This window comes from Eptesicus fuscus, chromosome 7, assembly GCF_027574615.1.
Source record: "Eptesicus fuscus isolate TK198812 chromosome 7, DD_ASM_mEF_20220401, whole genome shotgun sequence".
In the NCBI taxonomy this organism is placed as follows: Eukaryota; Metazoa; Chordata; class Mammalia; order Chiroptera; family Vespertilionidae; genus Eptesicus; species Eptesicus fuscus.
This window is the reverse complement of record NC_072479.1, coordinates 38,321,742-38,465,920: the sequence shown is the minus strand read 5'-3', so window position 1 is coordinate 38,465,920 and position 144,179 is coordinate 38,321,742. Positions and strand designations below refer to the sequence as shown.

Here is a 144,179-nt window from a genome sequence, read left to right as displayed (position 1 = left end):
GAGGACTGGTGCATGAAACTCATGCACCAGAGGTGGGGGTCTCCTCAGCCCAGCCTGAAGTCTCTCCAATCTGAGACCTCTTGGGGGATGTCCGGGGATCAGGCCTAAACTGGCAGTCAGATATCCCTCTCACAATCCGGGACCACTGGCTCCTAACTGCTTATCTGCCTGCCTGCCTAATCACCTCTAACTGCCTCTGCCTGCTGGCCTGATTGCCCCTAATTGCCCCCCTGCCAGCCTGGTCACCCCTAACTGCCTCCCTGTTGGCCTAGTCACCCCTTACTGTCCCCCCCACTAGCCTAGTCGCCCCCACTGCCCCTCTGCCAGCCTGATTGTCCTACACAGCCTGCTTGTTCAGTCATTTGGTCATCCCTCACTAACCCCCCTGCCATCCTGTTCACCCAACTCAGCCTGCTGTTCAGTCATCCGTCTGGTTGTTTCAGTTGTGACGGCCCCTGGCTTTTTATATATTAGGATTACTTTGCCTGAGCACACTTCCCAGTCTCAGTGCAGCCTTTCTGTCCTAATTGTGGATGAATTTGCCAGCATAAAACCAATGTCTAGATTTAATGTTCTGATAATATGCTAATAGCCATAATAATAATACCAATGAGTGAATTCCCCCTGCACTAGTTGATCATTGAGCACTTTATATACAGTACTTAATTTCATCTTTACAAAACCTTATAGGGCAGATCCCATCATTATTCTCATATACAGGGGATGAAACTGAAGCAGACCTTATTGTATGTGTAAAACTAAAAGTCCTACTTTTTTGTACATGTTAGATAGATAGATAGATAGATAGGTAGGTAGATAGATAGATAGATGATAGATAGGTAGGTAGATAGATAGATAGATAGATAGATATGGAATTTCCTATGAAAATTATTTTATCAATTATTAGAATCACTGAACTTAAATTATATCATTTTACTATAGCTTCTCTAATACAGAGAGAGGAAGAACAGAGCAAGGACATCATGTTAGATTTATAAAAAAATAATGTCAAAATAGTTAATGTAATTCACCAGTTCAACAAACTGGATTACATTTTAGTAGGACAAAAGATCAACGAAAGCCTATTTACAGTCATTGGCTAAAGGCTGAAACAGCAACCAGGTAACGCTCTTCCTATCTTTAGGCTCATTAGCCATAGCTATTATATTTGTTGGGTACTATCACATCCAGATGTTTCTGAATAGCTCAGCTGATTTTTCTCTCTCCTATACAGATTAAATAGTAACAGATAGCAGGCGAAAAAATTCAGTCACCAGTCAAGGTTTGAGGCTTATTTTTTTGTTGCTATCTTTTTTTCTCTCTATTTTTTTTTAATGTTGCTGTCTTCATTAGACAAGCCTGGAGGATACAGGCCACTTCTCTCAAGGATGAGTATGGTATAAGGATTAGGAGTACTGTACATGCTTTATTTCCATAATGTCCTCATTCATTCACTCTACAGAGTTGGGTAATGTAGAATGATGTCCTCTCCCTTTGATTATTCCTTAAGCAAATCCAATACTGAGAATTCTAATAATGTTGTTTTCTCATTAACTTGTCCTTTCTTGGTTCTACAATAGTCAGTATCACTTTTCCCCAGAGAATATTGTGCATGTTCTCCAGAAGATGTAACTAACACTTATCTGGCAAAAGACTGAGTTCCCATATTTCATCTTATGTATCATCTAATTGAATAATAAACACACATTTTTATTTTCTAAGAAAAAAATTCACACACACATTTTATATATTAATAATACTTAAAACTTAAAATAGCATATAGAAGAAATAAAATTAAGGTATATTTCCAATACTTACTTATACTACTGTGCAAACCATATGATATTCCTTTTTGTTGGTGGTAGTGATTTTCAGTATTACATTCCTTTTAAAAATATCCAAAACATAGCTGTGGTCTTGATAAGCTTTGGAGATAAGGTAAAATGTATTATAAAGATCTTCCTGCCTGATTGTATGTGTATGTATGCATGTGTGTACATTTGAATTTGAAACAGATGATATTAAGTCTGTCTTCTCTTTATATTTTTATACTTCAACCAAAACATAGACATGTCATAATCATCCTCATCATGATATTAAGCATCGTGTAACTGCCTGATTGAAAATGCCACTCTGGTGGCTACTGAACAATGAGAATTGATTGTAATGGAGCTCATCCCCTAGGAGTTTGCAGGCTACGGCAGGCACTTCTTTCTGGATATGTACATATATCAAAGAAACATAGGGAGTTAGAATAAAAACATCAAATCATAAATAGCTTGTGAGGTATCTCCAGAACAGAGCAAAGGCACATGCGTGGCAGTACATTTTACAGCCAAGGATAAAAATATGTACATTATTAAGGTGAAGATCAAGGAGAAAAAGCTGTGGGAACCTGATGTTCTGACTAAGTGATGATTTACTAGCTTAATTATTTCAGAATCTTCCCAGGAAAACAGGGGTGTCTGCTCCATAATAGATGCTGTTCTCAAATGTGCCCCTGTATATTTGTTGACATGCACAAATAATACTATCCTATCCTCTCTAATAAAAGAGTAATATGCAAATTAACCATCACTCTGCTACATAAGCCATGCCCACCAGCCAATCAGGACAAGTATGCAAATTAACCCCAACCAAGATGGCTACCAGAAGGGAGGCTTGGGTTTCCCCGGCAACAGAGGAAGCCAAGCTTTCCACACACTCTGGCGGGCCCAGGCCTCCACTCAAGGATACAAAGTTTCAATTGTAGAAGGTAAATAAATTCCAGATACCAGGGCCTCTGCTTGGGTTGCCAGGGGCATGGCTGGCCTACAAACCACCACAGGCCCCTCTCCCAGGCTGCCCCATGCCCCAAGGGAACCCCACCCTGATCCAGGACACCCTTCAGGGCAAACCAGCTGGTCCCCAACCCGTGCACCAGGCCTCTATCCTATCTAATAAAAGAGTAATATGCAGATTGATCATCACTCCAACACACAAGATCAAGATAGCTGCCCCTATGTGGTCAAAGATCCTGCTCACAAGTGGACACAAGATGGCCAGTGGGAGAGGGCAGTTGGGAGGGACCAGGCCTGCAAGGGAGGGCAGTTGGAGGTGATCAAGCCTGCAGGGGAGGGCAGTTAGGGGGGACCAGGCTGGCAGAGGAGGGAAGTTGGGGGCAAACAGGCTGACAGGGGAGCAGTTAGACATCAATCAGGCTGGCATAGGAGTGGTTAGGGGGTGATCAGGCTGGCAGACAGAATCAGTTAGGGAAATCAGAAAGGCAGGCAGGCGAGCAGTTGGGAGCCAGCAGTCCTGGATTGTGAGAGGGATGTCCGACTGCCCGTTTAGGCCCGATCCCAGTGGGACACTCCCCCACCCCCGTGCACGAATTTCGTGCACCGGGTCTCTAGTTTAGTATCAAAATCTTTCAAGATATTCAATGGTAACTTCAAGTAAATGCCTTTGGATTCTCCTTGCTAAATTAAAAAATTTGCATAAATTGTCTTTTTTTTTTTAGTTTTTATTTCTCAGCTCTGGCAGTCAGAGAGCAAAGCTGGCTGGACTGAAATACTGACTTTCTCTATGATATTTAATGTCAGAAAACATGCAAAAAATATAGAGTTGGAAAAACTTTTGTTTCTCATAATCTTCAACCTAGACTTTAAAAACAAATACCATCATGAACTAAATAAAAATGACTATTTCCCCATTGTTTGGAAAAGAACATCTATACTAATAAAAGGGTGATATGCTAATTAGACCGGGAGACCTTCCAGACAAACCCATGGTGGCGGGGCCCAGGCAGAGGTGGTTAGGGGAGATCAGGCCAGGAGCGGAGGGCAGTTGGGGGTAATCATGCTGTCGGGGGGCAGTTGGGGGTGAGCAGGCCAGCAGGGGAGGCAGTTGGGGTAAGCAGGCCAGGGGGGGGGGGCAGGTGGTGGCGAGAAGGCCAGCGGGGGAGACAGTTGGGGTTGATCAGGCCAGCAGGCAGAGTGGTTAGGGGCAGGTGGGCAGGCAGGTGAGAGGTTAGGAGCCAGTGGTCCTGGATTGCAAGAGGGATGTCCGACTACTGGCAGTCGGACATCCCCCAAGGGGTCCCAGATTGAAGAGGGTGCAGGCTGGGCTGAGGGACACCACCCCACCGCCCCAGTGCATGAATTTCGTGCACCAGGCCTCTAGTATAATTATAAGCTCACATATATATATATGTAAGTATGATCATCTGTATTCTACAAATTTTAGCACACTGAAGGTTGCTGTTTTCCATTTCAAAATTAGTGAGATTATTTCAGTTTTTTAGCCAATCATATTTTTGTTATTCAAATGACCAGGAAAAGTAAAAGATTCAAAGATTCCTCAACAAAATTATAGTTTCCTCTAAAGGAGATTAAAACTTTTCTACCATCTTCATTTCACTCTCTAATTCTACATTTATTTTCTTTTAGAGCATATGATACTATAATTTCCTCATTTCTCTCTCTTAGAAATGTGTTGGTTGTCAAAATAGGGAGGTTTTATTTCAACCAGTCATTATAAAAACAAAACAAAACAAGAAAGATGAGATCATGCTCAGTTAAATAAACATACAATTGTGCAGGGGGAAAAAAGACTATTTCCCATTATTATTATTATTATTAATATTATTATTTTTTTTAATGCTAGTTGACCTGTATTATTTCAGTAATCACTTCAGTACTCTTTAAGGAAACAGTTCTTTTAAAATGCCTTCCCCTTTAAAATAACAGACTTCTTTTCCTCAGTTCTTTTGCTTTTGTTATACATTGTTATCAGGCATCTAGAACTGTAGCAATACATGGGCTAAAGTAGGCTGAAAATTAATTAAATTGGTTTAGTCATGTATAATGTTTCATTAATTGCTTGTTCCTAGTAAAGAACACAATCTTAGCATCAGGATAACAGAAATACTGATGGGCAGAGAGACTTTCTTAGACCAGACAGCAGTTCTGACTTAGTTTCTTACTCCTTGTATAGGGTTGAGCTATCTCTATCAATGCACCCCTCCTGGTAACCATGGGAACAGCGTCCACAGTGATTTCTTGACGTGAAGAGCAGCTAGTGCCTAAAGACATCTACGAGGAAATATACGAACATAATTACATCCTAATTATTATATACGATATCTCACATTGTATATTAGATATTAATGTCCTCTGTGCCTGAATGAAGAATTAGATCTGTGACCTTTCCTCCACAGATGATTCTGATGGATGATATTGAAAGCAAATTCTGGAGATCTGCGGGGAAGAAAACTAATGAAGGCAATAAAGCCTTTTAATTTTATTCATAATGAGTTTGTGAGTTTAAAGCTTTTTTTTAATGTAAATCCTGTCTTACTTCAGCTACTTCAGATACAACTGTTGGTAGATGTACACTTACCTAGTGGTTTCTGCTTTGTAAGCAGGCACTCCATCTAGAACCCCTTTCCAATTATAAGGAACAGTAAATTCCTTGAAAATAATGTCCTTGACAAATTTTGTATAAATATTTTATCTTTCATGTGTTATTATTTAAATTAAAGTGAATAATTCACAATATTTTCTCTTTGGCATACTTACTCCATACATTAATATACCATACTTTCTTCAAAAAGAAGATGGTAAGTGATAATTTACTTTAGAGCTTTAAAGAAATTCATATCTAGTAGAGGTTTGTAATAGCAATTTTTAATTAATTATTTAGTCAACTTTTATGCATTAATATGGGCCACTAAGACATATAACTTCAAGACCTGGAAGTAATTTTTCTTGCTTATTACTTAATTTTCATAGCATTATTTAATGAATATATTACAAATTAATAATTCATAAATTAAAAATTTTAATGTATAAAAATTTGATGAGTATTAATGATAAATCTTTTATGATATGACCTTTTATAAATCAATCCAACAATATATGAATATCAATCTTTACAAATTTCAAACATTTTTTTAACTGAGTACAAATTTTTTCTTTGAAAAATATGAAAATCTTCAATACATTGTTATTTTTAATTGACCAGAATTTTATAAAGTATATAAAATGGGTTTACTTGTTTGGGCATAACAATAAAGCCCCATTCCTAAGTATTCTAATTCTGGTACTCAAGAGGGCCAGACAATCAGGAAGGACATTTGTTTTCCATCACTTGTTAAAAGAGTTCAGGCATACTTCTGTTTAAATATGGATCTTTAGTCATTCATCAAAGAAATAACCATCCACACTCATCACCAGGAATTCTTTACTCCAGAAAAGCCACCTTACAATGCCACCAAAGGCAGGGGAAGCTGGCATACTGGACTCTGTTCTCCTGGTTACAGACTAGGCCGTGGGGCTGGGTAGTGAGGTTGCTAACCAAAGTTCCTGTCCACATGCAGGATCTCTGCTTCTCACAGACTTCTATGAAGGATATGTGAAGATGTTAGCAACAGTGAAGCCATCCCAGGCAGCTAATTCCAAGCTCAAGCAAAATGGTTATTGGATAAGCTTGAACTTTAATATTAAAGTTGCTTGCTTTTTTTTTTTTTTATTCACATCTATGTATTCCCAGAATGCAAACCTGCCTGGTCAAGTGTACACTCTCTATCTCAAAAACTGTTCATCTTAAAGTTACCAAGACTTTTTAAGTGCAATAACCCAGAAACACCCTGAAATAATGTGTAAAGCCAACTTATTTTCTACCCATTTCTTTCTATTAATAAGTTGTCCTTGTCTTTTTTTTTTTTCTTTACTCCTCTAGACTTTGATTAGAATATTCTTGATTATGACAAAAAAAATTTGAATCTCTGGTAGAAGAGGTTGAGATTTAGTCCTGTTGGAGAAATGGAAACTTATGTCCCACCCTTAAGAGAAACCAAAATTTTATATCAATAAAGAGACAGGATTACTGAGTATGCATATCAGATTACATGCACGCAGCCAGTCCCTCGGAGATTGCACATGTGTACAAAGATCTATATAGATTTACATAGTAAAATAGAAGAAGGAAAACTCAAACTTTCATTTTCTCCATGAGAGACACATGGTTATACCTTGTGAGAGACACCTGGGTAGATATTGAGGGTATGTGTTTAAAGTTCCAAAGGTTGGAAAGCTCTCAACCTTATACTGTAAAATCAAAAGGTTGAGCTTATTATGTTTTCAAGGAAACATCTTAAAATGTGTGTGTGTGTGGGGGGTGGGGGGAAGAAATTGCCATCTTCCTCCACTTAAATAAAGATAATTTTATTATTTTACTTTTATAATTCCCTTCCCAACAGAATATCAGGGACATTATGTGAATATGTCTTTCTCAAGAAATCTTTAGTTTATCATAAATGATGACAAAAAAGCAAAGTAGCGATTACCATTACAGTAATTTATATGAAAAACATTTCTTAGCATTTCCAGACCCAAAAAATTGCTTAGCACATCATACCAAATAACACATAAAATCTAAAATAACACTAGCACACAGTAAAAGCAGAATGATAAGTAAAAATAATGTATGTACAGTGTAGCTTCACTTATTAAACAATCTAACTGATTTTAAGTATAAGACAATGGAACACCATGCTTTCTCCACCCATCATCAATCTACTCAAGTAGAGCTTTTCTGTTTTTATCTATTACTGGGTGTTGATTGAAAGAGACCACTTTGCTACTAGCAGAACCAATAGTCATTTTGGCAGCTTTCATGATTCTTTCCCTCTGGTTAGAAATAATACCAAATGTAATGGCTGCAGGTAAGTTAAAAAAAACGTTCAATTTCTTTATTTTGTTTACCACATTTGAAACCTTTAATGATGTCCAGCTTTATGCTAAGTGTAACACCCTTGAGTCGGGGCATAAGAGTACATCCATGTTTGCAGATGTGTGTGGCAATAACATCAATTAGGGTATCTGAGACTAATTCACAGTCCACAGTCCTGAGAAATGACAGGTGTAATGTAATGAGGTAGTAGAAGGGTAGAAGGGGAGGAGGGGGTGGAGGATGGGCGAGGCTGTTAATTGAGAATGTCTTCCTACCTTTTGCCACTTGGAGTGTGTTGAAAACTAGTAATGAACCTTGGGCGGAATCTAATGTGTGTATGGTGTGTGTGTGGTGGAGTTTTATTTGAGACTAAAATTTGACACAGGTTTAATCTACCTTTGCGTGACCACTTTAGTTTTGTTCTCATCATTTCTCATAATTACCCTCTTATTTCATTTTTATGTGTCCAAAGGAGGCATTCTTATTAATGCTAATTGTTACATTAATAAAAAAGTAATGGATATGTTCTTTGCATGGTGTTTTATAATGTTAAAGCATTTCCACTTGAATTAGTTTTAAATTATCCAATTTTGAGAATAATTTTTTTTTAAATAGAGATAAGTCCTTATCTCTATTTTTAAATGGGGGAAAATTGGGAAAGGCCACATCATCAAGGGGAAGGAGGAATACTTTTTTTAAAAAAAATCTCTATTGATTTGTTGTCTATTGGTAAAACATCAACACATTTTACAAATAGCACATGGGCATAAAGTAAATGAAGCTGCATTGAACATTGATGCATAAATAACCCACACAAAACCAATGAAATAAAGGATAAACGAATTATAATTTTTGCAAAGTTTTTTTTAAGAATACTTCAGCTGTGTATCTATTATTGTGATGTCACAATTTTAATAAATAATGTGACATTCTTGGAGAAAAAAATCACATAAAAATTAATGCAAAACAATGGTTTAGCCACAAGGGTTTAACAGCCAGCTTTGTTTTTCTGTTCTCTGTAAGACTTTTCTGAAAAGTACATTTTTCAGAAGCTCTGAGAACAAAGCTTTGGATGTATCAGCACAGTTAGTTCTGCCCTCCTATTTTGTTCATAAACTTCAGATATTATTGAATTTGTTTATTTTGCTATGTGGTTGAATTACTTTTCAGTAGGAACTGGGGATTTCTAATCCTCTTAAGCCAAATTATTTTCCTTCTCAACTATGCACTAATGCACTCATGATTACTTGTTGATAATACATGTTCTTTAATTGGCACTTTCCCTAATACACTGAGGCTTATCTGGTTTCAGACTTCTCTTGCCTTTCCTCCAGGTATGAATTATGAGGGCCATCATGTGTGGCACAGAGTGGAAAATTAGAACAGCTTGCATCACCTTATTTGAAAGTCTTATTCAGCAATGGCATATTTGCATCAGGATTAGAGATAGTACTTATAGCATCAGGTGTACTGATGCTATATTCTCAGTCTATTTCAAACCAATGTTCACTCATTATTTATATCAGACATTAGCCTCAATTTTGTTTTTTCACAGAGTGGAGGGAACAGGCCATATTGCCTAACAAATTTTTAGCTGGATTCACAAAACAATAATTTTTAGTACATAAATGCCTTTTTTACATATTTGAGCTAGAATAACCTAAATCTTTTTATAATTTATGTACATATTTTCCATAGTTCATAGCCTTAGTTTTATTATCTGATGATCTATTGGAATTTTATCATGTATTAAGTTACATCATACTTTATTGTATTCATATATATGTAAATGTAATAAAATAATATATATTACTAGAGACCCAGTGCATGAAATTCATGCATGGGGGGCGGTCCCTCAGCCTGGCCTGCACCCTCTCCAATCTGGGACCCCTGTGGGATCAGGCCTAAACTGGCAGTTGGACATCCCTCTCGCAATCCGGGACCACTGGCTCCTAACTGCTCACCTGTCTGCCTGCTTGCCTGATTGACCCTAACCACTCTGCCTGCCTGCCTGATGTCTCTAACTGCTCCCCTGCCTGCCTGATCATCCCTAACCTCCTCTGCCTGCCTTCCAGATTGCCCCTAACCTCTCTGCCTGCTTGCCTGATCACCCCTAACTGCTCTCCCCTGCCAGCCTGATCGCCCCTAACTGCCTCTACCTTGGCCCCTGCCACCATGGCTTTGTCTGGAAGGATGTCTGGTCAATTTGCATATTCCCTCTTTATTAGATAGGATTTTTAATTAAGGCAACAAAGTGCTACCCTATATAAATAAATATAATTGATTTTATTCAGACTTTGATTTTCAACTTGGAGCAGAATTTCACCTTTGAGCAAAAATTTTCAAAAGGAGAATATTTTGAAGTTTGAGTAAAGCAAATTTCTGGTGAATCTGTTAAAAATAATAATCTCTAATTGTACATGGTAACCAAATAAGTTGACTTGTTTTGATAGATCAATGTTTACAGTATTGAAGACAAGTTATAAAAATAAATGCCTTTAGTTTTGGAATAGTTACCAAGCAGTATATAGATGTATGATCCCTAGTATATAGATGTTGATTACTAGCTCTGAATCAAATTCTTCCCATTAGAATATAGGCTTCATGAGGACATTGGTTTTTGTGTGCTGTCTCCCAGAACATACAGTACTACTTTGCTATATGGAAGGTGCTCATAAAGATTTCGTGAATGAAGAAAGGAAAAGAGGAAGGGTTAAGAGACTGTTTTCAATAACAATTTGGAAAACATGTGCCAAAGACTTCTTTTCCTACCCACCAGGAAGCCTTTACCTCTCAAGGTTATTCTTATTCTGGTTGACAATCAACAATATTAGGGCAGGTCTGACATAAATACCTCTACTTCTTCTCTCATTTATTATTAATTTCTCTCCTGCCATCTGCCTTCTCATATGCCACAACTATCTAGCTCATGTCATAATCTCAGTTTACCATTCATTTTATCAGCATTATAGTATTTAGTTCATCATATTAAAATTATTCTAACTCCATACAGATCATTCCTTTCCCCCAAACAAGGGGTAGGATTGGTAGAATCCAGTCTAGGATGTCAATTCAATTATGAGATTGTAATCACAATATCAACTTCAAATTTAATATTAAGCCCTCTTTTCACGTGGTCATATCTTTATGACATTTCTGGATATTTCTTCCTATTCTTATTACAATCTTTACATTTTCTGAAACTACATGACCCCTCTCTACCTATAACACAGAAAGATTTTTGCTTCATAAAAATACTACAACGACTTCAAAAAAGAAACAGGGGCCCAGCCAGTATTGCTCAGTGATTGAGCATCAACCTATGAACCAGGAGGTCATGGCTCGATTCCCGGTCAGGGCATATGCCTGGGTCGATCTCCAGTGAAGGGCATGTAGGAGGTAGCCAATCAATGATTCTCTCTCATCATTGATGTTTCTATCTCCCTCTCCCTCTCCCTTCCTCTCTGAAATCAATAAAAATATATTTTAAATAAAAAGAAACAGGGTATCCTTCTAGAAGTGCACTGGATAATCTAGAACAAGGTTCAGTGTCTAGTGAATTATAGGATCTCACTGAATATTTGTTGAACAAATGAATAATTGCATAGCACATTTTTTTATTTATGACACATTAGGTTACTGCTAACAAAACCATACCACCTGCATCAAATGTTTTTTTTGTCTTTTGTTTTCTAGAGCATTCTAGCATGTATCCAGTTGGTCTAGAGTAGGACCAGATCATTAAAAACAGAGTTTTTAAAAAAAGGGAGGAAGAAATATATTCCTGTTTTGACTTTAGAAAGGATTAACTGCTTCATCAGGAGACTATCCCTCATAACCTTCATTCTCTCCAGAGTTTAATGTCTTGGGTTCTTTAGAATAATTACTCTATGAAACATTAAGTGAGATCATGTCATCTAGGTCAAAACTAACCCATATCAAGACTCAAAGCCCAAGAAAAGGAAAATATAAGCTGTATATTTTTAAGAATAACTCCTGCACCTGACAGTGGTGTCTGGGGCTGAATGAATCAATAATATTAATGAAAAGAACATTGTTTCTAAAGAACATTTATTTTTTAAATGTTTTAAATTTATTTGTTGGTTTTAGAGAGGGAAAGGGAGGGAGAGAGAGAGAGAGAGAGAGAGAGAGAGAAACATTGATTTGTTGTTCCACTTATTTATGGATTCATTGGTTGATTTTTATATGTGTCCTGACTGGGGATGGAACCCACAACTTTGGTGTATCAGGATGACAATGTAACTAACTCAGCTACCCACCAGGACTCTAAAAACAACTTCTAAAAGAACCACTTTTTTCATCAATGGAAGTACCTTCAGAATAAATATTTTTATGATATACTTTGTAAAATAAAACAAAGTCTGTATAAAAACAAATGTCTGTATTTACTAAAATAACAATCACCTTACTCAGTAATTATTCAAGCTCATTAATTACTACTTTCCTAGAATGGTTGGCATCCAATATTCTTTATTCAGTTCAAAAATAGTTCCTGGTTGCATGATGTCTATATTAGTCCTGAGAAAACAGTTTGTTCAAAATACAGTTTTTCATTTGTTAAGATAACAGGAAAAAGTATGATTTCCAGTTGAAAGTTCTGCATTATTAAAACACCAGCAAAAATTTAGAAACATTTTAGAATCCAGTTAGGTACAGAGTAGCTCATTTTATAGTTAGGAAATTGGAAAAACAAAGCCGAAAGAATCAGAGAGTGCTCAGTGTGTGTGTGAGGAAGGAAGCAGGCACATAGTTTAAAATAACATTTAAAAATGTTCAGAACATAGAAACAATGGAACAAGGATATTAAAATGCATCTATTTTTCTATATTTTAATATCTTATCAAAAAAAGTTTGCATCATTTGCTTTTTTAACAAATTAAGAAAACATTAACTGGGGTAAAATATTTTTGGTAACAGAACTGAATTTTAGTGAGTTTATAATAGCATTCTTTGACTCTCTGGGAAGTATTCTTTGTATTCCTCTACCCTTTAGAGAACCAAAGAATTTTACCCTTATCAATGATTTGAAAATACTTAGAAAATAAGTTGGCATTTCTTTAGAACTTTTTCCCATGTTCAAAGAAAAAACTACTTGGGGAAATATATTCTCAGCTAATAAGCAATTGAATTTTGCAGCAAATTTAATCATGGAACTCTCTCCATAAGATGCAAGGGAACAAAAAAACTAAATAAATAGAATTTAAGAATATCTATGAGTACCTAGAGGATAATACTTCTCTGAAATGGATCAATAAGATAGTAGAAGACCCCAGGATAGGTTTCTAGCTGCTCAGCATGCTGAGTTTTGGAACCTACATTATTATAGTGAATATTCTTATGAAACCAACTGAAACTAGGTCACAGCATGGCAGTTGTAAACCATCCTGTTTGTGAAGTTATTTGAGAAAGAAAACTCTAATTGTTATTGTTAAGAAAAGGCACATTCTACTTTTAGCCTTAACTTTCAAACAGATGCCCAGAGCAATTCAGCTACTATTTTAGACTGCACAGTTATGAAAATAAGAAGGAAGGAAAGACCTTTCAAAAAAATCATCCATATGGCACATAATAAAAATTAGCTGCTATTACAATGACCCTTCTTTGTCATTTACTGGTTTATTATCCTTTTTCTAGGTTGGCAAGAATAGAAACAGGGACACAAAATGAGAGTCTGGGTCAGTCACTATGGTGTTCATGCTAGGCATTCATCCTATTATCTGACTCTAAGAATATATGGAGCACCCTACAAAAATTCTGAAAATTGTCAAAGTCCCTGTCTCACAGCCCATTTGCATCTCCCTAATGGTATTGCAAAGCCTAGGTAGAAGTAGCGAGAGACATCAATTTCTTAGCATTTATATACCATTGTTTAGAATCCATTAACTTTTTAAAAAGAAAACTCTAATCAAGACATGACATATATCCTAAGTATTTAAATTTTCATACTTTTATGCATAATATCAAATTATAATAAAATAAGTATATGCTTGTCACTTTAATGATCATATTTTCCTGAAGAAAAACCACCATTCTCTAACATTCACAGGGGTTTAGTATGTAGAAACTTCCAGTTTCACCTCCAACGTGTAAAGAGCTTGGAAGTCATCATACCTCTCATTACTACAAGAAAAAAGAAGATAAACAATCAGAAAATTAAAGATTTTCATGGACACATCAGAGAATTGTGGTTACAGGGAAAACCACCATACAGAAATTTGAAAATTTAGGCAAACTGGCAAATACAGAGAATCACAGTATAAACTTGTTTACCTGGAGTAGAAGTCTCTAGAACCATAAACTAGTAGTTAATATGTAATGATACTTTTGACAAATTACTGGAGGCTGAATATGGACTAGCATGAGTGAGAATTCCTTGGAACTACAGTTTTCAGAAGGTCTCTAAACTTCTGGGATTTGACCACCAGGAATTAACAGGAATGGCCCAATTTCAGCCTCCTCTGACATTTCTGTCTTACCTAAATGTAGGGAAAAGACCAGACACATTTGTGGAGGTCAAAGTCTAGGGACACAGGCCCTTTAAAACACTGATAATAATTATAGAACGCTCCCCTCCCCAATACTTTACCATCACACTGACAGTGGATTGTGGCTGAAATTGCTAAAAGACAAAGATTGAATTTAATGAGGTCTTAGAGAGATCCAAAACAAAAAGGAGAGATTAAAAACCAAGACACTAGATCAATTGGAAACCTGTGGTAACTACAGCTATAATAAAGAGTAAACAGCCCATCTTCTAGCAAGTTTAACATAAAAATTCACACTATGTGAGTATTATAGTTGGAGACTTCAACACACCTATTTCAGTAATTAGTAGATTATTAGCAGATAGAAAATCAGCAAAGATATAGTTGAACTGAACAGCAATACAATTAATAAATTGGATCAAAAGGCAAGGAGTATCCAGAAAATGGAAAAATATGGACAGGTGAGCATGATCCTGGAGTAAATCGGGAGCTGAGCAAAGTACCTGAGGCTGGAGCCTAAAAGGCAGGTAGACGGTGAAAAATACCAAAAGGGAAAGTGATGAAAAACTTACACCAAGAGTGCCTCATATTTTTTAATGTAAAACATCTATGTTGACCAAGAACTTAAATTGAGTGTTCTACAGATACTACAACTATTGGAAAAATCTAGGGGAAACGGCCTATTTCACAGCAGGATTTCACAATGTTGAAAGAAGTTAGCGAACAGAAATGTGAGTGAATCTGGGAATCACTGACAGCAAACACCTCAGGCAGGACACTGGATTTCAGACTATGTACCTTTGTATCAGTTATAATTTGATCACAAAGGCAGAACAACCCTGAGGTGTATAATGGACTAACTCTAGGGATTCAAGGTTACATGATCATAGGAGCTGGCTAAGCATTCTATGTGAGTGTGCTGCAGCTGCGTTAGGTGCTGTGTCTGATGACTGTCACTCTCCTTCCCACTCACACTCACACATTACAGGATGGATAGGACAATCTCTCTTTAAAAGAGATAGATGTTAGTGTAACCTAAGGTAGTCAAACTCAACAGAATTGCTGCTTTGTGAAAATGACAGCCACAGCTTCATTTCCCCCATCCATTTTGAAATCTAAATTCAAGCTGAGAGCCTTTGACTAGATAGTTGAAATATGGTACTAACAATGAAAACAAGTTAAGGAGCCACTTAAGATAAGAATAGAAGGGCAGAGTTGACAATTGCAAATGAGTTTGATCTGCTTGTCCTATAGATAAGAACTTTGATGGTGCAGTTTTAGGCTGCAACACACTAATCTAGAAGGTTTAGCAAGCTCCATGCCCATCTCTAGATCACCAGCAAATAGCTTGATAAGAGAGTCTTGTGATATTGATAGAATCAGACACTTTCCCCAGGTCTTCTGTTTTTATTTTTGCATTGTTTAATTTGTTTTTGCCTAAACATGTATATGTCAAACATTTTTTTTTCTTTTTTTTCAAAATAATGTCTTTTAAAAAATATATATTTTATTGATTTTTTACAGAGATGAAGAAAGAGGGATAGAGAGCTAGAAACATCGATCAGCTGCCTCCTGCATGCCCGTACTGGGGATGTGCCCACAACCAAGGTACATGCCCTTGACTGGAATAGAAACTGGGACCCTTCAGTCCGAAGGCCGATGCTCTATCCACTGAGCCAAACCGGTTAGGGCTCAAAATAATATCTTTAAAGTGACATTTATAAAGAAAAAATTAAAAATAGATTAAAACAATCTATTGCCCTTAAATTTACTCAGCAAAATGCTGATTCTGTGGAATAAATTAATTGAAGTATTTGGTAGTGAATTACGGACACATTTAAGTTCTCTTTCAGTGCTGATCACTAGCTTTAGAGTGTATATTCTCACAATTTTATTTATTTTTTAAGGCATAATGTTTTATTTTATTTTTTTCCATCACAAATGATGAGATTCAGCCAATGGCTATGTGTAAAAACAAGTTCAGAGCAGTTTCAACTTTCACCACCGTGAATAGAATTTACCCTAGCAAAAGTATGTGAAATGTAGATCTAAACATTCCCATCATGTCTGTTACATTAATGTTAAGCCTTCAAAAAGCATATTTGTTGTCTTTTTAAAATATATATATTTTTTATTTCAGAGATGAAAAGAGAGGGAGACAGAGATAGAAACATTAATGATGAAAGAGAATCATCGATTGGCTGCCTCCTGCAAGCCCCACACCAGGGACTGAACCCACAACCTGGGCATGTGCCCTGACCAGGAATCAAACCATGACCTCCTGCTTCATAGATTGATGCTCAACCACTGAGCCACGCTGGCTGGGCAGAAAGCTTATTTGTTTTGAAACTTCCTTTTCCAGGGATGTTAACACTCATAAAATAATGTTTTCTTCATTGAAGAGTGGCTCACTAACTTAGGAATTAAGCCAAAGACCTCCAACTATGCTGCATCACCAGTGACAACTGATCATGCAGCTTAGAATGTCACATTATAGTGTGAATTTTAAGCATCTATCGAACACTCAACTGAACAAGAAATAAGAGGAAATGGTTTATATGGAATTTTGTTTAAACATAACTAATTTATTTCTGATTTTAACTTACTGAGCTCTACAGAGAGTAAGGAATATATGCAAACTACTAACAGATTTAGCTAAGAGAGTCTATCTTTAGTGCAATCATTCTGTATTAAGAGAACTCTAGTTTATAAGACAAGAGGCTCATGTATTCTGTGCTGGTCAGACCACTTGCTATTGTGGGAACCACCATCTTTTAAAGAGTGGCATACATATATATATACATTGTTGGAAGTATTTTTGGTATCATATGCTTTGGATAATTAATGACAATTCTGGTATTGTTTACTCTGAAAAAGGAGGCATAACAATATTTCTCAAATATGCAGAGTTGTCATGTGATAGTAAGAGAAGATACTGTGAGAATAAATCTATAGAGAAAAGACAAATAAATATTACAGAGGGGAAGGTTTTGCTCAATATAAGACATAGCAAGTAGACTTGTCCAACCATGGCTATATCTCCATAGGAGGTAATGAAGCTTCCCATTTTACTTTCTACTTACAATTTTTATTAATAAGAACAAAGGCTCTTGCTAGATCACTATTTCATCAACTCTGCAAGCATCAGCAAAATTTTAAGAGTGTCATTTTAGCTTAATAGGCAGTGATCTCACAATGGTCCTTTTAGAAACTAAGCTATGTGTAAGTAGAAACATATCAGTAGTTATTGTCCTATGATTAAAAATATTGAAAGTGGATATTAGTCACTCGTGAACTGAAAGAGATTTTATACTTGATGGAATGTTGAGTCATATTCTCTTAGGAATCCTTATGTAAGGCTAAGATTTTTATAGCCTTAATAAAGATCATTAAAGTAGAATTCAAGAGAGCTAGGTTTTAGTATTGCCTTTCATGGTTTGACCATGGAAAATTACTTAGCCTGTCTGGTTTTCCTATTTCCCAAATAAGAGGATCACACCACATAATAGTTAAGGTTCCTTTTAATTCTTTTCTCCCAAGCCCTTTCAACATATTGACATATAACACATATAAGTTTAAGGTGTACAATGTGATGATTAAATGCATGTACATATAGCAAATGATTGACAATAAGGTTAGTTAACAACTCCACCCTTTCACATAATTAAAATGTGTGTGTGTGTGTGTGTGTGTGTGTGTGTGTGTGTGTGTGGCAATAATAGGTAAGATTTACTTTCTTAAGAACTTTCAAGAATATAATATAGCATTGTTAGTTATGGTCATTAGATACCCAGAATTTATTTATCTTATATACTAGTGGCCTGGTGCATGAAATCATGCACAGGGGGTGGTGGGGGAAGGATGTCCCTCAGACTGGCCTGCACCCTCTCCAATCTGGACCCCTCAGGGGATAACTGGCAGTTGGACATCCCTCTCACAATCCAGAACTGCTGGCTCCTAACCACTCGCCTGCCTGCCTGATTGCCCTTAACTGCTTCTGCCTGCCAGCCTAATTGTCCCTAACTGCTCCCCTGCTGGCTTGATTGCCCCTAACCACCTCGCCTCAGCCCTGCATCTGGGACCCAGGATTCCCTCCTCCAGCCGATCATAGGCACCCAGGGATCAGGGCTTCCCTCTCTCTGGTCAGCCATAGGCACCCAGGCCGGGTACAGCTGCAGGGGATGGTGGGCAGGTGGCTTCGCCTGGGCTGCAGCCACAAGTGCTGGCGCCCGGGCCCGCGGGGTGGGCGCTTCTCCATCTACCAGGCTGTAGCCAGCTGCAGGTGCTGGTGCCTGGACCACAGGCGGGCGGCTTCTCCATCTTCCCTGGGATGCAGTGTGGGTGACTTCTCCAGCTGGCTGCAGCCTGGGATCATGGGGCAGCCAGCCTCAGGCTCTGGGGCCCAGTTTCTCCATCTCCCCCAGGACGTGGGGTGAGAAGACATGGGGCGGGCGGCTTCTCCAGCTGGCTGTAGCCTGGGATCACATGGAAGGCAGCTTCTTCTTCTCCTGGGCTGCACCCAGCCTCAGGCACTGGGGCCTGTTTTCTCTGTCTCCCCAGGACGTGGGGCAGGCAGACATGAGGCTTCTGCTGCTGGCTGTGGCCTGGGATCACGGGGCAGGCAGCTTCTTGGTCTCCCTGGCTGCAGCTAGCCTCAGGCACTGGTGCCCGACTTCTCCGACTCCCACAGGCCTGGAGCGGCTGGTGGGCAGGGCTGCCGCCATCTTTTCAGGTTAATTTGCATACTCATTCTGATTGGCTGTTGGGCATAGCAGAGTGATGGTAATTTGCGTGTTTCTCTTTTATTAGTGTAGATGGGAGTTACACCTTTGACCAACATCTCCCATTTCCTCCACACCTAAGCCTCTGGGAACCACCATCCTATTCTCTATGTCTATGAATTTGGCTTGTTTTAGATCGCCCATATAAGTAAGAATATACAGTATTTGTCTTTTTATTTTTCACTCATTTCATTTAGCATAATGTCCCTGATGTACATCCATGTTGTTGCAAAAGGCAAGATTTTCTTCTTTCTTATGGCTGAATAATATTGCATTATGTGACACTTAGGTTATTTTCATCTTTTGGCTTTTATGAATAACGATGCAGTGAACATAAGTGTCCAGATATCTCTTTGAAATAGTAATTTCAATGCTTTCGGTTTTATGCATATAAGTAGGATTACTGGATCATATAGTAGCTCTGTTTTTAAAAAAAATGTGGAACCTTCATACTGTTTTCCATAGTGGATGCACCAATTTACATTCCTACCAATAGTGCACTAGGGTTCTCTTTTCTCCACAGTCTCACCAACACTTGCTGTTTCTTGTCTTTTTGATAATAGCCATTCTGACATCTGTGAGGTAATATTTCACTGTGGTTTTGATTCGCATTTTCCTGATGAATACTGAGGCTGAGCATCTTTTTATATATCTGTTGGCCATTGGTAAGCTTCTTTGGAAAAATGTCTATTCAAGTTATTTACCCATTTTTTAAATCAGATTGTTGTTTGTTCTTTACTACTTAGAAAAAAAAGATTCTATGTGCAAAAATAATGAACACTATTTTAAGTCAGCAAGAGAAAGGATTACCTAATGGATAAAATAGCCTATAATAGTCTAATATTCACAAAATGTTATGCTCACTGAAGTTCTCTAATGAGGTGCTTTTGATGTGGGGTTGAAGAACAGTCAAGGTTTAAATATAAATGACATTTCATATTAAAAGGAGAGTAAGGACAAATGCAGATTATTGACAGTGAGTGAATTTGGAAATTGTGGGGGGAAAGTGTTCAGTGGGGTACACTGGCCAAATGGTTGGTACTATGAAGCTAACCTGCATGGCAGAATCAGCAAACTGGACTCAGTGGGTCAACTCAGTCTTATTTTTGTAAATAAATTTTATTGGATCCTAGTCATACCATTTGTTTATTTATTTTGTCGCTGCTTTTCTATTATAACTGTAAAGTTTTGTAGTTATCACAGAGATCCTGTGGCTGGCAAAATTCTAAAATATTTACTACCTTGCCCTTTAAGAAAACGTTTGCTGACTCCTGCTATAAGGAATCATTGTGTAGCCTGTGAGCAGTTCATAAGAATTTTCTCCTCAGCAGTGATTTTCTGTTCTTTATTATTTTGGAGAGGAGTCACATGATAGTTGTTAGAATATAAAAGATAATGGTGCAGCCAAAAAGCAGGAAGATTTTAGTGATTTACAGATATTAAATCTCTGTCTCAAGAATAAGAAGAAGGTTGATTTACAATTTATTTAAATGATGGTAATTTGATACCTGCAATATGTGATATTTTGTGTAACTTGGAGTATTCCTTCACCTTCAGTATTCAGCAATAAATCTTGCTATGGCTTTGAGGATTAGGAGACCGATTAACTACATAAGTAACTATGCTATACTTAGTAGATGGGGATATATTAGAAATTTTTCATTTTTCTCCAGGACTTCATTTTTCCTTTATTCATTTACTCATTTATTTATTCTGGCCCAAAAAGAAATTCACTTCAAAAAGCTGTATTGCTGAAAAGTATGGTGAAAGCATAACTCACCAAAATTAGACAATTTGAAGATAAGGCTGTTTCTCACTCACCCCTAATTTTTCATTGACTTGTACCTTTTTCTTTTGCGTAGCAGAAGTCAGGATGAGTTATGCCATAAGTCATGTTAACTTAACACCTGACGATTAGTTCCATGTGACTGGTGAAAAGTATTGTTATTCCACAAAACACACCTTGTTTTGAGACCCTACCATCTTATAAACATAAATGATGCCATTATTATATCAATGCGATTCCAAAAATTGCTTTTTAGGTTTTTTGTTATTCAGGGCTGAGATAAAAAATTTTTGAACTAGTTGGACTCATTGAGGTTGCTTGGGAATCGTGAGTAAATCTTTTCACTGAAATACTGAGACCAAGTTGACAAAGCATTGAGGTATTGCTTGGAAACCTGAAGAGGACACTATTTTTTCCTTCTCTCTTCCCACCACATTTTTTACTTTAAGTCTTCCCATTGCCCTTGGTTTGTCTTGGAATCAGACAGATGGGAGCTTAATTACTGGTGTGTGACAGCCAATGATTTTGTCAACCTCGGTTTTCACATCTGTAAAATTAGGCTGATAATCTTTCTCAAACAGCTGCTAAGAGTTTTAAATAGGAGCCTACGAACTCACACAGTAGGCACTCCTCATACACACAAACATTTTCTATGTCAATGTTACATAACCTGACTATGTTTATCACACCACAGTCTGCTAGAATAAAGTTCACTCACTCAGTATCACACGTTCCAGAGGGAGTGGTGACAATTAGTAACGCTTGGTCAGTGACTATGAATGCTTAAACAGCTGCTCGTGTTCTAGACTGGTCGCTGGCCAGGTAGGAATGTCATAGCACATTGTATAGACAAGTCAAGCAGCTTCTTAAAAACAGAATCCCTTAATATTGATATTGACCCATTTATCTAAGTCTGTTCTAAAGGTAACCATATCAACATCAATACTTAACCCTCTGTCTAAGAGGCAGAAAATGTCATTTGAGAATGTGTGACTTAGATAGCTTTCTTACTCCTTTATTTTTATTCTATCTGTTTAGAATACATGAAAATAAAATATATCTAAAATAACACACAAATGCAGATAATTTTCTGTTCATCTGATGTGATCACTATTTGTTTTTAGGAAGAAAACTCTTCTCCAGAAACTTCACTTGACCGAAATGATACAATTGAGAGAAGAGTTTTAAAGGACAAAAGAAGGAATAAACTGCCCGTAAGTCCCTTTCCAAAATGTGCTTGGGACTCTACAGGGTGTCCTGTTGAGAATTTGCGGTCTTTGCTTTTCTCTGAGAAGTTACCGGGTTTGTAAATGCTCTTAAACAAAAGGGAAGGGTGTGAGATTGGAAACTATGTCTCTAAGGTAAATCATAAGCTGGATTTTAATAAACTGTCTGATCAGTTATTAGCTGTAACAGATCTCCCTGCTAGCCCTCTAAGGATGGCTGGAAACAACTCCAGGTAAGAAGAAATTTAAAGGATTAAATATTTAAATTAAAGATTTGATTGCACCTGAAAGTTCATCCCCTTTAGAGCTGTGTTTTAAGTAAGGCATTAGAAATCAACTATAGCTGCATCGTGTTTAAAGAGTTGATATGCTGAAAAAATTTTCCTATTGAAAGGAGTTAAAGCAGAATTAGGTAGATAGAGTAAGGGGTGGGAGAGGGAAGAATCCTAGAGCTAGCTGAAACAAACAAAAAGTGTGTTTTGCAGGAAACAGGATGGCAGAAAAACAGGATGGATAGCAAAAAAAAAACAGGGTGTTTTGAAACAAGGATTTTTTCTTGCAAGTGCAAAACAAAACTGTTGCAAAAAGGCCAGGAACCAATCAGAGAATGGCACAGGTAGACAAAGAGATGGCCTTTAGCAGCTATAAGGAGAAGAGCAGAATGCTCATGGGGCAACCCATTTGAATCCCCTTCCCGAGCAGGGAGCCTGTGTTTGTTCACAATAAACTCCTGCCTTATTTGAACGCTTCTGGTCCACAACTTTATTCTTTGATTTCATGATTCAAGATCCCAGGGGAAATTGCTGTTCGCCAGTTCTGGTACCAGTATCTCAACTCCCCAAAAATGTTTCTTATAAACACAGAAAGAAGAGAGAATTTATAACAGATGTTTGTCACTGTGATAAATGACCCTGATTTACAGACTGTTATCTTTTGTTTTTTTACATAAGTGACCTCAACCAATCCAACTATGTTCTTGATCATACCCAGAATGTATTTTGTAGTTTAATGTGCTTATGATTTTCTTGATGCTACACATTACATACACCATTTGGAGCCAGCATTTTGTTTTAAATATATATATTTTTGATTGCAGAGAGGAAGGGGAGATGGGAGAGGGAGAGAGAGATGAAATATCATTGATGAGAAAGAATCATTGATTGGTTGCCTCCTGCACACCCCACACTGGGGATTGAGCCTGCAACCCAGGCATGTGCCCTGACCAGGAATCAAACCATGATATCCTGGTTCATAGGTTGATGTTCAACCACTGAACCTTGCTGGCCAGGCTGGAGCCAGCATTATAAATATTTATTATCATAGTCAAAATCTGCCAAATTAACTTTATGGCACAAACTAGACAAAATTTTAATGGAGACAGAAGATATCCATATACATGAAAGCCTAAGTGACTGTTCCTACCGAACGACCGGTCACCCAGTTGCTATGATGCTCACTGACCACCAGGGGGCAGAGGATCAATGCAGGAGCTGCCTCCTGGTAGTCAGTGCGCTCCCACAGCCAACCTCCCATGGACCCTCCCCCCAGCCGCCCCCCATATCGGCCCCAATTGGGAGGGCCAGCCGGCAAGGGGAAGGGACCGCAGGAGGTTAGCCTGCCGGCCCACCTGATCGCCCTGATCAGGGGGCCAGCTGACCAACCTCCTGGGGTCCCTCCCCCTTGCTGGCTGGCCCCTGAATAAGCTTTGATCGCCGACCAGGCTGAGGGACTCCACCCATGCACAAATTCATGCACCGGGTCTCTAGTATTAAATAATTAAACAAATATTATTTAACTAGAGGCCCAGTGCACGAAATTTGTGCACTCAGGGAGGGGAGTGTCCCTCAGCCTGGCCAGTGCCCTCTCCTAGTCCGGGAGCCCTCAGGGGATGTTTGACTGATGGCTTAGTCAATTGGACATCGTTAGATCTGCCGCGGAGGTGGGAGAGGCTCCTGCCACTACCACTGTGTTCGCCAGCCCTGAGCCTGGCTTCTGGCTGAGCCGCACTCCCCATTTGGGAGCTCACTGACCACCAGGGGGCAGCTCCTCCTTTGAGCATCTGCACCCTGGTGGTCAGTGTGCATCACAGCAACCAGTCGTTCTGCCATTCGGTTGATTTGCATATTAGCCTTTTATTATATAGGATAGCCAAGTTTGACTCAGTGGATAGAAAGTCAGCCTGCAAACCAAAGGGTCCTGGGTTCGATTCCAGCCATGTACCTTGTTTGCTGGCTCCTCCCTGGCCACAGCCCTGGTTAGGGCATGTGCAGGAGGCAACCAATCAATGTGTTTCTCTCACATCGATGTTTCTCTCTGTCTTTGCCTCTCTCTTTCACTCTCTCTAAAAATTAATGGAAAAATATCCTTGGGTAAAGGTTAACAAAACAACAACAACAAAAAATATTTTATTGATATAAAAATCATCCAGGTTTTAATGACAGTTTGGAAGAATGTACATCTAAGAAATTGCCACATTACAAAATGTTTGTATTTCAATGTTAGTTTGTCATAAAATGTGCTTGATCAGTGAATTAATTTGTAAAATTATAAAAATAAAACAAACCACTAAATGTTATAGCTTTTATTACAACTACTCCCAAAATGTAAACCATATAGAAATAGTCCATTGTCACTGCAACAGGAGGAGGGACAGAGTAGCGCTTCTGCACACTCTTGGATAGTCCAAGAATCCAGACTTTATTCATACACTGGCAGGTTTTGCAAATATAAATATGTGTAGATTAATCAGTATATAATACGTAAGTTTTGCCTAGATATTTTCCTACGAGAGGCCTGGTGCATGAAATTCGTGCATGGGGTGTGTGTGTGGGTGGGGGGGTGTCCCTCAGGCCAGCCTGCACTCTTTCCAATTGGGGATCCCTCTCACAATCCAGACTGCTGGCTCCTAACCACTAGCCTACCTGCCTGCCTGATTGCCCTAACCACTTCTGTCTGCCAGCCAGATCACCCCCTAACACCTCCCCTGCCGGCCTGATTAACACCTAACTGCTTCCCTGCTGGCCTGAACGCCTCTCCTACCAGCCTGGTAACCCCCAATTGCCCTCCCCTGCTGGCCTGATCCCCATGGCTTTTATTATATAGGATAGGGTTTATTTTTTAAAAATAATTAAAGTAAAAGATTATAAATGCTTTCCAGTGTGCTGTACTTTATATCAGTTAATTTAAACCTAATTCATTGATTTTTGTTTATTTGTTTCTTGTAGCTTCACATAAAGAGAATGGGCACATGGTTTTCACTAGCTGAATTTTCAGCATCTGTGCCTCAAGTATGGCTTACATCGGCAAGTTGTCTGATATGACCTTTGGTGTATTAGTTACCTGATCTCTTTCTAGATAAAAGTGTCTTCTCTTTTGACTTCTGTGAATTTAGTACAAAAGAAAACTGGAAAAAATAATTTACCACTTCTTAAAACACAAAATAGTTAAAAGAAGAAAAATCTTTCAATTAGAGAATCACCAACTGTATTGTTAGTAGAATTAACAAAAGAAAAATTATAGAAACTTTTAAACCTTTAGATTAAACATAATCAGCAATGTTAATAATCCTATATAGTAAAAGACTAATATGCAAATCGACTGAATGGTGGAACCACTGGTCGCTATGATGCACACTGACCACTAGGGGGCAGATGCTGAATGCAGAAGCTGCCCCCATCCTGCAGGCCCCAGGCCAGCAGGGGCACCCCAATCACCCCGCTGGTCATCCCACAGAGGGAGGCAACTGGCGTCAGCAAGGGGCGGGGCCAGCGAGTGGGTGGCTCCAGGCCAGCCAAGGCTGATGCCAGCAGGGGGCCCTGATCACCCCGCTGGTCACCCCACAGATTGGCCCTGATCACCGGTCAGATCTAGGGACCCTTTCATGCATCGGGCCTCTAGTTCACTATTTATATATATATAAAACCCTAATATGAAAATAGACTGAACAGCAGAACAACTGAACAACCAAAAAACCGAACAACTGGTCCCTATGACTTGCACTGACCACCAGGGGGCATGCAGAACACGGTGGACATTGCAGCAGGCAGCAGAGAGCAGAATATGGTGGGTGTTGAGCGTGGTGGAATGGTGGAGCAGGTGAGTGGAGGCACCAGACCAAGGTGGAGCGCCTATCGCTGTCATTGGGTGAGCCTCTGGTGGTTACTGAAAATTCTTCACTCCCGCACTCCATGGCCCCACCCGGTGCTTGCACCTGCTGCTGATGCTGGCCCTGCTCTCACCCATTGCCGGTGCCCAGTGCTGGCCCCGATCGCTAGGTGCAGTCAGTGGGTGTGAGCAGTGGCTGCCACCCCTGAGGGCTTCTCCATCTCCCCCTGCTTCTAAGGGGCAATTGGAGAAGCAGCCACTGCCTGCATCTACGCTGTCAGTGGGTGCAAGCGGGACCAGTGCCAGCAGCATGTGGGAGCAATGGTGGTAGGAGCGGGTCTGCTGTTAGACAGAGGACCAGGGGCCATGGCGGGAGGGGCCTGGTGGGGTGCAGAGGATGGGCCGAGACCCGCCCCTGTGCCCACAGCAGCCTCACGGCCTACAGTTCCTTTCAAAGTGCACAAATTCATGCACTGGGCACCTAATATATAATAATTCACTAGTCAGCCTCGTACCTAGATACTTTTCTTTTCCTCTTTCAGTTTGCTACATTTTTCTTTAACTTCATTGACTTCTGCATCCTTTCATGTTATACGTAAATTTCTTATCCATGAAGTTTATTACGTTTGTAATGCGACTTTATTTTTCATGTACAGTTGACTAATCCATGATTCACCCAGTAGATTACAGTGAACCAAAGGTTCTTGTCTCTTTTCACTCATAACTGTAATTTCAGCACCTAGCATATTAATTTGTACATTAGAGGCCTTTGATACATGGTTTAGAATGAATAAATGCTTTCCAACTCCCTAGGGTATGAAGTAGGTGAATTTATAAGTCAAATTAAAATACACTTGTCAAATTAAATACATGAAAACTATCATCATTAGATATAAAATATAGGGACAGAAATATAGGGGAGGGGTTGAAAAAGAAAACTACCATTTCTATTCATGGTGCCTCCTACCTTATAGAATTCTACTTTAATTTTCATTATAAACCCACACCCTTTCAATTATTCTATGATTCTCCTTTTACAGCTAAGAGACGTGATATAAAGAATTTAAGTATGTTTCAACTCCCTTCACCTAAGAAGTGATGAAGCTGGGATGTGTCACCAGATCTCATCATCTCCAAAGCCCTTTCCCCATTTCCACTGCTCCATGGTAGAACTCCTCATAGCTTTATACCTCTGCTTCCCTCTCAGATCCTTTTCAGCCTCAGCTCTGGTCTCTCACATCTGAAGAATGAGTTATGTGGAAATTGTAAGTTTAAACCTATCTTTGGCACACATCTTCTTAATTGCGTTTTCTCCCTTTCCCCATAAGTGCAGCCACAATTTAAATGCTTCTGCAATTGTTGATTACTGCACTTACAATATGCCAGATGCTATCGCATTTGAATTGTGCCCACATTCTGCAGGTGCAAAATGCAGGCCACAATTCAGCAAATTTGGATTTAAGTATCTCTGCGTTTTGTTTAATCTATGTGCTTCGCCATATAAATAATTTTCTTCTGATTTTTCTCAACTTTTTTTTGCCAAGCACACTTTATGTCACTTTAAAAGTTCTGGAAAGTGTGATTGAGGTATTGTATTCTATTAGAATTACCCCCCTGACCTTAAAAAAAAAAATCTTTACCTCTGAGGAAATTTTGCACTTTCCAAGACACAAAGAGGGTAGGTACCCTTGCACATTTTTTATTTGTACAAATGTAATATAGCTAAGCCAGTCATACTTTCCAGAGAACACAACACTTGATGGGCTGTGGCCGTAAGATATCAAAAGTCAATAAGCAACTTGATCTGCATAATCCCACAGTTACTCTTTATTTGTTTTAAGAGATGAGCCCTTTTATATTTTCCCTTAATTTTTAAAATGTGTTCTATGCTCAGTCTCCTTTGCTGTCATATCCAAAAATGTAAAACTTACAACTTTATGTGGCATCCACAGTGGTGTTTCTACTGACTGCTAAACCTAAACTAATGAAGAAAGACAAGAAAAACTCTGAAATGTTCATAAAAATTTTTATCTTAACCCTTTGCACTCGTTTGCTTTTTTCTCAATTCCTTTATTCTAATGCTAACCATGTCGAGTCACACTCGACATCTGAGTGCAAAAGGTTAAAATACATTCTATGTCACTGCTTTATAGCATCTGAGCTGCTGCTACATTACATTAGATTCAAGACAGTCAATTGTATTACACACTATTATGTTCATTACTATTAAGAGGAAACAATAAGAGAACACTGCCAATTCAAACTCACCTCAATAGTTTTTGTTTATTTTATAATTCTGGGAAGATATATTTTAGACTCAATTTAGACTTTTATTTCATATACTAAAAAGAAAATATCTTAAATAAAAGCCTAATATGCAAATTGACCGAATGGCGGGACGACCAGTCTCTATGATGCACACTGACTGACCATCAGGGGGCAGATGGTCAATGCAGGAGCTGCCCCCTGGTGTCAGTGCACTCCCACGGGGGAGCGCCACTCAGCCAGAAACCGGGCTCACAGCTGGTGAGTGCAGTGGCAATAGTGGGAGCCCCTTTTGCCTCCCCGACAGCCCTAAGGAGCAGTGAGCCAAGCAGTAAGGAGCAACAAGAACGCGGACAGTAAGGAGTGAGGGGTCCCAGACTGTTAGAGGGTATAGGCTGGTGATGGCGAACCTATGACACACGTGTCAGCACTGACACGTGTAGCCATTTCTGATGACATGTGGCTGCTAAGGCGGCCGCATGCCGAGGATGAAACATTTGCTGCTCCTGAGGATGAAACATTTGCGAAATAATGTTTTTTCCTCAAAGTGACACACTACCCGAGTTATGCTCAGTTTTTTGGCGAAGTTTGACACACCAAGCTCAAAAGGTTGCCCATCACTGGTATAGGCCGAGCTGAGGGACCCCCCTCCCAGTGCAAGAATTTTGTGCACCAGGCCTCTAGTAAGAGAAATAATTTCAGCTATTCCTAAAATGTTTTTCATTCAGTGTATGGCTCTTTTGAATCACAGAATTGTCCGTCTCTGCATTTTACTTCAGAATAGCATCTCCTGTGACATCAAGAGGACTGATAATACAATGATACACAATTGCTTGAAACAATTCTCTACTTTTGTTCCCAAGATATTTTTCCATGTCACTTATAGTCATTCTACACCCTTGATTTTGTTGTTCTCCTGAACTTCCCAGGGGATTTCATGGAATATCTGTAGACAACAATGACTCTTATATACCCTGTTGATTTTAAACTGGAGGACTATGGTTGTCAGGTCATGCTGTTATGGGAGAATTAAATTCCGTGGTCTTTTCTGGTAGTGAGGTGGAGATTCTTGGGGCGTGGTGAAAGAAGCATTTTCAAAGCCCCCATGGGAGGCTTGTATGTGGAGGATCTTATTTGTGTGAAGTCATATTTCCTGGGTTCCAAAGGCCCCTGCCCCTTATGCCAGTGCTGGTGCAGCTGGGAGTTCAGCAGAGCCAGAAACAAGGCCAGTGTCCAGAGGTTTAGTTCCACATTGCAGCCTGGTGTAGCTCAGCACTCAACTTAATTAAAATCTATTAGTCCATGTATGGATCCAACAGAGAGAGAGAGAGAGAGAGAGAGAGAGAGGGGGAGAGAGAGAGAGAAAGAGAGAGAGAGAACTTCCTAAGTATGTTAGGAAGTTTATATATTTAAATTTCACTCCCTTGCAGTAGTCACACTCATCCTGGCCACTGCTTTTTATTTTTTTTTTAATCCTCACCCAAGGTTATTTTTCCATTGATTTATAGAGAGAGTGGAAGAGAGAGGGAAAGACAGAGAGAAATATCAATGAGAGAAACACATCAATTGGTTGCTTCCTGCACGAGCCCCAACCAGGGCCTAGTCTGGGGAGGAGCCTGCAACGGAGGTACATGCCCTTGACTGGAATCGAACCCAGACCCTGTGGTCCACAGGCTGCCACTTTATCCACTGAGCCAAATCGGCTAGGGCTCACTCGTTTTCTTGCTGGGCAAATAGGTAGGTACCTTCCCAAGTCACCCAGACCTTAGTGAGCATGCATCTAAACTGCCTTTGTCTAGTCTCTTTCGCCATCAATCAGTGGGAACTGACTTGAAGAGTGTTAAATGCAGCTTTTTGGCAAAGCTGTATGAATGCCATGCCTGTATTATTTGGTCTCCCCTGTCACTCCTTTCCGTTTAAATAACCAGGTTATTACAATGGCACTAGAAATAATAACCATGTTTTCCCAAGCCCAGGAAATTACTTCTACTGCTTGAGTTAATGATAATTTTAGGAGGTATTAACATTTTATAAAAATCAATAATGGAAAAAAAAAAAAAGAATAAATAAATAAATAAATAGAGCTACTTCTTAAATAAATAAAAGTAAGATAACCAAATAGCAATGTATGTTGGCTAATGTTATACTGTGCTAGAAAAAATTGTTTTATTAGATATCTGTTGCCATATTTTCATCACAAAGTTCACTGATACAATTAATTATCATACTGTAGATTTCCTTCCTAGAGATTTTAAACTTAACCGTTGTCTTCCTCATTCTTTGGAATCTATGTTATTTTATCTCCTCATCATGACTTCCTCAGATTAAGCTTAAAGTTATTTACCTGACTAGTTGGAGAAATATTCACTAAGCATTGCCCTGGGACAGAAGTAGATAAGTAGCTTACATCTTATGGTCACTTGTCTGTTATATACAAGCAGCTTTTATGGGGACTTATATTTACTTTTGTATCTAAACTCCAGAAATAACTCAGGACTTTTAATTGCCATTTTTAAAATGATATAATAGGGACTTGATCTGGGTATGAAATTTAAGCAAGATAATCCATAGTAGAATTTGTATATGCTATCATTGAAATTGTAGGTATCCTTTGAACATCTCCCTTTCTTGTCCTGCTACCTTTTAATTTCACCTAAGTTACAAACATGTATGTATTAGTTTCCTTCTTTTATTTTTCATGCTATTTTATCCATTTAAGAAATGATTCCTCTATCATCACTACCATCTCACATTTATGATTGTTGAAATGCAAATCACACTTGATGTTTTAATTTGGGTTTTAGATGTATCTCTTCCTTTCCAAATAAGCCCAGCTTGATAAAATCCCTCAAGTTACTTGTTCATGGGTAAGATTTAAAACTTTTATGGGAATAAGAAATAAAAATGAGGGAACAACATCAGAGATTGCAAATTTGGGGCACTGTCATAATGGTTTATTAGGGTAGCAAAGTAGTAGCAACCACTATGGTAGAGTTAGTAAAAGGTAGAGAGGGAGTGTTTGCTTCTTTTGAGTAGAAAAAATATGTATCCTACTCTTCTCGGTTCTGTGGCTGGCTTCATAATTAAATTAACACAAAATAGGTTAACAGGAAAAAACCACACAAAAGTTTAGTAACATGTATACACAGGAAAGACTCAGGAAACTGAGTAACTCTAAAATGGCAGAAGCCATCACCTTAAACACCATCCTCAGCTAAAGGCAACACATGATGTTGTGGGTAGAGAGAGTCAGTTATGGGAGGACACCAGAAAAAGCCCAGTAACTAAGAATAAGGTGGTTATGCAGATTTAAATCCTTGCCTTCTGCATTGATAATAGTTTCTAGAGATAAGGTCATTCCCCTCTTCCTTGTACAGCAAGGGAGACACCCTTACAAATGGAGATTTTACGTATAAATATAAATATATTTTACAAAGGGTGCTTTCTTTCAAAATTTCTCCCATGTCTGCTCTTTCTTAAAAATAACCAGCCTAAGATAATCCTTATGCAAGGAGATCTATTTAGGGGTGACAAATTCTGCTCCCCTACACTGTGAAGGGCAGACTGCAATATATTGCTAAGCTGGACAGGATAATGTCTGTCAACATAAGAACGTACAATCTTGTAGAGAAGTTGTACAAAGTGTTTGTTTAAGCCAAAACTGGCAATAATTGCCAGGGAGGCAAGATTTCAAAAGCTTCAAGAAAGACACTTTTGCAGCTTCTTTTATGCATTTGAAATTAACAAAGTAACTTAACATTACGTGGAAGTGGGCAAGGTAGGGACTGGATTACAGGATAGTTAACAAGATTATATGCCTTCTAGAGGGTGATTGTGCTGATTTCAAAAGTGGGTAAACCTAGATGCACAAAAACAATGGCTTTTTAAAAACAGGGCTTGCTTAAGGCAAAAATAAGTCTTTTACTAAAAAAGTTATATGCCTGGGGCAACACTATCCACCATGACTTGACCATTTAGGAATTTATGATCATATCACTCCTTTTTAGTCCACATGTCAGAGACTCATTTTTAGCTGTGATGTGTTCTGAAGAGAGGAGTAGCTTTAGAATATACACACTCCCATGGAGTTGATTCAAGTAGAACTTTTAAAAATGTAATGTAGAGGGATTATGTGCCCAGGTACATTATATGTTAATGAAAATGTGTTTTGGGTGTGTGTGTGTGGTGGGGGGGAAAGGGGATTGTATTCAAATCCTGAAATTTATGACCAGAGATTACTCAGCCTGTTTTAAGCAAGCAAGCTTACTTTATCTAATCATAAAGAGAGGGGGATCTAGGTCCCCATGATTCTTTGTTTGTACAAAAAATTTACTGATTACTCTCTCTGTCTCTCTCTAGTATATATCTTTATATACATGTGTGTGTGTATATATATATATGTATATATATATACATATATAATTTTAAATTTTTAAACAAATAAATGTGAAGATCTAAATACTTTTATTAAGCAATTCATAAGTCATGAAACATTCCATTTAGCAAATACAAGGGCTCTCCAAGGGGTTGTACAAAATGGAAGATTTTTATAGGAAGAAGAGTGAGGCAAGGGATCTACTAATAAAAGAAAAGAAAGAATTATTTTGGGGCCAGTACATCTTTTCTTTGGGGGAAGAAAATTGGGGAGAGGGCCCATGTGACAGATTACCTCACCAGTATTTGACCAGAAAATTCTGGACTAATTGATTAAGATTATGTTTCTGGAAGAGATTGAAACTGCAATTAGATCAGGTATAAAATCTAGGTTTGGTTCCTGGGCTTTTAGCATGAGTGATGTTATTTTGAGCCTGTGGTTTTTCTCTTCAACAATGTGTCTATGCCTAGAGGTAGAGGATAGAATATTATCTGAAACTAGAGGCCCAGTTCATGAATTTGTGCACAGGTGGAGTCCCTTGGCCTGGCTGGGGATCAGGGCCAATCAGGGCCATCTCACCTAGTCCCTATTGGGGCTTATCAGGGTCGACCAGCTCGGGGTAGGGACCATGGGAGGTTGGCTAGCTGTGGGAGGTTGGCTGTGGGAGTGCACTGACCACCATGGGGCAGTTCTTGAATTGAGCATCTGCTCCCCTGGTGATCAGTGAGCATCATAGCGACCAGTTGACCGGTCCTTCAGTCGTTTGGTCGCTTGGGCTTTTATATCTATAGATAGCATCTTAAATGAAGCCAGTAAGAACAGTTCTCTTCAGGTTATTGTAGACTCTGTGGCATAGTTTTCTAATAGGGTGGCTAAGGATATAGGTTACCCAAGTTTCACCATTTAAAACTTTGTCATTATAGCTATGGAAGATAGAGGAGACTGATCTAAAGCAAAACTGAGTCAGGATTCTGCGAAGTAGGTTTTTAAGCTCAGTACCTTCTACCTACCATTTAGCCATTAAACTTTTAAAAGTCGAAAGTTTAAAAAAATTATGTAGTTAATTGAGGGCTTCATTGCTTACAATTTTATTGCATACAAGTAAGGATACAACAAAAATATACAAATTAGACCAGCAAATAGAAAACTACAATTATTTTTGTGTCATTGGAAGATAAAAATATCAATAAGTTCCCTGGGGATCAATCAGAATGTGCACTGGTATTATTCAACATATTCATTAAACAGTCAGTGGAATATGAAATGCATGCACATCCAAATCTGTAATAGCAATATGCTAGAATCTAGAGAAAAATAACAAATACTGAGACTTGATTAAAAAAATGCTGATGAATCTGGACAGCTGGGGAAATTATTTAGATGAGAAAGAGATGAGTTTTAATGAAAAGAGCAGAACTATAATGCAGTTGAAGAATACACAGCAGAAAAATATAAACTAACAAGAAGTTAAGATGCATATGAAATAATTATAGAGAACACTATTTTAGTGTACTTCTTGATTAATTGAAAAGTTCAGTGTCACAACAACGAAGGATAATTATATTTTAAATTGCCAAAGTTGAACAATTGGAAAAAGAGAGAAAAATTATAATACTACTTAGCTTCACAATAAAATTCCGTCTATAAACTTAATGGACATTTTATAAAGTTAGCCATTTTCAGGGCAAAATAGCAATTGTAATAAAAGCTGGAAATTTTAACTAGCATGGAGTATTTGAATAATTTTCTGTTTAAAATATTGAATTTCCTGACATATTCCCAATCTTGTAGATAGATCTCAACTCTGACCATCTCAAAGTTCCCAACTGGTCATACTCTGGTGACTTTTTAAAATTGTCTCTTCACCTCAAAGCAACATGACAACTCATGCTTTGCACTCAAGACACAGTGCAACTAAGGACTCACAGGAGTCTGTTTTGACCAAATGAAACAAAATTCTATTTCTAGGATATATGACACACTCTTACCATAAGTTAAGCCATGCCATTTCTAACTTTATAAATTTTGCATTGCTGGGAATAGTAATAAACTATGATTAGAACACACTCAATATCAGTTTGTGTCCAGGGAGACAAATAATAACTACTGTAATTACTAGTTCATTTAAGTGAAGTTACCCTAAACTTAGGAAATTGATGGAACTATATGTAACAATAAGACTGACTAAGATGGTGGCCTCTAATATGATGGGAGAAACTTTGGTTGACCATTTAAAAACTATAAATTCTTGTGCCAATTCTGACCCACTTGCTTTGTGATCTTAACAAACCACTTAGTCTCTCTGGGACTGACAAAAATCATGGCATAAAAAGCTTACGAAAAATAGAGAAGCCCTATATAAAGATAGCATACCACTATCAACATTGTTAATATTAGCTTCAAGTAAATTTAAGTTAATGTTTATTCATAAACATTATTTTTAAAATAAAATAGAAATATTTGTCAGAGAGTATTTAAACATATGAAACTTAATTAGTTTGATCCTCCAAACTCCTGATACTAAAATTTTAATCTTTTATCTTATCCAGGTCTTATTAACTTTTCTCTTTCTTCCTCTTTTTATTTTAAGAAAAGATTTCTATTGTCTTGGGTCTCTTTCTTTTATGTTTTTTTGAGTTTTTGTTTAACTATCCCACCTGTCTGGGATAACTCTGTTTATTATCATCGCCAATAGTATTGATTTTAAACACATCCAATAAGTCATAATTGCCATCACTTAACATGTTATATGATAACCTATCCTGTCATTTTTCCAGAAAGGAGGAAAAAAATTAGTATTCATTGTAGCTTCTTCACTTTTATAAATGGTGTTTCCTCCTGCACTGCTTCCTGCTGCAGTCCCAGAAGCACTTACTAATGCTGAAACCCTCTCTTGGGTGATTCTCGGAATTGAAAACTGTGACCTTGAGGCTGTACTGATAGATCACGTCTCGTGTGCTTTGATTCCATGACTGTGTTGAATTCCAGAGAAGAGCATCTTGCGTTAGCTCCAGGAGATTCATTTGTCTCCAGGGTCTTTGTTTTTCTTTCAGCAGGGGAAACATTTCATGTTTGTTCATATGCTGGATACCAAATACAAGTAGAAACATATGGTCAATAATATGCTATGATGTATTCATATAGGAAGGAGAGTTGGAGAGATCAGGTAGAAAATATAAATCAAGTAGCAACCTCAGGCAAGTAATTTCATGATATAGCATGTATGAACCAGAGAACATTTTTGATTGAATCACACATCCTGGAAATTATTACTAAAAGTATCTTTGCCTGAGAATTGGACTCATTTTAAATGATTAACTTTACATTGCATGATAAAACACTATTACTAATAAATCACATTTTGCTGATAATCAGGATTATCTAATTTAGTAATCCTATATAATAAAGAGGCAATATGCAAATTGGCCATCACACCCTCACACAAGATGACCACCCCCATGTGGTCACAAGATGGCCGGCAGGGGAGGGCAGTTGGGGACAATTGGGCCGGAAGGGGAGAGCAATTGGGGGCAATCAGGCTGGCAGGGGAGTGGTTAGGGGGTGATCATGCTGGCAGGCAGGCAAGCAGTTAGGAGCCAGCAGTCCCAGATTGTGAGAGGGATCTTCGAGGTGTCCCAGATTGGACAGGGTGCAGGCTGGGCTGCGGGACACCCTCTCCCCCCCAGTGCACGAATTTTGTGGGATCTGGCCTAAACCAGCAGTCAGACATCCCCCAAGGGGTCCCATATTGGAGAGGGTGCAGGCTGGGCTGAGGAATCCCCCTCTGTGCATGAATTTCATGCACCGCGCCTCTAGTAATAATAATAACCCAATAAAATAGTCTACAAAGATTGTTCTAGTTTACATAGGATGAATTTAAGTCTCAAGAACTCCCAGATATTAAGCACAAGAGCCAGGGTTAAAATATGTGTTTATCATAATTCTAAGGATGCTGAGATCTTACTCATTGTCTCCACATATTGAAAAAATATTTCAGTCATCAAACCTATCAGTTCCTGTGTGCACTAATAAAGCCAAAGACATAGAGGTAAGATGGACTCTTTCCAGCTCTCATTTTCTACCCTGATCAGTAATGAAACAAAAAGCCTTGGATCTGGAGTTTAAACAATAGGGGGAATCTTCTATTTCTTGGGTTCACAGGCATACAGTGAAGACCTTGATAAAGTTATTCGGGAAAGTCTCTACATTGCTGACTCTGCCCTGGAAGCACACATTCAAGAAGACATGCAATAAATTATGGATTGTTTAAAGGCTCAGTGTAATACAATGAAATGACAATCATCCTGCAAACCAAGGTCTTGCTGGGCAAATCCTACCCTTGGAAGCAACTCTATCCTGACCTACAGGGCTCAGAGATGTCATTGCATTCTGTTAACCTCCAGAGCTCATCATCAGTCTCTACAATGCTGTTCTATTTATATACCAGCTTCCTGTTCAGAAAGCTGGCTTAATAAAAGAGGAAATACCACTAAATATTATGAAACCAAAGTAGCTACATGATACTTGTAGAAATGAGGAGATAACCAAAATTGAAAGAAAGATAAGAAAGAGTAGGCGACTGTTATATCTGAGTGCACATACATATCATATCAAATGGTCTCTCAGTAGCCCTACAGGTGAAAGGTTAGGTGTTGATGGCAGTAAAACAGAGTGGTCACTAATTTATCATAGGATAAATCATTGTATCCTAAAGTTTATGGTTCAGTCATGCTTTTGTTACTTTTGTCATTATCAATGCCAGTGTTTAGAATTAGAGATATTGTTTTAATCAATGCACTTTCTAATACAGTTTAGCTGTGGGTGGCAGCAACCCAAATCAAATTGATACAAGCAAAAATGAAGTGTTTGGTTGGTACAGAAGAGAAGTCTAAGAGTAGAAACTGCTTTAGGTGTGGCTTGGTATAGGTGTTCAAGTGAAATATTCAAGAATAGCTCTCTAATGGTAACTCTTCACCACTGCTCCACTTTTATCTTTGTTGATTTTATTTTTAGGCAGCTCTCCTCTACCACAAGTAGTATAAAGTCATAACCAGTGACACCAAGATGGAATTTTATCAACTTAAATATCCTTTTTGATAAACAAACAAAACAGTTTCTTTCCCTATTGGTAGTAAAACCCACATATAAGGATCTCACTGGTCCAGCTGAGGTAATGAGGAGATTGAAGTGCCCTAAATGGTTTTGTCTCAATCCCACGTATTGCTAAAATTCAAGGTTGAATCAGCCTCCTTTAAATCACAGGGGTTAAGATTGAGGAAAGAGTTATCTTCCAATAGAAAGGCAAAGTACTTTCATCAAATGAAAAGGAAATGGTTGCTGGGCAGGCAAAATTACAAATCTTCAGAGTAAACGACACCCCTGGGAGGCAATGTAGATTAACAGAGTCTAAGTATAACCATGCATACTCAGAGCTTAGAGAGTTCTTGAACTCTATTATTCCCTTTGTTCAGTGTTTGGACAGAATGCATTGACAAGCACTGTGTTAATGTCTTCAATTAGCAAAATGGAGTTGAAATTATCAAGATCCTGGACCAAAATGCATCAATTGGTATTATAGCCATGCTTACTAAACCTGCTCAAACGAAGCCAATGTATTTTCCAGCCAAAAGAAAGACTGGACTATAGAAACCCAGCCTGTAGAAATGTAAAAGAATGTTGATTGCTCAAAATAAACAGAAATAGGAACAGGCAGCTGGCAGGGAGGAATCATAGGTAGGCTGATACCATTTTAGGAAAAAGAAATGTCTCAGTTGATCTATATTACAGAGACTAATAGGTAAGAGGTAGAGCTTCAAGTACGAAGGCATGCCCTGAAAGTAACAACCTCATCCCCTAAGTAGAGGGCAGCTTTCATGACTGTCTGCCTCAGAACATGTACTAGCCCTTTCAGCCCCATCTTCCATTATCACAATCAGTATTAAATACCGAACTACAGTAACTATATTCACATTCCATATAGGTATGGAAATGCCATATGAAAATCGAGGGCCATTACAGATCAAGGGTGCCCATGGATCTATGCAATATAGTGAGCCTGTCTGAGAAACTACAAGCCAACCAAACACACACAAACAAAAAACTAGCAATCAAAATTTCATACCTAAATCCCAATCATTGAAATAGAGACTTTATAATTAAATCCCAGTTAAATTTGAGGCTACTTGGAGAAAAAAAAAAGATGATTAAAATTTAAATCAAATACATTGTCTAGTCTGTGTGGAGCCAGGAAAATTGAAAGTTTGAATAATACATTGTTTTCTACATATAAATTATATCAGCAAGCTCCTATGTGTACATGTTGTGTCTGGTTTTGTCTCATCACAGTTTACCAAAATGTCTGAGTGCATGTATATGAGCATGTGTCTGTATATAGGCATCTTTGTACAATAATCTCCTCAAAAGCCAGGTGTTCATTTCAACTCTTAGGGACATGTTATAAAAAGAGCAATTCTTCTGGTCTAATTTAAATGCAGTAAGAGAAAAAGGATTAAGTGCATGCACTTTCATTTAGCAGGTTCAGCTAGCTTATTTGTGCATCCAACATAATCTCTTAAAAATTACCATAAGCAAAATTTAACAGATTGTAAACGGTTGCTCATATTAACTTAGCTAAGTACTTGTAATCTGCCTAAGCGTTATTTAACAGAGCATAATTGCAAAACAGTATGATACCTCCAGAGTTTGGAAGACTGTTATGTGCCTAAATCATAATTACAATCAGAAGGCTAAAATAAAGAATACGTAAACAGTAGATACTTTTCAAATGCATGCAGATTTATTGTTTATTCAAAATTGAAAAAGATATTTGATATTAGAAAAAAAACTGTGCATTCTCCTGGTGTTTTATTTCATTAATCTTAATTTAAAACAGAAACAAAATACAGCGAGGAAAAAAAGAGAAAACCACAGGTCTGAAAGACCAAGCACTTTTGATTTGAAAGAATTGGGCTTTGGTGAGAGAGAAAAGGTTTTTCTAGAATTCCAAAAGTTCAGCATTAAATGTGAAGCCAATTTTGAAAGACTAAGGAATACAGTTTATACTATAAAGAAGGGAAAATTCAGCATGATGATCTTCCAGACCAAAAGGAAATACTGATTTATCCGGGTCAGTGGTTCCCTAATTATTGTCCCTGGACCAGCAGCATCAGCATCACTAAGAAACATTAGAAATTCAAGTTGTCAGGCCGCAGTCTGGACCAGTCAGAAGCTCTGGAATTGGAGCTCTGCAATCTCTGGGTCAAAAGTCCTTCAGGTGATTATGCTGCATGCTTGAGAACCACTGGTCTAGGTTAAAAGAGATTTGTTAGAAATTATTTAGAGATCGTTCTCTAAAAGTGAGTCATCATACCTGCCCCTCTAGAGGTCAAAACCTTGGTAGACCCAGGGGTACCCAATAGAAACACGCAAGTTACAGGAGGAGTCCCTGTGCAGGGACTTCAGCCTTCCTCCTGAGCAGAGAGCACAGGAAGAATGTACTAAACCTTTTGTCCGTACCCTGTCCAACACGAAGTTGGGCTTTGATAGTGGCTTCAGAGTTCCGTGTCCTTCAGGGAAAGCATATGAGGGCTCTTAGCTACCCTCAAACGGGGACAGAAATGTTGACAGGAACTGAATTTGAAACAAGGAGGACTCAGTCTGAGGATCTTGGTGACTAAAGGCTGTAACAGAATATATATTTCAGGATGACCCATAACATTCTGCTCCCACTCCTAAACATTGACCATCTGGAGAGAGGAACATAGAATTCTCAGTCATTGTGCTACTTTGACCTAATAAAATCTTGGAAATGGGAGCTTATAGTTGACTTGTTTTCATTTGTAGAAAAGTCAGAATGGCTATATATTTTTTTCATATTGCAGCCTGTAACTATTCATTTTTAAAATGCTACCACTAAAATAAGCAAAAGACGCTGAAACCGGTTTGGCTCAGTGGATAGAGCGTCGGCCTGTGGATTGAGGGGTCCCGGGTTCGATTCTGGTCAAGGACATGTACCATGGTTGTGGGCACATCCCCAGTGGGGGGTGTGCAGGAGGCAGCTGATCGATGGTTCTCTCTCATCGATGTTTCTAACTCTCTATCCCTCTCTCTTCCTTTCTATAAAAAATCAATAAAATATATTTTAAAAAATAAGCAAAAGACTTTAATAACAAAAGGCCCCAATGCTCTTACAAGTATTTATTGATATTTTTAACTTGACAGATCTTGCCATGCATTGATTTTAATTTCAATAACTGACATTTAATAAGCATGGATGTGTTCTAAGTATTATATTAGGTGCTTCTCATTGTTACCTCATTTATACACATAATAATTCTATGGGATAGATATAAGTTTATACTTGAGAGACTTGGGACTTAGAGAAATTAATTTCCCATTATACATCATATTCTAGTACGGTAAAAACACAGGAATATGATATTAAAACTTAAAATCTTAATCTCTATGTTATGCCAGAGAGTTAATGCCTGAAGAATGTAAATAGTATAGATTAAATCCTAAATGAAATACCTGTTTTGCATTAAATATGGACACTCAATAAATATATGTTGAAGTAATGGGTACATACCATTTAATTTACACAAATTTACTTTTATATTTGATTCAGATGGGCCTTATGTACCCACCTTATCTCAAGAGCACTAACTACCCTTTCCCCTGAATATCTCTTTAAGCTGACTTATATTCCTTCTTAACACTTACTACCACTTGTATATATTAATATGTAATTTCACTTGGATTTTATCTTTCCAATTTATGTGTAAACTTCATGAGACCAGGCTTTGCTTCTGGTCCCTGCTGTATCCTTAGTACTTGAAACATAGTGGAGATTCAATAACAATCTCCTCAATAAAATATTTATAAATGAAACAGTATTCTTGCAATTTTTAATGACATAAAAATTTGTGAATAAATATTAACCTTCAGGTAATGCCTTTTCCTTTGATTGCATAGACATTGAATGTCCTTTCTCTGGGAGTTTAAGGGGAAATTTTCTAAACATTTTGACTTCAATTCTTTTGAAGTATGCTTTCCTCAAGATGATCATATTCATTTTTTTATATGTTTGAGGCTAATAAAGTGCCCCTGCAATATAAGCTTGTAGAATGGCAGTTGGATTCATTTCTAGAGAAAAGTGAGAAGTGGAAAGTCAGAGGCCAGTTTAAATGGGGAGATGGAGGTAAGGATAAAAGTGTTGCATTGCCTTCCAAAGATTTACACCTCCCTCTTGTGGTAAAGGTAATCCTAAACTCCACTGGGCCACTGTCAAATCAACTGGTGGTTTCTCATAGCGCCTGCCCATCATGGTTAACCCAGCAGGGCACAGCAAGTTCCTAGGCAGGGAGCCAATTGCAACAAAAACACAGCTCAGAACAAGAGAACAAAATGATGAGTTTTAGGACAGCAATCTAACACTCAGCAATTCCTTGGAAGCTTTTATCTCTGCAAGCTGGAAAGAATTTTGGTTCCTATTTGTTTTCACCTAGTAAAGACATCTTGTTGGCACTAGGAGCTCCAGAAAGTGTCTGCCAAGCCATATCAGTCTTGGCCAGTTTTCAACAATGTGCTCTACAGTGCATTAAACTTTATGCTGCTACAAGAAAGCAACCTGTCAGTATCTAGATTTCTGTGCTAAAAACCCAGCTAAATTGTAAAGATTTCCTGATTGCGTGACATGAATTTAGGATGATTTAATGCTTTAGTCTTAAGAATGAATGCAATAGTTATTAAGAAGCAGCTTCTTTGCTCACTTACCTTGCAGAAAATACATTTTATGTACACTAATTTTCTTTGTGTGTGTGTTTTTTTTTTACATTTTTGGCTGTTACCAAACAGACAGATGATTCTATTCATCTGTTAATTTTTTTTTTGCTTTAAAATAATCATGACTTTCCTTGATCTTTTTTATTTTATTTTTTTAATCAGCTTACTCTTATTTTCTGAGTGCCCCAAACAAGCCAAAAAGTAAAGTGAATAAGAAAAATGGCACCTTCTTTTCAAACATGTTTCCTTCGATTCAGAAATATTTAAAAAATAACAATAATAATACTTTTATTATCTCTAAACACTGATTTGCAGGTAAGACTGATGTAAGATGTAGTCATTTACTTGCCCTTATGATGTTGGGTATACATAGGAAACCCCCAAGATTTATTTTATTTGATCATAAGTAGAGAGAACTACATAAAAGTAAAATTGAGAAAGGAAAAGAAATAGGAAGCCAATGGCAATTTCCACAACAGTGTAAAAAATAGGCCAGAGTCTCATAGAAAAATAGCCAAAGGTGGGAGATTTGCCTTTTTCTCATTAGCTTGTTTGTCATATTGGAAGGAAAAATAAAACACCTTTTTATAATAAGAATGTTGCCCTTCGGTGCTAAATAAAATATGCTATTAGTCTAAATGAATATCACAGGCCCTCTCCCTTTTCAAATGGAATATTCCTTTCAGAATTCAGAAAAGGGATTGGTATGCTTATGGAGCACCAAGACTGAATCCTGGAACAGTCAGGACCTGAGATAAACAGAGAGACCAAATGTCTAAAAATGACGACGATACAATTCTTAAAATGTGGTTCTAAGTCACAGGAAAATATTTTTTCTCAAAAGAAATAAAGCTGAGTTATTCCTACTAGTACATTATCACTTTCCTGTGACCATTTTTTTAAAATATTGCTTTAGCCCTAACCGGTTTGGCTCAGTGGATAGAGTGTCGGCCTGCGGACTGAAAGGTCCCAGGTTCCATTCTGGTCATGGGCATGTACCTTGGTTGCAGGCGTAACCCCAGTAGGGGGTGTGCAGGAGGCAGCTGATCGATGCTTCTCTCTCATTGATATTTCTAACTCTCTATCCCTCTCCCTTCCTCTCTGTAAAAAATCAATAAAATATATACTTTTTTAAAAAAATACTGCTTTAATATAGTAAAGAAGAAAAATAGCATCTTTTCAGATTCATTTATATAATAAAAATAACAGTAACAAGTGGGCACAATCAATTTACATTATGTACAAAGTAGCTCAGTTTTAATGAATGGCTTTATGCAAATAGTAGGCTGACAGCCTATTATTTCAAATAATGTAATCAACATGTCACAGGAAAGGGAATGGAACTGAGACGGGTCTGTTCCAGCACAGTCTGGAATGTGTGTGTTCTTGACTTGTCTGCAGGAAAGATTTCACAAGACAAGTTCAGGTGATTTTGAGAGTACGTTTATTAAATCTGGGGACAGTGAAACAAAGGAAGGGCTTAAGATACAAGAGACAAGACCATAGCAACAGGAACCAGTCTAGGAGGATCTGCCTTGGCCCTCTGGAAAGAAAGCCACAGAGGCAGAGAAGTGAGTCAGCGGGGCCGTGTGGACCCAGAAAGAAATTACAGAGGCAAAAGCAGGGCCCTTGGAGACAAGTTCAGGGGGTCAGCCAGGGAACAGCTGCTGCTGCCCACTGCTCCCCTGGCTGCAAGTCTTGTTGGGACCCTTAGAGCTCAGGAGAAAGCAAAGGTAGGTCCTGAAGAAAGAAGAAGGGGAAGGCACAGGTGTGCTCTAGGTAGAGAGCGCTCACTGTGTCCTTTGTCTTAAGGGTTTTATCTGTTTTCTAAAAGCAGGAATTTTAGGGGTGGTATCAGGGGAGGATCTCAATAGAACATTCATCAGCTTTCCAGGTGTGTCTTTTAATTTGATGATTCATCAAAAGGAGTGTATCAAGGTCATTCTCTCCTTAGTTTCACCTGCAAAAAAAAAAAAATGTGACTAAAGAAGGGCTGGGACCAAGGCAGGTCTGCCTCAGCATGGTCTGGGATTGTATACCATTTGCTCCTAAATACCCTTGGTTAGGGAAGATAAGACCTTGTGATTTATTATCTGCAAATTGTTCGGCCCGTTTAACTATCTGTTTCAGTTTGCCCATTCAACTTGCCAAGGAATTTTTCTAGCTTTTTACTAACCTGCCCCAAATGAATTAGAGTGTTACTTTGTTAATGAGCTTGCCCAGCCAGGATACTCAGTGTAAGGAACTCTTTCATGATAACCAAAGGTAGAGAACTAATCATTCCTGGATCTAAGGAATGATTAAATTCCCCAATTACTGTATCTGAGAGCTGTCAGAAGGGGGAAAAAAAAAAAGCTCATTAGTTCAGCACAACTACTTGATTATCCCCACACAGTAAAATCTTATTTTTCATGCAAAAATTGGTTGCGTCTTGGAAAAGCACTGTTGCATGGAAAATGTATTAAAAGAGCTCCGTGATACGTGCCTAATGTTTTTGTATTGTTGAGGAGTTTGGAAGACAGTATTATGCATACAGATGTGCTATAGATCATTAAAGATCAAGCGCTTTCAGATTGCAAAGTCAACAGGCTGATACGAAAACTGAAAGAGACTAGCAGCATGGGTGCAGATAGGAACTTGGAGGAAAAGTAAAAGTGATACTTTAATTGCCACCCTACCTTATCCAACACTATAAGTGCATTCTACAATTACAAAAATGTTAGCGCATACTTAATCTTAAGATTAGTATTTATGAAATAATTTACCAAAATTTTTGAGAAAATAGTGTTGCATAAGAAAAGATTGACATTCACATTTGTACTAATTTGTGAATAGGCAATGATAATAAGTAAAAATATGCTCTAATATAATCAGAGGGTATCTGTAAAAGAATGGGAAAATATGGCATTTATTGAAAATATCATTTAACAAATTTTGTCGAATTATTTTTCTTTAAAAGGAACATATTAAATGTAAAGTTTGGGTTGCAGGGAAATATTTCAAGTTTAACAATATTCTATATTTCCTGATTTATATAGGACCCCCACTTTGAAATGGCTGGAATAAATATTTAAATAGATTAACTCCCTGTGAGGGAGACTTTGTAAGCTTTGAGAAATCAAAATTGTCTTAGATTTAGCCTGTTGTTAATAATGCTTAGTAAAGAACCAAGAGAATTTACTAATAATTCCTTAGTAATGAGAGGAGGACCTACTACTAGAAAGTTTTAATGTCCCTAATTAAGGAATATAATTGAGGACTACTAATAGAAATGGATATGAAATAGGCCAAGTGTTCACAGGGTCAGGATCTGGCTACCTCCCTTTCGACAGACTTCTTACACTGAGATCAGCCCTGCCCTTGCTTCCAGACCCAAAATTCTCCCTTGACAGAAAGGATTTAATTCACTGCCAGATGGTCAGCAAGAAGTTGTCATTGCTACCAATCTGGCTCTGACAATTCAGGCCAAATCAAGAAATTATGCTGCTTCTTTGTTCCTGGGAGTGGGTCTGTGACAGGAAAATGTCCCTGGCCTTCCGTGCCAAGGTTCCTCTTTAAATAGTCTATCTTTGAAACTCTCCAGTCCCCCACGCCTGGACCCTGGGTTTTCTCCTTTGTCAATCCCTATCCTCTCACCTTCCTGAGACTGCAGACTGCAGTTAGTCCCTGTTACCCTGCTACTTCTACTTCATGCAGGTTTTTTCTTTCTTTCTTTTTCTTGTCTCTCTGGATCTCAGAACAGTGACAGCTTCTAAATTGTTCATTGCTGTGCTCCACTGGCCTATCAGTGATGTGCTGATCTCCTTCTGGGAAAGTCCCTGACACCAGCCACTTACCTGTACCAGCCCTTTGTCACACATTCTCTGGATACCATATTCTGCCTCTCAATCCAAATTGCCTTTTGTGGGGGAAAATGCATAGGCTTTGTTTTAAAATGGCATTTGAAAAATAGTTAAAAGGCAGATTCATCCTACTCCGGAAAATTAAAATGAAGAAACAAAACAGTGAAATTCTCACTATGATGATATAGAATAAAATAGAATAGAAGGCTGGAGGACAATTGAAGACAAAAATCTTGAAGAAATTTTATCTGACTACAAAATATGGAACTGGACTAACATAAGCCCCAAATTCAACACATTATTTTGAGTCTTTGAGTCTTAAAAGAGATACATTTTCTTTGATCCCCCCTGTCTGTCTTGTGACTCAGAGATTTGAAGATGAAAGTAAAAATAAAATGTCACAAGGTGGTCTCTGACAATTAGTAAACATCTGGTGAAGTTGATCAAGAAGAAAAAGAGACATAAAACACAAATAACCAATATCATAAACAGATGTTACAGATAGGCACTACTTTTTTTATTGACATTAAAAAGGAAGGAGAGGATACTATATCAACTTTATTTTAATAAATTTGAATATTAAAATGAAATGGACACATTCATAGAAGACGTTAACAGTCCAAAACACTAAAATTATTAGGAATCTGAATCAATAATTAAGATATTCACACAGAGCTAATTACAAGACCAGATGGCTTCCCTAGTAAATTTTACCATAATTTAAGAAAAAAAAAAATGCCATCCTTACAGAAACTATTCCAGCACATGGGCATTGCCCAGGTCATTTTATAAGACTCACATCACTTTCAATAAACACCTTAGATAAGTAATGTTATAGATGATAAAAATCTAATAAACTACAGGACCCATGTAGCACAGACAAAACTCAAATGACTTCTCAAGAAAAAGATTATGCCAGATTCTCTTTCAACACTGTCATTAATTATAACTCTTTTGATGTACCTTTTAATCAGAAATTAAAATATATTATTTCTTTGTTATATGAAAATTAGAATCTAATATTCCTGTGATTTTTACAATCCTAAATATGTTTATTTTTTTATAATATATTTATTTATTTAAAATATATTTAAATCCTAATATACAAAAAGCCAGGGGCCATCACGACTGAAACAACTGGATGGACAACTGAACACAGGCTGTGTGGGGTGACCAGGCCTGCATGGGGGTTAGTGAGGGGTGACCAAACAACCGAACAGCAGGCTGCGTGGGGTGACCAGGCCGGCAGGGGGGGAGTGAGGGGTGACAAGGCTGGTGGGGGGAGCAATTGGGGGCAACCAAGCTGGCAGTTGGGGGCATTAAGGGGTGACCAGGCCAGCAGTGGGGGGAAGTTGGGGGTGACCAGGCTGGCAGGGGTGGCAGTTATGGGCGACCAGGCTGGTGGTGGGGGGCAGTTGGGGGCAACCAGGTTGGCAAGGGGGGCAGTTGGGGGCAACCAGGCCAGCATGGGGGCTGCAGTAAGGGGCGACCAGGCTGGCAGTGGGGGCAGTGAGAGGTGATCAGGCTAGCATGCAGTCCAGGATTGTGAGAGGGATGTCCTGAGGATCAGGCCTAAACCAGCAGTCAGACATCCCCTGAGGGTTCCCAATTGGAGAGGGTGCAGGCTGGGCTGAGGGGACCCCCCACCCCCATGCACGAATTTCATGCACTGGGCCTCCAGTACCTTTTAAATGAGCATGAAATTGAAAAACTCTTTAGTTCAAAATGTTTTACCTATTGGGTGTTTTTTTTTTCTTTGTCTGTTTTTTATAATGTTTATATGCTTATTTTAGCATGCATAAAATGCCAAACAGGAAATATTTTTCCTCTATACTTTGTCTTCTATGTCTATTCTCAAATTATTGATTTGGAGTAGCTGTTAAACTGAAATAACTGAGTAAAGGGCAGATGCTGCCCAGGGTAATAAAATATGTGTTCTCCTGTGTTTACATTTAAAAGAGGAAGGGAGAGGGAGGAGAGATAGAAACATCAATGATGAGGGAATCACTGCTGCCTCCTGCACACCCCTTACTGGAGATTGAGCCTGCAACCTGGACATGTACCCTGATCGGGAATCAAACCATGACTTCCTGGTTCACAGGTCGATGCTCAACCACTGAGCCATGCCGGCCAGGCTATAATTATCTTTTTTATACTTCCTTTACTTGATTAAAATATCAAGTTTAAATTGGCACCCTAAATAAATTAGATATGTTTTCTTTAAGTTTTTGAAACAATTTGTATAAGGCATAGATGATGTAGTTTATTGAAAGTTTGGCAATATGAACCTTATGTGTTTGGAGGAAGGGGGAATTTTGACTTCTTTGGTCATGGATCTACTTAAGATTGTATTAAAAATGCTATAAAAACTATAGTTCCTTTACTTCATAAAATGCTCAAATATATATTTAATCAAAATTTTATGCACAACCTCAAGTCTTTTTTTTAAGTATTAATTAAATGGAGATGATAAACCACTGCCTTCAGCACACTCGAAGGCATGGGTCTGAATGCTATCATGCGTTATCAAAACTGTCCTTTTATTCTTTTTTTCCATTTTCATCATTTGCCCTTATATTGTCTATAAATACAATAAAATCTCATTTCAAGATTCTAATACTTTGTTCGATTAAGCTTCTTTTAATGTGGGAAAGTACCGTGAATAAATATTTTAAGAAATTGAGAAGGCATTACCATTAGAAGGAGCACTAAGTCACATATAAAGTTACTGAGACTGTAGATTTACAATAACAAAGACTAAATAAAACAAAACAAAAAGAAACCCTATTAATAATTTGCCAAGCAAAGTCAATAAACCAACTTGTTTTTTAATAAAGAGTGGGTAATTTAGTGGCTTGAAATTACTTCTTATCTGCATGTAGACAAGATAAATCAGCCTCATGTTTACCTGGAACCGGCCAAATACAAAAGGCATCTGAGCATGTATTTCTGAATTTAACTTTGCACCTTCTTACTTTATGCACACACATGCACCATAACAGCACACCTCATCATGAATAGCTAATCAGAGGGCCCATCAACATGCTGATCATCTCTTGGCTAGCGGAATTGTTGATGAGCGACAGGTCATTCTTCCTGGCCTCCAGCTTATTTATTTATTTATTTATTTTTAGGCAACCTCTACTACATACTGTGTGCCAAATAGCCTGAAGCGGTGACACTGGGAACTGAACCCACATCTCTCTCTTGGCATTAAAAAATGTTACTAATGAGCTCCTGTTTGGGCTCCAAAACAGGAACTGAATTCATAAGACTGTCCAAGTACCTGTATTAGAATTCCTCACATGCCTGGACTATACTCCAGTCACCGATGCATCCCCGCCACATTTGCCCTTTCTGCAAATGCTCCCAGATGTGTGTCTGCTTCTTTAAGCAAACAGAAGAAGTAGTAAGAAAACATGCTTCTGAGCCACATTTCCTAATGGGACTCAGGATGAAGGATTCTTCTCTTACTTTTATCTCCATTTGGAAATGATCCCTGTAATATTACCTTTTAGCTCAAGTGTGTGAATGTGCTGTTGGGACTGCTACAGCGCAAGTCACTTGAAACATAGGACATTTTTACATGATTCTTGCAATTTTCTCGTATTCAGTAGAGAAATGAAATTGAGAACCCAAATCATTTATATATAGCTTTGAATTCCCTACACTCATTTTCTCTTTTATAGTGAAAAGCAGACCTATGTAATAAGAACCATTAAAGAGAATGCAATTTACTGCTAAATCAACTATTTGTAGGACGTATGTAATAGTGACTGCAGGGGACAGATGCCTGGTTTTTATTCCTCTCTTTACTACTGACTTATTATACAACCTTTATACATGCAGTTAACTTCTTTATTCTCGATTTACCTAATTTAACTGTAATGGCCATTATAAAAATCACAAAAAATATGCATTTATTTTCTTCTCACTTAGCCTTCTGTGTTTCCAGCAGATGTAAAGAAAATCTCTGGGGAACTTCATATTATTAGATATTACATATTCTTTTAAAATATTTTTGCTTAGTTTACCCCACTCTCTTTGAAAATATTTAATCATATGCTCTCCAAAGCCACGAAGGAGAGAACAGACTCTACTTGATTTCCTCTGTAATATATAATAAATTCTACCAGTCTATTAAAACTGCAAGTCATAATTTATTAGTGAATCTAAATGAATATAGTGCATTATACACAATATTTTTAAAAATAGACTGCGATTTTTAATTTAAAAAAAAAAATTATTTCAGAGAGAAAGGAAGAGAGATAGAAAGATAGAAACATCAATGATGAGAGAGAATCATTGATCAGCTGCCTTCTGCATGACCCCCACTGGGTCATATGCCCTGACAAGGAATCGAACCGTGACCTCCTGGTTCATAGGTCTATGCTAAACCACTGAGCCACACTGGCCAGGCAAAAATTTTTATATGTATGTTTACTGAGGCATAATGTAAAATATATATTATTATGGATTGAGGTTACAAAAAATTTGAAAATTTGCCCTTTGAGTTGTATATTTTGATATGATGCATACGTATATTGATAAATTAATACATTTCATTTAATGCATTTTTATTTTTTATTTATTGAATTTATTAGGCCTAATTGACCATCTGACTGTCCGACTGTCCGAATGGTAGCTGTGACACGCAGTGACCACCAGGAGGCAGATACTCAATGCAGGAGCTGCTGAGCTGCGGTGACTTGGCAGTTGTGGTTCTTGGGTGATGCATCCGAAACCAGAGAGGAGCGAGCCCTATTCTGGGATGCGTTACCTGAGAACTGCCCTCTCACAATCCGGGACCCCTCGGAGGATGTCGGAGAGCTGGTTTTGGCCCGATCCCCGCAGGCCAGGCCGAGGGACCCCACTGGTGCACAAATCTGTGCACTTGGCCTCTAGTTGGTTAATAAAATTATATAGGTTTCAGATGTACAATTCTATAATGCATCATCTATATATTATATTGTATGTTCACTACCCCATGTAATTTAATTTATATCTATTTAATTTATTTACAAAATATTCTATTCTTTTCTCTAGAAATTTACATTTGTTTTCTAGAGTATAACCATTTTTTGCCTCAGCAAAAAAAATAATGCCTCTTTAATAGGAAGGTGGGTAAGTTTTACATTTCCTGGTGTAAATCTTATTTTTGTCTTTATATTTTCTTATTTTATTTTTTCATTTACAGCTGACATTCAATATTATATTAGTTTCAGATGTACAGCATAACAGACATTTACATAATTTACAAACTGATCCCCTGATAAGTCTAGTTCTAGCACCATATATAGTCATTACAATATTATTGACTATATTCCCTGTGCTGTACTCAACCTCCATAACTATTTTGTAACTGCCAAATTGTACTTCTTAATCTGACAACTATCAGTTTCTTTGGGTCTGTTTCAGTTTTGTTAGTTCATTTATTTTACTTTTTAGATTCCACATGTAAGTGAAATCATATGATGTTTGTCTTTCTTTAGCTGACTTATTTCATTGAACATAATGCACTCCAAGTCGATCCACGTTGTCACAATTGGTAAGATTATGACCAAGTAATATTTCATTGTATATATGCACCCCCATCATCTATTACCCCGTCATCTATTGATGGACACTTAAGTTGCTTCCATAGCTTGGCTATTATAAATAACTAGAGGCCTGGTGCACAAATTCATGCACCAGTGGGGTCCCTCGACCTGGCCTGTGGGATTGGGCCAAAACCAGCTCTCTGACATCCCCTGAGGGGTCCCGGATTCTGAGAGGGTGCAGGCCAGGCCGAGGGACCCCACCAGTGCATGATTGGGGCCAGGGAGGGACATGGGAGGTTGGCCAGCTGGAGAGGGACCACAGGAGGGCTCCAAGGCATGTCTGGCCCATCTCACCCAGTCCTGATCAGCCAGACTCCAGCAGCAAGCTAACCTACTGGTCAGAGCATCTGCTCTCTGGTGGTCAGTGCACGTCATAGCAAGCGGTTGAGCAGCCTTAGCATATCATTAGCATATTACGCTCTGATTGGTTGAATAGCAACTGGTCGACCAGACACTTAGCATATTAGGCTTTTATTATATAGGATGCTGCAATGAACATAGTGGTGCATATACATTTTCAAATTAGTGTTATGGGTTTCTTCCAATGAATAACCAGAGTGGAATTGGTAGGTCATAAGGTAGTTCTCTTTTTAATTTTTTGAGTAGCCTCAAAATTGTTCCCTAGTGGTTGCACCAATTTACATTACTGCATACAGTGTAGGAGGGTTACCTTTTCTCCGCATCTTCACCAACATTTGTTGTTTGTTGCTTTATTGATGGTAGCTATTCTGACAAGTATGATATGATATTTCAAATTGTTTCTGTTTTTGTTGTTGTTGTTGTTTTCCGCATAGCTCTGATGATTAGTGACATTGAACATCTTTTCATATATCTATGGCCACCTGTATGTCCTCTTTGAAGAAGTGTCTATTCAGGTCCTCTGCCCATTTTAAAATTGAATTGTTTAGTTTTTTAGTGTTAAGTTGTATGAGGATTTGTTGTTGTTGTTATTGTTAAGAATTTTTTTACTGATTTTGGACATTAGCTCCTTGTCAGATATTTCATTGGCTCATATCTTCTCCCAATAAGTAGGCTGTCCTTTTGTTTTGTTGATGGTTTCCTTTGCTGTGCAAAAAATCATTTCATGTGATGTAGTTCCATTTTTTTCTTTTTCCTTTTGTTTCCTTGCCCAAAGAGATATATCAGAAAAAAATATCAGCAATGTCAAAGAGTTTACTGCCTATGGTTTCTTCTAGGAAGGTTAGGGTTTTGTGTCTTACATTTATTAAGTCTTTAATCCATTTTGAATTTACTTTTGTGTATGGTGTAAGAAAATGGTCTAGTTTTACTTCTTTTGTATGTATCTGTCCATTTTTCCCAACACCATTTATTGAATAGACTGTCTTTACACATTGTATATTTTGAAATATAATCATTTTTGAGTGACAATTTTAAAGCTTTCTTCCTCTCTATAATATGCAAGTATATACTACCCCAGTCCAACCATGAGAAAATCATCAGGCAAATCCAAATTGAGTTGCATTCTACCAAATACCTGACCAGTAAACTGTCAGGGTCATCAAAACGGAGGAAAGTGTGCCTTGGCTGGGTTGCTCAGTTGGTTGTAGCATCTTCTCTTACACCAGAAATGTTGCAGGTTGATTCTCAATCAGAGCACATACCTAGGTTAAGGGTTCGATTCCTGACCAGGGTGCATACAGAAGTCAACAGATCAATGTTTCCCGTTCACATCAATGTTGCACTCTCTCTCTCTCTCTCTCTCTCTCTCTCTCTCTCTCTCCTCTGTCTCTCCCTCTCTGAAATCAATGTAAAAAACAAACAAACAAATGAGGAGCCCAGCTTGTGTAGCTCAGTGGTTGAGCATCAACCTATGAACCATGAGGTCATGGTTCAATTCTCAGTCAGGGAACATGCCCAGGTTGCAGGCTCCATCTCCAATGGGAAGTATGTAAGAGGCAGCTGATTGATGATTCTCTCTTCATTATTAATGTTTCTCTCTCTCTCTCTCTCTCTCTCTCTCTCTCTCTCTCTCTCTCTCTCTCTCTCCTTCTCCCTTCCTCTCTGAAATCAATAAAAAATATATTTTAAAGAAAAACAAATGAGGAAAGTGTAAGAAATGATGGCAACCAAGAGGAGTCTAACTAGACATGACAACTCAATGTAATGGGATATTTTGGATGGGATTCTGGAAAAGAAAAAGGAAAATGTAAAAATGACAGAAATCTGAATAAAATATAGACTTCAGTTAATAATAATGATCAATATCAGTTTATTAATTGTGACAAATGTACCACACTCATGTGTAATGTTAACAATAATAGAAACTGGATGTGAAGTATACAGGAACTTTGTATTACCTCTGCAATGTTCCTGTAAATCTAAATCTATTTTAAAATAAAAATAATAAATTATAGATGTTTCTAATTTAATTAAATAAAGTATAAGCCATCTAATTTGCTACTTTAATATTAACAGAAATCCCATCACGTAGATCCAAATACTTTGAAACATCCTATATAATAAAGAGGTAATATGCAAATTAACCCTCACGCTGTCACAAGATGGCTGTGCCCACAGTAGAGGTGGGGTTCCTGTAATGAGCAATCAGCAGGCTGCTTGGCGCCGGGTCAAGGTGGGGGACCTGAGGTTGTGCCCCCTGCCCTGTGGGGCTTGACTGGGGACCTCAGGCTGCGCCCTTTGCCCCAGGCCAGGGGACCTGAAGCCGCACCCCCCACCCTGGCACTGGCTCTGGGGACCTCAGGCCGCATCCCCAGCCTGGCAGGGCTTGACGGGGGACCTCAAGGCAAGCCTCACAACCCCGATGCCAGGCTGGGGGACCTGAGACTGCACCCCCCACCCAGCAGGGCTTGATGGGGGAGCTGAGGCTGCCCCCCACACCTGGCACTGGGCCAGGGGACCTGAGGCTGCACCCCCCACCCAGCGGGGATTGACAGGGGTGGGGCTGGCCGGGTCTGGGTCTCGCACAATTTCGAGGTGCATGCGGGTGGGCGGGGATTTGACTCTGGGTCCTGTGGCGCACCCCAGATTCTGACAGGAGGAAGATTTTCATATACATTTTACTAATTTTCTTTCATCTCTGATTGAAATAACAATATTAAAATATTTCCTCTAATTAATTCCCTTTTAATGTTCACGAATTTCATGCACCAGGCCACTAGTTTTAAAATAAGGCTCTTTTAAAACAAAAATACAATTTTTTATCTCATATTAGGAATAACCAAATTCATAAAATAAGAATACTCTGGTTAAAATGATAACATCAAAAGTAGTTATTAAGTCATAAACTTTGCTAACTTAAATTCAAGGAAGACAACAAGTTATCTGTCATAGAAAAATAAAATAAACAATGTACTGTTTATCTGCTATGTCAAGAGTTAACAAACAAAGGTAACCAGAATAATACTTTAAAAAGTTTGGGGGTAAAATTGTAAAAATAAACATTCCTCTTCTGATTTCATTTCTGATTGACTAGGAAATTTAATCTTATTCTGACTTTCAAGGCTCTAAAAGCATCCCTTACCTCTGAAACCATACTGTATTTGCTCCATCTTTGTTGCCTATTTAAATATAATTCTTAGACATTGCAGGCTACTGATAATTTCTCTTTTTCTCAACCCCATTTTCTCATGTTCTTTAATTCAGCTAATATCACCATAATTTTAATGACAAGTACTACATTCATGGAAACTATTGAGTCTCCACTATTTTGTTGTTCCTTATGTCTCAAATGATGATGCATTTACAAGATTCACAATCTTTTTACTTTAACTTTGATTACAGTCAGATACATTTATTTCTGAAGGTCATGAATTTAGAAAAAATATGTTCTCTAGGAAAATGATATTTGGTGTATAAAAATTTATAACAAACTTTTAGTTTTAAATAATATTCTAAAGAAATAAACTATTTAATTTTTTTTTTAAATCACAATAAGGAACACCTTACTTTCACATATTTCTTATGTACTTCCCAAATAGGTACAGTAGTTTTCTCCTAATGGCAAGACTAATTTATATAATATGTAAGCCCCAACATTTTGTAAACAAGATCTTGTCTTTTTGAAAAGAGCTTTTTGATGCAAAAATGTTTTTTTCTCTAATTTCATTGTGATTTGTATTTACTTACATCAATGGTTATTAGGTCACTTGGAGATCTAGTAGGCCATGACTTTAATGCATGAGTACTTAACTAATTCTCTAATAGGAGTAGAAGGCCTCAGAAGTGATTCTATGGTTGAGAGATTTATTACTCACATAGAAACTGATCAGGCAGACCAACTTGCAGAGTGTGAGAGGAATGCTTTGTTATTAAGCCTAACTTACACACTAACTCTTATCAATTACCTCACTAATTATGTCTGTGAGCCATAATTGTTTGTTCTAAAGATCTAAGAAAAACATTTCCACTTAATTTATTGGCAAGAACTACGAGTTGAATGTGTGTTTGTGTATGTTTGTGTATATGTATGTTTGTGTGATTATGGGTGTGGTGCACCTTAGGGATAAACTTACATTATTAGGTTTTCTGTAAACAGCAATGATCTTTGAATAATAACTCAAGTGAATCTTAGATTTTTACGCCTGTGGTGGGTTTTTAATAGTCAACTTGGAATTTCTTCCTTCTAAGTCTAGGACATGCTTTCCATGGAATCCCCTTCTCTGTATAGCACAAGCTAGAATTTCTTTTTGAGAGGAACTAGAGTAAAATTAGGAAAGCCGAAGTGAAGTGATAGCCACTAAGGTAGTGCTGGTCAGATATGATGGCTTGGTAAGCTCTCTGACTTGCAGTTCTAAGGAAAAGAGATGGAAGCTTGTTGAGAGTCCCTATGGTTTCTGGCTTTTTCCCACCCTCAGTCTATGCTTTAGCTGGCATCATTAGTACTTTTTTTTTCTAGTCTTCCAGCTCTAGGTTTACCTATTTTTGTTCCCCTACTTTCTGATAGAATTATATAAGCTCAAATCCCTATATTAAAACCCCTTATTCTAGTAGTACTGTTTTGCTAACCAAACACAGATTAAAACTGTCCCTAAAATTAGCAAAGGGAGAAATAATACTAAGCAAAAATACCGACTATCTGTACTACATAGCTGGTAAGTCTAAATCCGGGAAAATTAAAATCTCATAAACATACTACAAATTAACAAGATGATTGACTTGTATTGTTGATTGTATTTGATCATGTTTTGCTCATAAGAAATTTTTGACATTTTTATGTTAGTTTGATCCATCTAAAAATACTGGTTTCATAGATCAAAATGGTTGAGGCCTGATAAATCCATGTAACTCAACCTAACAGTTTATATCAATTAGGGAGAAATACTTATTTTTAAAAAGTAAAGGTAATGAGCCAGGCAGAGAAAGACAAATATCATATGACCTCAGTTACATGTGGAATCTAATGAACAAAATAAACTGAAGAACAAAATAGAACCAGAGGCATGGAACAGACTGGAGGGGATCAAAAGGTGGAAGGATGGAGTGGGGGACTGGATGAAAGAAGGTGAAGAGATTGGTCAAAGAAGATATATGCATACACCCACAGATATGGACAACAGTGTGATGATGGCCAAGGGGGTGGGCCTGAGTGGAGGTGGGTAAGTGTGTGTGTAGGGGGGGAACAGCTTTAGTAGTATCAATGATAAATAAAAATAATAATAAATAAATGTTTAACATAGCTGAAAAAAAACAACCTTAAAACTAGAGGTAGATTAACATTTCCTTCTAGACACCACTCAAGTGGGAAATAAGCGCATAGGGAATGGTGCACAAAGGCTCTGAGGAGTGTACTTGACTGGAACGTTGGTGACCTCAGAATGTAAAAGGGCATTAAGAACCAGGGGAAGAGTTTGAAAACTAACAGCTTTTCCAATTTAAAAGTGCTTTCTTCTGTCAAGCCTGAATGATTTCCTAGAATATAAGAGCATCATATGATTTGGGAAGAAATTGCATTTAATGCTGATTTTTTCCCCCCTCAGTAAAACTGTGCTGGGTGAGACTTCACCTTTTCATTCCCTGAGGGAGTAACACTATGATGGGTTTTGGATTTAATTAACGGATGTCTAGCCCATATACATATTTAGGGAAGAATGAAAGGTTTGGTTTCCAAATGACATATTCATAGTTTTTATCATCTATTAAAGAAGGAATTAAAGAACGCTTATGTTATAGCACTTGATTATTGTTGTATTAAAATATAAGAACTTAATTTAGCTTTATTTTCACTTTTCTTTTCTAATTTTACCCAGGAATGAGAGATGTTTAAAGGGACAATTTTAGAAGTGTTGATCCCGGTATAATCAGTGTGAGAAGTCTAGCAGGTGTTTATTTTTAAAAGTGGTGAGATTAATGTACTCTGATAAAAATGTAATGAGGTATGCTAAGAATATTGCCTAAAAGTCAAGAGAGGAAAACAAAGTAACATGAAGTTCAGAGAATGTAAAATCTTGCCTATAATTTGTTAACCATTTATAATCCAGAGTCATTGCAATGATTCAAACCAATATAGTCAATTTGGTGAATTTCTACTAGATAGCAATGCTAAAAATAGGACAGAAGCAAAATCTCTTACCACATTATCAGATATGTTTTCTCAATATTAAACTCTTTTATTTGTAATATTGTTTCGACTCCCTTTATACATCCTAAGAACTACTTTTAGTTAAATGTGAACTTGTACAATTGATTTTTTTTCAAATGCTTTTAATTTCCCAAATTCAATCAACCTGGTAGCTCCTTTGAGATTTTCAGTTTGGAGGGAGACCTTGTCCAGTAAAGTGATTAACTACATAAAGCTGATTAAGTGTAAATTCAATTAACATGTATATATAATATTAATCCAATTCTTAACTAAAATCTCTTTCTTCTGTATTTTATTTATCTATTTTTCCTTTTTAGATTTTATAATGAGTGTATGAAGCATATTTCCAGGTACCTATTCTGTATTAGATTGAATTATTTCAGCTACAAGTACAGTAGTGTAAATTTAAGCTTAAATTGTATTTAAAATAAGAAAATATATGAACTCATATAATAGGCAGTCCAGATTTAGACCAGGCTCCTGAGATGTTTGATGTGGTTTCTAAAGGATATTATGAAGATCCAAGGTTATTTCTGTGTCTGCTTTGCCACAACAGACTGGATTTCTCTGAAGGAGGGTTCTCTTCATGAGTGTGAGCTGTGTGCTAACAGAAACTGAGATAATAAGCCTTTCTTTCAGATCCAACTGCAAAGACAGAATTCATTTCTTTAGAAGTGCAAAGTAAATAGTTGCATTTTCACTGCATTAAAGTTGTTAAACTTATCCGTCTATCAACTAAACACTGGCAAGGTTGAAGAAACTGTCATGATTGACTTAGACTCTAAGTCAATACTTCACAGGGAACAAGCAATGGCCAGTCAATCACAATGGCTACCATGCACTCTTAAGACGAGTTTTGATAATTAATACGAGGATAAGTTTTAGAAAAATAGTTTTTTTTTCATTTTGTCTTTTGAAATTGTCAAAGGAATGTACTTCTGTTCACACGGAGACTAAGTTATGATCTGCAACTTCAGCTGGATTCTAATTATGATGTGATTATCTTCTTATGTAGTCTTATTATCACCTTCTCCATTTTCTAGCAACAGCTTTGACAAGTCTTTAAAAATCTAAATTCTCGGGAGAAACCAAGATGGTGGCATAGGTAAACACCTAAACTGCTGCCTCACACAACAATATCAAACTACAACTAAAAGACAAAACGGACACCATCCAGAACCACAGGAAAGCTGGCTGAGTGGAAATTCTACAACTAGAAGGAAAGAGAAAAGCACATTGAGACTCAGAAGAGCTGCAAAAGGCTGAGGTATGGAGACGCACACACGCAGAGAGGACGGGTGGCTGACTGCATGGGCGGCTGAGTGCGCGGCTGGCTTTCTAGAGCAGGAGGGAGACGGAAGCTCCCAACTGTGCTGAACTCCAGTTTCAGGCTAGACTCTGGGAACCCAAACTCATTTTGGGGGGAATCTGGACTGTTAGGAAAAGAGAAAGCACACTGAGACTCAGAGGAGCTGCAGAAGGCAGAGGTCCAGAGGCACACGAGTGCAGAGAGGATTGACGACTGAGTGCACGGCTGGCTTTCTAAAGCAGGAGGGAGACGGAAGCTCCCAACTGCACTGAACTCCAGTTCTGGGAAATCAGACTCATTCGGGGAGAAACTGGACTGTCTGGCAGCGGATGAAACTTGAGGGCGGCTTTCTCTCAGAGGTGCTTGCAGCGATTACCGAGAGACACTGAGACCCAGGGGCCTCATGAGATTCCACCCCATCCAAGCTGAGCACAGAGACTTTTGCAAGTCTTCTACCATAATGGCATCTCCAGCACAGAAGTTCTCCCAGTGTAGACTCAGCTGATCCTCACAGCCAATTGGCCTTGAGGTCAATTCCTCCCAGTGATACCAACAACAATCAAGACTTAACTACAACAAGGCTGTGCACACAGCCCACAAAGGGGTGCACCAAGAGTGTCCACCTCAGGTAACTGGGGGAGGCTGAGCCACTGGGCCATATAGGACACCTATCACACAAAGCTACTCTACCAACTAAGGGAAGCAGCAAAAATGCAGAGACAAAGAAACAGATCACAAATGAAAGAAATGGAGGAAAGCAAACGACTGGATATAGAGTTCAAAACCACGGTTATAAGGTTTTTCAAGAATTTGCTAGAAAAGGCCGATAAATTTAGTGAGACCCTCGAGGATATGAAAAAGGACCAACTAGAAATTAAACATACACTGACTGAAATAAAAAATATTATACAGAGACCTAACAGCAGACTAGAGGACTGCAAGAATCACGTCAAAGATTTGAAATACAAAGAAGCAAAAAACACTCAACCAGAAAAGCAAAAAGAAAAAAGAATCCAAAAATTTGAAGGTAGTGTAAGGATCCTCTGGGACAACCTCAAGCATAACAACATCCAAATTATGGGGGTGCCAGAAGAAGAGAGAGAACAAGATACTGAAAACCTATTTGAAGAAATAATGACAGAAAACTTCCCCCACCTGGTGAAAGAAATAGACTTACAAGTCCAGAAAGCACAGAGAACACCAAACAAAAGGAATCCAAAGAGGACCACACCAAGACACATCATAAGTAAAATGCCAAGAGCAAAAGACAAAGAGAGAATATTAAAAGCAGCAAGAGAAAAACAGTTAATTACCTACAAGGGAGCACCCATACGGCTATCAGCTGATTTCTCAACAGAAACTATGCAGGCCAGACGGGAGTGGCAAGAAATATTCAAAGTGATGAATAGCAAGAACCTACAACCAAGATTACTCTATCCAGCAAAGCTATCATTCAGAATTGAAGGTCAGATAAAAAGCTTCACAGATAAGAAAAAACTAAAGGAGTTCATCATCACCAAACCAGTATTATATGAAATGCTGAAAGGTATTCTTTAAGAAGAGGAAGAAGAAGAAAAAGGTAAAGGTAAAAATTATGAAGAACAAATACATGTCTATCAACAAGTGAATCTAAAAATCAAGTGAATAAAAAATCTGATGAACAGAATAAACTGGTGAATATAATAGAATCAGCGGCATAGAAAGGGAGTGGACTGACAATTATCGGGGGGAAAGGGGTGTGGGGGGTGTGGGAAGAGACTGGACAAAAATCGTACACCTATGGATGAGGACAGTACAGGGGAGGTAAGGGCAGAGGGTGGGTGGGAACTGGGTGGAGGGAGCTATGAGGGGAAAAAAGAGGAACAATTGTAATAATCTGAACAATAAAGATTTATTAAATTTAAAAAAATCTAAATTCTCCAGTCCTTTCATCAAGGATGTCTTTTTCTTGACATAACTGTACCTACTATAAAACAGCAATAGAAATACCCAAAATAATTAAATTTCCTTCATTATCCTAATTACTAATGTCCAACAGATAAATGTACTCAAATTAATTTTAATCATTGCTTATTTTTGTCTTACTTCAAGTATAAAATGTGCTTATTTACTTTAAGAAGTTTAATCACATTTTTTCATGTCTCTCATATCTTTCTCTATCAATTTTATTATTTTACTTTGTATCTTCAATTTAACCAGCTCCTTAATTCAATACATATAATAATAGCTAACACATAGTGGATACCAGGTAGTGAGCACATTTAGACATATTAACTCAGTTAATATTTAGAACAAATCATTGGGTTAGGTACTGTTATTTTCTCCTTTCTACAGAGGAGGGAACAAAGACACAATCTTACACAGCAGCTAGAAATAGAGATTTTGGAGTTAAATCCAGAAATTTAGAACCTAGCAAGAGTCTGTTTTTCTAATTCTGACATTGTCCTGCCTCTCCTAAAATCAAAGTTTATATAAGTCACCAACTTGCAATAAATGTGAAATTGCAAAGCAAGATTATCACATGACAACTTCACAAAGGAATGGGATGAGACTGTATACCACCATTATTCACAGATTTATTAAGGCAGAATATACATAATATAAGACTCTTCAAGTATAGATTTTAGGAATTTACAATAGTGGAACCATCACCCAATTCAGTTGAGAACATTCACATCATTCTGCAAATTTTCCTCATATCCTCCCATTTTGAATCTTTTCTATTGCTTCAAAAATCCTACCTTATAATAGAGAAACATGCAAATTGACCGCACCTCCGCTATGCCCATGATTGGGCCTGCGAGAGGCTGGGGGCGGGACTCCGGGTGGGCTTTCCGGCTGTTGAGAAGACCAAGATGGTGGCGTCCAATCCTCTTAGTTCCGGGGGTCCCGGCGGCGATCACCACCAGGGGGTGGGGGGGCGTGGCCGGGCCCAGCCAGGCGCTCCCGTGGGATCCGGGCGGCCATTGCCACCTGGGGGGGCGTGACCGGGCGGAGCCAGGCACGCCCGGGGGATCCAGGCGGCCATCGGCACCCGGGGGGGCGTGGCCGGGCCCAGCCAGGCGCTCCCGGGGGTCCGGGCGGCCATCGCCACCCGGGGGGGGGGGGCATGGCCAGGCCCAGCCAGGCGCTCCGGGGGGGGCGTGGCCGGGCCCAGCCAGGCGCTCCCGGGGGTCCGGGCGGCCATCGCCACCCGGGGGGGCGTGGCCGGGCCCAGCCAGGTGCTCCCGGGGGATCCCGGGCGGCCATCGCCACCTGGGGTGCGTGGCCATACTTGCCCAGCCCCTCCCAGGGTCCCTGGGAACATTGGAGGCATGTGGTTGCTGAGACCCAGACCAGGCCTCTGGCCACAGATTCATAGCTTTGTGGAGACCTAGGGCAGGGATCTGCCTCATCTGCAGAGAGACAGAGGTTCTGCAGTGCCCCCAAGATGTGGGTGGGCCCAGCCAGGGATCAAGGGGCATGGAAGGACTCCTGGCAGAGGGGCAAGGACCCTCACCCCTGAGGCAGGGGTTGAGGGGTGGAGCCACCTCAGTGAAGGGGTGCTGCACTGAAGGGTACTGGACTGACTGACGTGATTCATAGAAGCTCCCAGTGCTAATGGGCCTCGCTCAGGCAGCCTTCACACTTCAGAGGCAGTGACTACTGCTCCTGCCTTCACCCAAAAGCAAAATCGCTACACCCTGCCCCATAGCAGAGCATGCCTAGGCAGTGAGTGGGAAGCCTTCCACCTGCTTCGGAGAAGGGGGGGCAGTAAAGAATGGGGGGAGAGGAAAGAATGTGGAACATCCGCAATGAAGAGGTGCTTGAGAAAGAGGCTCGGGAGCCTGACTGGAAGGTTTGTTCTGTTTGCTGGGCCGCTGCCCCTTAGGAAGCGCAAAGAGCATGGCTCTGAGGGCTTCCTGTGTGCTCTGAGGGCTTCCTGAGTCAAGTTCCACAGCCAACTGGAATTGGCCTCAGTTTCCTGGTCTGTAAAATGGATTAAGCATGTTGAGTGCCTTCACTGAGCTTTGATGGCCAATTGAGATATTATATAATGAAAATGAGGGAAGAAGTGAGAAAGAAAAGGAAGGACAAAAAAACACAAAAGAAAGATTGAAAGGAACCTGTAAACCCATTGTCACTTAAATAGGGAATATAGTCAGTAGTGTTGTAATGATGGTATGATGCCAGGTGGGTACTAGAAATATTGGGGAACACTTTGTAAAGTATATGATTGTCTAACCACTATTCTGTAACTAATATAAAACCTGAAATCAATACAAAATAATGTTGAATGTAAAGAAATGAAAATTGGAGTGAAATTTTTATAAATTTCAAAGTTTAAATAAAAGCTGTAAAGGAAGGAAGGGGAGAATAAAAAGTGTTTTTCATTTTGCCACTTCATTAAAAAGACAGTTGTCTTTATGTGGTGCTTTTATACTTTTCTAAGTCATTATCTCATTTTAATTTCCGGGCAACTTAAATACAAGATAAGTATTCCCTCCACTATTCAAAGAAAGGAAATCTTGGTGTCTGGTCCTAATGATTCAATCGTCAAGCCCTTATTGTAAAACAGGGTTAGTAAAATTTTCTGTGCAGGGTCATATCTATACTAATAAAAGCCTTGGGGGTGATCAGGCCAGCAGGGGAGGGTATTTGGGGGCAATCAGGCCCGCAGAGGAGCAGTTAGGGGTCAATCAGGCCAGCAAGGAAGCAGTTAGGGGGCAATCAGGCAGGTAGGTGAGCGGTTAGGAGCCAGCAGTCCCGGATTGTGAGAAGGATGTCCAACTGCAGGATTAGGCCCGATTCCACAGGGATCGGGCCTAAACCTGCAGTTGGACATCCCCCGAGGGGTCCCATATTAGAGAGGGTGCAAGCTGGGCTGAGGGACACCCTCCCCAGTGCACGAATTTCGTGCACCGGGCCTCTAGTATAAAATAAGAGAAGAGTAAAGATATTAATAAAGCTAGTGCCCATACTACAGTGGTTATCAAAATGTAGATTGGTGACCCTGATGTTTCCTCCAACCCCCTTCAGGAGATTCATGATGTCAAAATTATGAGTTCATAGTGTAGAGATCAGGGTAGCATGCACAAAGAAGAAATACTTTATATTGCAAATGATGAACACAGTATCAGGTATGCCATAATCCATTTGGTAATGGTAATTCATTTGACCTCTATTAAGCGAGATATTAAAGAAATTTACAAAAATGTAGAGCAATGTCCCTCTTTTTTCTGGAAAATATAGTTATTTTTCATTAAAAATATATTATTCATGTTAACCTATAATAGATTCACTACTATTATATTAAATGAATTGGTAAATAATTTTTAATTTATGTTTTAATGTGTAAGAGTAAATATTGATAGATATATGGAACTTAAACAATATGGGTTCTTCAGAAACTTTTAGTTTGAGTTCCAGTGCTGTGCTTCATGCCCCATACTACCATCAACAAGAAGGGAAGGGCTAAGGGATACTAACTCTTTAATTCTGGCTTTATGAGGCAGCCTTTCATAGGATCTCTCAGAGAGATTTCAAATATGTTCACTGTCATTTTTTAAACCATAATAATGGTATTTGTCTTATAACCTTAAAAAGCTTAAAATGAGCTCTAGTAAGAGGTTAAAGGTATCCATATTTCATTAAGCCTAACCTCCAAGAAACTAAAGGTATTGTTGGAGACAGCAATACATAAATATTTCTTTTGAAACTAATAAAGGCTATGCGATGGAGAAATCAATTATAGAGCTCATTTCAGTTTCTATCAGACAGAGATGCCAGGAAGACTCACCATGAAAAACCAGAGTGACTCCTGAGTGAGGAATGACTTGATTTGCAAGTAATCTTTAAAAAATAGGTTTGCATTATTTTGAGACAAAGAGAACTGCAGTCAGCAGTGCCCAACCGAAAATTTCCACAAAAGTATCTACTGAGACTTTTATTAATAGGTGGGAAGATCAAAACTTCTCTGAGAAAAACTTAAAAGGAAGATTAAATACAAAAAAGTAAAAATATCTGTTTAAAGGAATCAGAGAGCTGTTGAAGCCACTAGAATAATTAATATAATTAATATACAAAGAGTGAAAAAACACAGAAATGTGAGATGTTAATCTGAAACTGCATTTTCCCTAATGAATTTGACAATTTCAGGTGTAAACATGAAACTTAGATCTACATTTTTTCCTGAAAAAGGTCCACTAAGCATATTTTATTTTCCTCCCATCTGGGTACTGTCTTGTCCATCTCCTTAAAAACCTGGAATTAAGGTCAGAGTGACTGCTTTCCTTTACTCTTACTCCTACCTCGGCATATTCCTTATACTTTATCAATCAAATTAAGTCAGTTTGCTTTTATCCTCATAGGCAGATGATTAGAGATAGAGATAGAGATAGAGATATCTTCATATATATATATATATATATATATATATATATATATACATATATATACATATATATATATATATATATATACATATATATACTCCTAAAAAAGAAATATATATGTATGTACATACATATATATTATTTTTTTTAATTTATTCATGTAGCTAGTCTTAACTCTAGGACTGGCTAGCTTTCTAGTTTTAATCCAATAGGTTCCTAATGTTATTTTGTGTCTGGTTTCATCAATTCCAGTTTACATATTGTCAGTATTTTATATTATCAGTAGAGAGGTGTTTTGTTTTTTTTCATACCACTCTTCTGGTTAAAATATTTCAATTATTAATATGAAATTTAAATGCCTTTCTAATCATATCCCTAGCTGTCTAGTCTCATCTCATATACATACTTGTTGAATCAAAATTAAATGTATTGCTATATGTTATCTGTTGCTATATGTGTGTATATAAGAAAAAAAGTGGAAAAGAAGAAAGTTTAACAAGTTGAGGATATAAATTTCCCTTAAAAACTTTTGGAACACTTATTTTGAGAACATTTTCTTTAATTTAAAGGTTTGTATGTTGCCTATATTTTGACACAATTCATATTTGAATTCAGCACTAGTGATTCATCCATAAAAAGTATGATGTTTGTTTTAAATTGCTTTATGAAAAGAGATGATTCACTTTGAGCCATTTGCACTTTCTCTGAGTCACTGGGTAGATAATGGTGTGAGGCTGTAAATGACTGATATGCTACCTTTTGTTACTAAATAGACTAGAGAAGGAAGAACTATTTTTGATAATTAGTATAAGCCATCCTTCAATAACTTGCTAAATTGATTTGATAAATAACACCTTAGTTGCTTGAAAGTTCTAAGGAATTTCTAAAGGGAATAATATTTCCTAGCCATTAATTTATTCAAGTAACACCAAGTCCATCAAGCAATATATAAATCTTGTACTGAAAGTTGCATGAAATTGAATAATGTTTGTATATCATAAGCTAATTGTAAAAAATAGGAGAGAGAATATTTCAAAAAAAGAAAAAGTTAATTCAGCATAGAGCTTTCAAAAAGTCCAAAATAAATTAATGTGCTAGATTTCAATGAAAAACATGAATGTCTCATATTTTTTGAATATTTGCCATGTTCCAGGTCAGGCATTTTATCTGCCAGGCAGTGTTCATTCATTCATGTGAATGACTCATTCATATGAGTCAGCAACTGTTCATGGACTCCCTCTAGGTGGTCCCAGCACTGAATAAAAAAGTCAAAAGCCTCTATATTCTAATGAAGATTATCTTGTTTAAAACTTAGCACAAGTGTTAGTTATTATTGACTCCATTTTGTAGTGAGAACCTGAAGTTTAAACTACTTTAATAATTGACCCATGGCCACTTAGTTGGTAGGTACAAAAACTGGCTATGAATACTTGTGTTTTTCTCAACTCAAGAACCCTAGCAATGAACCACTACTCTCTATTGCCTACATGTGAAAATGTATAAAGATGTTCTGTAGTTATTATGTGAATTAGATTACCAATATTATAACTGTGATATCAGTCTTTGAAAAATAATGAACAGTTCCCATTAGATGCTGACTTCAACCAAGATCCTGTATAAACAAATACTACCTTCAGGAATCCCTGGGGGAGGACCCACATTGAGACTATCCTATATAGTAAAAGGGTAATATGCAAATCGGCTAAACGGCGGAATGATCGGAACACCCACAGCCCCTCGCCCCAGCCAGCCCCACACACGACCCCTCGCCCTAGCTGGCCCGCCCCTGATGCCTCCATGAGGGGTGGGCTAGCTGGACCCCACCAATGCATGCATTTGTGCACTGGGCCTCTAGTTTATCAATAAGTACTATAACAAGAGCCAGGTTTTCATTTGGTATTTGTATTAGTTTTCTAGATCTGCTATAAAAAATGTACCACTATGTGGGTGGCTTAAAACAAGAGAAATGTATTCTCTCATCATTTAGAAGGCCAGATGTCCAAAATCAAAGTGGCTAGGAAGGCAAATGTATTCCATGTTCCATCTTAGCTTCTGGTGGTTGCTCATACTCCTTCTCCTACTTTGGCTTGTGACAGCACAACTTCATTCTCTACCTTTGTCATTAGATGGTGTTCTCTCTGTGTATCTCTCTATCTGTGTCCACATTTCTCCTTATTTATATGGACACCAGTATTTGGATTTGAGCCCACCCTAATCCAATAAGACAGGATCTTAACTTGATTACAAAAGAGTTAGACAACAACAGGTATATCAAATAAAGATCATACTTGTGAAAAATTCATGACTTAAAGCACTAGAATGACATTTGATGCAAGATGTTCATACCCTAAGAAGCTTAGAGGAAATTTAGCTGACTGAATAAAATGGGTCTCATCTCATGTTTATCTAAGAGCCTACGTCCACTGAGTGAAATGGTAGGAGAAAGGGTCTGCCTTATTTCAATTTTTTCTTTCTTATCTCTCATCTACTGTTTATAGCTGAATTTATCTGCTGTTTGTAGTTGAAATAATGTATATTAAATGGGTAGAAAATGTGACTCCATTATTGCATGCTTTGAAAAGTAAGATTTGACACATATTATTTTGTCATTTCAGGAAGCATGTCTTACATTTGAAAATAATCCTTATTGATATGTCACAGGCTCTGAATCTCTCTACTCCAATACTTTCCTAACTTAGATTTTATATATGTGAACATTATATCAAATAACACGAAATAGGAAGGCATGACTACTGCTTAAGTAGGAACAAAGAATGCAACATGAACATACATTCCATTTAAGTTACACATAAAGTGAAAAGTGGAAAGGTTCAATGATGTTGAACTCTCCAACAATACAGAGCACCACTGAGCCACATCTAGAGCTACATGGGTATTCATAGAGAGGTGAAAAAAATGGCACTATATATTTTTTTAAAAAGGTTAAAAATAGGGATAGTTTGGAGGATAGGAAACAGCAGTGATAATTGAAGGAAAAGAGGGATTATCATTGTTTTGGCAAAGAGAAATAGAAACATAAGTCAATCCATTTTGAAGAACATAGTTTCAAAAAAAATTTATTTTAAGTAAGCCCAATTGTCTTACCAGAGCTGTCGCTTTATTCTCCAAGGTGCCATCAGAAGTGATATGAAACTAAAATTAAGTATCCTTGTTTATCCAAACTTGTAGCTTAATGGAGTGAAAAATAGAGAAACACATCTCATCAATGGCTCTGTGTCATTATTCCCAGATAACAACATTGCAATTTACATATTGTCCTGATAATCCTATCTAATAAAAGAGCAATATGCAAATTGACCATCACTCCAACATGCAAAGATGGCCGCCCCCATGTGGTTAAAGATGTCTGCCCCCATGTGGACACAAGATGGCCGGCAGGGGAGGGCAGTTGTGGGTGACCAGGCCAGCAAGGGAGGGCAGTTAGGGGCAACCAGGATGGCAAGGGAGGGCAGTTAGGGGCAATCAGGTTGGCAGGCAGGCGAGTGGTTGGAACACAGCAGTCCTGGATTGTGAGAGGGATCCCATATTGGAGAGGGTACAGGCTGGGCTGAGGTACCCCCTGCCTGGCACAAATTTCGTGTACCGGGCCTCTAGTACACTATAATCAGAAAGGAACTAAAAATGTAACCTAGCTTACTGGAACTGTGGCTCAGTAGATGGTAAGTTCTCTTACGGATCAATACAGCGTAATCAATCCCTTCGCACTATTCAATTAAAGCCCAGCACTTTGGCCTGTGTTTATAGCTTTAAATTAAAATATAACACAGACTAACCAGTGCTAAACAAGTCCAGACATCTATGTAAGACGTGGCTGAGCACATAATGACGGAGATACTTGCCTGCTTGCAATCCTCTCACCCGCAATGTGCAATTCGCTACCATAAAAAGAGCTTCAAGATTGTTCAGAGAGAAAGGGATGCCAGATCAAATTAGTCTAATTGTGTGGAAGTTAGTTTTATCATGTACAACATAAATCATCCAGAGTTGAAAAGGAAGCCTTAACACGATTCTCAAAGAAACACTTTGGTGACTTCAACATAAAAAGGAATTTATTTATCAGTGTATTAGCAGATGTAGCACCAGTTGAAGTAGTTGTACATTTGTCATAAAGTGACAATTTAATCATAATTACAATGACAATAATAATAAATTGTATCCCCAATGCTTCATTATGAAGTCCAATTTAACCTTCAGTAATAAAAAAGTCACAAAATATATAAAATGAAACAGATCTATTGCAGAGTTTGACATTGTTTTCCCCAGTAGTTTATTAATTTATTTCTCAAATTTAAAAGTCCGTGGGATTTTGCCTCATTTGTAATGCACATGATGGTAGAATTAGTTTCATTGGTATATACTATGATGTAAAAGTGTCCAATGTGAGGTGATATAGTCCTTGGTAAATATTTCTATTATGTGGTCCTACTTACATAGTCTAATTTCTATTACATAAAAAATGCTTTGGTAAATAATCTGATACAGATAATGGAAAGTAACTGAATAGTTACTATATAAAATAAATGGCCCTAGCTGTTTTGGCTCAGTGGATAGAGCATTGGCCTGCAGACCAAAGAGTCCCAGGTTTGCTTCCAGCCAAGGGCACATGCCTGGGTTGTGAGCTTGATCCCCAGTAGGAGGTGTGCAAGAGGCAGCCGAACAATGATAATCTCTAATCATTGATGTTTCTATCTCTCTATCCTTCTCCCTTCCTCTCTAAAATCAATAAAAATATATTTAAAATAAAACAAAATAAATGTTTTTCATAGTTTAAAACAAAATACATAACAGGTATTAAATTTTTTAAATGAATAAAAGCAATTCTGAAACTTTCTCAGGTATCTGCTTGGTACAATGTTTTTCCTTTTAACATAATCATGATTTTAGCAATCCTATATAATAAAAATGTAATATGCAAATCGATTGAACAGTGGAATGACCGGTCACTATGACACACACCAACCACCAGGGGGCAGACACTCAATGCAGGAGCTGCCTCCTGGTGGTCAGTGTGCTCCCACACGGGGCAGGGCGGCGGGTGGGTGGGTGTTGCTCAGCCAGAAGCCTGGCTGGCGGCTGGCAAATGCAGCGGTCGTGGCAGGAACCTCTCCCACCTCTGAGGCAGCACTAGGAAGCAGCGAGCCCGGCTCACGGCTGGCGAGCACAGTGGAGGTGGCAGGAGCCTCTCCCACCTCTGCTACATCAGGCCGTAAGGAGCAAGGGGCCTGGGACTGCAAGAGCCCTGGACTGTAAGAAGGATGTCTGACTGCTGGCTTAGGCCCAATCTCTGGGGGGATCGGGCCTAACCCAGCAGGTGGACATTCCCCGAGGGGTCTAGACTGCAAGAGGGTGCAGGCTGGGCTGAGGAATGCCCCCACCAGTGCAGGAATCTCATGCACCAGGCCTCTAGTTAGGTAAATAAAAAAATTAGAATCAGACTTTAAAATAAATTAGGAAACTTAGCTTCTTTGCTAGATAAACTTATCTTACCTTATAATAGACAAATATGCAAATTGACCGCACCTTCGCTACGCCCAAGCCACGCCCACCAACCAAGCCATGCCCACCAACCATGCCCACCAGGAAACCGTTGCAGGGATGTTGGGGTGTGGTGGAGCCCAAGGCCGGGAAAGCCTCGGGCGGAGGCTTTCCCGGCCTTGGGCAGCAGCGGGGAGCCTGCACGGATCGCAGGAAACCACTGGAGGTCAGCTCCTGCGATCCTTAGCAGGGATGTTTGGTGCGGCTGAGCCCAAGGCCGCCACCCAGGGCCAAGCCCCGACCCTGAAAGAAGGCAGAAGGTGTTGGCCACAGCCAAGGCCTGGGTCCCCGGTGCCAGCAGAAAACTGGTGCAGGCAGCCAGGTGAATGAAGGTCTATTGCACGAATCTTCGTGCAAACGGGCTACTAGAATTTTATAAATATGATGCAATTTATTTATCCACTCCAATGTAGATGACTCCTCAATCATCTCTAGTTTAGGACAATTATGGACCATGCTGCTACAAGCACCTCTGTGCATAGGTCCTGGGTGCCTCTACTTGCAGTTCATTCAAGAGTGGAATCATTTGTTCATAGAATGGGCATATCTTTAACTTCAGCAGGTAATTCCAAAGAATTTCCAAATGGTTATGAAAATGTACACACAACCAGTGAAATATGAAAATTCCCATTGCTCCACATATTTTTACCACATGGAATTGCCATATTTTCTATATGATTATTAAAGATGTTGCCAAACTTTTCTTATGATGCTGTTGTCATTTGAATTTATTTTTCTGTTTAAAGTTCTTGTTCCAGAGTTTTGCCAATTTTCAGATGGCTTACCTTTTTTATTTGTATTGATAAGCAGTTCTGTATATTACCTTTATGAGTTGTTAATCAATTATTTTGGGTGAAAACCTCTTGATTTGGGTGTAGATAAACTTATTAATTTCTTTTCATATTACCATTTATTTTTTTTGTAAGAAAATTTTCCTTACCCACATGAAAATGTTATATATTACCTTATTTGCCTTTTCCACAATTTTAACATTTTAATGATGTTTTTATTTTATAAAATATAGCATACTTGTAATATAATGTACAAATCTTTAGTATATAGACTTATAAAATTTTGCAAACAAGCTTATCTATATACTAGGGGCCCAGTGCACGAAACTTGTGCACTGGGGGTCGGGGGTCCCTCAGCCCAAACTGCCCCCTCTCACATACTGGGAGCACTCAGGGGATGTCCTACTGACGGCTTAGGCCCATGCCCCACAGGGAGCGGGCCTAAGCTGCAGTCTGGCCTCCCTTTGTGGGAGGCAACCGGGCTCATCAGGGGAAGGCACCAGCCCCATCACCCTGCTGCTGCAGCCACTGCCAGTCACAACAGCCACCAAGGTGTTTTCATCAACACGGACTCCAGTCCCTTCACCAAGAAAAAATGACAACTTTCTTTAGGCATTTTCAAGATGTGTCTTTCATAGGATATGCATTTCTTTCTTTCTTTTTTATCCTCACCTGAGGATATGTTTCCATTGACTTTTAGAGAATGTGGAAGAGAAAGGGAAAGACAGAGAGAAACATCAAAGTGAGAGGAACACTTTGATTGGTTGCCTCCTGCATGAGCCCTGATCTGAGCCCCGGCCAGGGAGGAGCCTACAACCTAGGTACATGCCCTTGATCAGAATCGAACCCAGATCCTGCTGTCTGCAGGCCGAGGCATTATCCACTGAGTCAAACCGGCTAGGGCAGGATATGACATTTCTTAGCCCTCCAGCAGTGGACCTTCATTTTTTTCTCCAGAAGTGTGGTGGAAAAACCCTAGATCACCTTTTTGGATTCTTATTACCCAAGTTACTAAGAATATTATCAGTGGCATACAGGAAGCTTAGCCAATGTGCAGTCAGAAAAGGTGTTTCCTCTATAGTTCACACCAATGGAGGGTGGGACCCTGCCCAAGCCTAAAGCCTCTGGCTGAAGCTTTAAGCCTGGGCAGGCCCCTCAAGCTCCCTCTGATCACCAGCTGAGCCCCTGCCCAGGCCTGCCCAGACCAAAAGCCTCTTGGGCAGGAGCAGACCCCCAGATCCCTGCGATCAATCGCAGGGGGTCCACTCCTGCCCAGGCTGAAAGCAGACCCCCAGCTCCCTGCCCGAGTGATGGATCGCAGGGGGTCCGCTCTTGCACCAGGCCGAAGCAACCCCCAGCTCCCTGCGATCGATTGCAGGGGGTCTGCTCAGGGCGCCTATGTATGCATATTAACCTCCATCTTGGTTGGGTTAATTTGCATACTTTCCCTGATTGGCTGGTGTGTGTGACTTGGGTGTGGCAAAGGTGTGGTCAATTTGCATATTACTCTTTTATTAGGTAGGATGCACCACCCAGATTGAAACATAGAATGTTTTCTTAATAAATCTTTATTGTTCAGATTATTACAATTGTTTCTCCTTTTTTCCCCCCATATCTCCCCACCACCCAGTTCCCACCCCCCCCTCTGCCATTACCTCCCCCCCCCGTTGTCCTTATCCATAGGTGTATAATTTTTGTTCAGTCTCTTCCCGTACCCCCCACACAGACACCCCTTTCCCCCTGAGAATTATCAACCCACTCCCATTCTATACCTCTGATTCTATTATGTTCACCAGTTTATTCTGTTCCTCAGATTTTTTATTCACTTGATTTTTAGGATCACTTGTTGATAGATATGTATTTGTTGTTCATAATTTTTATCTTTACTTTTTTTTTCTTTTTTTCCTCTTTTTAAAGAATACCTTTCAGCATTTCATATAATACTGGTTTGGTGGTGATGAACTCCTTTAGCTTTTTCTTATCTGTGAAGCTCTTTATCTGCCCTTCAATTCTGAATGATAACTTTGCTGGGTAGAGTAGTCTTGGTTGTAGGTTCTTGCTATTCATCACTTTGAATATTTCTTGCCATTCCCATCTGGCCTGCATAGTTTCTGTTGAGAAATCAGCTGACAGTCGTATGGGTGCTTCCTTGTAGGTAAGCAACCCCCAGCTAACTGTTTTTCTCTTGCTGCTTTTAATATTCTCTATTTGTCTTTTGCCCTTGGTATTTTAATTATGATGTGTCTTGGTGTGGTCCTCTTTGGATTCCTCTTGTTTGGGGTTCTGTGCGCTTCCTGAACTTGTAAGTCTATTTCTTTCACCAGGTCGGGGAAGTTTTCAGTCATTATTTCTTCAAATAGGTTTTCAGTATCTTGCTTTCTCTCTTCTTCTGGCACCCCCAAAATTCGGATATTGTACGCTTAAAGCCATCCCAGAGGCTCCTTACATTATCCTCACACTTTTGGATTCTTCTTTCTTTCTGCCTCTCTAGTTGGGTGTTTTTTTCTTCCTCATATTCCATATCTTTGGTTTGACTCTTCAGGTACGGTGGTCTACAGTTGAGTGTCTGTATATTCTTTATTTCAGACAGTGTGTGCATAATTTCTGACTGGTCCTTTATTCTCATTAAGGTCCTTGAAGGTCTCTTCAAGTTTCTCAGCGGTTTTTAGAAGATTCTTGAGTAACCTTATAAATGTGGTTCTGAGCACTGTGTGGTCCATTAGTTTGCTTTCCTCTATCTCTCCTACTCATGACAGACTTCAGTGTCTCCGCATTTTGGCTGCCTCCCGTGTTGATGGAGTGGCTTTGTGTGGTCAGTGATCTATAGGGGCCGGTAGCTCAGCTTCCCCAATCACTCTAGGTGATCGCTCTTGGTACACCCCTTTGTGGGCTGAGTGGAAAATTTTGGTGTAGTTAAAAGCCTTGATTGCTGTTGGTAAACTGGGAGGAATTGACCTCCAGGCCAATTGGCTGTGAGGACCTGCTGTGTCTATAACGGAAGAATTGCTGTGCTGGAGACACAGTAGGGCTTTGGTGCTCACTGAGTCTGCCTCTTGAATGTGTTCCTTATGAGAGTGGTTGAAATCTGGTGTCATCCACACCAACCACTAGATACCCTAGTATCTGGATCTCCAATGGGGTGCAGGTCTGAGGCCTCCCAGCAGGAGCTACAGCAAGAGCTACGGTTTTCTCCTCTTTGCTTGGGTGGTTTTGGAGCAGTCTGACTGGAGCTGCAGTTAATTTGGTTGAGCTGCCACAGAACAGGCCATTTATATGTAAAGGCCGCTATGTGGAGCCTGGGCGGGTTTGTAGAATGTGCGGGGTGGGGTCTCAGGGCGGGGTGGGGTCTCAGGGCATCACTAGGCTGGGGCGTGGCCATCGGCCATGGCTGCCTTCAGCCGTCTCTGCCTTTCCACGTTTCCAAGTCCCCATGTCCCGCGCTCCAGCACAGCAAACCCTGATTGCTGGGTGCACCTCTGCAGAAAAGTCACTCTCACTCTCCGACCGATGGCCGAGAGTCCAGCTTCTCCCCGTAGGCATCTGGGTCCCCTGCGTGTCCCCAGAAACTGGAGTTCAGAGTGATCGGGAGTTTGTCTCCCTTCAGTTTGAAGAAAAGCCGCGTGCCCGGTCGCCCGCCACCAGCCCGCTTTGCGCGTGCCTCCATACCTCAGCTCTCCAGGGTTTGCGCTCCCTTCTCTTCTTAGTTGTAAATCTACCACGCAGTCAGCTTTCCTGTGGTTCTGGGTGGTAGACGTTTTGTTTTTTAGTTGTATTTTTGAAATTGTTGTGCGAGGTGGCAGTTTAGTTGTTTAACTTTGCCGCCATCTTGGTTCCTCCACGAAACATAGAATGTTAATAATAGACTAGAAACTTCTCTCATCCTCACTCCCAGTAAAAACACACCTAAATATAATTATTTTATGACCTCTAATATATTTTTGTTTTAGTTATTTTTTATTTCTTTTATTGATTTCAGACAGGAAGGGAGAGGGAGAAATTGAAACATCAATGATGAGAGAGAATCATCAATCAGCTGCCTACCTCACACCCCCCACTGGGAATCCAGTAGGCAACTCAGGCCTGTGCCCTAACCGGGAATCAAACTTTGACCTCTTTGTTCATAGTTCAATGCTTAACCACTGAGCAACACCAGCAGGCCTGTTTTAGTTATTTTTAAAAATTGTATAAATGGAATCATGTAGGATACACACCCTTACAACTATCCGTTTTTATTGCAGGTAGAAGTAGTTTATCCTTTTTTATTTCTCTATAATTTTCTACTTTCCATTCAATAAAAATTTAACAATACTACTTATTTCATACTATAATAGAGTTCGGGGTTATTTCTAGTTTAGGACTAATATAAATAAATCTGCTATGAGCATTCTTGCACATATGCATTTATGTTTGTGGTATGAACTAGAATCAAAATTACTAGGCCATAGCATATGCTTATGTTCAGTTCAAGAAAATGCTACTAAACAGTTTTTCATGTGTATTTTAACTTATTTGTCATGCCACAGATTTACTGCATTTTTTGAATCTGTGGAGTTTTGCCTTCATTAACTTGGGAAAATGCTCAACCATTTTATCTTCAAATATTGCTTTTGAATTATTCCTTCTATCCACTTCTTCTGCAACTCCAATGGTATGGACTTTAGAGTGTCTCCATATATTTGTCATTTTCTTATCCTCTCTTCTCTAATTTGAATATTCTTATCTCTCAATACTGTATAATGAGTAATTCTTCAAACCTATTTTCCAGTTGGCTGGTTTTTCCTCCAGGTATGTCTCACCTGCTCTTAGATATAAAACCTGCTTTTGAGAACTATCTAGCAATATCCTCTTTTTGCCATTACTATTGGTTAATGTATACATATATTATTTTCTAGAATTTCTATTTGGTTCTTATGCAAATCTACTAAGTCACAATTTATAGATTTTTATTTTCTGCAACCTTTTAAGCTCTTCTTTTATCTCGATGAACATAGTAAATTATGTGTGTGTGTATGTGTGCCGTGTATTTGTGATTTGTAGCTGATGAATCTAAAAGTAAAATCATTGTTGATCAATTTCTGAATTCTCTACAGGTTTTGCCATTGCAATCCTTTATTTATTTGCTTTTATTATTGACTATGTGTTGTACATTGTATGTAAAAATATCAGAAGCTTTATGCCTCATATAAAGCATTTTTGAGTTCTGACCTACTTCTCTATGATTATATATTATACTAGAGGTCCAGTGCATGAATTTCATGCATGGTGGAGGGAGGAGTCCCCTCAGGTCAGCCTGAAACCTCTCCAATCCAAGACCCCTTGGGGGATTGGGCCTAAACTGGCAGTCAGACATTTCTCTCACAATCCGGGACCCTGGCTCCTAACTGCTCACCTGCCTGCCTGACTGATTGCCCCTAACTGTCCCCCCTGCCAGCCTGATCACCCATAACCACCTATGCTTGCTGGCTTGATCATCCCTAACTGTCCCCCCTGCCGGCCTGGTTGCCCCCAACTGCCCCCTCTGCCAACCTGGTCGCCCTTCACTGCCCCCCCTCCCCCACTGGCCTGGTTGCCCCCGATTGCCCCCCCTGCTGGCCTGGTCGCCCCACACAGCCTGCTGTTCGGTCATTACTGTGATGGCGTCCTGGACAATTTGCATATTCTTCTATTATTTGTGTGTGTGTGTGTGTGTGTGTGTGTGTGTGTGTGTATAATCTTTCTGATATTTTAATGTGCTTTTCATTACATAAATTATTACTTTTAAAATATCTTCAGGGAGAAAATTGAGAAAGTTGTTCCATATTATTTTATCAAAGGTAATAAAAATTGTGGTTAATAATTTTTATCAAAACCAAAAAAATCTGTATCAATATTAGATTATTGAGATATTTTAACTGTTTTTGTTTTCTTTTGCTTTTATTATTATAAAAGATAAAAAGATAGTTAATACCTTTGATAAGCTCTTACTTAGGCTTCTTTTTAAGTTTGTTATTGTCAAAGTAGATAAGAAATATTTCCTGAAAGACATAAGCAGAGAATATTAATATCTAATCATTTTAGTTTCTATTTTGAACTTTTAAAGAATTTTCTTTAGTTTTTTACCATTATTCTTTTACAAATTTTATGTTGGACTAGTTATGCCTTTCTTCCCATCAAGTAGTGATCCAACTAACACTCATCAAGGACATGCCTTTGTTTTCTTCAATTATGTTCAATTAACTGTTGGGTGAGTGGGGGGCTTATGCCTGCTAAAAATTGACCAAATATAATACTGCTCTTAACCAACTCTAATTACAGCAAAATGCTGGTCTTTGTTTCAGAAAGTGCCCAGTTTCAAAAAATCAAGAGAGAGAGAGAGAGAGAGAGAGAGAGAGAGAGAGAGAGATAAATGTGCTATTCTAACTACTATAGCTATTCTAACTACTATAACTACAAGTTATAGTAGTTAGAATAGCTAATCAATGTAGACCTGCAATGAAAAATTTAGACTAACATTTTTTTTTTAAATAAATACAATCAAACTTCGGTTCTTGAACGTCTCTCCTTTCAAACAGTTCAGTTCATGACCAAGTTCTTCACAAAAAAAATATGTCTTGGTTATCTAACAAAACTTCAATTCTTGACCCAACAACCCTTTCATGCTGATACCTGTATGATCAGTCACATGTCTCTCAGGTGACAAGCAAAAGAGAGAACTTGAGAGTATGAGTCAGTTTACTGCTAAACCTTACATTAACATCTCAGGAAATTTAGCTGTGAATATCTTCTTTTTTTTTTTGGCTTTTGTTGCTCCTTATTATTAAATATGTAAATAAGTAATTCCCATGATTCTAAGAAGGTTAGTGATAGTAGCAAAATGAAAAGGAAAGTTATGAGAATTACGATAGAGCTTAAAAAATAAATAATTGCAAAGTATGATAGCAGTGTTTGCATGTCTGATCTGGCAAATTTCACGATCAGCACAATTTTAAAACAAAAAGATCATCAGAGTACTGATGTTGCTAAAGGTGTGAAAGTGCTCATGGAACAATAAGAAATAATTTGGGGGTTGTGAATGAATTAATTTAACTTACATGATTTCTAATGAGAAAAATGAATCAGTTTTTGAACCACCCTCTCAAACAGCCTTCAGAAACAAATTAAGTTCGATAACCAAAGTTCCACTGTATGTGGACACATTATCCAAAAGTGGATTGTCTAAACAAATGTTACAACTGAAGAAGCATTCATTACTGCTGATCTCATGGACATTAAAAGAATATTGCAAGAAAACTGTGACCAACTATGTTCCCACCATGTGATAATTTAGAAGATATTGACTCCTTAAAATAGAGAATCTGCTAAAACAAACAAATAAATAAATAAGCACAGATAATCAGAAATGGCTTTTATATATTAAAGAATTTGAATCAGTAATTTAAAAACTTCAAATAATATCTACTAGGTCCAGATGACTAATACATTCTGACAGTCAAAATAGAAATGACCATAGTTCTCCACAATCTCATCCTAAAAATAAAAGTAGGCAGAATACTTCTCAACTCATTCTAGGAGTCTAGAATTATTCCAATACTAAATCCAGACAAAGGCATTACAAAAAGAAAAAGAAAATTGCAAACCAATATCTTTTGTAAAGACACATGTAAAAATTCCCAGTAAAATATTAGCAAATTGAAAATAAAAATGTATAAGAAGAATATACTCCATGATCAGTGAGATTTACTCCAGCTATGCAAGTCTGGTTCAACACTTAAAAATATATAAAGAAAATCTACCATATCATCAGGCTAAAGAAAAATAATCTGATCAGATCAGGGAATATGAGAAAGCATTTGACAAGATCAAAACCTCACTCATGCTAAAAACTTTCAGAAAACTAGGCACAGAGAGAAACTTCTTCACCTTGATAAAAAAAAAAAAAAAAAGTCTGTGAAAGTAGCATAAACATAATACTCAATAGTAAAAAACTAGATGTCTTTTCCCTAAGTCAGGAATAAGGCAAATATGTTCTTTCTCACCAATCCTATTCATAATTATACTGGAAGCTAATGCATAATACAGAAAAAGTAAATACAGATATATAAGTTAGAAGAGGAAAAAAACTATTTCTATTCACAGGTGACATGATTATATATGTAGAGAATCCTAATAACAACAACAAAATCCTATCCTCCTATATAATAAAGAGATAATATGAAAATTGACCCGCATGCCCTCACAAGATGGCTGCCTATGACCAGGCCAGCAGAGAGGTTAGTAAGGAACAACCAAACGTCTGAACAAGCAGGCTGCGTGGGGCAACCAGGCAGTCAGGAGGGGCAATTGGGGGCAACCAGAATAGCAGGGGGGACAATTGGGGGTGATTAGGTTAGCAGGGGAGGCAGTTGGGGGCAACCAGGCTGGCAGGGGGGCAGGGGTGACCAGGCCTGCATATGGGGACAACCAGGCCAGCAGGGAGGGCAGTAAGAGGTGACCAGGCCAGCGGGGGGGGGGGGCAGTTGGGGGTGACCAGGCCAGCAGACAGGGGCAGATGGGGGTATTTGGGTGCGATTAGGCTGGAAGGGGGTGCAGTGAGGGGCAACTTGGCCAGCAGGGGGGGAAGTTGGGGGCAACCAGGCTGGCAGGGGGGCAGTTGGGGGCAATTAGGCTGGCAGGGGGGCAGTGAGGGGCAACTAGGCCAGTGGGGGACAGTTGGAGGCGACCAGGCTGGCAGCGGGGGCAGTTAGGGGCAACGAGGCCGACAGAGGGGCGCAGTTAGGGGTGACCAGGACGGCAGGGGGGGAAGTAAGGGGTGACCAGGCTGGTGGAGGGGTCAGTTAGGAGCAACCAGGCCAGCAGGCAGGGGGCAGTTGGGGGCAACCTGGCCAGCAGTGGGGGGCAGTGAAAGGCGATCAGGCCGGCGGGGGGAGCATTTAGGGGCAACAAGGCAGGGAGGCAGGTGAGCGATTAGGAGCCAGCAGTCCAGGATTGTGAGAGGGATGTCCAACTGCCGGTTTAGGCCCAATCCTAAACCGGCAGTTGGACATCCCCCGAGGGGTCCAGGATTGGAGAGGGTGCAGGCTGGACTGAAGTGACTCCCACTCACTCCTCCCACCCCCCCGTGCATGAATTTCATGCACTGGGCCTCTAGTAACTAATAAGCATCTATCTCAAGGTCACAGAATACGAGGTTAACATGTAAAACAATTGTTTTTTTTTTATATTCTAACAATTAACAATTGGAATTTGAAATTTAAGCAAAACAATACCATGTATAATAGCAACCAAAAAATAGTTACGTATAATTCTGAGAAAACATGTAAAGGAATTACTTGTGGAAAATGACAAAAGAAATAAAACCATATCTAAAAAAATGGAAAGTCTACATTCACATATACAAAGATTCAATACTGTAAGTGAATTCTTGAACTATACATTATTACAATTACAACCAAAATCCCAGCAATTTATTTTTTGAGTGTCAACAAACTTAAAGTTTATATGAGAAGGGTGACTGAATTAAGAAGGAAAAGAAAAAAAGACTTATGGGCATAGACAACAGTATGGTGATTGCCAGAGGGAAGGAAGTGGGGTCAGGAGGAGGTAGAAGAAAGTAAAGGGGAATACATGATGATGGAAGGAGACCTGACTTGGGGTGGTAAACACACAGTACAATATTCCAATGATGTTTTGTAGAATTGTATACCTGAAACCTATTTAACTTTATTAGCCAATGTCACCCAAATAAATTCAATAAAATAAAAATAACTTTGATATGAAAAGACAAAATACTTAGAATATACAATGCAAATAAAGAAGAAGAATAAAGTTGGAGCACTGAAACTGACTAATTTCATGACTTACTGTAAGGTTACAATAACCAAGACAGTTTGGTATTGGGGTAAGAGCACATTACACAAATGAAAAGAACAGGAAAGAGTCCAGAAATACATGCAAAATGGTATAGTCAATTTATTGTTTACAAAGCAAAGGCAACTCAATGGAGAAGTTAGTCTTTACAACTAATGGTGCTGAAATAGTTGGATATACACAAAAAATAAACTTAAAATACCATCCTTATACCATTCATAACATGACAGTCACTCCCCACATAACAATGTTTCAGTCAATGATAGACCATACATACAACAGTGGTCTCATAGATTATAATGGAGCTAAATTTCCTTTAAGAAATGGAAGGATGTGTGGTTCAGAAATATATATATATTTTTTTACAAAAGCAATATATGTGGAGCAATATTTCTTTTACTCACAGCACCTTAGTTTTGTGTGTACAGGTTTCATCCCAATCAGTCAGCCACTGACCTGTTTCAGCACAGAGGAGCCTGTCCCCCCAGCGCTACACAGTGAGAGGGCAGTACAGCCCTCCCAGATGTAGCTTGATGGTCTTCAGAGTACATTATTGTCAATTCTTTGTTGAGGACCTAAGATCCTCAGGAGCTACCTTAACAAGTGCTAAGTGTCACTGCTACTTTAGTGGAAGCTTTCTCTGGTAGTGTGCAGCCAGCCTGTCCCTGTACTTTGAAAATATTCTCAGGTTGGAATGATGTAAAGCATAGATACATTTATTTCTCCATCAACTCAATGCCAGAGAGAGCCCTTTGGGTCAATAGAAACAAAACCAAATTTCCAAAGTCAAAAGATTGAGTCCTCAGTTCTACTCACTCTGTAAAGCACCCTCTTTTTTCCTTTTAATGAATACCACTAAGTTTCATTTGATCAGTGCTCCAACATGCAATGGCCAAAACCACATTGCCATGATAATACCCTATGTTTATCTTTTTATCTTGATTTCTTATTCATACTGAACCTCAGGCCACCCTTCACTTCCTCTTGACAGTCAATATGATGGTGACCCATGCCTTACCCAGTCCGTTTCTCTTCGATATTTCCAGTTAGTCCATCCTATATCCCTGTTCATGGAGCAGCACTGACAGCTTCAGTATTCTATTTTTGTCCCTGCCAGAAGGAAGCAGGGGGTAGGGTAGTGGGACAGTGTTTACAATGTCTACAGTAGCACACAATAATACCCTAGGCCTTCACACTAACTCACCACTCATTCACTGACTCACCCAGAGCAACTTCTAGGCTTGCAAGCTCTATTCATTATAAGTGCCCTATACTGGTACAGATTTTAAATCTTTTTTGACTGTACCTTTTTTATGTTTACATTTGGAAATACTTACCATTATGTTACAACTAGAGGCCTGGTGCATGAAATTTGTGCATGGGGGTGTGTGTCTCTCAGCCCAGCCTGTACCCTCTCCAATCTGGGACCCCTCAAGAGATGTCTGACTGCCCGTTTAGGCCCAATCCTACTGGGTCCGGGCCTAAACAGGCAGTCGGACATCCCTCTCACAATCCAGGACTGCTGGCTCCCAACTGTTTGCCTCCCTGCCTTCCTGATTGCCCCTAACCACTTCTGCCTGCCAGCCTGATCACCCCCTAACCACTCCCCTGCCAGCCTGATTGATGCCTAACTGCTCCCCTGCCAGCCTGTTTGCCCCTAACTGCCCTCCCCTGGAGGCCTGGTCACCCCTAACTGCCCTCCCCTGCAGGCCATCTTGTGGTGGCCATCTTGTGTCCACATGGAGGTAGCCATCTTTGACCACATGGGGGCAGCAATCTTGTGTGTTGGAGTGATGGTCAATTTGCATATTACTCTTTTATTAGATAGGATAGAGGCCTGGTGCATGGGTGGGGGCCAGCTGGTTTGCCCTGAAGGGTGTCCCGGATCAGAGTGGGGGGTTCCCTTGGGGTGTGAGGCGGCCTGGGTGAGGAGCCTGTGGTGGTTTGCAGGCCGGCCACGCCCCCCAGCGACCCAAGAGGAGGCCCTGGTATCTGGGATTTATTTATCTTCTATAATTGAAACTTTGTAGCCTTGAGCAGAGCCAAGCCTCTTGCTTGCTCCGTGGCTGCATCCATTTTTGTTGGGATTTATTTATCTTCTATAATTGAAACTTTGTAGCGTTGAGTGGAGGCCTAGGCTGGCCAGGGTGTGCAGAAAGGTTGGCTTCCTCCATTACTGGGGAAACCCAAGCCTCCTGCTTACTCCGTGGCCGCAGCCATCTTGGTTGGTTTAATTTGCATACTCGCTCCTGATTGGCTGGTGGGCGTGGCTTGTGGGTGTAGTAGAGGTACGATCAATTTGCATCTTACTCTTTTATTAGATAGGATTTCCTACAGTATTCAGTACAGTAACATGTTGTACAGATTTATAGCTTAGCTTAGGAACAATAGGCTATAACATATAGGCTAGCTGTGTAGTAGACCGTATACTAGGTTTATGTAAGTGCAATCTATGATGATTGCAAACAATAAAATGGCCAAATAATGTATTTCTCAGAGTGCATCACTGTTGTTAAGTGACATATACTGTGAGAGAATTACATGTGGTTCACTGAATATAAGATGCTGAGCAACTCTGCATTGTCAAGGAACAGAAAAAAAATGGGAAGCCCCATACCCAGAACACCAGCACTGAAACCTACTGCCCAGTAGTCCATTCCACATTTCCTCTACAAAATCTGAAAATGAACTGTCATACAATGACATGACAGGCACAGACAGCATAAAGCCTTTCAAAATAAAATATTAGTGATGTGAAACCAGAGTTGATTAACAGCTGGCCTGGGAAGAAAGCTCACTCTTTATATCTTGGGACTCCTGAGTGTCTCTGACTCATGGAAAGATGAGAGCAGTGGGATTTATGATGTGATGTTTAAGTCTGAAACTTCCCTGGTAACTCACAGGATTAGTTTCTTTATAGGTAGTTTGCAACAGGCCCAACCCATTTGACAAGTGTGGCTTGATTATTTAAAGAGATACTCAGAACTCTTTTTGAGGAGAACTTGTTAAGTCAAGATTTTTTTCACACAAATTATGGTAGTTAAGACTCAGCATGGTCTATGCATGTGTAAAACAAACAACACAAAAATACCACTCATTGTGGAATGTCTCTTCAATCTCTGATACCTACCTATATTCTCTGTATCTCACTTTGCTGCATCAAAGCCTATGTGAGTATACTTTGTGGAGATTGAAGAGAATTTACAAATATCAGAACTGGAGTAAACAATACAAGTAAGTATACATACAGAAACGACCAAATATTTGAGGAAAGCCAACATAATGACTAAGCATAATTGAAATTTTCAAAGATATGATATAGAAAGGATATAAATAATTAAGTTAACCATGCTTAACAGCTGAGAGTAAAACAAAACTATTTCTATAATAATAAAAGCGTAATATGCAAATTGATCAAATGACCGAACAGCAGAACGACCGTCCAGACAACCACGCTATGACATGCACTGGTGCCAGGCTAGCCAAGGCGGGTGTGCTGTGATTGGTTCGGGGGTCCTGCCATCACCCCTTAATGGCCCTGCAGAGGGACGCTCAGGCCACCTGGCTGGTTGCCACAGAGGGAGGCCCAGGTCACCTGGCTGGTGGCACTGTGGTGGGTGGGTGGGGCCTCCCTCTGTGGGACGATTGATCTCAGGGCCCCGTGATCAATCACCCCACAGAGAGAGGCCCAGGCCAGCCAAGCAATTGCACCCCATGCCTGTCGCCCACAGAGGGAGGGGACTGGTGGGGGGGCAGAAGGGGGGACAGCGCTGTACAGATGGCAAGCTGTAGCAGTGGCGGGGGCAGAACGAGCTGCTGGCAGCTGGGAGGAAAAAAAACCCAATAGGCCCTGATCACTGGTCAGGCCTAGGGACCCTACCCGAGGGGTCTCAGATTGTGAGAGGGCTCAGGCCAGGCTGAGGGACACTGCCCTCCCGTGCACGTATTTTGTGCACTGGGCCTCTAGTTAATAATAACAGCATTAATCATAATAACCTCAACAGATGAACGATTTTCTGTACACTACATTTCTGAATAGTGAATTAAATGACTATGAAATTCAATGTTGAAATTATTGTTAACTAATAAGGAGTAAAATGATAAAAGTTGGCACTTGGTGAATAGAGCCAAGAAGTTTCAACAACTATCTACTAAAGGAAGAGAACCAGAAGTAGAGAATAGATTGCATGGTAGGCAAATTTCAAACAAGGATGACTTGACTAAAGAAAACAATCGGATATCCCCACATTTTCCTTTTTAAAAATGCTTTATAAAAATATCAGAAAAATAAATTTCTAATCTCATTTCAAAGGGGAGCAGAAAATAATTCACTTTTCAAAATGAAAATCTATTCAGTCAATATTCACCACATATATATATTTGTACATATATATATATATATATTTATATACATTTTACTATACCTTTTCTATGTTTAAATATAGAAATATCATTGTGTTATAATAGCACATATATATGCATTGTATTATATATTTCACACACACACAGTTTATCTTTTCCTTTACATTTACAATAATATTTTTGTCCCCTATTTTTTTTCCTCATCTTAGCCCTTTTAACATTTAACTCATCTTCAAAAAATGTGTCAGAAGCTATAGTTGACTTTTTCTAATTATCTCAGGAAACAAGAAATGGAACAGCAAATTAAATTCAAAGTAAACATAATAGGAGAAATAAAAACTAGAGTATAAACCAATAAAATTGAAAACAGAAAATCAGCAAAACCGAAAGTTGGTTCTTTGAACAGATCATTAAAATCAATTAGCATCTAATTAGGCTAATGAAGAAAAAAAGAGTGGATACAAATTAATAATATCAGAAATCAAAGAGGGGACATCTCTACAGATGCCATGGAAGTTAAAAGTCTGATAAAGTCATACTATGAGCAACTCTTTGACTAGAAATTTAATAACCTAGATGAAGTGGATCAATTCTTTAAAGATACAACCTTCCCAAACTCACAAAGAAGAAATAGATAATGTGAATATGTATGTTTATATCTATTACTGAAATTCTATCGCCATGACTGGTTTTGCTCAGTAGTTAGAGCATCAGCCTGTGGACCAAAGAGTCACGAGTTTAATTCCTGGTCAAGAGCACATACCTTAGTTGCAGGCTCCATCCCTGGCCCCAGTCAGGGTGCAATTGTGTCTCTCTTACATCAATGTTTCTGTCTCTTTTTCCCCTGTGCTCCTTCCCCTTCACTTTCTCAAAAAAAAAAAAAAAAGAATGAAAAGAAAAAAAAAAAAAAGAAAGAAAGAAAGAAAAAATAAAAACAATGGAAAAAATATCCTTGGGTGAGGATTAAAAAAAAAATTATATCAAATTATATCAATGATTAATCACTTACAAAAACAAAAAGTACCAGGCCCAGATGGGTTCACTAAATTTTACCAAAAATTTAAGAAAGAAATTATATCAACTCTTTATAATCTATTTCAGAGGATATAAGCATAGTGAATATTTCCTATTTCCTTGTATGAGGCCAGACAAAGACATAAAAACAACAACAAAAACTAAAGACCAATATATCTCATGAACATAGATGCTAAAATCCTCAATAAAATATTTTCAAATCAAATTAAAAAATGATTAAAACAAATAATTAACATGACCATGACCTAGTGGGATTTTTCCTAGGTATGCAAAGCTAGTTCAACATTTAAAAATTAATAAATGAAATTTATTATCACAACAGACTAAAAGTGAAAAACCACATTATCACATCAATAGATGCAGAAAAAGCATTTGACACAATCAATCCAACATCTTTTCATGAGAAAAACTATCAGTAACTCAAGAGTAAAGGAAATTTCTCAACTTAATAAATACTATTTATTTTGAAAACCTCATATTTAATAGTGAGAAACTTAAAGCTTTCCCACTAAGATTAAGTAGCAAAGATGTCCTCTTTCATCACTTTTTTCAACAACATACTACTAGAGTACTTGCTATTTCAGTAATGCAAGAAAAGATGAGAAAAGGAAAGGGAAAGGAAGAAAAGGAAAGGGAAAAAAAAAAAGGAAAGGAAAGGAAAGGAAAGGAAAGGAAAGGAAAGGAAAGGAAAGGAAAGGAAAGGAAAGGAAAGGAAAGGAAAGGAAAGGAAAGGAAAGGAAAGGAAAGGAAAGGAAAGGAAAACAGATTGGGAAGGAATACATAAAATTGTATTTTGCTCCCAGATAATATGATTGTTTATGAAGAAAATCCAAAAGAATCAACAAAGAACTTTCTAAAACTATTAAGTGACTAGCAAATTTGCAGGATACAAGTTTAATATACAATAATCAACTAGTTTCTTCCATACTACAATGAACAAATGGAATTTGAATTTAGAAACACAACACCGTTTACATCAACACCCCAAAAATATTTAGGTGTAGGATGCTACCCAATTTCAAGACTTTCTATAAAGCTACAGTAATCAAGACAATGTGGTATTGGTAAACGAACAAATTGCAAGTTTCATTCTGTGGCAGATGATCAAAACTATCTGACACAATTTTAGCTTGCTATAGCAACAGAGTATAACCTATTTCAGTGTTCTCTCCTATGAGACAAGCTGCTATATAGACTTAAACAGTGAGAAGAAGAAGAAGAAGAAGAAGAAGAAGAAGAAGAAGAAGAAGAAGAAGAAGAAGAAGAAGAAGAAGAAGAAGAAACTTTAATTGAACAAATTAGAGAGCCAAGAAATAGTACCCTATAAATATAATCAACTAATTTTTGACAAAGGAGTAAAGGCAATGCAATGCAGCAAAGATAGTCTCTTCAACAAATAGTGCTGGAACAAGAGGACATCCTCATGTAAAATTAAATCTAGACACAGAACTCATACTTTTCACAGTAATTAACTCAAAATGGATGATAGAAATATAAATATAGAACTCCTAGAAGATAAGACAAAACCTAGATGACTTTAGATATGATGATGCTTTTTCATATACAGCACCAAAGACATGATACATAAAATAACTAATTGGCAAACTGGATTTCATTAATATTAGAAAACATCTGCTCTGCAATAGATAACATCAAGAGAATTTGGAGACAAGCCACAGACTTGGAGAAAATATTTATAAAAGGCACATCTGATAAAGAACTCTTACCTAAAAAATAAATAGAATTCTTTAAATCAAACAACAAGAAAGCAAACAATCCTATTAAAATTTGGTGAAAGAACTGAACAGACATCTCACCAAAAACAATATGTAGATGTCACATAAGCATATGAAAAGATTCTCTACATCATATTTTATCAAAGACATGCAAATCAAAGCTACAGTGAGATACTACTATATGTCTACTAGAACGTCTCAAATCCAGAACACTGAGAATACTTAACCCTGGTGAGGAAGTGGAGCAACAGGAACTCTCATACATTGCTGGTGGGAATTCAAAACAGTTTTGTAGTTTCTTACAAAACTAAATATATAGTCTTATCATAAATCCCACAATTGTGTTCTTTGGTATTCCAAAGGACTTAAAAATGTATGTCTCATTAAATTCTTCACACACATTTATATTAGCTTTATTTATAATTGCAAAAATTTTTAAATAACCAAGCTGCCTTTAAGAAGGTGAATAATTACATAAACTGTGATACATAAAGACAATGGAATATTCTCCAGCACTAAGAAGAAAAAGCACATGGAGGAAGCTTAAATGTATGTTACTAAGTGAAAAAAGGCCAATATGAAAGTCCACATACTGTATGATTCCAACTATTCGACATTCTGGAAGAATCAAAACTATGGAAACAGCAGTGACACATTCTGTATAATATTATGATAATGGATGTATGTCATTATACATTTTTTCATACCCATAGAATGTGCATCAAGATTGCACCCTAAGATAAACTATGGACTTTGGGTGATTATCATGTGTCAATGTAGTGAAAATTTGACAATTCTGGTGAATGCTGTTGATAGATGGGAAGGCTAAGCATGTGTGGAGAAAGGAAATTTTTGTACTTCTTCTCAATGTTGTTGTAAACCTAAAACTACTCTTTAAAAAAATATGTTATAAAAAAAGTATAAATAAGCAAAAACACAATTATTTTTAGTGCAAAAACACAAATTTTAAAACATTATTAGCTCAACTAACCAACTGAAGAATAAATAGGGTATAACTGATCTCAGGGAAAAATGAATCTAAATAATCTTATCTTTTTACCATTTTAACAAGCTTACTTTCCCTTACATTCTAGCATACTGACTCCAAGTATTAAGAAGGGAACTCTTAGAAAATGAGTCTGATAGACCCAGCTTCATACATGAGCTCATCTATATATATAAAAGCCCAGCGATGATGGCAGCTAACCAGCGTGATCCAGGCCCCAATCACCCCTCCACCCCCAGCCAGCCCTGCCCCCAATTGGCCCCCAACACCCTGATCAAGGGTGAGGCCAGCCAGCCAACCACCATGGCCCCTCCCCCCGGCTGGCCTGGTACAATGGGCCCCCATCGAAGTGGGCCAGCTGGCCTACACCTGTGCATGAATTTGTGCACCAGGCCTCTAGTAATAAAAATAATTGCTATGGCTACAGGCTGAAAAATCTATGGTTGGCTTAACTAGGTTACATGATCACTCCTGTGGCCAAGGAGAAAGAGCACTGTGACCAAACATCTCCATCAGAATGACATAATTTAAATGAGGAGAGAAGTACCTCCCTAAATAAAATGGTGGAGGGAGGATTTTGGGTGGTAAAATGATAAAGGCAATGACATTCCATTTTATTGGTATCTTTTCCACTAATGTTGCATTCTGGATAATATGGGTCAGCTTGATACTTCCCCAAGCTTATTTCTGTCTACAAATTACTTCGCAGAAATAATTAAGATTTTAATTTCTTGATATCACAATTATATCACTTTCTGCTCTACTGCATATTTCCATCTTTTCATATGCTGCTTGTCAAGCCAAATGATACAGCAGAAGTAATATATTTGGACTTTTATTGAAACCATTATCTATATCCTACCTAATAATAGACAAATATGCAAATTGACCATACCTTCGCTATGCCCACAATTGGCCAGGAGGCGGGGGGGGGGGGGGGGACTCGGGATGGCTGGGGTAGCTGATTGGGTCGGCGGGTCACTGAGCTGCATCTCCAGCAGCAGCACAAGCTCAGCGTCTGCGCCATGGCTGTGCTGCAGCACAGAAGGGGCCTTTGGGGCAGTGAGCTGACGGTGAACCATCAAAAGTGTGGGAGCTGGGTGCCTGTTCACTCAGGCAGCAGGCCTTTCCGAAGCCTCCGCCACGCCGGAGGCTTCGGAAAGGCCTGGTTCACCAGCGATCGAAAGCGAAAGCATGGGAGCTGGGTGCCAGTCCACTCAGTCACCAGGCCTTTCAGAAGCCTCCGTGGCGCCGGAGGCTTCTGAAAGGCTTGGTGCACCAGCGGACAGGGACCCAGCTCCCCGTGATCAAAAGCAAAAGCGTGGGAGCTGGATGCCTTTCTGCTCAGGCACCAGGCCTTTCAGAAGCCTCCGGTGCCTGGTGCACCAGCGGACAGGCACCCAGCTCCCCCATGATCAAAGCGAAAGTGTGTAGGGGACCCTACACGTGCATGATTCAATCATGCACTCGGCCTCTAGTATATATATAAAAGCCTAAGCGACTATCCAACCATCCAACCGGTAGCTATGATGCACAATGACCACCAGGAGGCAGACACTCAACTCAGGAGCTGCTGAGCTGTGGTGACTTGGCAGCTTCGGTTCTTGGGTGACGCACCTGGAACCAGAGAGAAGAGAGCCCAATTCCAGGATGCATCACCCAAGAACCACCCTCTCTCAATCTAGGACCCCTTGGGGGATGTCAGAGAGCCAGTTTTGGCCTGATCCTTGCCTGCCAGGCCAAGGGACCCCACCTGCCAGAGAGACCCTGCTCACTCTGCAGACACCCTTTGAGCCCCGATGCCACCCCAGGGGCAGCCAGGCAGGGAGGGACCATGGGAGGTAAGCTCCAGGGTGTGTCCAGCCCATCTCATCCAGTCCTGCCCCGCCAGCCACCTTCTAATTAATTTCCTTTCAATGTGCATGAATCCATGCACCGGGCCTCTTGTTTTTCTATAAAATCTCCAAATTACTGTCAGAGAAGGTGCTGCTTTCTTTCAACATCCACTATACAAAATTCTGCCTATTCCAGGATGCAGCACCCCTTGATGAAGCAATCTTCCTGCCAGAGTTCTGAAGATGGATCAGTAGAGGCCCATTTTAATCCTCCTTAGGCAATAAAATACACTTCCAGCAAATCAACTAAAGACAGAAGCCTTGCTTCCTAGCCCTGTTTCCTGTGTAGAACAGTTTAATTCTATTCTGTAAGTAATAGCTAATGGACTCTTCTGCTTAATTACTTTATCTTCAAATTTGTGTGGGCAATATCAGCTTAACATGACCCTTTCTGACACCAGAAAAACTAAACATGCGGGGACAAGGCTAATCCTCTCTCCAACTACCTGTGAATAACTCTGCACAAAAGGGGCTTTTTCAAAATTGATCCAAGCTTCTCCCTGGTCATACCACACAAAATATTAGGCTTCTAGCCCTAGCTGGTTTAGCTCAGCAGTTAGAGTGCCGGCCTGCAGACTGAAGGGTCCCGGGTTCAATTCTGGTCAAGAGCACATGCCTGGGTTGTGGGCTCAATCCCGAACAGGGGGTGTTCAGGAGGCAGCCTATCAATGAATCTCTCTCATCATTGATGTTTCTATCTCTCTCCCTCTTCCTTCCTCTCTGAAATCAATATTTAAAAAAAAAAAAAGATTAGGCTTCTAACCATCTTGAGTCATTGTGATAGAAGCAAAACAACATGGTCCTGTTGAAATATACCACTGCAATATGAACAGAATTGCACCCCAGGCCAAATTTTGGTTCAACTCTTTTTAGTTAAAAGATGTAAAGCAATGGACCTTTGAGCTATCCTGTGTAGTTAGAAGCATTCGTCTTAAGCTCATCAGGAAGGCTGTACATCTGGGAAACCAATGTATACCCTCTTGTGTGATCAAAAGGGGAGATTTTTCTTTAAAAGTTTCCAAAATATATTCCCCCAAGAAACACATGAATCTTCTATCATTTGAAATATTTTACTAGTGTGCTTTCATATATTGTTTTTTTAAGTTAAAATATTATAAACAATCTTGACAAAGAAGAATAAAGGAGAATGTATATCTGCCTGATATTAAGGCTTATTAAAGAACTAAAATAGCCGAAACCGGTTTGGCTCAGTGGATAGAGCGTCGGCCTGCGGACTCAAGGGTCCCGGGTTCGATTCTGGTCAAGGGCATGTACCTTGGTTGCGGACACATCCCCAGTGGGGGGTGTGCAGGAGGCAGCTGATCGATGTTTCTCTCTCATTGATGTTTCTAACTCTTCTATCCCTCTCTCTTCCTCTCTGTAAAAAATCAATAAAATATATTTTAAAAAAAAAGAACTAAAATAATCAAGACAGGGCAGTATGGCATAAGCATAGATACATGCCAATGGATCAGAGTAGAGAACGCAGAATTAGAAAATCTATGGGATCTAGGGCTAAGCAAAGTTTTTTCAACCTGACACCAAAACCACATTCCACTGTAGGAAAATTGATAAATTGGAGCTCCGCAAAATTAAAAGTTTTGCTCCACAAAGACCTTATCAGGAGGATGAAAAGACAAGCTAGCCTGGGAGACTTTCAAGTGCATCTGACCAGGAGCTAATATCTAGAGAATATATTAAGAAATATCAATGTAAACAGTGAAAAAACAAATGATACAACTAGTTGATGGGCTAAAGACATGAAGCAACATTTCATTGAAGAAGATATATATATTTATATATATATACATGGCAAATAAACACATATGTTAATATCACTAGCCATTATGAAAATGCAAATCAAAACTATACTGTGGTATTACTAAATACAGAATGAAATGGCTAAAATAATCCTATATAATAAAAGGCTAATATGCAAATAGACAGAACAGCAGAACAGAACTGAACAACCTGTCACTATGACGTGCGCTGACCACCAGGGGGAGCACGCAGAACATGGCAGGCATTGGCAGCAGGCAGCAGAGTGCAGAACATGGCGGGTGTCCGCCTTGGAGGGATGGTGGAGGAGGTGAGCAGGGGCTCCAGACCAAGGAGGGGCGCCAGTCACTGGTGGTTACTGAAAATCCTTTGCTCCTGCCCGGTGCTCGCATCTGCTGCTGGCACCGGCCTCAATCACTTCGCACCCTCAGCAGATGTGAGAGGGCCAGCACCGATCAGCACGTGGGAGTAGTGAAAGCAGGAGCAGGCTGCTTGCAGACAGGGGACTGAAGGGCCGCAGTGAGAGGGGCCGGGCAGGGGCACAGAGGATGGGCCGAGACCCACCCCTATGCCCACCACAGCCTCGCGGCCCACAGTTCCTTTCAAGGTGCACAAATTTGTGCACTGGGCCCCTAGTAAATAAATAATAAAACCACCAAATTCTGGTGAGGTAGTGAAGAAACTCCATCACTCACACTTTGTTGCTGGGGATGTAAAATGACACAGATATTCTTGAAAAGTAGTTGCAAATTTTTTATTGTTGTTGTTGTTTTGAATACTAAACATGCAACTACCATAAAACCCAATAATTGCACTTCTGGGCATTTATCTCAGAGAATTAAAAACTTACACTCACACAAAAACCTACTCATTTATAGGATGTTTATTTTTAATAATCTAAAATTAGAAACAGGTTAATAGTTAACCAGACTAAGATACATCCATACAATAAATAGTTAACCAGACTAAGATACATCCAGCAATAAAAAGTAACAAGTTTTTCTGCCTGGCATGCATGGAGCTTGGAAGTCATCACTTCCACCCTCACAATAAGAAGAAAAAAATAAAAAGCTGAAGAAGGTGAAAATTCAACATCTTTTCTTAGTTGCATAAGAGATGCAGGTCACGGAGCACACTGCTGCCTGCCAGAAATCCTTCACAACCAAATGTATAGTGGAATGTAAGAAACTTCAAGTCTTGGTCCAAAAAAAAAAAGGGGTGACCCAGTTTTCTTAACATTTGCATCAAAATTGTTCATTGGATAGGTGACAAATTATATTCCTAAAAAGAAAAATATTTTTACTGGTGGAAAAATCTGGAAAAGCTCTGCAGCATGAATATGCCAGAGTGAGAAGGGCATGCAAACAGGAGTGTGTGGTGTCCGCCCCTCCCACCACCCCCGCCCAGGAAATTACATTCAAAGTTGTTTCCTCTGGGACTGTCATTGCCATAGTTGAAGAATAATCTGAGAAAGAAGCATCCCGTTTCTCATCACATTTGAAAGTTCTAAATTAATAAACTAGCTAGCTCTGTGGCAGTTTTGGAATATACTTGAGAATACCCTAACTATTTAAATTATGTAAAGAGAGAGTAATGACATAATTGTACTATGTCAGTACTATGCATAAGTAAAAAATAAGATAAAATTCTAAAAAAATAAAAATTTATTTAAAATAGACATACATGCTCACACACAAACAAGAGAGCAATGCAGAGCCCCTAACAAGGGGAAAAGATTCAGGGTTGAATTCTAGTCTGAAAGAGAAGCAATGAAGCAGAGCTGTGTAATCAGGAAGAATGCAGTGGTAAGAACCATGAAAAAATAATCAATCCAGTTTGATTTTGTCAAAATTGAAAAAGAGAGAAACTGTTACTTGGCCAAAAGAATACAGGATCCAGGGCCTAAGGGATAGAAAGAATTGGAAAAACTAAACAAACATAAAAAAGAAGTAGGATTCAATGATCCAAGCTAAACAAATATAAAAGGTAGTAGGATTCAATTCATGTTTTGGATCATTGAATCCTACTACCTAGGGCAGTGGAAAAGACTTTGGAGAACTCATTTTTATTGGGGAATTAACATATGTATCACACCATATATATGCCATTTTAGAAAAACCTAAAATACCTTAACTTCTAAGGTTATTAATTTTTACTTCCATTTTACACATGATGAAATTGAGGTTCAAGGTTATAAGATATGTCTCAAACAGATATTTAGCCCAACTCTTACTCTACATTATAACAGAAAAATGCTAGTGCAAATTGTACCTTGATATTGCTTAAATTTGTATAGTGATTTGCAAACACTTTTATATTAGTTCTCGCATTGCTACTTGAAGATAAAGCTGTGGGCTAGATAGATTTAATATTATTATTCCCTCTTGTTAGGCAGGGAGAAAGCCTCAGAGAAGCTCACTGGCTCTCCTGAAGACACAGAGAGTAGGATGGATTTGCACTTTGCTCTTTTGGTTGGTTGCAATCCAAGTCAAGTGCTCTTCTTATCACACAGAGCTCAGCTACTGCTATAGCTCCATCAGAACTGACTCTGGGAGTGGGACTGGAGCAGATGACAGTAGTGAGGATTATAATGGTCTGAGAATTATAAAATAGTGCTAAAGAGCCTGGGCTCTGCAGCCATATCATCGAGTTGGTAAACCTCTGCTGCCTCTACTGGCTGTGAGATCTTGGTCAAATCACATAATCTCCCAGTTTCACTTTCCTCTGTATAAAAGGGTTTTAATAATAATACCCCAAAACCTACCTCCTACAGCCTCTGTAAAAATGCACTGAGATATATAGTGCTCAAAATTGACAGGTGTTATTAGTAACACTAGCAATAGTAGTAGTCATTGCAGTAGCAATGATTATTGAAAAGATAAGAAAACCTTAGGCACATACAAGGAATATGTGTCTTCAAAAGAGAACTTTTTGTTCATATTGCTCTATTTTAATATGTATAAATATATATGGGTGATATAGTACAGTTGAAAAAGTTGAAGATACTAAATATAAAGAGAAGAGGAATGAAATAACTAAAGGACAGTTTAAAAATTAATTTTAAAAAGGAAGAGTGACATCCCCAGTTTTGTGGCAAAGAAGAAAGAATAGAAAGGGGTGGAAGAATAGAAAGGTGGTTTTTAGATTGGTATTGGAAATTTGAGTTAATTCTTTACTATTTCCTCTTTTCTTTCTGAAGAGAAAGTTTAACTTTTTGTTGAGAATAGACTGTGGTGAGAGAAATGGGAAGTTTCACAAAGCTCAAAAAATATTTCAAAGTAATTGCTTGAACAGGTAGTCAAAAGGCTCATGATACTGGTGACTATGAATGATTAGTTCTATCATTCTGTCTGATATTGTGATGCTTATCCATCAAGGCTCAGCATGAGTGCAGACATGAAGAAAGCCAATGTTACATTCTCCCAGTCTCTGGGCTTCACTGGATAATTTTGGCATACAGCATAGAGGGGGAAAGTCCCAATCTATATATATAAAAGCCTAAGCGACCCTTACGACCAAACAACTGGACAACTGGCCAGTAGCTATGATGCGCACTGACCACCAGAGACAGATGCTCAACGTAGGAGTTGCCCCCTGGTGGTCAGTGCACTCCCACAGCAACCTCCCATGGCTGGCCAACCTCCTGGAGTCCCTTCCCCCAGGAGGCCGGGTGGTCAGTGCACTCCCACAGCCAACCTCCTACGCCCGGCCAACCTTCCACAGTCCCTCCCCGTAGCCGGCCAGCCCTGATCTGCCTCAATCAGGTCTGAGCAAGATGGCCCCAGTTGGCTCCAATCAACGACCAGGCCAAGGGACCACACCCGTGCACAGATTCGTGCACTGGGCCTGTAGTAAGGAGGAAGCAAGATATAAGGAGAACAGTTGCTTTAGTAATAAACTAAAGGCCCGATGCACAAAATTCATGCAAGGGGCTCAGCCCTTACAGCCCCCGTTGCCTTGGCCAGCCCTCGCAGCCTCAGCTGGCCCTCCTAACCCCTCGCAGTCCCTCACAGCCCTGGCTTCATCCAGATGGTTATCCGGAATGTGGTCTGGACAGTTGTTCCGCTATTCAGTCTAACTAGCATATTAGCTCTTTATTATATAGGATGAGAAAAATAAATAAACAACTAAAAACAAAACAAAAAGTAGTAATTGAGAAGGAAAATAAAAACAATTGAAGATGGCGTTGGGTAAGCATGTTTGTTACGATTTCAGAGTAAAGCAGTATAAAAGATTGGGATTCTGCGGTATGACAATGGCAAGACAAAAAGTTAATGAAATGAAGAATAAACTACCAGGTGAAGTTCACAGAGAATTAAAAGGGCAACATTTTGAGCAGTGTCTTTCACATGGTATAAATGATAAACAAATGCCGGGTAGACATGAAGATAGTCACAGGTGGTTTATATAACAACTAGAGACCCGGTGCATGGATTCATGCACTGGTGGAGTCCCTCGGCCTGGCCTGCAGGGATCAGGGCTGAAACCGGCTCTCTGACATCCCCCGAGGGGTCCCAGATTGCTAGAGGGTGGTTCTCAGGTGATGCACCCCAGAATCAGGCTCCCTATTCTGTTCTTCCAATATTACATCACTTTCTGTATCTGTCTCCCTTTTTTCATCTCACTTTACCCTAAGTTTGGCGATAACTGATGACTTGTGGGCATTTAGCTGCAAAATGCAATTATTTAGCAAACAGGATTTACTTAGCCTGGAATCTAGTCAGCCAAGGGCAGGACCCTGTTCAATGTCAGGCTCCTGCCCAGGCCCTTCCACCCATGTGGAGTCCTGTGGTGGTGGGAACCTCCTTCTTCCCACCTGAGTTGCTCCTTCACCTCCTTCCCATCCCTGAGGTTACCCGCTGGCACTACTGTCTGCCAGAAGGAGGGAAGTCACGGCTGCTTTCCCAACTGAGAGTGGTAATGGGAAAATTCGCTGCATCCACTGGAAATTGATATTAAGTAGATGGGCTGGCGTGGGCGCCAGACATTGGGGCCGCAGCCAGTAGGTCCTGTATGTCTCATCATTTAGCTAATCAAGTCAGAAAATTTCTGTAAGGGCAAGACCCAAGACCTCTGCAATGGGCTAGAGCCACAGTGGGGAGCCAGACCTGAAGTGGGGAGCCAATGGGCTAGAGGCCTGGTGCACAGATTCGTGCACCAGTGGGGTCCCTCGGCTTGGCCTGCAGGGATTAGGCCAAAATCGGCTCTCCAACATCACCCGAGAACTGTAACTACCAAGTCACCACAGCTCAACAGCTCCTGCAATGAGCATATGCCCCCTGGTGGTCAGTGTACATCATAGCTATGTACATCATAGTGGGATGGTCGAACAGTCAGCCAGTGGGCCAGTCACTTAAACTTTTATATATATAGACTAGAGGCACAGTGCATGAAATTTGTGCATGGGGGGTCCCTCAGCCAGGCCTGCATCCTCTCCAATCTGGGACCCCTTGAGGAATGTTTGACTGCTGGTTTAGGATCGTGCCTAAACTGGCAGTCGGACATTCCTCTCGCAATCCAGGACCACTGGCTCCTAATCGCTCACCTGCCTGCCTGCCTAATCACCCCTAACAACTCTGCCTGCCTGCCTGATCACCCCTAACCACCTCTGCCTACCTGCCTGATCACCCCTAACTGCCTCTGCCTACCTGCCTGATCGCTCCTAACCCCTCTGCCTGTGTGCCTGATCACCCTTAACCCCTTCCCCCTGCCTGCCTGATCACTCCTAACTGCTTTCCCCTGCCAGCCTGATAGTCCCTAACCACTCTGCTTCAGCCCCCCGCCATCGTGGCTTTGTTCGGAGAGACTTCCAGAAGACGTCCAGTCTATCTGGTCTAATTAGCATATTACCCTTTTATTAGTATAGATGACCCAGTTCATCTATTGCTAGTTTACACCACTGAGCTCCATTTCAGCCTTCTGACAGTTATCACTGTCTAATCCAATTGAATTATTTATCCTCTGACTGAAAATGCTTATTTATAATTTCTACTTAATCAGATATGTGAAATAGAAAACAAGAATTTAGAAATTTAAAGCTGAAGATCCTGGTGACAATCCAGTCTAACAATTCATTTTGTCAAAGGAAAAGACCAGGATGTTTAAATGCCTATTTAAATTCACAGAAATAGTAGCAGAGTCAGGGTAAATCAATTCTCTTATTACACCTGCCACATTTCTATTCCAAATGATTTAACAAGTGAGGAAATTTATTTTTTAACAAGAACAAATATACCCTGCCTCTAAATAAAGGAATGTAAAATCTATAAAAAGGTACAATTTCCCCATAAGTAGCATCATTAGAAAATTTAGACATGTGGTAAACTGTGGTATTTTATTGTCAAGCTCCTAAAAGTAAGATCAATATTTCTAACTATGGAAATAACATTATAGAGAGGTAGGGCATCCAGCACAGCTAGAGAGTGGTTTGGTTCCTGAGTAGGGGCAGTTGGGGATTTAGAAAATGAAAGAAAGAGACAAACACAGAGATAGAAGGAAAAAGCTGGGGCTGAGTGGGAACTGCTGTCCTCTGATGGAGAGACAGGGTCAGGGACCGAGAGACAATACAGCATATTTATTTTATACAGCAAAAAACAGGAAGTTTTACTAAAAGTCAAGACAAAGAAGATTATGTGCATTCTTGGTGCTTGGCTGGATTTAAATAACAAAACCCACCTCCTGGCACCTGAGCTGAAGGTCAAGCTGACAACACTCCTGCCTTTTGGCAAAGCATGTACCCATTGTGTACATGTATTCATTCCTGGTGCTTGGCTGGATTTAAATAACAAAACCCACCTCCTGGCACCTGAGCTGAAGGTCAAGCTGACAACACTCCTGCCTTTTGGCAAAGCATGTACCCAAGTTGTGGCTTAGCCAATGCCACTGGATTCAGCTGACAATCTACACTAATAAAAGAGAAAGATGCAAATTGACTGTACCTTCACGATGCCCACCAGCCAATCAGGAGTGAGTATGCAAATTAACCCAACAAAGATGGCTGGTTAATTTGCATACAAAGGCACCAAGCAGCCAGGGGGCAGGAGGCTTGTGTTGTCACCATGGCGATGACACAGGCATTCCGCACTGCCCCAGCCCCTCAGGGCCTCTGGGCAGCGTGGGAAGGCAGGACTGGAGTGGAAAGAGGCAGCTCAGGGCCAGAGTGGAAAGGTAGTGCTGGCAGCCAGGGAAAGGAAGGCCCATTCTTACATGAATCTTTGTGCATCGGGCTTCTAGTAATTAAAGAAATGCCCATGTGCCTTCCCAGGCGCTCTCTACAGTAGGGTAGAATGTAATTGTGCAAAAAAAAAAAAAAAAAAAGTGTACAAAAGGAGATAAGAACATAAGTATCAAATGTAAAAGAAGTCACATAAAATTAATACCAGCCCACACTCCATAAGGAGTCTGTATTTGTTATTGATATAAATATGATTTATAAGAGATTATGAAAGTAAGAGATGAGACAATAGGTGAGGAAGAATTATAGCATGCAAAGGGCTAATGGAGGCTCTGTAGTTCTGTGTATTTAAAGTCTAGGAATATGATACAAAATTTTTTCTTAAAACCTTGACTAATATAACATTTTAAAAGATGTTTTTATTATTTCAGATTAAACTTCTTTATCTACCTTTGATTAATTATCTTTAGGAAACAAAAAAGGATATGGGAAAAAAGTTATTTTAACATTGAGGTAAAAATGCTTATAAAATCAACATTAAGAACAAAACAAAAATTTGACTTTATATAATTAATATTTTCAAATAATAGCAAATGATATCAAAATAAATTATTTTTACAAAATAATTTGAAATATTATAAAAAAGGATACCATGATTGCAAGATTTAAAACAAAATATAGAAATCTCTTGTTATAATATTGGAAGTAGAAAACATTAGAGAGGATTACATTTTATAGAAGTGGTTATCTTATTTTAAATTAGCCAAAATGGATATTCTATATACTTAAAAAGATAACATTGATTCTCGTGACTTCATAGCTTTTTATGAATTTCATTTTACTATTTTTTTCTTCAATCCTCACCCAAGGATATGCTTATTGAATATTAGAGAGAGAGAGAGAGAGAGAGAAGGAGAGAGAGAGGGAGTGGGAGAGAGAGAGACATCAGTGTGAGAGAAAAATCCATCAGCTGCCTCCCACAGGAATCCCAACCAAGACTGGGTATCCAACCCCCAACATAGGTATCTATGTATGTGCTCTGACTGGGATCAAACCCACGACCTTTCAAAGCCCAGGAAGACACTCCAAGCAACTGAGCCACACTGTCCAGGGTTTCACAGCTTTTTACTTGATCATAGTAATTTAGATCTGACATTGAAAATGGAATATAGAGTTGGTCACCTCTATAGTCAGAGAATAACTAATTAAAATGAACCCACCTATAAGAATAAGGTATTTATTTTAGGCAATCTAGGTAAAAGACCTGGATTTAATGTTGACAGTTTCTAAGAGACATGGTTTAGATTTTATATTAAAAGCAATCTCAGTCAAATGAAATGTGAGTATGATAAGGAAAAAATATGTGAATGGCACAATTATAACTATCAAATATTTATTACTATTAAAAATGCTTAAATTATTTCATTGATTACAATTTTTTCTTATTGATTACTATCTTTAACTGTCCATGGTGTTGAGGGGGGAAAAAATTAAGTAAACATTTTTTTGAGTAATGATCTTTGAGTGTCCTCAACTAATTTATTTTTCTAATAAGATAACCATAAAACTAAAAGTAAGCAATGCATTAGATTGCAATGACACCCAGTCCCATGAGTAACGTATTTATGTTGTAAGAATATTAACATAATTATCAAAGTTATTAATGTCTCATAAATCAGGGCCTTATAATAACCACATTAAGATTCATAAATACTAGTCAAAATTCAATTGCTGTAGTCATGACTGAGGGAGAATATACATAGCTAACACACAGACAAAAATGTTTTAATGGGGATTCAAATAGAGTACAAGGTAATAGGAAAATACTTCAGAAAGAGAAAAAAATGGCATTGGAGAATGAAAATGAAATCGCTTTACAACCATCTCATTACTGGGGTGACTTAAAAATAAGGGATAAAGGAAATGGGAGAAACTAAATGAGTTTGGTGCAATCTTTCCGCTTGCCAAGAGCAAGTAATGATGACTCCCACCAGAGAAACCCAAATTGAGAGTTGAGAAATAGCATCAGATAGGCATAAAAATGGAAGATACTATGTTTTTAAACAAGGAAAAGTGCTTCCATTAAGGCATTTTATATAAAAATTTTCTATTTGTCCATTATAGGCAACTCAATCATTATTACTAAGAAAGGCAACTACGTCTTATATCTGTCATATACTTACCGAAATGGAAAAAAAAATAATACAAAAATGTAATGCTGCAAAAAGGAGTAATTTTCCAGTTATACTAGACCTGAAATGAATCAATAAAAGAAAAAAGAAAAAGGAGCAGTAGTATGTGAACATGAGAGGGAAAGTTCTGAATAAATTCAGTAGCCCAGAAAAGTGGTAAGAAGAGGAAGAAATGAGAATGATACTCTTAGCTCAGGGGGGGATTTTTTTCAAACTTATGGCATTGATGCCCCAAAGCAATAAAATAAATCTATAAAAAAGGTAGCTGACCAGTCATACTTACAGTGCAAAGATGAAAGTTCTATTACTTACATTTGTCAAGAATGCCTGGGGATTGTGGCTCTGAACAGATATAAAACAACATATTAAACAACAAAAACAAACATGATTGTGACCTTTCAGTGGACCTTTGATTTACTCAGACATCTTTATGAAGACTGTATGAATGGAGAAAAGATTGATTATATACTAGCAGAGATCAAATTGCAATGCAAACATATGAGAGTGCCTATATATGAAATTTTTCTACTTCTAATTCACTGAAAATAGAACAATGAATATCTATTTTCTTACAACTAAAAGCTTATTCCAATATAATTTTTAAATGGAGATTCCTAATTGAGTTCTTGCCTGACTAATGTTGAAGATCAAGAGACAGGCTTCTGACCACCATGGAATAAGAAGGACTGGATAACCTCCTATCCTATCTAATAAAAGAGTAATATGCAAATTGACCATCACTCCAACACAAAGATGGCTGCCCCCATGTGGTCAAAGATCCTGCCCCCATGTGGACACAAGATGGCCACCACAAGATGGCCAGCAGGGGAGGGAAGTTGGGAAGGAACAGGATTGCAAGGGAGGGCAGTTAGGGGTGACCAGGCCAGAAGAGGAAGGAAGTTGGGAGTGACCGGGCCTGCAGGGAAGGGCAGTTGGGGGGGACCCAGGCCTGCAGGAGAGAGCAGTTTGGGAGAACCAGGCCTGCAGAGGAGGGCAGTTAGGGGCAAACAGGCTGACAGGGGAGCAGTTAGGCATCAATCAGGCTGGCAGGGGAGTGGTTATGGGGTGATTAGGCTGGCAGGCAGAAGTGGTTAAGGGCAAACAGGAAGGCAGGCAAGTGAGCAGTTGGGATCAGGCCTAAATGGGCAGTCGGACATTCCTCGAGGGGTCCCAGATTGGAGAAGGTGAGGGTGGGCTGAGGGACACAGCCCGCCCCCCTGCACGAATTTTGTGCACTGGGCCTCTAGTTCTAAATAACCAGAAAAATGGACAAAGTGTAAGAAACATGTTCTTTCAGTCACTGGAAAACCGGTAATGCTGTGCCATGATCACTGAAAGAAGAGAAAGAAAGAAAGTGAAGGCTATGATTGCCCCAGAATTCTTCCTGAGCAAACCAAGGAGCAAGGAAAGTCCAAGCCAGTAATGGGCAACCTTTTGAGCTTGGTGTGTCAAACTTGGCCAAAAAACTGAGCATAACTCGGGTATCGTGTCACTTTGAGGAAAAAACATTATTTCACAAATGTTTCATCCTCAGGAGCAGCAAATGTTTCATCCTCGGCATGCGGCTGCCTCAGCGGCCGCATGTCATCAGAAATGGCTATGCATGTCAGTGCTGACACGCGTGTCATAGGTTCGCCATCACTGGTCTAAGCAGAGCATGCTATCCTGTTTAATTGAGGAGCCAAAGATTGGAGTTCATGGATGCTGAGGCAGCTGTAAATTCCAGGGCATATTCCAGAGAGGAGAATCCTGCATAGAAAGAAAGTTCCAGAGATTTCCACGCCCCAGCCCCTTGAATTTTTATTGATTATCAGTCATGGGTCCCCCAACAAAACAGAAACAATAGGAGAGAAAGACAGAGAGAAAGAGAGACAGACAGACAGATAGACAGAGACAGAAAGAGAAACAGAGAGAATTTCAGAAATGAAAGAATTGGCTCACATGATCTGGGAGGCTGGCAAGTCTGAAAACTATAGGGCAGACTGACAGGCTGGAAACTGAAATAGGAGGTGATGGTGCCTTAGTCTCGAGGTAGAATTTCTACTTCAGAAAAAAACCAACTTTTGCTCTTAAGGCCTCCAAATGATTGGATGAGGCCCACCCACATTATCAATTGTAATTTCTTTTACATAAAGTCAACTGATTGTGGATATTAGCTACATCTACAAAATGCCTTCACAGAAAGTTAAGTCAGCGCTTGATTAAATAACTGAGTACTATAGCTTAACTGAGCTGACATCTACTAAATTGTACATGCATGGGGTGAAACTCCAAAAAACTGAGCAACCAGAGTGCTGTAAACCAAACTATAGCCCTCAAAGGAAGGATTCAAATTCCAATCGGCCAGAGACAGGAGTCCCTATTTACCATGGGGGATATTGAGTAGGGACCATAGGAAGACTATGCCTTATTAGACACAAAACCAGTATTAAAAGCAAGTCTCAAACATAGTAAGTAGAATCACTCCAAATTTATCTTTAAAAGAAGAAAACAGAGTTCGAGCACAAAGTCATAATGTTTATTGAACAATTTAAAAGAATACTAGTTATAGCAAGAAGTAGAAAAATGTGACAAGGAAAACATCCTACATAATAAAAACCTAATATGCAAATCTACTGAACAGCAGAATGACCGGTCGCTATGAGGCACACTGACCACCAGGGAGCAGACACTCAATGCAGGAGCTGCCCCCTGGTGGTCAGTGCGCTCCCCCTGTGGGAGCCAGGCTCAAGGCTGGCGAGTGCAGCAGCGGTGGTGGGAGCCTCTCCTGCCTCTGCAGCAGCGCTAAGGACCCCTCGGGGGATGTCTGACTGCAGGGAGTGGGTCTAAGCCAGCAGTCAGACATCCCCTGAGGGGTCCCGGACTGTGAGAGGGTGCAGGCCAGGCTGAGGGAACACCCCCGGCGCCAGTGCACGAATGCCGTGCCCTGGGCCTCTAGTTGTGAAGAAAAAACAGACCTATAAAGAAGAGGGATGATAGTACAAGAACATTAAAATATTTGTACTACATAAAATTATTTAAAGGAAAGCATGAACACACTGAGGAGAAAAATGGAAGGAATAAAAAGACCTAAATGAACTTTCTAGATTAAAAAAAATTACAGTATCTGAAGTGAAAATTAACTGAATGGGCTTGACAGCAGATTAGATAATGCAGAATCAAAACTCACTGTACATAAAGGTGTAAAAATAGAAAATATCTACAATGGAAAGAAGTCTGGATAAAAATTAGCAGGGCCTCAGTGACCACTGTAACAATATCAAATGATATAACTTATGTGTATGTGGAATATTAGAAGGAAAGAAGGGGGTGATCATTATTTGAGTTTTCAATACTCTTCTCTTGCTATTCGATTGAGCAAGCAGACAGAAAATTAATAAAACTATGGAAGACTTAAAGGACATTAAAAAGAAAAATAGGCCCTGGCTGGTTTGGCTCAGTGGATAAAGCATCGGCCTGTGGACTGACGGGTCCCAGTTTTGATTTTGGTCGGGGCACATGCCCAGGTTGTGGGCTTGAGGGGGGCGTGTAGGAGGCAGCCAATCGATGATTCTCTCTCATCATTGATATCTCTCTCTCTCTCTCTCTATCTCTCTCTCTCTATCTATCTCTCCCTTCCTCTCTGAAATCAATAAAAATATATTAAAACAAAGAAAAGTAGATCTAATAGGAAAGAGAGAAAGAGGGAGAAGGGTATTTACAGAACATGTATTCTGTAGATAGCTATTTATAGAACATGTCACCCACTAACAGTTAAATACAATTGTTTTCAAATTCTCAATTTAAAAAAATGCTGAAATTGTTCATAGTATGCTCTTTGATTACAAGATAACACTAGAAAATAATACCTAAAAGACATTTGGAATTTGCCAAATATCTAGAAATTAAGCAACACATTCCAAATAATATTCAAAAAATTGTAAATGAATCCAAATAAATGAAACATACATATGGGACAAAAACTAAATAAATAGAAAGGGGGTAGATTAAATCTCAGTCATATCAATAATTATTTTAAATGTAAATAGACTGATTACTATAATTGGAGGAGAAAATATCACACTGCATAAAAAATATGATACAAACATTTGCTGTCAACTAGAAGACAAACTTTAAATATAAAAACACAGGTTAAAAGTAAAAGGGTGGGAAAAGATATAGCATGCTGACCAGTAGAAACAGAAAATACATCATATCCCTTTCTCTTTCCAACTGCCTCCATTTGCAAAATCTAACCAAAATTTCATTGCAATAGAAAAAAAGAAAATTTTGTAAGGGTGAAAATGGAGCAGTCACCACAGAGCACCAACATACACTCCTATTGTAAAATGAATGACATAGCAAATAAAAGTCTGGGTGTAGAGAACTAGCAAAGGGCAGTAGCAATGTATTAATTCCCTCATCTTATGAAGCAAACATAAGGGAAATCTATTTAAATTTGTAATAACAAGAAATAGATATGTAGGAATAAATAAAATACCATAAAATTTTAAAAAATTGTATTATAAGAAACATAACTTAGAAAATATATAAATGTACAAATGAGTGTAGGTGAACCAACTTCCCAATCTTTCAAAGCATAGAGACTGATGACATCAAAAATGAAGATAAACACATTTTAATTATAATTGTATTATTTATAGGAACTAAAACAAAAAAAATTGAGCAACATATATTCTGAGGAGTAGGACTTGAAGTAGAAGAGAGAGGATGAGAATTATGTATTGTCACATAATAATTTTAATATTTTTCTTATACTTTTATTGTGGGCATCATGCCAATAGTATTACTAATACCATATTATAAAACCACTGCATATGCCTCACAGACTTACTCTATTTTCATCCTGCCATGGGTATAAAGTAGAGTCTCTATTTAAAGCATTGGAGTGTTACTGTTCATTATATTTATTGTAAATGTGCCCAACGAATTACTAAGCAGAAGGTAAAGTCAATAAATAACTTGGAGTCACGATCTTAAGGATCTATTCTTTCTTCTTCACCAGCATGTTTGATGTTCACTGCAAGTCACTTAACCTCTTCGTACTTCAGTAAAAGTGAAGACAAAAGCAAATCCACAGACATATTTTGAGATGCTATGACTAATGGTGCTAATTCAGAATGAGTCAATATCCGTATACACCTACCAAAGATAATAGGCATTATTAAAGACTACCCACATAAGGTTATAAATATACTTCTTATACTAACAATTTGAAATGGCTTGTATTCAATATAGAAATATGTAGGTTTTATCTTTCTTGTGAAGTGTATGCAGAGACAAGCCAGCCTATGTCTAAGTAATTTTAAACAGAGGTGCTCAGAAGTAAAAGTTTCTTCGTGGGCAAATATATAAAGCCCCTTTGGGCACCTGCATCCAAACAAAAATGCTTCTTCATGTACCTGCTCAGTGTTCTCAATGAGTGGATGGAGTTGTCAACTTCATGGTAATTATTTAGGACTTTAGAAGGAAAATGTATTTTACATCAGTGTTAAATTAATCATTTATGAGTTCCTAGGCATTGTCCAACACTGTGCACAAAAATATCATCATCATCATCATCATCACTATCTTCAAGTAGTGAAATATTAGAATCAATGGATTAAAGTGAAGTCAGTGAATAGAAAATTCCAGATGGATTCCATATTCTTTCCTGAGATTTCTCAGACAGCATATCCTCAATAATATAAACTTCATTGTCTTGTCTTTTTTCCATCCATCTTTACTCTTTTCTTACTTCTGCTTACAAGAAGCATCTTCTAAGTATATATATATATATATATATATATATATATATATATATATATATACAGCCAAGTTTTTGCCTCCTGCTCTGCTTTTAGGAAAATCAAATTAAAAGAATATACACTTGCTCATTGAATAGCAGCTCTCTCACCTCTCCAACAATTTCACTCAGACTATTCCCAACTTCCCCCTTCTATTTCATCAGAATTTTTCTCATGGGTTTTAACAAAATATCTATCACATGGACATACTGTAATATCTCTTATCACAGCAAATAAATTTTCTTTTGCTACATTTCCCCTCCAACTATAAACTTTTCCCCATTCACCTATTTAATGATTTAACTTTAATCTATATTATCACTGCCTCATTTTTCTTCAAAATCCACTCTCAAGTGATTTTTCCCTCCACCATTCTATCCACATTTCATTCTATCACCAATGAGCTCTACATTGCCAAATCCATTTGACAGAGTAGATCACTCTTTTTAAAATATTTTCCTCTCTTATCCTCTGGGACAACACATACTCCTGCCATTTTTTTTTTTTTTTCACTTTTCCCCCTTTACAGGTAATTTTTCCAAATCTTACTCATATTCTTTACTTTTTAAAGTTTGGAGTGCTCTAAAGTTCTATCTTTGTACCTACACACTTGTCAACTATCTTACTCCATTAGTGATCTAATCCTGTCCCATGCCTTTGAATATCATTGATATGTTGATATCTTACAATATTTTTTCCAACCCACCTTCACCTGAACTACTACTGTCACATGATTTTAGAACAAACACAGATACTTGATAACTGAGCTCCAACCACATTGACCTCCTTGCAAGCATTTGAGCATACCGTGCAAGTTTCCGCCTCCAGGCACCGTGTTTCTCTCTGCATGGAATGCTCCCTCTTTACTCTTTTTAGATTCAGGGAAGGTTTGCTCACTTTATTTAGATCTCTTTACATTATCATTTCATCCCAGAGGGCTTTCCCTAATCATCCCCAAATACCACACCCAACCACATCACTTCTCTCCTCCTCCCATCCTCACATTTATTGGTAAGATGAATGCTGTATGCACAACTCAAGTGTAGCTCTCTCTCCTCCCTGACTGAATTCCAGGAGGTCTTTGTAGAGTAGGAAGAGCACTGGTTTTGAAGTCATATAATTATTTCTTCTTGCCCTGCAACTTCCCTGATGTGGTCTTCGACAACTTACTTGGTGCAATCTCACATGTAAAATGAAGCCAGCAATACCCAATATGTTTAGACAGATATATTAGTCATTATAGAAAATACACAAAAGAAGGCAAAAAAGCCAAACAATTCTAGCTAGATTTTTTGACAAATACATAATTTAACAATATTATTATTCAGCATCATGTGCCATACATAAAAGTTAGAGTCAAATCATGTAATTGAAATTATTTTAGTAAATTTATAATGTAACAATTTTAGTTCTTAACATTTTGTCTTAGGTGAAAATTGGAGTCACCTCTTCTATGAAGCAAGGGTAAAAAAAATTGTTAATTTTGACTGTTGTCCTTTTTTAGCTTGTAAAATTGACAGACATTATATAGTTTCAGGTGTACAACATAATGATTTGATATTTGTATACATTGTGAAATGATCATCACAATAAATCTAGTTAACATTTGTCACTGTAGTTACAGAATTTTTTTCTTTCTTTTTTTTTAATATTTTATTGATTTTTTTACAGAGAGGAAGGGAGAGGGACAGAGAGCCAGAAACATCGATGAGAGAGAAACATCGACCAGCTGCCTCCTGCACACCCCCCACCGGGGATGTGCCCGCAACCAATGCACATGTCCTTGACCGGAATCGAACCCGGGACCCTTCAGTCCGCAGGCCGACGCTCTATCCACTGAGCCAAACCGGTTTCAGCCAGAATTTTTTTCTTGTGATGAGTTTACTCTCTTAGTAACTTTCAAATATGCAATGTGGTATTATTAACTATACTAGACGCTTGGTGCATGAAATTCATGCACGGGTAGGGTTACTAAGCCTGGCTGGCGATCAGGGCCAATTTGTGGGGCAGGCAGGGTGATTGGGGGGCCCCCCTGATGCCCAATTTGGATGGTGGCCTGGTGCCGCCTGCTTGCCAGCCCCGACAGGGGGCAACTCCTGCATTAAGCGTCTGCCCCCTGGTGATCAGTGAGTGTCATAGTGACCCGTCGTTCTGCTGGTTGTTCTGCTGTTCAGTTGATTTGCATATTAGGGTTTTATTATGTACTATTTACCAAGCTGTACATTACATCCCATGACACATTTATTTTATAAATGGAAGTTTTTGCCCTATCCAGTTTGACTCGGTGGATAGAACATTGGCCTGTAGACTGAAGGGTCCCGGGTTCAATTCTGGTCAAGGGCACATGCCCAGGTTGTGGCCTCAATACCCAGTAGGGAATGTAAAGGGGGAAGCCAATCAGTGATTCTTTCTCATCATTGATGTCTCTCTCTCTCTCTCCCTCTCCCTTCCTATCTGAAATCAGTAAAAATATATTTTAAATAAATAAATACATAAATAAATACATAAATAAATACATAAATAAATGGAAGTTTTCATCTTCTTTCATTTTGTCCACCTCTTCCCAGCCCCCCAACCTCCACTTTTGGTAATCACCAATCTGTTTTCTTTGTATCTATGAGCTTGTTTTGTTTTGTTTATTTATATTTGACATATAAGTGAGCTTCTACAGTATTTATCTTTCTCTGTCTGACTTATTTTACTTAGCACAATGCTCTCAGGATCCATCCATATTGTTGCAAATGGCAAGATTTCATTCTTTTTTTTTATGGCCGAATAATAAATATTCCAGTGTGTGCGTGCATGTGTGTGTGTGTGTGTGTGTGTGTGTGTGTGTGTGTGTGTGTGTACCATTTCACAATTCCTGTACCCATTCATCCACACATGGGCACTTAAATTGCTTCTGCCGTATATCTTGGCTGTTGTAAATAATCCTGCAATGAATATGAGAGTGCTTATATATTTTTGAATAAGGTATTTTTGTTTTCTTCAGAAAAATACCCAGAAGTGGAATTGCTGGGTCATATGGTAGTTCTATTTTTAATTTTTTGAGGAATCTCCAAATTGTTTTCCATAGTGGCAGCATCAATTTACATTTCCTTCAACAGTGCATAAGAAATAACTTATTTCTTATCTTTTTGATAACATCCATTTTAACAGGTGTGAGTTGGATTTTTTCTTTGTGGTTTTGATTTGCATTTCTTTGATGATTAGTAATGTCTGTCGAGCATCTTGTCATGTACCTGTGGTTCATCTGTATGTTTTCTTTGAAAAAATGTCTAGTCAGACTCTCTGCAAATTGTTTTGTGGTTGCTGTTGTTATTGAGTTGTACGAGTTCTTTATATGTTTTGGATATTAACTCCTTACCAGATGTATGATTTGCAAATATTTTCTCCCATTTAGTAGATTGTGTTTACATTGTGCTGATGGCTTCCTTTCCTGTACAGAGCTTTGCAGTCTGCTGTAGTACCACTTGTTCATTTTTGCATTTGTTACCTTTGCTTTTTGTGTCAAGTCCAAGAAATTATTACCAAAACCAATGTCAGTGAGCTTACCACTTACATATTCTTCTTGAAGTTTTATGGTTTCTTCATTATCAGTTTTATGTTTGATTTATTTACTTTCAATTCCACCTGTCTCTCTCCTTTGTCTATACAAATTTTTACAACTCTAAGGCAATATTCTTTTATTTTACTCATTTCACAGTGCATCTTTTAAAGAAAGTCCATCAGGTCTCTTAGGCCATCAGTACATATGTTTTCTTCTATACACATATTTATCGCTTTTTTCTCACAACATGATATAATTTCAAAACTACTGAAATTGATATATTTTAAAACTATATAGAATTGTTCACATTTATTGAACCCTAATTCTTCACAACATAGTATTATAACTCCTCATTCTTTATTTCACTCTTTCAATTAGATACTTCTACATATAAATTAGGTGCCTGCCATACAAAAGAGATTAAGGATTTTGCTTTTATATATAAAACTAGAGGCCCGATGAACAAAATCATGCAAGAGTAGGCCTTCCTTCCCCCAGCTGCTGGCACTGGCTTCCCTCTGGCACCCTGGACGCGGGCTTCCCTCCAGCCGCCAGCAGGCACCTGGGACCACGGCTTCCCTCACAGCCTTGGCTTCATACAGAAGGACAGAAGGATGTCTGGAAGGATGCCCAGTCTAATTAGCATATTATGCTTTTATTATTATAGATATTTCTTTTTCTCATAAGTCTGATACCATTTATCATGAAACCTACAAAATTCCCAACTAGCATGTTTCTCACCAGCATAGTATAAACTTCAGAGAAGACTAAACTGATTCATAGTGAACTTAGAAGTAAAGTATACATAATTTTTAAAGTATTGGCACAGAAGAATGATTTTATATTCTTTTTTTCTCTTTTAACACTGGCACAAATATTTAAATTGACTGCATAGTATTCAGGATTGGTGAACCCACTTACAGCATTATACATATGTAAGAGCATAGGCAATAGGAAAAGAAAAAAGAAAGTAAAAAAATCATCTTTTTTTTTTTTTCTGGAGGAATGCTATGGAATATATGTATAAAGCACCAGTATCATACCTTGAAGCCCCCATATATTTAGTAGATATCAATTTTTTTTAAAAAATGAAAGCACAAATAATGGGTGTAGGACATTGAAAATTCTGTACCAGCATTTTTTTCCACATGACCAAAATGCTCCACTGCTCCATTGCAATTTCAATATTTATGTTCTTTTGCATTTCCATTTATCCTAGCATCTTCCAAAAATGCTGCATTCAAAACCCCCTTCAAATATGATTTGAACTGTGGTTATTTCAGGACATGGTCCTTTTCATGTATCAAAAGAGTTTTTCCCAGTACTTCTCTAATGCAAAAAAGTATGCTTTCAATCATGACAGCCTCAGACCAAACAGTTCTTGTTTTTGTGAGATGATAAAGTGGCCTAGATAAAGTAAATAATAAGGATTTAAAATGATCCTAGTAAATTTCTAATAAAATTTACCATTTAATTAATGTCTATTTATAAACTTAATCTTTTAAATAGATAATTTAGAATTTCAAAAGAAACAATGAAAATAATTGCAGTTTGCTCTTACTTACCCAAACAAAGTTTAATACATTCTTCAAGTCCATATATTCTTCAAACTATTATTTAGGACACTAGAGGCCCAGTGCACGAATTCATGCATGGGTGGGGTCCCCCTGGCCAGTGATTGGGGCCATCTTGCACAGTCCCGATCAGGGCTGGCTGGCCAGCCAGGGGGAGGGACCATGGGAGGTTGGCTGTGGGAGCGCACTGACCACCAGGGGCAGCTCCTGCATTGAGCGTCTCTGCCCCCTGGTGGTCAATGTGCATCATAGCGACTGGTTGACCAGTCATTCCAGTCGTTTTGGTCATTTGGTCATAATGGTTTTAGGCTTTTATATATATAGATGGTCAACTCAGTAAATATGTTATTTTATCTAAATGTATCCAAATTTCCAATGTTGTCTCTCATTCAAAAATATATCAGAAAACATAATATCAGTTTGAAGCTTGCTAATGTTCTCTAGCTCACCAGCCCCCCCTGAGGATACAATTCAGCTTCCATCTTATGGGTAAAGGATTTACTACTGGTCCCTTCTCCAGAAATTGTGTGTGAGTGGTGAATGGGGATAGAGCAGGAAGTGGCCCCTGTATTCTTCTCATAAAAAGGAAAGTGAAAAGGAACACTATATTAAATATAAACTATAGGAATAAATCTATTACATTAAAATATTTTAATGTGTCTTTATTGATTTTGAGAGAGAAAGGGAGAGGGAGAGAGAGAAACATTAATGAGAGAAACATTCATCTCATTCTCTGCCTCCTTCATGCCCCTCCTGGTAATGGAGCCTAAACCCAGGCATGTGCCCTTGACCGAAAATATGATCAGCTGTCACTGTGTAAATCTATCACAATATTATTGATATTCCCCTTCTTCTTTTCACCCATCCTCACCCCCTGCCTCTGGTCACCATCCCTTTGTTCTCAGTTTCTATGAGTCTGTTTGTTTTTTTGGTTTGTTTTTTAGATTGCACATACATGTGAAACCATATGATATTTGTCTTCCTCTGCTTGATTCATTTCACTTAGAATAATATCCTTTAGATCCATTTATGTCATTGCAAATATGATATTTCATTCATTTTTATTGCTGCATAATATTGCATTGTACATATACCACACCTTCTTTATCCATTCATCTGTCAGAGGACACCTAGGTTTACAATAGTCAATATATGGAAGCAACCCAAGGTGTACACTGATATCTTTTCAATATTAGAGTCTGTTATTCATATAATCTCATAGGATTTTTCTTTATTACCAATGGAAATACTCTTTGAAAGACATAGATTCTTCACTCCTGTGGCTATAACTATTGAAACCATGTAAATTCCAATGCATGAAAAAATGTTATTTTAGAGCATAAAATAAATTTATCTCATACACATCATGTAAAAATCTGATATCAGTTTGGAAACATAAACAATATTGCACACCCTATGTTCTTTATGTTCAGCATAGTTAATAATAATAGTTTTACTCTATTAATATTAATTACAGATTTACTATGTGTCTTAGATTTGCATGCCTTAGCTGATCTACCTAGAGCTTATTTTTCCAATAAAACAATTGAAATTATTACTGAAGAATGCACATATTTTAAAATATGTATGTAGTTTTTAAAGTCCCAAGGCTATTTTTTCTATATATCTGTTTATATATTCTATTAGTTTACTTCTCTGGAGAACCCTGAATAATACTGATTTTGGCACTGAAAGTGGTATTAGAAGTCATAATTCTAAGTTTGATCTCAGTAAGTTAAAAAAGGCTATTTTCTATATTTTCATCTTCCCTATCCCTCAAAAATACACACACACACACACACACACACACACACACACACATACACACACTGCTCAAATTTTTAGTCATCCTGAACTCTGTTTTACATTATATTTAACAAAATATACTGTGCTGAATTACATTACAAACATTTCTCTTGTGGTGCTACCATAATTTCTCTTTCAAGTAATAGCTGCCATCATTTACAATTACTTCATGTCTTCAACTACAAAGTTATCCCTCACTTGGAAGTTGTGTACAAGGCTCCCTTGATAGTGATTAGGTGAAAGGCCTTCTTTCTATTAATACCCATATCATCTTATATAATTCAGCTTGAAGAAAGGAGACATTGTGAGCTTTATGGTCTACAACAAATTCTATTGTCTGATTCAATTGATGAGATACAAATCAAATGATATAGTTCCAGTGTGGAATAGATGGGTATATATAATTCCAGATCATGAAACATGCTCAACAGTACATGGAGGAATAATATTGCATAAAAAAGACCACAAAATTTCAGTGGCATACAATAACGAGCATTTAATTAGTTCACTCTTGGGTGCAAGCTGAACTTGTTTACATTTAGCTAGCTGGGGTGGGGAACCTTTTTTCTGCCCAGGGCCATTTGGATATTTATAACATCATTTGCAGACAATACAAAATTATCAACTTAAAAATTAGCTCGCTATTTTTGGTCAAACATGTAGTTAACTCATGATCCTAATGCCTTGGCAGGGCCAGACCAAATAATTTCGCGAGTGTATGGGCAGGATGTTCCCAACCCCTAGCTAGAAGATGGCTTTCCTTCAAGCTAAGGATCACTCTGAGCATGGCTCCACCCTTTGCTGAGATTTGCTGTCATAACTCATCTATGTTTATTCTGGGGTCAAGCCTAAGGAAGCAGCAGCTACCAGAGAAAACAGCAGCTCCCAGGTAGCAACAGAGATGCAAGGGAGCAAGTGGAAATACACATGGTACCTTAAGAAAACTGGCACTTGTCACTTCTGTTTCCTTATATTGACCAACTAGAGGCCCAGGGCATGAAATCCGTGCACTGGAGGGGGAGTCCCTCAGCCTGGCCTGTGCCCTCTTGAAGTCCAGGACCCCTTGCTCCTTACTGCTTGACTCGCTGCTACTTAGTGCTGCTGCGGAGGCAGGAGAGGCTCCCGCCACTGCCGCTGCGCTCCCTAGCCAGGAGCCTGGTTTCTGGCTGAGCAGCGCTACCCCTGTGGGAGTGCACTGACCACCAGGGGGCAGCTTCTGCGTTGAGCGTCTGCCCCCTGGTGGTCTGTGTGCATCATAGCAACCAGTCGTTCTGGTTGTTCCTCCCTAATGGTTGCTTAGGCTTTTATTATATACAGGTGAAGAACATGTGTCTGAATCTAAAGTCAAGCAATAGGAAAATGTACTATGTACTCTGCCCCATTTCCTGGAAGGAAATACAAAGTCACATGATGAAGGATGTGAGAAGGAAGAGTGAAACACTGGAGACGATTATTCACATTATCACATATAGAGAAGTGGGCTAAGTGGGGAATTCTTATATATCACAATGGAAATGAAAGTTTAAAACTGTTAGATTAGACTTTATTTTTAAATTTAAATTAATACCAAAAGTTACAATAAACCTGTAATTGCATAATGGATTCTCAGGTTGTACTTTATACAATGAACTTTCTAAAAGACGCATGCCCATTAATCTGTATTTTGAAGTCTTATGGCAATAGACACATTTATTTTTATCAATCTAAGAAGAAGCTATTAAATGTGCGGAAATCCTAAGGGTTATGCAAGTAAACGTATGTTCAGACATATATCTAAATTTATAATATAAATTTCTAAGAAAAAATATATCCATATAATCTCCCTCCCACCACACGAATACTTAATTTTTTAATATGAAGTAAATTCTTTATCCACATTTTCTTGCAGAAAGGAATGTCCTGAAATGTGGGCTCCTTTGATATGGTTCAAATACGAAGCCATTGACTTACTAAAATTGTCCCATGGTGGCCTGAACATTTATCACACAATCCTATGATTATGGCTTCACATGCCCTGCTAGTTGAAACTGAGTTTTTTACCTCAGAGGGAAGGCAGGGGAGGGTGGGCGGGTGGGAAGAGATCAACCAATGAACTTCTATGCATATATGCATAACTCATGGACACAGACAATAGGGGGATGAATGAAGGCTTAGGGTGGGGGATGAGGGCGGGCTGGGAGAGGTCAATGGAGGGAAAGGGGAACATAGGTAATGCTTGCAACAATAAGCTTTTTAAAAAATAAAACATCCCAACCCTAAAAGAAGAAGAAGAAGAAGAAAAGAAGAAGAAGAAGAAGAAGAAGAAGAAGAAGAAGAAGAAGAAGAAGAAGAAGAAGAAGATATTGAGTTTGTTACAACCTATTGAAATTTCTTTGTTGAGACATTCGGTTCCTCTATTTGAATGGATTACCTTAAATAAACCATGCGCTGTGATACAAGTAGCTCATAGGAAATGTAAACACAAGGCATTCAAAATACACATTTATTATATTCACTGGGCCTTTATTTCTGACAGCAGAATCATGCTATTTATATGTTTCTCAACAATTCCATTGGAATCTGAAATGAAAAATTTTAGCCTAAGTACCTTTTACCATGGGAAAAATAATACCTTTTCCATTGTGAAAATTGCAATAGTTCACAGTCTCATAAGGTTATCTTTTTCAGATCTTTGAAAAAGTACAGGCATACGTTGGAGATTGCAGGCTCCATTTTGGACCACTGCAATAAAACGAGTAATACAATAAAGTGAGTCACAAATGTTTTGGTTTCTTGGTGCATATAAAAGTTATGTTAACACTATACTGTACTCAATCAAATGTGCATTATGCCTAAGAAACAACGTATATACTTGAATTAGAAAATATTTTATTGCTTAAAAGTTATCGTCTTTTTCCTGATGGTGAATCTTGCTCTGACATTGATGTTCCTGACTGACCAGGGTGGTGGCTGCTGAAGGGTGCAATAACTGTGGCAATTTCTTAAAATCAGGCTGTAATGAAGTTTGCTATATCAGTTGACTCTTTCACAAATCATTTCTCCTTAGCATGTCATGCTGTTTGATAGCATTTTACCCACAATAGAACTTCCTTTCAAATTAGAGTCGATCCTCTCAAACCCTGCTGCTGCTTTATCAGCTAAGTTTATGTGATATTCTAACACAGGCCTCACTCCAGCTGGTGCCCTACTGAGGCCTTTGCAAACCAACCTCTGATGATAAAGATAGGAGAATTTTTGTATGAAGATAATTAGCAAACGCAGGTGGCCACCCTGATTAACAAGTGAATTTAGAATTAACTATTTATGACAAAGGGTGATGTCAATTCTCTTACTTGAGGACTAGTTATTGCTTATTTTGAGACTATGTATATAATGGGTTGTACTTGCTTGGCAATATAATAGGTGAGATTTCTTTCTGTCTTTGCAATCTCTTCGGTGGGTTGTCTATGATGTGCATCATCACATTCTCCTTTATTGCTTATTAAAAAATACAACTGTTTTTTTCTTCTACCTTTGTGGAGAGGTTTTCTGAGTTAGAAGGAGTTTTTAATTTTAACCATATTTTCCCAACAGTTCCTGAAGGGGTCAATGTGAGGAAAGCATGGCTTGTATCACTATCTGGGACTTCTACCCACACTCCAGCATTAAACTCCAGTGTGTGTGTAGGGTGGGGGGGTGGGGGTGGGGGAGTTGGAATATAAGTAGGACTGCTTTTCCCTGCACAAAAGGCGGACTTGACTGGAATAAGCATGAGTTTTGACTGCTTTTCATCTGAGAGCTTGAACTTAAAATTAAAAAAAAAAAATGTTTGTGAACCTGTAATAGAAAAAGCCAACTCTAAATACACCAAAAACAATAAAAAGAAGATATGCAAGTCCACTAGAGCATTTTTTAGATGCTCAAGTAAACAGATTTAAATTTCTCGCCCTGAGCCTGTCTTAGGTACTATGAAGTAAAAAGATTATCTAATGAATGATGTCAAGCAGGCGACCTTAACTTTTTAAAGTGAGAGAGGAGATATTTTTAGGTCCTTTGAAATTCTTTTTCATTCACCTCTGGAATTAGACTATTCCAAACCACCAACATTATAAATGGAGTTGGGAAGTGGAAGAACAGAGAAAAGAAAGAAAAGGAAATCTTTTTAGAATAAAAAATATATATATATGCATATATATCCTATCTAATAAAGACAGAATATGCAAATTGACCGTCACTCCTCGACAAAGATTGTGGCGCCCACATCCAATAAGGAGGGAATATGCAAATTGATGTGACAAAGATGGAGGCGGCCGGGCCAGGATGCTTGTGTCATCACCATGGCAACAGCACAGGCATTCCACCCTGCCCCGGCCACTCTGGGCCTCTGGGCAGCACATGCACACCAGTGAGGAGCGGCTGGGGTGGGGTGGGGTGGGACATCTGTTATGAGGGGGGGCGGGGGGTAGAGGGAGCTATAGGAGGGTGGCAGGGCCAGAGCAAAGGCAGAAGGCAGCGGCCAGAGCGAAGGCCCGGGTCCCAGGTGCCGGAGAGAAGCCAGTGCTGGCAGCCAGGAGAAGGAAAGCCTATTCTTGCACGAGTCTTCATGCATCGGGCCTCATATATATATATATATATATATATATATATGAAGAGCAAAATATGGAAGTAAGGCAGTTCAGGAGCCACAAATATGCATAGAGAAAGGAATATAATCTAGCTGCAGAAACTGGAAAGGAAGGCAAAGTATGCGAGTGCCAAGAAGCCCCTCATTTAAAGTATCCATTAATTATGCCAGTGAAAAGTCCCGAGAGAATGTTCACTTTCAAATTTCTTCCCTTATGTCCTATGTTTTCCTTTGTTGGTTTGTTTGAATGTGGGTGAAGATTTGTGTTTTGTTTATTTGCGTATATCCCAGTGTGTCCAGCGCAATGCTCATATCTGGTTGATCTCTGAGATTGATGTTTAGGTGAGGTAAAATGAATTGTATTGCTTTAAACTGAAAGCTCCATTCCAGCACTGCTTATCCTCATAGACTCCAGGAGTTTCCTGGAGCTGAAATACTTAGCTATTGTTCATTCTTATACACAAAGTCATTGCTAGGTTGGCATGAAGCAATGAAAATATCTTAACACAGAATTACTGTGATGGCTAAGGCCTACCTTATTAGAGCCACTATGTCCATCTAACACACCTGGCTCAGTTCTACAGCATTTGTTTCATAGCCTGCGGCCTTCCCTGTATGAATAATTATAATTTTAATTGGAATGTACATCAACTTTTATGTACTGGTTTGGCCACTGACATGCCAGACATGTGGTAACTCTTCAAATGAACCTGACTTGGAACTTGCACCTCATAAATTACATTCCCAGATTAAATTTTAAAAACTTCTCTGCCACCTTGTGGTGGATTTTTCAAAGTAACAATTCAGTCTTGGAAAAACTGTTTTCAACCATGTTAAAAGAGAATAAAAAGGCAAGAAATTTACATATGAATAATAGATAATTTTGTAATGAGTTCAATAAAGATCTAAAAATATTATTTCTGATTTAAAATCAGCGTTCACGATAAATCTGTTTTATTTCCCATTATTTCTACAATAGCTTGACACATTAAACTTAGGAAAAATATTAGCAAATCTCTTTTAAATATATGTGCTATAAAACTAATTCGAATCCTTTCTGTGTTTTACTGGTCACTTTCTGAAAACTTTAAAATTAGATTTAGTGTCTGAATAAATATTCATATAATAAGAAATCGCATATATTATGAGACAATTTAAAACTTATCAATTTTATAAAGCATTCATTTTTAATAAACTAATACAAACTATGTAATTCAAATAGAATTTGTTAGTTGGTAAATAACATGATTTATTACAATATTTGCAATAGGTATGTTCTTATTTTTCTTTTGTCTTGATGAGCATGGGTTATCTGCTCTCTGGGAATACATCTAGTATGTTCTAAAACTAAATTAATTACTTGTCTACAAAAAGGCTGTGAGTTTCCTCAAAAAAAAAAAAAAAAGATCATTTGGTTGGAACTTATAATTAAAAGGCCAAGAAAACTGTTAGAACCCAAAAACAAGAGTGAAAAAGAAGCATAGGTTAACCACAAGGCCATCAATCATACTGATGAAAGGAAATTGACAAATGATTGCTAAAGCTTCAAATTCATAAACAAGGTGATCTATTTGAAGTAAAGTTAGAGAGAATTGGGTCTTAAAACTCTGCTTTATAATGCATTAACCATTTCACAAACTGCCAAAATTGCCAAGATGAGAGCATTGGTTTCATAGAACAAATTCGTGAATCTTGCCTCAATCCTGTTCTCACATTTGAAGAGTGGTTAAATTCAACCAAGTCTCAGTGGGAAATCTGTCTGATGATGTAGTGATGAAATTATTAAACATCTTCTTCCTCAAATTAGGGAGATTCCACACCTGGACCAAAGTTAGAGCTGCTTTTATTTCCCGTTGGGGAGGAAAATAACCCTTTTTGAGATTTAACTCAGATAGAAATTGTGATTGTTTTATCTTTCAGCTAGAAAACAAATTAGTTATAATGCAGACCTTTCACTGAAATAAATTTGATTTAAGGGCAAAAATTCCCAAGGAGACAACCTCAGGTAATCTTATTCTCAATTCAATAATATTTCAACAAATCCTTTATGTTTACCTTCTTTTGGACACTCACAGGTATTCACATTTGTCATGAACTCTGGGAATTGCATTTTGTACCTGCTGCTATACAGATAGTTGTCCATTATGTTATTTTTAATCATTCACCATGCTGTGGGCTTTGTAAAAAATAGTGGGAAAAGAATGCAAGAAGAAACCTTCATTTGAATTACTATTTACTTATTGAATATGCATCTTTCATTTAGGTCTTATCCAACTATCTCAAAGTCTGTGCTTTAATGACTTTATAAAATGGATTCCTTTATGCCTTTGAAGTGGTCCCATTTTCTTAATGGAAGAAATGTATTTAAATTGTCTGAGAGCCATGTGTGCTCTCCTTGCTTGCTGCCCTAGGATGTGTGAGAGTAGAAACTCTATCAAAAATAGTCTTAATTGACTTGCTAACAGTCATTCTCTCGGTAGGAATAATTTTGATTAGTAGGGAAAGTGTCTTCTCATTGTCTTCTTTCACTGATAAATAATACATTGCAGTTGTGTCTTTACTGAGCCTAGAGACTTTAGATTCATTATCCAATTAATCCTCCTAACATTGCTGTAAAGTAGGAATGGGGAGTAAGTTCTCAATCTGCATGTACAGAGAGTAAATGACTTATTATGTCACCAAGCCCGAAAAAGCAGTGTTAAGAAAACTGCTTAAGGCCTGACTTTATTACAATATCGGGTCACTGTTTCTCATATTACAAGAACCACTTCAGTGATAACTGGTACTAGAAGTTGAGGACTAAATGGGTGTCTTCATATCTATAATAATAAAAGCATAATATGCTAATTAGACCAGACATCCTTCCGGATGAAGCTGCAGTGGCGGGGGCCGAAGCAGAGGCAGTTAGGGGTGATCAGGCAGACAGGAAGGCCAGTGGTTAGGAGCCAGCAGTCCTGGATTGTGAGAGGGATGTCTGAGGGGTCCTGGATTGTGAGAGGGTGCAGGCTGGGCTAAGGGACCCCCCGCCCCCTGCACAAATTTTGTGCACCAGGCCTCTAGTTTAATTATAAGGATACTAGAGGCCTGGTGCACGAATATTCGTGCACTCGGGAGGGTCCCTCAGCCTGGCCTGCACCCTCTCACAATCTTAGACACCTTGGGTAGGATCCCTAGGCCTGGCCTGAGATCAGGGCCTATCGGGGCTTTCCTTCCCCCAGCTGCAGGCAGCTGGCCCCACCCCCGCCAATGCCACTGCTTGCCATCTGTGCAGCGCTGCCCCCCCTCCCCTGCCACAGGTAGCTTCCCTCTGCAGGCAACAGGTGTGGGGTGCAATGGCCTGGCTTGCCTGGGCCTCCCTTTTTCTTTGCTGGTGGGTGGGGCCAGCCCTGCGAGGGGCCATCTGCCTACCTGACTGCTCCTAACCTCTCACCTACCTACCTGATCACCCCTAACTGCTTGCTGGAGGGTGGGGCCAACCCTACAAGGGGCCATCTGCCTACCTGATCACCCCTAACTGCTGGCCTGTCTACCTAATCGGCCCTAACCACTTGCCTGCCTGCCTGATCACCCCTAACCACTTGTTTGGGGGTGGAGCCAGCCCTGCGAGGGGCCATCTGCCTACCTGATTGCCCCTACGGGCTGGCCTGCCTACCTGATCACCCCTAACCACTGGTCTGCCTGTCTGAGTGCCCCTAACCACTCTGCCTGCCTGCCTGATCACCCCTAACTGCTTGCTTGGGGGCGGAGCCAGCCCAGCAGGGGCTGTGGTGGTTCTGGTCTTTGGTCATTCCGGTCATTACGCTTATGGTGGCTGGTCTTTTATTATATAGGATTCCCTAGAGTACAGAGGTCTCTGTCTCCTTCCCATGTATGTGTCCTATAGGAAAATGTGTAAGGTTTTCATAAGAGGAGTGATGTTTTATTTTTTTTTAATTTTTTATTTATTGATTAAGGTATTACATATGTGTCCTTATCCCCCCCATTACCCCCCACCCCCTCCCACTCATGCCCTCACTCCCCTGGTGTCTGTGATGTTTTAGATCAGAGGTTGGAAAACTTTTTCTGTAAATGGGCAGATAGTAAATATTTTAGGTTCTGAGGGCCATGTAGTCTCTTGTTACATGGAAGTACCCATATATCATATGTAAACAAATTAGCATAGCCATGTTCCAGGAAATTTTACCAAAATATTCAGCAAGCCAGATGTGGCTCATGAGCCATAGTTTTTTAACTCCTGAATTACATTATAATTCATATTTGATGTACTTATGCAATGGAAGGGGAATAAGAGTCATGGGTTCAAGACTCATTTCTAACATTAGCTGTCCAGGGAAAACATTTTCCTATCTAGCAAAAGTTTGACATCTGTAAAATGAGAGAGTTAAACTTATCTTTTATAAAGTTACTCTCTGTTCAAAAATGATAGAAGCTTTCTCTGTGCTCATTTATTTTTTTCTTCTTGCATTTAAGAGAAAAAAATTATTGTTATGTTTATAAAGGCTGAATAAAAATTATTCACAAAATCATGGTAATCACTTAAACTCTTTGAAATGATTGGTTTATCTGGAAGAGAGAAAAGAAGGAAGCTCTTAATTCCAAATACATCGAATGCTTTCATTCTGTGTGAGTCATCAGAATTTGTCATGGCTCCCTTAAGAAATCGCAACAGAAAGCACGGCACATGAAGCCCTGGGGAATATAGGGCAGATGCACTTAAAACATTTCTTTTTTTCTGACTGGATTCTGTCTGTTTTTAGGAAAGAACAGCTTTTGTTGGCTCATACCAAGACATCCTCTTTACTTCAACCCTCACTCCTGACTAACATTGTTTCTGATTCTATGCCAAGAATGTATTGTCTCCAATGTTCTCAAAGCTGATCCCTCTTCTGGGATTATATGTATATCATAGTATCTGTGTTTCTGTCAGTTCCAATGTTTTCTATCTCTGCAGGCAGTTCATGGCATGTTTGGGTCAATTTTTTTGTACAAACAGAAAAATACAATTGTTCAGAACCGTCCAGCCCAAGATGGGTGACTCAGTTGGTTGGAGTCTCCTCCTGTACACCAAGGGGTGGTGGATTCGATCCCTGGTTGAGGGCACAGGGGAGGCAGCCGATCAATGTTTCTTTCCCACGTCGATGTTTATCTCCCTTCCTCTCTAAAACAAATCAATAAAAACATTTAAAACACACACACACACACACACACACACACACACACACACACACACACACCTTCCAGAATCTAATGTGACCCTGCCCTGCCCTGTCCTCCGCCAGCTCCAGCCCTGGAGACATCATTTGTATTTTAACCTACTCTGCAGAATGACCTGCCCTCTCTAGTGGCTCTAACCATTTCGTTAACCTACCCTCCAGCTTGAGTTACACAAAACCAGAGCTATGCATTTATTAATCCATGCTTAAGTATTGAAAACCACAGACAATGTCATCAGATAAAGCCCTTACCCATTCAATATAATTTAAAACATATTTTTGATTGTTTATTCTATGTCAGGTATGGAGCTAGGAAAAGGGATTCCAGCAAAACCATTATCCCTAGGACTGAACCATCTCCAGGGGGTACTGAGAATGTTCACCAGTACTTGTTACTCGGGTGTAGTTAGTTAGTTATTCTTGGTGGTATTCATTCTAGACAGTCTTCACTGAGGAGCTATATTCTAGCTGTTATTGAAGGATAAGTGATATATCACTCAACAATCAGAGGGGGGAAAAAAGGATAGTTCAGATAGATGAATAGATTAAGCCAACGTGAGAAGAAATTAATGAGAATTAAGGGAGAACAGCAAGCTCAGCATGTAAAGTATTGAGAAATATGACCTGAAGCCAAGAGAAAAATGCAGGTTGAAAATGAATTATAAAACCCTGAATTCTGTATTAAGGAATTTGGATATTTTTACCCCCAAAGGGAAAGGACAATACACTGACCACTTTTTTTTAAATATTTTTTTATTGATTTTTTACAGAGAGGAAGGGAGAGGGACAGAGAACCAGAAACATCAATGAGAGAGAAACATCCATCAGCTGCCTCCTGCACACTCCCTACTGGGGATGTGCCCGCAACCAAGGTACATGCCCTTGACCGGAATTGAACCTGGGCCCTTCAGTCTGCAGACCGATGCTCTATCCACTGAGCCAAACCGGTTTCGGCTACACTGACCATTTTGAGAGGAAGAATAACACAATCAGATTTAGAAAGTCTGCTCATATAACATGTATTAGATGACAAATAACCTGGAAGCAAAAAGGCTGATTAGGAAGTTAATGAATTATGTCCCACAAAGGAGAGGTATTGAACATGGGTTGGTGAAAATGACAAGTGAGGCAAAGCTGAGAAACTTTTCAATGTAGGTAGTGAAAAGATTGTAGTTGGATAGCATCTAGTGCCTCTATTATTCTATACTTTATTATTAAGTATACCTTGCTCACAGAGGTAGCTCCTTTTAAAAATGTTTTCATTTTCTGTTTAAATTGTTACTTAATAAGAACTGGATTTGCTTTACCATACTGATGTTTGAGCTTAGCTTCTATTGTCTCTTTTCTTATTTAATCATTTAATGGGTTCTTTAACCTTATCTCCATTTTATTCTCAAAATGTTTACTTCATTTTGTGATACTCTACATTCAAATATTATCGCCCCAACACACACACACACACACACACACACACACACACACACACACACACACACACACATTTTAGATCACATGTTCCTATGTCACAGATTCTCATGGTATGAAATTTTTAACACCGTTTGGTGTATTTACATTAATAGCCATTTTTTTTTTTATTTCAAAGAGAAGAAGGGAGAGGAAGAGAAGGATAGAAACATCAACAATGAGAGAATCATTGATCAGTTGCTTCCTGCATGCCCGCTATTTAAAATCGAGCCCACAACCTGGGCATGTGCCTTGACTGGGAATCAAACCATGACCTCCTGGTTCATGGGTGGACATTCAACTACTGAGCAACACTGGCCGAGCTTAATAGCCATTTTTTTATCTTTGAAAAATTAACCAGTAGAGTAATGGTTACCCAAACCATAGTTCATTAGTAAGGAAATGTGAGACATTGATGCCAGTAAGGTAAAATGTTTAATTGTGATAATAAGGAGAGCAATGAGGTGATAATTTGTTGGAAAGAAGCAAAGAAAATATTTTTATATAAAAAGAGACAATCATTTTTATTTTTACTTTTTGGTTTCTTTGATTTATTGTTGATGCTTTTATGTTTTTTTAATTTTTATTTTTCAATGTGAAAAAAAAACAATAGAGAATGAGAAGAGAATAAAAATTAATATATAAAGTGATATAGCTTTAACATCCATGAGATTAGGTTTTCAATTATGCATTGATAAATATTAATAAATAATTATGAAATAAAATAAATAACACATAAATTAAGATGTATTAATAAAGTATATGTTTAGATGTAGTCCATTACAAACAATTATATTCTATAAGAGAATATGGTGTCCAATACAGAGGTTGGCATTTAGGCGATGCTCAATATGCATATGATGAATGAACTGAATCAATAAAGAAATGATTTCCTTTACCTAAAGCAACCCTCTAGAGCATCCGGTGACCATAGGCCACATTTTAAGAACCACCATTGTACTTTTATTCTGCTTGCAATCAATTAGATATGCTTGATTTTTATCTTCTCTTTTTTTTTTTTCTAAAATGTCAGCAGATGTAGCTTAAGTAGTTCTAAAATCTTGCTTTTCATGTTTGATATATCCAAGTACTGTGAAATAATGACTGTTTATCATTACTTTATGCTGTAAATCTTCTATTATTTCATATGAACTACTAACATGTAAAATTAACATTTTTAGCATGTATTTAGCTGCTACTATATAGTATGATCTTCTGGGAATACAGAGACCAAGGAGAATAATCTACTCTAAATGGCTCACAGCTTAGTAATGGTCATTTTCAGAGAGGTTCATCAATAATCCTATATAATAAAGAGGTAATATGCAAATTGACCATCACTCCAACACACAAGATGGCCGCCCCCATGTGGACACAAGATGACCACCCCAAGATGGCCAGCAGGGGAGGGCAGTTGTGGGCAATCAGGCCAGCAGGGGAGGGCAGTTGGGGGCAACCAGGGCTGCAGGGGAGGGCAGTTAGGGGTGACCAGGCCAGCAGGGGAGCAGTTAGGCATCGATCAGGCTGGCAGGGGAGTGATTAGGGGGTGATCAGGCTGGCAGGCAGAAGCAGTTAGGGGCAATCAGTCAGGCAGGCAGGTAAGTGGTTGGGAGCCAGTAGTCCTCGATTGTGAGAGGGATGTCCGACTGCCCATTTAGGCCCGGTCCTATCAGATTGGAGAGGGTGCAGGCTGGGCTGAGGGACACACATCATCCCCCACCCATGCAAAAATTTCGTGCACCAGGCCTCTAGTTATAATATAATATGATATGTCTGATATATATGTGTCATTTAAGAACATATACATTTAATAAATTTTACCCAAAAAATATATTGATTATCTGGTATATGTTACATTGTGTGTTAGGCCCATTATCATTTGCCATTCATAGACCTCCTAGTCCAATAGGAGCACACATGTAAACAAATACATTTGAATATCCCATTATAAATGCAAAAAATAAAAAATAAACAGAAGTAGCATACAGGAGAGTCTGATGACCTCTGTGTCAGTTGGAATCCTCCAAGAAGAAAAGGTCAAGATGGGTTTTGATGTACAAGAAGTTTATTTTGGAGAATCACTTATGAAAGATAAAAGGAGCAGGAATAGATAGGGAGAGTCTTCAGACCTCAATACAATCTACATTTTAAAAGGAAAGAGGAAAATAATGATTGGGTAGAAAGGACCTTATTGAAGCACAGTTCCATAAAATTCATAGCCAGGCTGATGAGCAAAGGTTGGCCATTAGAGAAATTTTTCACCTGGCAGGCAGGAAGGGGCTGACACTAATTTAACACTGCTGTTGTGTAGGAGTATTGGCTGTGCCCTAGGTAGGTTATCCAAGCACTCTCTGAGACTTACTGCAGTGTGTTTTGTGATAGGATCAGTGATCCCCATTATCACAGTTCATAGATCACCTTCCCATAGTTCTTTCAATGTAAAGTGAGTCCCCTGACAATAAGGTATCTATTTCTATACGGAAAAACCACTGGCATTCTAAGATGGGAGTGACAGAGTGGTGGAACTGTGACTGAGAAGTTTTCTCACCTCATGAGAAAGTACCCATTTGGGGGTTCAGAATTAGACTCTGCTGCTAGCAGATTGAATATTCAGTCATTTATGTCTTGATTGACTTTGGTGAGTGGCATTTCATTACATTGAGCTTATGCATGGCATAAATATATAGATAATTAAATAAGTTCATAGGTAGATAGAGATATAATAAATATTAAATGTTATATATATGTATATATATTATAGCCATGTTATAGAGTTATGTTAAGTGAAAGGGGGCATGTTTTAATAGTGACAATTCTATAAATGCATATATAATAAGTGTCCAAAAAACAGAATAATCTAAAATATGAAAAATATTATTACCAAATAAAGACACTCATTAATATATTTTAGGCAAATAGTAGTATCTTTAAGTTATCCAATAAATGGAAAATAAAATAATATGAAATTTAAAAAATGTTCAAGTTGCATGTGTTTTCCCAAATCACCATTTAAAAATCCCTCTTCACAAGCAGTATTATAAGCAGTCTCTCAAGGGCCCATCCAGAGTAAAGAGTTGTTTTAGAGTGTGCAATGCAATGGCACATTTTATTCTCAGAGGAACAGAGCTTCTGGAACCAGTGACACCTATGGGATCTAGTTAGTAGAAAGAATGTCATAAACAAAAGTAGCATGAGGACTATCCGTTCACTTAGAAACATGCAAGGTACAAACAGTGAAACACTATTGACATCATCAGAAATCAGCTGAGGTCAGAAAGTGTTTCAGGAACCAAATGCCAAAGAGATTTCATAACATAATTTTCACAAGTAGTTAGTCCCACTGGGAAAAAAAAGCAGTCAATTTTATTTAAAATAGCATTCTTTCTAGTGCTGTAAGTAACGTTATAAATTTCAACATCTACCAAAGAATATCTTTATTTTCAAGTTGAGAGCACATTATATACTATGATTTATGAAGTTAAAGATAAAAGAACTGTTCTTTTTATGAAGAGGTGTCCAATTTCATAGGGAAATTACTACTATTATAATTTATTTTCCAGTAATCAGGTTGCTATCACAAGTTATTAGAGCACATTTGCCTGGAAGATGTTGTTTTTATCCACTGGCATTTATAGAATATAAGATGATCATGTAACTAACACTGTAAGATGTTAGCAGCACCCACTATTAATTACTTGCCTATAATGTGTGCATATAATTCAACTTCTGGAGGAGAGAATTAATATTTATTGAGAGCTAACTTCGTAAGAGCTGTGCTAAGCATTTTATGTACAACTTCTTATGAAATCTTTAGAGCTTCATGAAATAGGCATCACTCCTATTTTAAAGATGAGGAAACAGTGGCCCAGGGACCCAGAGTAAGTGGATCAGGGCATAAGGCTACTAAATGGCTGAGTTGGGATTGAAGTCTTGTTCATCGTTATGCCACATTACATGATGAATTTTTTTATTTTAATGTGTTTTTATATATTTAAGGGAGAGGAAAAGAGAGATAGAAACATTGATCAGCTGCCTCCTGCACGCCCCCAACTGGGGATCCATGATACAATTTTAAAACATAACAAATATATTGTTACCCCAAATCCTAATTATAAAATATTTTATCATTTTAGCAAATCAAATAGTAATTGACAACAATATGTTTAAATATATTTTGAATAATGCTGAAACTATAAATAGGGGATACAGCAGGGTCCTCATTTTCAAGAATCCTTAAATTCAATACTTACCTCTGATAGGTCCTCCCTCCCCCCAACTGGTGGGCGGAGTTATGACGTTACTGGCATCTGCCACCTAGACATCCCCAAGACATTGAACCACCAATCAGCGCGAGCCGAGTGCCCTGGGGACCACCCCTTCCTGTCCCCCCCCCCCTCAAAAGGAGTCTCCACCCATGCACGTGTTACTGCCTCTTCTGCAGGAGGCAGTCTGGCTGCGGTCCCTCCTTCTCCTCCTCCCCCTCCTCTAATCCTGGTTTCTCTACCTCCTCCTTAATGAATCTTGCTCATTACTGCGGAATAAACCTCCCCTTTAATATGTCTTGGTCTCCGACTCCCGTTTCCTGCCCCTGGAACCTTACAACCTCTGCATGGTAGAGAAGATTTGCAAAGTGGTTGCAAAGATAACCTCTGGATATTTGCAAGTGTACAAATCCTGTTCTATGTAGTTTCAGCAAAGTTTATGCCTGTAGACAGTCCTTGATAGTTATGTGAAGGAAAGCTGTGCCGCAGGTGTCGTGTCAGCGAAGAAGGAAGAATCACTAACAGAGAAACTATAATGAACTATTATATAAAAGAAAAGCCAAGTAGTAATTTATGTTAATGTATTCACATACCTGCCATGTATCTGTCAAAATAATGTCGAAATGTTTTCATGAACATTATTATATTGAGTGATACAGTGCAAATCTTAATATCTTCATTGTAGAGTGAAGTATTGTTAAAGACCCAAATTAAGTAATTCAGGAATCCAATCTTGTTAACCCTATGGAGTGTGACTCCATAAATCACCTTACTGTCAATAAAGAATACAAATGGCATTTTTAATTGACAGTAAATTTAACAACTCATTTTGGTCAAAAATATTAATTAAAATGCAAGAAAGATCAAAACGTGAAGAATATGACTTGAAATGAAATTGATTTTTGTAAGGATCAACGGAGGAATATAGTCTTATGTATGATAATGAAAGGAATTTTAGAGACAGGACAGGCAGTTTTAGGGAAAGGGGATCGATGGGAGAGGAATGCATATGTGAAGGGAAGGGGATAGCTCCAAGATGCCAGAATGCTTGTCTTACTTTCACAGAGGATAGAGAAATGTTACAAGAGGAAGGCATACATTCACAGAGGATAAAGGAATGTTGCAAGATAAGGGAGCGAGAAAGAGGGAGGTACCGGGTGGGCTTTGAACTTTGAAACTGAAACTATTGAAACAAGTTTTTAGGGGTAAAATAGGCAGGTTTAGGAAATTTTAGGAATTCAGGGATCCATGGAAAAAGCACAGGGCTACAGAGCTGCAGAAGGTACATTTCCATGGAATAAGGGAGCTGGGAGCTGCAGAAGGTATACATTTACAGAATTAAGGGAAGGAAGCCCCTCATTCAAAGAGGGAAGAGGAAAGCCCAAAGTAAATAGGAAAACAATAAAGGAGAAGAAGAGGGTAAGCTCACATACCTCAGGTGAAGTTTGAGGTCTGGAGTGCTATAGTGACCAAATCAGAGGGGACAGTGACCAGTCAGAGGGGATGTCAGGGCACAAAGAACTATAGCCTTTATAAACTGTAGAAAAAAGGGACTGAGTAGGACTCTCTTCCCCTCCCCATGTGGGAATCTATGCTTATTTCTCAATAAATTTCCATTTTTTACTATACTACCTTTTGTCTGTGGTTTCATTCTTCAAGTCCAGTGGAAAAGGATCCAGGAATAATCCTGCCCAGAGGAACACCATGGGTTCCAGTTCAATTTTCACATTTCACTGTGCAGCAGTGACCAATGAGGAAAGCACAGGGGTCCTAAATCAAGGAAGGGTCCAATGAGAAAGGGTCATGTTCAGAGAAAAAGCTGCAGCCTTTATAAACCTGGAGACAGAAGATACTTTTAGATTGATTTTTTTTTCTCATTAGGGAGAGAGCAGGCTTTCCCATTTTGGGACCTTTTCCTAGGGGGGTCCTCTTTGGGACCCCTGCCCAGGGAGAGTTTGTATACACTTACAATAAACTTCCACATTTTTAAAAAATCTTTGAGACTGCAAGTTTATTCTTCAAACTTTGAGAGTCAAGAACCCACAAGGTTCTGTTTGACTCGAACGCCACGTATCAATAACATACATTTTATGTGATTGAAAAAATAATCTCATATATACAAAAAGTATGCAAATTAAGACTCATCATTCATGAAGTTCAGAAAAGTTTAATTTTGATATCCTTTTTTTGCTTTCACTTCTAGAATACTATTTTCCTTTCATTAGCACCTTCATTTATTTTAGTTTCTACTTCTATTGTTGTGGCAGCAATTCTTCAAATGGCCCAGGAGAACCAAGAGTCAGCACTCAGAGGAACCAGGAAAGAAAACCTTTATTATGCAGTGCTGCTAGTCTAGGGGATTCTGATCCAAAGCCTAAAATGAGAATGTGGGAGGTTTTGATATATATTCTATCTAATAAAAGAGTAATATACAAATTAACCATCACTCTGCCACACCCAAAAACCATGCCCACCAGCCAATCAGGAGCAAATATGCAAAGAAACCCAACCAAAATGGCTACGGCCAAATAGAGCAGGAGGGAGGCTTGGGTTTCCCTGGCAATGGAGGAAGCCAAGCTTTCCGCCTGCCCTTGCCACCCTAGGTCTCCACTCAAGGCTATAAAGTTTCAATGATAAAAGATACATAAATCCAAACAGAAATGGCCACAGCAGGAAAGAGCAGGAGGCTAGGGTTGCCCCCGGCAATGGAGGAAGCCAAGCTTTCTGTACACCCTGTCCAGCCCAGGCCTCCGCTTAAGGCTACAAAGTTTCAATAATAGAAGATACATAAATCCCAACTGAAATGGCTGCCATCATGGAGCAAGCAAAAGGCTTGGCTCCGCTCCAGGCTACAAAGTTTCAATTGTAGAAGATAAAGAAACCCCAGATACCAAGGCCTCCGCTTGGGTCACCAGGGGGCGTGGCCGTCCTGCAAGCCACCACAGGCCTCTCACCCAGGCCACCCCATGCCCCAAGGGAACCCCCAACCTGATCTGGGACATCCTTCAGGGCAAACCAGCTGGCCCCCACCCATCCTATCTAATAAAAGAGTAATATGCAGATTGACCATCACTTCAACACACAAAATTGCTGCCCCCATGTGGACACAAGATAGCTGCCACAAGATGGCCAGCAGGGGAGGGCAGTTAGGAGAGACCAGGCCTGCAAGGGAGGGCAGTTGGGGGTGATCAAGCCTGCAGGGGCGGGCAGTTAGGGGTGACGAAGCCGGCAGAGGAGGGAAGTTGGAGTCGACCAGGCCTGCAAGGAAGGGCAGTTGGGAGGGACCCAGGCCTGTAGGGGAGAGCAGTTGGGGGGGGGGGAACCAGGCCTGTATGGGAGGGTAGTTAGGGGTGACCAGGCCTGAAGTGGACGGCAGTTAGGGCCAAACAGGCTGGCAGGGGGGAAGTTAGGCATCAATCAGGCTGGCAGGGGAGTGGTTAGGGGGTGATCAGGCTGGCAGGCAGAAGCACTTAGGGGCAATCAGGAAGGCAGGCAGGCGAGCAGTTGGGAGCCAGCAGTCCTGGATTGTGAGAGGGATGTCCGACTGCCCATTTAGGCCCGATCCTATGGGATCGAGGGGCTTTGGGCATAAGGGGCTGGGATCGGGCCTAAGCGGGCAGTCGGACATCCCTCGAGGGGTCCCAGATTGGAGAGGGTGCAGGATGGGCTGAGGGACACACACACCAACCCCCACCCCCCGTGCACGGTGCACGAATTTCGTGCACCGGGCCTCTAGTGTGTGTGTGTGTGTGTGTGTTGTGTGTGTGTGTGTGTGTGTGTGTGTGTTTGTGTATGTGTGTGTGTGTATCTTCTTGTGGTGGGCCCCTCAGAGTGGGCTTCAGAATGGGGCTTGTAAAATTACTGTTTAATTAGATACTCAACTAGGCTGTAAGCACCCAAAGTCGCCCCCCTATTTTCCTTCACATTATAGGTCAGCATATTAAAGGTTGGTTTATTCCTGTAAAAATAATTAACTTTGAAAAGAAAATCATAGTAGAAGAATAAATATCTGATAGAATTTTGACACAAATGAGAGCATTAGCCCCTGTCTTAGTTCCTCAAATTATATAGTTTATCACTTAATATGTCTTATGCATAAGTTAAATGTTAACTATCTTCAGTTTGTTATTTTTATGGTCTTTATAAAGTATATTGCATATACTAAAATCATATTTACAATATACTCATTCCATGTGTTAAATTTACATTACAGTTCCTTGCAAGTGACCAAGAATACCTTCTTGGACAATAGTTCCTGCTCAAGTTACTAAGGTTTTTTCATGAAAACTAGACAAAAAAACAAACAAAAACCTTTATATCCAGTTTATTCTTATCTTGCTTAAACTTGTTGTCCTTTGATCAGCAAAATGTAGTATTTATTTGTAAAGAGGAAAGGCAAAGCATGAGACCTTACTTTACTGGATTTACATATTGATCATTTTGTTCTCCTTAAACATTTCATTTCTCCTTAATTTCTTGCCTGCAAATATACTCTCTGAGTACATTGTTTCATAACGCTGTTTCTTTCTTGGATCTTTCTCTTCTGTTTTTTACCTTAACCAGCGCTGTGTTGGAAGCAATTTATATTAGCTTAGGAGAGGTATCTGGTCTTTGGCTTTGGCTTTTGAAAGGTAATCACTAAGCCTTGGAAAGTCCTGCCTTATAGGGGCTTGCCTAGGGGCTTTGGACAGCCAGACGGTAAGATATGACTTAGGGTGGGGCTCTGAGCCACACAGTGCAATCTGTGGGATTTGAGAAACAATATGATGTAGAGTGGGGGCTTTGGGCATAAGGGGCTGAAAATTGAGACTAGCCCCTTCTTTGGTCAACTATCCCTACAAGATAGCTCTGTTAAAGACAACAGCTACCTGATTAGCTATGGATATAAGGGTTCAGCAAACATCAACAAAAGCATTCCATAGGAATTGATAAACTATAAATACTTTTAAATAATGAATATTGTATATTTATTAATATTATTTGAAAACTTTATTACACATCTTTTATATCAGTAAAATTTATAGTAAATTTATATACTTATATACACGTGTTTGTTTGTTTGTTTTTAAGAAAATCTGTTAAACCTTTATCAGTGCACCAGTAACTTTACTTATTGAAGTTCCTATTCATTCCTCTGGTAGGCAGTTAGACAGACATGAGCAGAGCAAGGATGATGAGCCAGGTACAGGTCTCCAGGGTGGAAAGCAAGGGACAATTGGAGGGTGAGACCTCATCCCCAGGGTGACCTTTCCTCCCCTAGCATATCACTAGTCATGCAGGTAGAACCCCCTGACCTTTCTCCCTAGAGATAACATCTAGACCTCAGTTGTATTTCAGCTCCAGGCCCAGAGAAGCAACAAAACCAGCCACAGCTGCGCTCAGGACCAGCTACATTGAGTAATAAACCCCTGCCCTGGCACCCACCAATCAACCAGTGGAGACCACAAGCCTAAAAGGACACACCTAGAAAACTGCTGAATAGTCTATTGAGATCTTCCCCTGGGACCTCCCCTAAACTCTCCACATTAAAAACCCTTAGGATGGAGGACCCAGAGCGTTGCCGCTCCTGGGAGCATGACTGAGGCTTCTGAAAAACTTTAAAGTCCTTGAGGAATATTACTATTGTATATATCAAAATAGAATATTCATGGGTGTCTAGTCATGTACTTAATATATTTAAGTGATATGTGATTTTTGGACTAGAACACGTGGTGTTTCCCTGGGCAGACGGGTTCTCTGGAAGTCTGACAGAGTCGAAGAATAAATCCATGGACAGAAGGTGGTATAGCAAAAGTGAACATTTATTAAAGAACAAGTACAGACTCCCACGTGGGGAGGGGGAAGAGTCCACCGAGTCTCTGTTTCCATGGTTTATAAAGGCTATAGATCTTGGTGCCTTGATATTTCATCTGATTGGTCATTATTACCTTGGACTAGTTACTATAGTATCTTCTGAGCTCAAAGGTCGAACCTCACATCCCCCTCCTCCTTATTGTTTTCCTATTCTCTTTGGGCTTTCTTCTCCTTCTGGATGAGGGGCTTCCTTCCTTTTATTTTGTAAATATAGACCTTCTGCTGTTCCCAGTTCCCTCATTCTATGGAAATGTACGTGTTGCAGCTTTCAGCTTCTCTGTTCTATGGAAATATACCTTCTGCTGCTCTGCAGCCCCGTGCTTCCTCCATGGTCCCCTTAATTTCTAAAATATGTCTTTTTCACCCCTAAAAATTCCTGTTTCACAAGTAAAACCTTACAAATTGCACTAAAACTCAAGTCCCAATAAACTTAAATTATCCCAATATTTTAAGTTGTGGACAATCTCAAATTTAGATACTCAGCTCAAGATGATCAGGTGACAGAAAACACACACAGACACACAGACACACAGATACTTTTTTTTTTTTTTTCAGTTGAAAACCACTCAGAGAATTTTCTTTGATACTTCAGGCCCAAAATATTGCCTATTGACTAGTCCCCATTGCTGGAAAAAAAGTCCCTTGTTGAAGTGCATTTTCCAATTACAATATCTACACTAATAAAAGAGAAATATGCAAATTGACCATCACTTCATGACACCCACCAACCAATCAGGAGTGAGTATGCAAATTAACTCAGCAAAGATGGCGGCAGCCCCACCCCTGAGCAGCTCTGGGCCTCTGGGCAGCACACATGCAGGCATGGAGTGGCTGGGTGGGTGGGACGCCTGCTATGAGAGGGAGGGCAGGGGGCGGAGGGATCTATAGGAGCGGCGTTCTAGCTGGAGCGAAGACTGAAGGCTCTGGCCAGAGCCAAGGCCTGGGTCCCGGGTGCCAGACAAAAACCAGTGCCAGGAGCCAGGGGAAGGAAGGCCTATTGCATGAATCTTCATGCAACAGGCCTCTAGTTATAAATAAAAATAGTTTTAATCTTAGATGCTAGTGACCTTGAATCTACTTCTTCAGACCACATGGTTAAACCTTCAGCACTCACATATACTCACACACATTATCATACGTATTTATTAAAAGTTTATAAATAATAGTAATAAAAGAACCATGATGTTAGCAGTTAAGAATTTGAAAGAGAAGTAAACTGAGGCACAAAATACTTAGAATATATAAATTACCCAAGTAATCAATAACAACAGAAGTGAAAAACCCATCACTAATATTCAAATTTAAATTCCCACTTAAAAAATTAGATGTCTTTAATCTAAAGTTCTCCTAGAATTTAAGTATAATGAATAATTCTAATTACACCACTAATTCAAAAATTAATTAATTACATGCCTTAAGAAGGCCAGCTGTATTAGCCCTATTTTACTGATCCAGTTGGCTGTTACTAAGTAACAAACCAACCCAAAACCTTAATGACACAACTAAACAGCTTTATTATGCTCCAGACATCAAGGAATTTAGACAGGCACAGAGGGATAATTTGACTCTGGTCTGCCATGTCTGAGGTCTCAGGTGAGAAGACTCAAAAACTGGAGAGAATCACTCTGGAGTAGTCTTCACATACTTGCCTGGGGCTGCTGCTGTCTGTTGGCTGGGAGCTGAGGTTGAATACCAGGAAAACTGCATGTGCCTTCTTCATGTGGTCCGGGCTCCATCACCACATAGTGACTAGGTTCCAAGAGCAAGCCCCTCAAGATGACCAGGCAGAAGTTAGATCATTGCTAACAACCTGTAGTCACAGGTCAATTCAGATCCAAAAGGAGACAACCTCAGCCCGCCTCTCATTGAGAGTGTCAACTTCATCTTGGAAGAAGAGCTTGTAGGAAGGGAGATGAAGTGGCAACTCTCTTGGAAAATACACTCTTCCCCATTTACTAACAAGCTGAGGAGAAGCAAGTAGTGCATTTTGGGGTAGATTTTCAAAATGAATAAATGCGAACTTAATGAATATGAACCAGATTGTACTTTTACTAAGGTTTTTGCTTTTTTCTGAGTTGAAGCCACAGTGAATCTTAGAGATTAGTCCAAAGCAAAACAAATGAATCGATAATAAATGGAGAGGCAACCCCAGATAGTGGGCAGAGCACAGATGCTGACATCAGATCGCTGAGTTCCATTCCTGAGCGAACACTCACTCCCTGTATGACCTCAGGCAAGGTAACCTTTCTGTGCCTTCGTTTCCTACTCTACGGGTTATGATAATGTCTGATAACTCACGATGGGAATTCAACAAGTTAATAATTGTATAGCATAGTGCTAGGAACACATTATGCACTATAATCGGGAAAATTAAAAACCTCACATTAACATTTACATATCTGAGCAGCAACAATCTTTGTGTTTTTAATCTTATGCACTAGTTGTTTTTCTCTCTGCAAATCACTTTCCAGTAGTGCAAACTGGGCCTTCTGATTTGGCAAAGGTATCATCAGTAGCAAGTCCTACAGAGACCTCCCCAAAGCAGTTGTATTGTAGCTAATGAGTTAGCCCAAATGCTTCCAGTGGTGGAAAACATAGAAACAGTTAAAAAGAGCATAGTTTTTAGCCTGATTCTCTGATAAAATTCATAAGTATGCAGGCAGGAGTAAGAGAGAGAGCATCTATTTATTCTCCTCTAAAGTTGTGACAAGAATCCCTCTACTGGTGAATTTGCAATTAAAATATTCTCTATCCCACGCACAAATATTCAGCTTTATCTGCTGTCTGCACTCTGTCCATTACCTAAACCTTGTGGAAATAAATGACATTCCCTTGTGCCACCATTCCTTCACATAAATTGTCATTTTAAATGGCAAGAGATTAAGAAAACTCTGAATAGTGAGTTTTCCGATATTTCCAGAGTAAATAAATTGCAGTAAGAAAAATTAACTTCCTCTATCAGAGTAATGTTATCAGTAATCCTGCCTAAATTGAGAGCAACACCATCCATGGAACTACACAGAAACATTACAGAATATATTTAGGATTCAAATTTCTACTGACTACTATTTGGCGCAAGCATTTATTGTCAAAGGAGAAAGGAAGGGTTTTCATCTCAGTGATGTATAAAAATGAAACTGAGGCAGAGCCACAGGAGGGAGAAGAATATTTTTTGAAAACTGTTGTTCTCTATGGACTCAAACATGCAGCAGCAAGCAAAAGAAAAATAGTTTTCAAAGTAAATATATTCTCTCTAAAAAAATCCTCAATCCTTTAAACAATAACTATATCTGAGGAATGTATAATGAACCACCACTCACAAGACACCGAGTACAATAACAACTAAAACTTACATTGTCTCTAACCTCATGGAGCACACAGTCCAGTGAGAAAGATATTTAGGAATCAATAACCACATAAATGGTCACAAAACTGAAGATCTGGCCCTGGCCCATGTGACTCAGTTGGTTAAGTGCTGCCATGCATCAAGAGGTCATGGTTTGATTCCCCGTCAGGGCACTTGCCTGGGGTTGTGGGCCCGCTCCCCAGTAGGGGATGTAAAGTAGGCAGCTGATCAATGTTTCTCTCTCTCTTGCCCTCTCACGTCCTTTCTCTAAAATCAGTTTAAAAAGTATATTAAAAACAAACAAACAAAAACAACCCTGCAGATCTGGTAAAAGCTGCAACGTTCATTTAATAGGGGGATTTGCTCTAACAAGGGATGCCAGAGAAATCACTTGAGAAATGAGATGTGGGAGGCTGGGTTGTTCCAGCAGAGTGAGGGGTATGACCAAAAGCCCCAGCAGTGGAGGGAGCTGGGTGTGCTGAGGCCCTGGGAATGCCTGTGCACAGTGAGTTCTTAGAGGATGGCGGGCGGTGTGTGGGGCTCACTAAGACTGTAAGGTAGGGAGGCACCAAGTGGTGCAGTTAGTTGCTATTTATATAACCTCCTTAAATGAACTAAATATTTCTTTGGTGATGGTGAACTCTGCAGTGCCTTTGGGACAGTGTGCCCCTAGATATAAAAATCTGTTACAATTTTTTTTTTCTTCTTCTGAAAATAGTTCAAGTCTTTAAAGTTCAAGAGGGAATAGAGATGTGAGGAGATCAGTAATGAGATTATTATGCTCTATGATGAAGTAAATTAAACTACGTTGTAGGCAGTTGAGATGGCAAGACATATACCCAGAATTATCTTACCTTATCCTAAAACAATCTGAAACATTATTTTTGGACTGGAACCCAGATTCTTTGTCTGCCAGAATTGAAGAATGAATCCACGGATGAAAGGTGGTATAGCAAAGGTGAAGATTTATTGAAGAACAAGTACAGATTCCCACATGGGGAGAGGGAAAGAGTCCCACAGAATGGATTCCCATATGGGGAGGGGGAAAGGGTCCCACTGAGTTCCCTTTCCCTATGGCTTATAAAGGCTGCAGATCCTGGTGCCTTGATATCCCCTCTGATTGGTCACTATTCCCCTAGACTGGTTACTATAGTAACTCCTGGGCTCAAAGGTTGAACCTCACATGGGACGTGTGAGGTTTTCCTCCCCTCCTTCCTTATTGTTTTCCTATTCCCTTTGGGCTTTCTTCTTCTCCTTCTGGATGAAGGGCTTCCTTCTCTTTATTTTGTAAATATAGACCTTCTGCTGTTCCCAGCTCCCTCATTCTATGGAAATGTACATGTTGCAGCTTTTCAGCTTCCCCTATTATATGGAAATATACCTTCTGCTGCTCTGCAGCCCTGCACTTCCTCCTCCATGGTCCCCTTAATTTCTGAAATTTCCTAAACCTGTCTTATTTTACCCCTAAAATTCCTGTTTAAATGCTACTAATGGTACCTGGGCACCAAAAAATGTCAAAGTCATTACAAATTCTGTCTTATCCATTATTTCCAATATTCAATGGCTTCTTAAAAAGTTCTCAACTTATCGTTTTTTCTTTATGCTTTTATCAGTTAATGACCTCACTTGCCATTTCTTCTAATTTTGTATGTTCAGACAAGAATAAAGTTTGGAAAGGGAAATGTGATTTGCAAGTCAATTCAACCGTGTCCCAAATTACTAAAGCTTTGTATGGTGGGGGTAGTACTTCCTACCACTTCCAGAAATGTGCTGACATACTCAACCCAGAACACTTTTATTAAATCCAAATAAGAAAAACAAATAATTGAGAGTGAAGAAGTAGTGAGTACTAAAAGTATTGAGGTGGTTTTGTCAATAAAAAGGAAAACAAACTTTAGTCTACTACAAAAAAAAGCAGAAATAAACCCACTGAGGGCACAGCAATAACAGCTTTGTTCTCCACCCCACCCACCCCCAGTTATCCTAGATAATAAAGAGGTAATATGCAAATTGACCCTTACACCCTCATGTCACAAGATGGCCACCCCCATGTTGTCACAAGATGGCTGTCCCCCTGTAGTCACAAGATGGCCAGCAGGGGAGGGCAGTTGTGGGGGATCAGGCCTGCAGGGGAGGGCAGTTGGGGGTGATTGGGCTGGCAAGGGAGCAGTTAGGTGTCAATCATGCCATCAGGGGAGCAGTTAGGGAGCTATCAGGCTGGCAGGCAGAGTGGTTAGGGGCAATCTGGTAGCCAGGCAGGCGAGTGGTTAGGAGCCAGCAGTCCCGGAGTGTGAGAGGGATGTCCGACTGCCGGTTTCGGCAGTTGGACATCCCCCAAGGGGTCCCAGATTGGAGAGGGTGCAGGCCAGACTGAGGGACACCCCTCTCCCTGTGCATGAATTTTGTACACAGGGCCTCTATTAAGTAGATAGGTAACCTGATCACTTAGAGCTAGTCAGGTCATGGAAATGAAAGGGACAGGTAACTAATCTCTCTCTTTCTAAGTTTCTCTACATAAGAAATCTTCCCCTCATGAGAAACCATAAAAAAGCTTGATCATACCACTCCTGTACTCAACATACTCCAAAAGTCCTCTTGTGACCAAATCTCAACATGACCCTAGCCCAAACTCGTGACTGGCAAAAATGCAATTAGATTTCAAATGAATGCCTTTTTTTCCCCCCAGTTCTGAATTGCCCCTTCTTTTAGGTTAACCACTAAATACTAATTTTAGTGATCACTGTTAATTTCCCACCTCAATGCAAATACATCAAATATAGAGTTGTAGGAGGTTAATAGGAAATATGTTAAGAAACCTGTTAAAAATTTCTAAGTTGAGTGACTAAGGAGAGAAACTTTTGTCACAATAGCCTGTTTAGATTCTCCTGCTCCTTTCCTTGGGATATAACATTGGGTCTAACCAAGTCATTCAAGCCAAGGGCCATTGCATTACAAGAGGACCTTGAGATCTAGTTCATCAAGCCCTTCAGCAACACCCAAGGCACTTGGTTCACCTCTCCGCAGACAAGGCAGAGGCTCAAAGAAATAACTGATTTAACTAAGCTCTCCTGTCAAGAATGAATAGTAATAACATAACTTCTGTTCTACCATTTATTGTACCCCT

The 144,179-nt window shown here is 39.0% G+C and overlaps 1 non-coding gene across 1 annotated transcript; it reads left to right on the top strand.

Annotated features, from left to right (window-relative positions):
* The first annotated feature begins 88,897 nt into the window (after positions 1 to 88,897).
* On the top strand, positions 88,898 to 89,021 carry LOC114229092 (small nucleolar RNA SNORA28). Its single transcript, XR_003615178.1, has one exon. It is a non-coding gene; the product is annotated as a small nucleolar RNA SNORA28 (small nucleolar RNA).
* Positions 89,022 to 144,179: the final 55,158 nt, after the last annotated feature.